Below are 144,179 nucleotides of genomic sequence, written 5' to 3'. Positions count from 1 at the left end.
TGGCAGATATGGGGAGCTAATACACATCAGGCGAATGAGTATACCCCTGAAGCGCTCAGTGCACTTTGTCAGGAGGAGAGTTGATGTAAGAGGGGATAAATGTTGCAGTTTCCCCCTGACCTGGGGCTCAACATCACCACACAGCGACACACTGCCCCCTCTGGGCAGTGTAATGGAAATGGAGATGATATGTTTTCAATTTTCAATTTAAAAAGCATATTTTGAATTGATTTATCCAGCTCTATAGCGATGAGGGAACGACAAACGGGTCACAATTCTGTTGTGAGAAGAGCCAGATGAGTTCCTTAAGCTGGGAGACCGTGGACGTTCAAGCAACATGAGAACCACATCTGCAACCATTTCACATGGACTTGAAAACTCAGACCAGACAACCTCAAGTGACAGGAAAAAGGTGAAAAAGTTCAAGACTTAAAAAAAAAAAACCCACAACAGCAGTTTTTAGTGCGGCAGTAATTAGATGATTAATCAGTGGTTAGATTAATCAACAGAAACCCCATGGATAACAAGTTTGAGAAAACTTTCCTGTTTCAGCTCCTCACAGGATTCACTACAAATTTAAATTGTTGCAAATGGACTCTTGTCTAACGAAATTAATAATTTGTCATTCTTGGAGGTATAGAAAGCATTTTTAGTGTAATAATCAAAAAGGCTAATTACTGAATTATTACTGTACAAAGAAAGGTTTTTATGTAGGCTACCTTATATATTGTACAGTACCAGCTACAATGTCCATAATAACAAATAGCTCCAATTCCACAGAGAACAGGAGCTTAACTTTGACTCACGCTGTGTTTGCACCAAACAAAAGCAAAAGTCAGCCCATTTTAGACAAGACAGCATTAAACAGTCTCCTTTCAAGTGGAAACAAAACAGCATGCTCCATTTGAATTACTAGCTAAGTATCTGAACAACCAGGTGTTCATCCTCTCAGCCCCCCTCACAGAGAAACTGGGTGCCGTATTCCTCATCGGAAATGTCAAATTTAATCCAAAGGATGACAAAGGATGAATAATCTTTGAGGAAGGCTTCATGAATTCTGTACTTTTCATATCAGCAAAACTCCTGAGCATGCGGCCCTTTCATGAGTCCATCCATCATTTTGATTTATTGCTTTTAAATGTTGTTGGTGTAAAGTCACCTTAACCCTTTGATGCACAACATATGCACACCCCCTCTAATGCGCAACATGGGTCTAAAATGACCCGCATTCATTTTCCATGTGAATTCATGCTGGGTGAGTGTTTCTTTGTGGTATCTTTTAAAATCAATATATTTTATGATTGAATCCTCCAAGTATCATTTGAATATCTTGTTTTTAATTAGTACAGGGTGTTATTTCCATTTTTACTTTCTTATTTTATGAACAAATAGACAAAAAGTCTCAGAGAGTGGACCAGTTAGCTAGCTAGCAGTTGACATTTCTACATTCTACTGTATTAGTTAACTACAGTAGAACATGTCACCAGCTAGCTAGCTAGGTAGCTGTTGACATGTTCTAGCTGGTGTCTACAATAGAATATTATTCTATTGTTGTCACCAGCTAGAACATGTCATCATGTTAACAGTTAGCTAACTTGCTAATATTAAGGTATTTCCCTTTATGACAAGTAATGTAGCTACTTATTCAAGGTAACTAAAACCTTATCAATTATGCACAGTTATCTTTAATGAGTCATCAAATGTTTCTTTAGGTAAATTGGAATAATTGTAAAACAAGTAAATATGATTATATGTGCTTAAAAAATAATATTTACTGAAGAAAATGATAAATACTGTGCAGTGATTTCAAAGATATAACATTGAAATAGCCTACTCAGATAGAATAAACTATGGCTAGCTGTTGACCACAGTAGAATATGTCAACAGAGCTATTAATGGGGAAAAAGGACAAGTAATGACTAGTCATTATTGATAATCAAGGAAACAATGGTCTGTTGTTGGTATAGATAGTGAGGGAATGCTAAAATTAAAGTATTCTTGCTATACTTGTTTTTTCAACTGGTCCACTCACTGAGACATTTTTGTTCATTTTTGTTCACAAGTAAGAAATGAAAAATGGAAATAATGACCCCACTAATAAAAAACAATATATTAAATAATACTTGGAACATTCAATCATAAAATAGATAGATTTCAAAAGTTACAGCAAAGAAACTATCACTCAGCATGAAATCACATTGGAAATGAATGTGGGTCATTTTAGACCCATGTTGCGCATTAGAGGGGTAGTGATACAAAATGTGTTTTTATTAAAAAAGTGAAAAAGTAAAAAATAAAATAAGGATGTATTATGATCAAAAACAAGTTAATTGAGGAATACCTGGAATTCTATATGATGAAATACATTTTTCGCAAAGATATAGCACAAAAAAACTCACTCGGGTCACTTTAGACCCATGTTGTGCATCAAAGGGTTAAAGTGTAACGACTGCCAAGTGCCAAACAAATAAACCTGATTTGACTTCACCACTGATGTCATTATGTGAGATTTGCCAGTTTTGACTCTCAACTTCCCGGACTCTGACCTTTTGAGGAAGCCTATGTTGTTCAATAGTAGAACTCATATCAAGTATTATTGTAAATGGTGCATGCTTTCTCACTACCAAAGATCAAATGTTACTAGGACTTTCACAAGGTTATGGATTCACTTCTTCAAAGTGGCAAAGGGAAAAGGAAAGCTGCACAAGGGAGGATCAGTGAGAAGGGTAACTGAGGCAATGCCTTCCTTGAGTCACTTCTGGACCCTTGCCACAGCCTTTCTAACAAGGCGAGTTTAGACAACAGAACAGAAAGTCAAAAGGTTATAGAGAGAGAATGTGCTTGTGTTAGACAGTCAAATTTATTCATAAAGTGCTCTTATCACAGAGTTTTTCACTAAGTGCACGAGGAAGAACATAGGTCATGAATAAAGATGCAAGGAACAAGGAACAACAAACATTTCACAAATGTAATGCTACAGGCCAAAGCTTGTGAATGTGTGTGTACTTTCTTAGCCCAAGCTTATGTTAATATGTTTCTCAACTTGGAAGCTTCTTAAAGAGATGAAAAACAATTATAGACTGTACATGTAGCTTTTCATAAAGGAGAATTGAGGGTTCAATCCATTCTGAGATCTTTAACTGCTTGAATGAAACTGAGCATGTACTAAGCTGTTTACAACTGTTCAAGGGTTTTGTAGCCAAATTATACATTTTCTTGTCCATTATTCTACACTGGGGACATAAACATGTGAACTGCAAATAAGCAAAACAGATAAGAATCATATAAATGATAATGAATAGAACTGTGAATAATGAATCTTTATGGAAACTAGGTGTATATACAGACCTGGAAAAATTGCAATATTACTCATTCCATGACTGAGCCCAAAGGGACTTGTTGGAGGAAAATGATTCATTGTTCGAAGTGGACGGATTATAATTTATCACAGGTAGTGTGCAATAGTTGGTCATGTTGGACAGGAGTTTTGTTTTATGGTTGTTAACACTCAGACTTCCAGCAAAGAGTGAAAATCTTTGTTTTTACAAATCAAGGCCAACCTCATGCACCACTTTACCTGTGACTCATGTTGCTTGACACTTCATGTTGCACCACAGAGCACAACCAAAACTGAGTGAATAAGCAAAATTTAGACTACAATACTAGGGTATCTATGATTCTTGTTCCAACAATATTTGAACCAACACTAATATGATGCCTCTTTTTCACATGAAGTTTCTTCTTTTGGAGGGTTTATGTCCTGTTTCATAGACAAAAACTAGCTACCTTGACTTGAATGTGCCATCTCCAGTCGTGAAAAGCTTAACACACAGAACTAGGACTAGTTTTTGCCCCATTACTTACCCTACAGAGGGAAAACAGGCTAAAATGTAATTTTTGGTTTATTTTGGAATCAACTCGTTTATGTCTCCTGACAACACTTCTGTAGTGCTACTTGCTCGTTATTTCTGTATTTGATTGTATTGCATTTGTAGTGTGTTGTATTGTGTCAAACTGATGATGTTTTCCTCATTAGGTTATAGTTTTTGAGCACCGACTTTCTGATGTTGTAGTGCATTCAGCCTTCCCAGCCAGTATAAATGATCAATATCATCATATTCAGTTTCTATGGTCAAAAAGGCAGGTTTTACTTAGAGATCATAATTTTCCCGTTTTATGGGGCAAGTGAAGTTTCTGGTTACTTTTACGTTTTCTACTATCTCCTACTCTCTCTTTCTTGGGAAAAGGTGATTCTAATCTAAGAATCAGTTTAGGAGTCAAAATGCCTGAAAATGTTCATGGTAATATGGTAATGTTAGTCTGACAAAGGCCTGTTGCCATTGGCAATCCTGGAAATGAAGCCAGTATGAGAAATGCTGGTGAAAAAAACGGTGAAAGTCAAAATTTTGAAGTGAGCGAAACATCACTTGTTCTGTCCACTGATGCATGAGGTGGTTAGGACAGGTCGAGAGCACTGAAGGTAATTCAATACTTGCTTGTTTGCTTGCTGTCATCGTGGTATGTGTCCGAGATGGTATTGGGTGTTAAGAGATGTGTCCTACATGAGCATGATCCGAGTTAACCTCATCTATAAATATGGGAGTTGTGAAAGCAGAGGGCTGTGAGGGTATTTACTAGTTGGAACAGGAAGAAAAACGTCCTTTGGATAAATGCTCCTGGGAATAGATCAGACCTATTGGATATCATTCTTTTGAACTAGGAAGAAAGGAAAACCTCTGGCTCCATGTTGTTTGGATAATGATGACAAGGCTGCATTGGATACCTGGGTAAATCAGGCCACAACCGCTTTGATTCAATATTAAACCCATGTAGAATTCTGATACTCCATGCATTATCAGAAATCGAAGATGAAAGAAATGTACGTTTTTGATGTTTAGGGGCATAATGGCACATCTTTTCAGCTTGTCAACAAATGTAAATCCCTTCAAAAAGAAAATTTTGTGATGTTTAAAACTGTATAATAAACGCAATGCTCCTGTGAGGTGGAATACCAATAACCAGGCACAAAAATTAATTGAATTGATGGATGAGTGAGAACTGTATGATTGCAATCTTATCACATACTGTATGCATCCATGCATGCGGGTTTTCTACCTAATGAAGGTAGAGGAATTTGCCACACCTTGGGTGATGAGCATATTTAATACCACGTTTCCATAGATGAGTTTGCCCACCTGCATTCAGTCTGTCTGTCCTCGTGTTGCTCAGCTCAGCTCACTCTGCACTCATCCCTAGCTAAACTAGCCCTGGCTTTATGTAAGCCGGGGGGGCCTGTTTGTGGAAGCGTGTATGCAAGTGCGCATGCGTGATTTGTGCATTTGCCCTACCTGGCACAGTGCATGCGATCCCCAAGGACCCTTGTGTGTGTGCAAGTATGTGTGTGTGCTTGTATCATGCCAGCTGTCTCCTCACATTCATCCATTCTCTGATGACTGAACTTCACAGTGAAGGGCTCCTCCCAAACAGACACACATTTCAAACAATGTGTCTTGGGACTGGAGCCAAATCATGCAGTGAAAACTAGAACTTACATAGTGTGTGCAGAGAAACCAGCTGAGGAAACTATCTTATTTGAAACGGACTGGTACTAGATGGACAGCCAGTTTCTCAGAGATCAAATGAGTGCTACTCCTCTGATGTAGACAGCAGGAGGCCTGATGCTAACGGACAACAATCTCTGATCTTTCTGCCATTGTTTTACTCTTACAATAAAGGCAAGGCAAACTGTTCATCAACGTTTCTCCAATTTCATATAGTGTACTATATCCTTTAGCCTTACAAGAATTGATCATTCCTGGTTATTTGTAGCACTACAAGGAATACACAGCAGAGAGAAATGTAATTTGCAGACCTTCAACATACAATACCACAAACATCGTGCTAACAGAAGAACGCTATGGCCATTACTAACCCTCCCTCCCTGAGCAACAGAACAACGTACAACACTGCCCATATGTGTACTGTATTCTGAACATAGTGAACACAGACACTTAGCTTTGTTTTGTAAGTTTTTGTTGCGATAGAAAAAAAGCTATGAGTGAAGAATTTACTTGAAGCGATTCATGAAAAATTTACAAATACAAATACAAACACTAAACTGAAATTAACACACAGCAGTGACATTTAATAAATCTTGCCAGAACAGCACCCCATTTGTTTACTATATACTGTATGTGTGTTCACCATTACCTATTATTGTATGCCTAAAAATGGAAAAGGAATAAATAGCACTGAGACAGGCATTTTGGGCCTCTGTGATTTTGGCTCCAATGTTGCAGTACGAGGATGCTCACATTTTCTGTATTGTCTGTGAATCAATATCATGAATTATTGCTCTGTAATTGATTGTGCATCTTGGGGTAATGTATTTCAAATGGTTTAACAGGTGTATCTTATTTTAGGATGGTGGAGTGCCTAGTCCAGCATTCATCTGGGACTGAAAATTCTGTTAAAACTGCTGTCCTTGAGGTACGGTTGAAACAATGTAGTTTATGTGTTGTGTAACTCATCTTAAGGCAAAAGGTGTTTAGGTGATCTGGGCAACCACACTCTAGCCTGCTGGCCTATAGAGGAGTGAGAAGCAGAAATAATACATGCTTTCAAATTATTATTCCCAAATTGTTTACACAAAAAGTGAAAGGGGTAGCTGTGTGAAGACTGTAAAGAGAAGTTGAGAGAGAATTTCAAATTACACATACTTTCTCATCTTCACACACCTGGCTAATTGCTGCTCAAAATAGTTGAGGGGGTTTCAACCCTCCACCATCCAACCACCATTTAATTTTACCGTACTTACTGTCCCTTTAAGTGTATTATTTTGGCAGGGGACTAACAAAAATCTAGTAGCTGCAGATGTATAAATCGTACTTTCTGTTATATTTATCAATAAACAGGAAAAAAAATCCCTTCAGTGCCAGATGACATTTCAGACTTAACTAAATTATAGAACTGTATTAGGGCTGCCCAATCAATCTTATTTTCATCGTCATCGCAATGTCAACATGCACAATAAACACAACTCAAAAGGTCGCCTGAAATACGACGAGTAAGTTTTTACAGGCACCATGCCTCCACTCTCTCATACCTGTAACCTGTGCTACACCGCTAGACGTAACAACAACAGATTTTCATTGGGTCCCTCGGTTACCGTGTCTGGAACGCGTCCATGCTGCATCAATCAGCATATTTGCACTGGCCATCACAAGCCTGGCAGCGTATTGAGTCATTTTCAGAAAGACACAGGAAATAAACAAATATTCAGATGTGCATAATAACCGTGAATATTTGCTTGTTTATCGCAAGTCATCACAATACTGAACAGTGTCATCACACACACCACGCCTAAACTGTATCATGCAGACATCACCTGATGTCCACTGTGAATAAATGTCCAAAGATTTTAAAAATCTGAAAAAAAGACAAAATAAAAACAAAATAAAAGAAAATGGCTGGAGCATGTCAGGATGTACGGTAGTTAAAATCTTGCATCACTATTGCATTTGCATTCTGCCTAGTTTCTATCATTTCCAGCTCTTTCTGTTTATCCGTCATACGCTGTATTTTAATACGGCTCAATTCCCCAAAGCTGTTATCAGACAACTGAACAAGTGTGTCTGTCTGAGTGTCTAGTCTGAGTGTGCCTCAGACTAAAAAACCTTTGTAGCAAATCATTCTGAAACATTAGTGGGAAAACATCACTAGTCGCTGGCTGACCAATGGTATAACTTAATCATAGACGGTCAGGTTTATGGGACTGATCTCTCTGTTGTGATACAACCAAAAAAGCAGGCCTCAGATTCATCCATTTTTCTTCTGTGCAAAATAATCCAGTCATGGTTGTCTGTAGACTCTGCAGTACACTTCAAACAGGAACTACTACTTCCACTTTCTGCATGCTAAAATGGCTCTTAGAAAGGGAACACTTGCAAGCATTAGTAACGTTTGTTCAATACTTGCAAGCATTAGTAACGTTTGTTCAAAAATGGGCCTGGTAGCTGTAACACAAAAGTCATATTTCAAACAGTGCTAAAGACAACTCTTTCAGAAGAATCTACACTGAAGTAGAGGAAGGAGTGAGAAGTTACCTCAGTGTCAGTGGATTAAAAATCACTGACAGTACATATCAAAAACAGCCCACTGCCCTTAAAGGAATAAATCCACTCACAGTGGAGTTAATACAGATTTTACACCAAATATTGTATACTGCTATAGCTCCAAGCCATAATATTCAGTGGAGAGAGAAACTCTGCTCCCTCAATATGTTAACCCAAACATACATACAGTACAGCCAAAGGCATTCTGGCATTGGCTTCTCAGTAACCAGGTAAAGACAGTTTTGCCGTTTGGCATCTACAGTACAGATCGTCTTGCACTTGAGCCTGTACATATAAAACCTAATACCAACAATAAACATCTGCACAGTGTGTAGACCAATGTGAAAGGTTCCCCACAATCAAGTCTTAGAGAACCAGATGATTTGCATCTTGGGTAAACTGCCCCACCCAGTGCCCCACTGCTTCTCAGGTGGCTAAGGATGTGTTGAAGAGAAAGTGCTATTTAGTTTCACACAAGCATACAGCTGCTCACACAAGCACAAATAAGTGTGAACGTGTGACTTCCCAGACCATTTAGATTATTCCTGTAAAGGAAGTGTTGACAGAGAGCCACAAGTGTAGGATCGGCAGCAAGTTAATTAACAGCCACGTTTTCAGCTCCCCAAAGGGAAACAACACCTGTAAGGGGAAGACTGGGTGTGTGAATTCAACTTAACACATAGGAAACCGGAGAAATCTCACCAATAATGACCGTGCATAAAAAAACCACACAGTACAAATGACACTGAGCATGAGTGCTGTTTAACTATTAACCCCCCTGTATGCATTTCATAAAGACATACTTTTAAAGTTGATTCTAATGCATCTACCTCATTAAACTTTGTTACAAGCAGGATTTTTTTTTGTTTGTTGTTGCTGACACTAATGAATTAATGAATAGAGGTGAACTGGGTAGGTTCAACTTATTACAGCGAACGAGCTCCACCATAAACAGCTGCATTGACAGCGTTTTTGCTGACAGCCACTATTAATTGGTCACCCATCATTGGAACCAATTCAAGTCCATGTGGATTTGTTTCATTGGACAAATAAACCCCAGGCCTACGCAGTTTGTGTGTCCTCATGAATTACGAACTGGAATATTTTCAAACTTGAGATGTACCGATAGATGTAGGTGAATGTTTTGATTTTGTCTAATTAGAATAAACAAGCTGTGTCCCTGATGAGGTCAGTGCATTGTCTGAGCCAAGAAAACAACACATCTCCAGACCTCTATTATGAAAAATCTATCCATTTAATCGTGTTGCTACTCTGGGCATCAAATTACTTTAATGATGTATAATTATGAATGTTCTGACACTGCTGTGTCTCCATTTGAATGTGTGAGAGTGGCTAATGTGTTGGGGTTTAAATGATAACCATCAGTCCATTAGTCATTAGCTACTGCTCACTAAAAATGAAAATGAAAATGTGTAGGATAATGCAAAGGTCAGTTTAAAGACTAGAACACTGCAAAAAACAAACAAATCTCCCTGTTGAGTAACTAGCGTCTGAAACTAATTCCTGTTCAATATACACTTGATATGCTGACAATGCAATGTCTGGCATTAGCAAAGGGTTACATGTTTACACATACACAAGTCACAAGATGTCTATTTTTGGGGCAATCTAATAAATGTACAAATTTCCTTCTCCAACACAGGTTAACTTCAGAGCATTAGATTACAAACTATGAAGACTACAATTTTACAAATTACTGGATTCATTTTGCCATTTTAGCCTTCCTGTGTTTCAGTTCTGGTTTTAAAACAAAGTTAATAAATATACAGACTTCATCAGTGTTGATGTTTTTACTCTCTTCAGTTTAGAACAGCATTGACCACAACTGGAAATACAAACTAAACCTCTGATTTCTTTGATTAGAACAATGATCGACACATCATTAAATATTTCCCTGATTATAAATCAATGTCTCAGTCGGTCTGAGCGAACCAAACTGCTTCTCTTTTTTCTTTCACTCCTCCCTACAGTAGTAACAGCCTGACATTAATTTTACATGCATCACATGTTATCAAAATTTTACTTATAAGTAACTTTTCTAATTCCTGCACTTATTACAAATCTATCCCCAGTCTAACCTTGATAATTTTCTTTTCCAGTTTTGATAACATTTCACTTTGTTTAATATTCCTTTTGGATGTGGCTCCAACCAAATCTATCAGCATTTACAACTCAGCCTCTTTCACATGAACACTCATGGCCATTACTGTAGTACAAGTTCATAGTACAGGTTACCCAGGATGGCCGATGTTTAGTTCATTTAAACCAGATCATGAAAACTTACCCTGGGTATGTTGAGCCTGGTTAAATGCAATTTTCTGTTGTATGGATCCAAGAAAATCAAGGGAGTATTGTACGTAATTGTCAGTTTGTTATTTGACTGACTGAATATAATACAATAAATGTTCAGTATTGAGATAATAGAAGTATTATGAGGGTAAGGGTTATGAGTGGCGGTATCTGGAACCTGCTTCACAGAACAAAATTTATCAGATATTATAAACTGATTTAATTATTTTTAATTATGTTTTCTGGACTTTGATTCTACAACAGTTCTTTTACTACTTTGAAGATACAGGAACAAAATTCTTGAAAAAAAAAGTTGATGCAGGTTTAAATAATCTCACTACACGAAGAACTGTCTGGAAGGCATTTAGTTCTCAATTATAGACAAAAATCTCTTTGATAAGACTGCTCTGTGAATAGAACACAGAGTAGAATAGAGTGACTCACTTGGATTCTCCTGTGAAGAATATTGTTTCTGTCCCTTTTGCAACAAAAAGAGGCTTAAGAATGGAAAGAATTACAGTGTGCTTCATTCAAAGCAATGAGGCCCTTTTATGCAGACACCATGCTAAATGATTAAATTTTATTTTAAAGATTTCTGCTCTTCTGCCCAGATAACGAGGCCAGGGCAATGCACTGTAAAATACGCCTTAACATCAAGATCTACAAAACCAGCTCAGTAATTTATTTCCAATTTGTTTCTGTGATTTTTTTCCATTCATTTAAATCAAATACAACAGAAAAACTTGGTATCCAAATTCAACACACGAGTGGTGTTTAAGTGGTGTACACTGGTAACTGCAGTTGTAAGAAATTACCCAGAGCCTAGCGAAATCTGACATACTGTGAAATCAACATCATTGACGATAACCGCTCTCAGCAAGACCCGGACACAGAGACAAATTCCATCTGATGTTACCTCTAGATTGGAGTTCACCAATCTTTAAAGAGGGGAGATGAGCCAGAGTGTGAAGAAAAGAGGGAAAATATTCATTTCTGCACCCCACGTGGGGTGTGGTATGATATGGCTTTCATTTCTCCGCAGCAATAAAATCTGAGAGTGGAAATGGCAACAAGCATCCAAAGGCCTGCTGGTAGCAGTGTGCCTTACAGACAAAGGCGCCGCTGGTGCCCGGCAAACGGCATGCTGCTTTCTGCGGCTCTATGATGCCGCCGCTGAATAACAGCCATAATAAATCAACTGCTGGAAGAGAGAAAGGGTTGGAGGGGATGGGGAGGGGGGTGTGGAAATGTAGAAAATTCAGAGAGTCTGAAAAACAAGGAGGGGGAAGAAGATTGACAGAAGCATACAAAAAGAGCTTTATTCTCAGTTTTAGATTTTGCTTGATTTTCTACACATTTGCTTTCTCATACTATCTACGCTACACAGCACTTCTTGGGCAGCTCAGCATTGCCTTGAAAATGTGCAGAGATCCTGTGGGAAGCCGTCTTTAATGTCATCCCTATGCAATATAAATCAGCCTTGCTCTATTTGAGTGAGCAGAGACAGAGAGAACAGCTATATTTAGGAGGTAGATTTCTCTCATGATTAAAGACAGAGCACAACAATTAACATTTTAAAGGTGAGCGTCTCCATGGGGAAACACGTATGTTGTCCGAAGCACAGCACATATGGCACCATCTCTATCCTGCTATGCTTTGCAATGCCAGTGTTGTTTACTGCATATCTTAAGAGTTTGACACAGTTAGCATGGAACACAAGCTTAAGGTTCAGGGATAATCCCTCAGAGAGAGAGAGAGAGGGGAAAAAGAAAGCAAGATTATGAGAAAATGATGAAAAACTGAGTAACATGCTGCAGGAAGGCAGTGTTTCGACTGTGTTTCAACATAGGTAAGAAGCAAAAAAGCAGACTTCAATCAAGAGATAACTAGAGTGGGGCCAGTAATGAAAGCAGCCACTGCTGCGTCTGATCCAACTATGATTGCATGCAATTGCCCTAAAAAAAAAACTAAGAAAAATAATACAGCTACAGTATACCAAAAAGGCAGACAAATAGAGGCCCCATGTAAATTCTCTGTCTAGATCCAACACAATTAGCCTCTGTAGCTTCCTGTCATAGTTTCACAACCCCAGAGAAACAGTAGTGGGCTGAACAGAAGCCGACGTGCCACCTCATATCTCATGTGTGAGAATGAGGCCTAAGGTAGGATCTGTCTTTTGTTCTCTTCCAGGCAGAGAGCTGAGTATTCCCACTTGACGGCACCTCTTCTCTGTTGTACATATTTCAGAACCTGCTCAGATGGTTGCAGAGGCCACGGTTCCCTCTGTGATTTCTCTATGATTTACATCCCAGTATGTATTGACACATGCATAAAGAAAAAAAACAATTAAATTATATCACCTCACAAGTGTTTGAGTAAATACTAGTTAAAAGGTAGGTTTCTAAACCATACATATATTTACAAGGCATACCACATGCATTAAAGATTGGTTGGTGTGCATGAAATATAAATAGACTTGGCTACGAAATACCACAAGTGCCTCATGGGCAACGTAAAGCGGCACCTCCTCCATGCTATATGGCTGCCAATACTGACACACAAAAACACAGGTGAACAGCCAAGAGACACACACACATATCATTATGAGAATGCCTCATCCTATCATGCTGTTCCACATCCCAGTCAACCCAGCCCATGGGATCATGTTGCTTCACTATAGGATGAGTGGTGCATGAGATGGTGGGCAGGACATTTTCTTTTACTACCCTGCCAAGAGATGTCATTGTACTATCAGTATCAATTGGACCTCTGCTGTTGTCACTCATCGCAGTTTATTGTAGCGTGACTGCCAGCGCTCAAGTGCATTACCCTCATCCCGCTGCCGTTGAAAACATCAAGACCAGACCAGCACATGAAAGAACAGCCAGGGTGTATATTCCATTATTTCCTGTAGTATGGACTGCAGCATGCACGCTTCAAGAGAGGTATATAGTATATGGCACTTAGCCCAATCATAAAGGACATACAATTTTTGTCAGGTGGGTGCATAGAAGAAAATGCCATGTGCGCAGTTAAATACCTTGGTGTGTCTGACACTATTTTATTTTACTGTGGATAGAGGCTTAATTCTATGCATATGTGCTGAATGTATTGGGCCACACAGTGAAATACTGTTGTCTACTCTGGTACAACAAGCTTTTCACATTGGAATAACAATAACAATATAAACTTCACAATAATTAATGCATTCCTTTTAGACTGTCAAGGTTACTGCACCGTTTGTTTTCAGGTCCTATTTTGTTATGCTTTATGTAAGCAGTTGTTGGATTTTTGGCCAAGTCTCTCTCTCTCTCTGGGAAGCAGATAGTGTAATAGTGTTTCTTCTTCTATGAAGAGACTCCCTTGTTAAATTAAGGTTACAGAACTCTGGTGAGATCAAGGGTTTGTCATTTTGGTAGCAGCTCTGTGAATCTGTGCTGAGGGTGCTTTATGTTAAATGCTACAGTATATGCTAGCAGCAGCTATGTTTTAAAAAAAAATAATGGTTATCATTTTCATCTTAGTTTTGAGTGTTAGCATACTAACAATTAACAATAAGCAAACAGTAAAGTAAATAAAAAAAATACAGTTCAGCCGTAGCCCAAGGACAAACTGATTAGGCCAACAACATATCAGAAAAATCTGCAATAAGGTGCAATAACACTGTTCAATATTTGTTTATTTATCGCAAAGTCATATCGTCCTCACAATATTGAAGTGTGCACATACAGTTTTGCTGAGTGGCTGAATGGAGAATGCAGTAAAAAGGTCACTATCGGTCATCTTCTCTGTTCTTCCCTCTCTGCCTCTAACCCTCTTATCACTCTTACCGGGGGCAAATGAAGCTGAAGTCTGTTTTCCTTTCAGCTTGCTCACAACAGTTCAGCATTAGCTTAATGCTAGGGTACTGCGCTCATGTAAAACAGTGGTGCAGGGTTTTCCACAGTGCCTTGAAAACCCTGTATGACTGTAAATAAAATTAGCTTCTCTAATTCACCAGTGTTCTGTCAGTTTTTTTGCAAGTGTATATTGTACATGTTCACTTGATGCACCAAAATGCACCAAAACTGATTAGATTTTGGTCGTCCAAATTCCAAGTTCTCAGTCAATGAGATCTCACAAAATACATAAATATTTATGTAAGCTGAAACTAATCTGATTGGTAACAACATAGACGTGGGGCAGTAATTCTACTTTTTGCGACATTTGAAGTGGTGGATCGAATGTACAATATCAGCAGCCCTTGAGCCATGCTGGTAGCAAAGATAAAACAAATACACGTGCTTTGCTTGTATCCTTTCAGGTGACATTTCAGCTGCCTCTCTGGTCTGGTGAAGACACACTGCTTAATCTGCATTTGCTCAAATGACAGTTAGAACAGGAAAGGGAGCTTGTGGGGAGGTGGAACAGAAAATCAAAGGATCAGATCAGTACTGCACTAATCTCATTGCCATTTAGACCAAAATTGATTTCCATATAGGAAGGACCCCCGGCCTCATGGCCTCCTCCGCCCAGTCTCATCGTTCAGAGCCCATGTCCTTATTCAATAGGATCTAAAGGCCAGACTGGTGTTTATAAGGGAGGTAATTAGCTTAGTGTCTTGCCATGCTAAGTAGCATCCCCTCTAAATCAATCCAGTCACTGTGACCCACTCCACAGGGTCACCTGCCTCTGTTGAGCACTGGAAGTATTAATAAGTAGTTTGTTTTTCTTTTTGCATGTTTTCTATGAACAAATTGTTGGACATAAGCAATATGTTTGTTAGACTTGTGTGTTTATAGATGAGCTTCTTCTTCTCACTGGGGAACTGTCAATAAAATGATCACCAAAAGGGGCATGTCTAAGCTGTTGACCCAGCTGGTGAGTTTGTGATTATAGTGAAAGTGTTAGTCTATAGAGAAATGGATGGATAATAAGCAGACACAAGAGGAGGAAAGAGATATGCATGAGCCTGTGCCACACACTTAAGTTATGGCAACAGTGTTAATGGTTGGAATGACAAATCCAATTATTTTATGTCTCTGGATTGTTCTGAATTTTCTGGTTTCAAGTGTGAGTGGAGGCATGCAGAACAGAGGCTCAAGAATCTTTGACAATCTAAGTAAATATACAAGATCATTAAACCAACAGCTACATGGTGCATCCACTGAAAACCGTCAAATGGCATTTCTAGTGTCAAGGACCAACAACAAACTGATACGCACACCATTTAACCCTAACCCACCACTCATGTTAACCTTGATACACTAAAATATGAGTGATGTGCAGGCACATAGGCAGACACTATGACAATGAGATTGATAAATAGCTCCAAACGCACAGTCCATGGAGGTGTTAAGAATCTAATGGGGTAAACAGACAGTAGGAAACCACGAGGGAAAAAGGAAAATTCCAGGCACTAAGAGCTGAAAGGTCCTCTAATCTTACCGGGCAGCTTGCTGTACAGTAAATATGTCCCACTTGGTGGGAAACGGTGTAAAAGGCAGCTAGCAGCTGGTGCTTAGCAGGGTCCTGCTGGCCCAAGCCCACAGCCGCCCCGGCTCACTGATGAAGACAGATGGATTGGGCCACAGCCCCGACGCAGGAAACACACCCCCGAGCCGGCAGATTAGAGCCAAGCCTCCAATGGAGTCCTGATAGCCCGCTGAGGGAGAGAGAGCAGACTGGACCGAGCACTAACGCTCGGTACAAAGGCGCTCTTCACATGAACTTTTGAACCAAGAGATGATATGAGATGAGGTTGACTGAATGTCAATGATTCTGCAAAATATTGCACAGAAGAGCTCTGCATTCTAGAGCTGAAGATCATCATCAAAAGATCATGAAACCTGCAGGTAAATAAGCAGCATCTCACAAACAACCATTAGTCCTGTAATGAGTCATCAACGACAGGGTTACTTTCAACAGTACATTGACACTGTTGCACTACTTTTACACTGATGTAGTGACAGAGCTTCCAGGAGCATGATGCAGTGTGGCTATGTCCGGTGTGGGGTCCTTACTGCAATCCAACCAATGAAATTTTGGCTATGAAGGATGTCAGTGGACAAATATATATTTCAACTCATGTGTTAAGGAGTGCATCCTCTGCTGCTAGAAAGTTGGTGAAAAAGTTTTTGTTTTTCTAACATACTATTGTTAAGCAGCTAACTATTCAGAGAAATGTATTTTCTTCTGCCCATTGCTGGATTTCAGTACTGACCTAAAATGTGACCTTTCTGACATACAGTAAATTAATGTTAATCTGTGTTAAGGATTACCGGTATATGTGAATCTTACATTGCTGGCAACCCACACAGCTCATTATCTTTATTCTTTACCTAGACTTTACATTACAGTACTTCTGTTTTCACACTTTACACTGCTTGCCAATAATGTGTTACACAACAGTTGTCAAACTAGAGGCCTTGGAAATGTCACAGACAGCTAATAACAAAATGCCTAGCTGATACTACAATTACATCAAGCTTCTTAAATACAACACAAAAAGGCTTGTATCAGCACAATAGACACCTCCATTTTACAAATATACATCCATTATTAAGCAACAGGAGCGCTCAATGGTGGACTGCTATAATAGCAGTGAACCTTGAGATATATCCCAAATGGGGTGAGATGAATGAAATAAACATGTATTGATGTAAGGAACTGTACAGTACATTTAGCTTTCAGGGACACCACGTACAAAGATGTCATTTACTGCCCCTCGACCACAAACATTTCCAACCACTGCTCAGTGCTCTGAGACTAAGTGACTGATAAGGCCTGAGACAGTGTGAGCTACAGTAGTCCTGGAAGGATAGTCTATTGATTGGTAAAGCCCTGCTAGCTGTGTTACAGTTGGCTCAGGCGCACCTCTGATTGACTTAGTGTGATGAGAGCATAATTAAGACTGCAGCACATTAACAGATGGCCTCAGTATCACACCGAGAGCTAGTGAGAGAGATGATGCCTGGTGAGCATGTTATAGTTTGCTGGACGGCCCTTTCAAAGTATGACGAAAGATGCAGGTTCAGCTTCCCTGACTGACACAACAAGACACACATTTCCCACGTTATGTAGCATCCCATCGGTCAAAGTTATTAGCATGCATGCCACAAAACTGGTCTGGTCTGACAATTAATTTATTAAATACGAGGTAAAGGCCAAAACACATTTCTTATTAGCTGCTATGTGACAAAGTCATCTGGAACAGGTCTACTTACTGTCCTTAAAAATTAAACATTGGTACTTGATCTTGTCAACTCTATGTACTCACTGTAACTGTAGCAAAACTTGAAAAAAATTGTAATCTGTATCTTTATCCATCTCTTGCAAAACAAGAACATTTGGTTTGTCATTACATTAAATGAAAAAGTTTTGTTGCCGTTGTTGTTTTTACTTGGTTTTAACATTGTGTCAACAAAATTGTGTTCCTTTTAAAAATGTCTTTATATTACATTTTAGTTGATTTGTTTTCTTCTTATACTGTGTTTTACTTCACTGATTTGCATAAAGCCTACAACAAGACTCAATGAGATGACAATGGGATTGCACTATGTTAAATTAATGTCTGCTCTGTTCTTTGTTGCTGAGACAGTTTGGTGGTGTTGATTATACAGTAAGTGTTAAAGATTAAAAAAAGAAAGTTATCAAAGTTATAAAAAATACTATCATGGCTAAGTCCCTGGTTGTACCAAATCCAGCAATAGTTTTGTCACTTATTAAATCAACTTTTTATGTTGATATAATGGCTGGCTGCATCTGATGCGTGCAGTGGTCTCCTAACCAGCTACATTAAACCACAAACACGTCAAAAAAAAAATTGTCTGAGGATAAACATTCATCATATTTCCTGATCCTAACCCTAACAAGTAAATTGCACAGCAGGTGTACTCGTTTCTTTCACTTCTATTTTCTAATTTCATCCTAGCTTTCATTCTGCCTGGCTATTGTTTAGTTTTGTCCCATCCAAATAGGATAAAAAGTTAATAGGAGAGGAACCTCAGGGAACAGATGAGAAAACAGTAGTCACAATTCAAGCCACATACAATTTGATGACATGACCAGAAAAATCAATAGGAATTCATTGTGAGAAACCCCCTCAGAGCTCCACTGCCAGAACAAAAGAACAATTCAGTGCTGTCTTGCTGAAGCGGTAATAGCCCAGTAAAGTCATTCTCCTGCAAGAATCAAACCATGCATGCTCAAGCAGTGCATTATCCTTCCCATGGCTTACCCCCTGCTGCCAGCCCCCGTCAACACATACCCAGGCACCGAAGTCTGACAGGGTTGTCTTTTGAAACACCATTAAAAATTTGAGGGCAGTGAAAAACAAGCAGTGAAATGATGAACTTGCACTGAGGCACTGAATCCTTTTTTTTTTTTTTTTTTTTTTGGGGGGGGGGGGGGGGTAATTTTGTTGAACCACTTAGTTAATTCCAGGGAGTTGCCTTTTGCCCCATGTCAACTGACAATGATTAACAGCATGAATGATAAAAGACACAACGATCCAATAATACTATATATTTCTAATATTTCAATTAGGTGCATTTTTGAATCAAGGACCTTGGGGTATAGTGCTAATTTCAGAAATATTAAAAACTTGTTTAACCAGTTACACTGCCTTTCCTTATCAGTATTTCCAAGTCCTTAATTTATGATGGCACATAGCAATGGGTGAAGAGGTTCGATTAAAGCTGGAGACACATGGTTTGTTATGAAGATTTGAGTACTGCAAGCAGAGTAAAGATAGCAGGATGAGTATTTTTTATAGAATACAACATTTAACTTTCTTCATGATGATGTAAAACTTAAATATTTAAAAAAAATGTGCCTTCTGAAAGGAAACTGGTTGCTTGATTAGCTTGTATGCAAAAATATCCACATGAGCACGAAACAGCAAGCAGGTAAGTAAAAATATCTTTCAAACCTCACTCTTCCAACTCTTCCAAATATCTTCCAGTTCATTTTAAGCCAGTACTATCTGATTGTATAATTTTCAGATGACAGCTGTCCTTCCTTTACTCAAGCTACTTTAGGTTGAAGTTGTCTGGTTTCTACTGCTTGTCTCTCACTGCCCTTACCCTGATGTCCTCCCTGTGCTGGTGTTTAACTCAACAGTCTCTTATGGGGACACCATTTCAAAATCTCACCTGACCTTATGTTTATTCATGTGTGTAGGAAAAACAAGAAAAGGCCTCTTCACAGCTGAACCAGCCAGGCAGAACTAAGGCGATCACCCATGAGAGTGGAGATGGAGCGAGCCTAACATTTAATTTAATATACACCCCACGGAGAATGAGGGCGGGTGACAGCATAAGGTTAGATAAGGGCAAAACAGTACCTTTTAACTTGGCTGGCCTGATGCAAATCCTGATGCAGCCCTCTGGTCCTCCCGTGCACAGAACTGATCCGCAAGGGCTGGAGTGGAAGACAGGATCGAGACCTCTTGGTGGGCATGAAAGCTCAGTAAACAGGGTCACCATTTGCTGACCTTCAGAGGATGACTCACTGGAAAGGATAGGGGTATATGATGAGCGTACTGACGTAGTGTGGTTCAAGTGCTGGATGAAAGAGTCCCAAAAGACATGAGGCATGGCTGTAGCATAGAAAGATCAGCTCAACCCTTTAATCATTTGAGTTAAAGGCCTTTCACAGCTTGTAGAAATGTATACAGTGCCTTAGCTTCAAGGTTGTAGTTTTTACATAACATCTGGTAAATCATGCATACTTTAATCAGCTTGGCCTGATTTTACATTAAAGCACAGGAGGATGTTTCTACTAAGTAAAAAAAAAAATCTAATCGTGTGACTGCAGAATAAAATCTTTGCAGAAGAATTTAAAATAAAGTTTGTTTTAGGAGAGAGATAATTACACAGCATGAGTTTATACCATCTGTGGGATTAAGCTGGATGATTTAATCAATTCTCCTTTGGTAGAAACATGGTGTTCAACATTTAAAATTGTCAGGAATGAAGAAAACAGCCTTGATTCCAGGTTGACAACAGGTGCATTAACGTGCTTTTCATTTTGAATCGAAGATATTAATAAAAAATGAATAAATAATTCACAAGTGCTCACAGATACTGTAGTGCAATCTTGGACTACATCATCACTTTCTATGAACCTATGCATACAAGTATAAGTATGATCTTGGGCGAGATATGTGTCTGCAGCTTCAATACAGAGACCTTCAGTCTCTGAATCTTGGTATGAGTCAAAGACTTCTCTTGCTTTAGCACCAAATTCCCCCCAAGGATCACAGTGCAGCTGTCATATAATGGGCAAAAGGTATTCAGAGGATTCAACAATTGCTTTTTGGAATCCCACTTTTCTTGTACCTTCTAACCTTTAAGCTTGGGAGGACTTGAGCTCATCTTCTTTGTGTTTTTTTATACTAGACTGTTTACTTTACACTAACTGTCTCAAATCACATTAAACCAAATAGGGGTAGGCTACATTTTAGGAAAGATACCAAAAAGAGGCATATTTCTGCAATGGAGAAAAAAAAAAAAGCTTAAATGTAGCCAATAAGAATCGACTGACGCTACATACAGGTATATTGAGAACAAAGTGACATGACTTTACTCATCTGAGCCAACTCTACTGCAGTATTGACAATACTAACGATTGCTGAGTGCTATGTTGAATTATTGTTTCCTCTTGCACATATCTGGTTGTTCATGATGTCATGGTCCTACGCTTGGTTTGACTCCTGGTTAATTAAAGAGAAAAATCTACATAAAAGAACCAGGAGGGGTCTGAAAGTCACGCTCTGGTGGGTTTTTCAGCCTTTTTAACAACTGTGCAAAGTAGCTGGTTATGCATACCCCCATGTTTAAGACGTGTTTTTTTTTTCCTTGTGTCACAGCTGTGAATGTTTTCAGAAGACCTCTTTACGCTGTTGCATTGTTGATTTTAAAATCTTTAACTTCATAAATGTTCCTTTATTGGTCATGTTTTGTTTTCAAGGGCATCATTATTGACTTGTGACTTGTTATCGCTCACCATGCTACCAAACTAATTTTTTTTTCTCTGGAGATAAATTATGTTATCAAATCTAATCACATTTTTCATTTACCAGGTGAACACCTTAACTTTGCAGTGAAAGTAAATTTACCGCCAACTCTGATAACAGATGTTTTGAGCAGTCATGTGATTTTTCTTCAGACTGTTTGCACTTACGTTGAAACCTATGCTACAGCCTACTGCAGTAGGTTTAGAAAACACAGCACAAACCTTCAGGGATATAAACAGAATGCCTCTTCTATGAATACACACTCACTTGTATACACACAAACCTCCCTGATCTTTTAGTCTTGTGCTCTTCTTCAGCAAGCGTTTGAAACTACCAGTCAACTCCCCATTAAGCTGAGGCAATAGTCCTCCTCCGAGGACAGCCAAGTCAAAAAATTAAACTTCACTCATCCTGCCATTAAAAACAACCTGGAGTATCTGACGCTGTCAGGTGAAAATCCACCCATAAGCTGCAGAACACAACTGAGCTCTATAGGAGCGGAGCAGAAAGATAAAACATGCCATCTTTTCTTGAGAGTTTCTCTTTGAAACTTCTCTTTAGTGTGCCTCTGAGATGGAGGTTCTTTGCTCCCTGCAGAGCTGCTCCAGCTTCTCCTCTCCCTGGAGAGATTTGCAGAGCGAGACAAACACCTTGGGTTTCTCTGCGGCTGTGTGTTCTCCAAAATTCGCCCCAGGCAACTTTAAATTAATACCTAGCACTGCCTTTCCCCTGATAATTATGTATCATCACCCATGAATGCTATAAACGGAGGATGTTTAGTGCTTGTATAATAGGGCTAAACTATTCTGCAAAAACCTTGTGCAGGATATAATGAATGCTGCATCTTTTAGAAATGTGCTGAGCGACTTCACAATTACAGAGAGCTCTGCAGGTTCTTAATATTTACATGTTATTACAGCTTTCTGCCTTCCAGCCATGGTAGCTTTTGTTGTAAGGAAGCTATCTGTGCCCTGTGTCACTGGCTGCGATCAGCAGAAATTTGTTGCCTGCTTAACTCTCTCCTGTCCTTTAACCAAGACGGGCTTTGTTCACTGCCAGTACAAGCAGAATGCAGCTCTCCTCTCGATAATGGGCAGATTGACAAGCCCGTGGAGGGTTTGTAACCGACAACAATTCTCCAAGGCTCGCTCAATGGTGGAGGCATGTCTTTCCCGTCGCTGGAGTACACGTCCTCTGTTGCAAGGAGACTCTGCGATTAGCTGGGAATTCATTGCTGACATGATAATTGCTGTCGAATTGCAGCCAGCCACCAACAATTATGATGAGTGCTGACAGGTGAAGTATGCTCTTCTCCCAATCACAGCGCAGCACAACACAGGACGTTTGTAAACGAGAGACTGGGGAGATACATACAATTTACACACACACACACACCAAGCCAATTTACAATTGTTCAAGGTCCGTTGGTCAAGCAGCACAGTTCCACCAACCAACACACAACTGTTATAATGATTACGAAGCCAGAGCAGTGCACAGTACATTTGCTGTGGTTGGGTAATTAAATGCTTTGTGATGAACAGGGAGGAAACTTGCCACTTGGCTGGAATCACTTCTCTTCTGTCATCACACTCCAGAAACGCATCTACACCTTGACACCACATGTGTGTGTCACAGGGTTTAACACTTTAAATGGCAGTGAATGGCCGAACCCGATGTATGGACAGGAACAGATTGTTGTTTTTTTATAGAACAGAGATAAATGCAAATATGAGTGACACCATTCAGAAACTTTGAAGAACCCATGCAACTAACATCTGCGTCTACAAAACATTAACCATGACCTGTCATCCTTGTCTAGTCTTGTCTTTGATGCAGCAATTCACAAGCAATTCACATGCATGTTCTGAGTAGCCTACAGTTTTTGGTACATGCTGCAAGGTACAGTATTTAGCCTACCATTTTAAAAAGCAGGCTCTAGAAACACCACATTGTATATTTATATGCAGAAAAGGTCATGATTCTTTTAAAGGAAACCTTATTAAAGCCGGCATAATATTTGAATATATTTAAATAACCTTAACCTCGGTTTGTGTACCTTTAAACTATATGGACCTTTACCTTTCCTGTAACAAGTCTACAGTCATAGCAGCTGTGAGGTTGGCGGTGCTTTTTTTTTGTCAGCTTGTTATCAGGCAGACTGTACACCATGTTTACCTTAGAGTGTGTTAAAAAAAAAAATCATCCAATTTATACATATACAGGAAGACTGGTGACAGTGTATCTTGTAAAGGATGTTGGCCATAAACTGACATTTTGTGCAATAAAACAAAGAAAGAGTCCATAAAGCATATCTAATTATTTCAGACGTTTCATAATCACATAAATTATTTCCCCCATTGAAAGTTTAATAAAAATAAATTCAAATAAGGTTGCATGGATCTTATTGTTATAAAGCCAAATACACCTCTTCATACATCCACTGTTAGCCTACGGGCAGCTAGTTTACACTACCTGCACCTGCTACACTAGCAAGACGCCAAGCAGAATAGATAGACTAGATAGAATTTATTTTACTCTCCATTTCTAAACAAAAAGCTGTTTCAACGTAGTGGGATGATATTGTGTTTTATGTTCTTTCTCAGCGTTTTTTTCACGGAAATAAAACATTTACGGTAACTTGTAGGCGACTAGGCTAACGTAGCTACTAGTCGTTTGCAACATTAGCTTGTTTCCAACCAATGGCAAAAATGTCAACACCACTTTATGTTTAATGGAGAAATGATCGATCTTACCTGAGAGGCAGTTTGTTGAAAGGAAATCCAATCTGACATTTTTAGCTCAATATTCTTCTGTTTTTCTACATTCAATGCATGAATATTTTGGTGTGAACGGTATTAATTAGGGGTGAACTCCTTTCAGGTGTGCCAGAGTCTCTGGGTGTGCTTTCTGAGTGAGTTGCATTGTGGGTAGTGGCTCCCACCCCCCACCTGCTGTAGCTAAGTCAAAATGGCTGCTGCTTCCCCCTTTCTGAAATTCCTGGTTTTGAATTGTGCCTTTTCATTTCACATTTTGTAAACAGTTATTAATCAATCTTGATTTGCTTTTAGGAAAATAAAGAATTATTTTACTTATTGAGAATTATTTTTATTATTATTTTGTTGCTCCTTATTTTAATATCCCTAAATGCTGACTTATTATTTAAAAAAAAAAGAAAAGAATTTTCAAGGAACCGAGTGCATCCTTGGAGTTTTTACAAAAAGTTTTTTATTAATCTATTGTAATATGATGGCCATATGCCCATATTTTATTTTATGGTAAGAATAGGGGAATAACATGCAGCCGTTGTTGTACTGTATGTGCATCAACCTTTCAGCTATGAGATTGGACAAAGCTTCATGTCATCATGTCAGCATTTCATCCACTATGCTTGTTTTCACTCCCACTGAGAGCTTGTCATTGCACCACCAACACCAACTTGACCACTTCGTAGAGTTTACATAATCAGCTATGTGATCCCTAGCTGGCTTCCCACCCATAAACACTAAAAGAAAAACATCTCTAATGGTCAGTAAACCAGAATCTTTGCGGACATGAACAAGTATTCTGTTTCAATAGGTATTATAAAAAAAAGAAAAAGAACTTGCATCACAAATCTCGATGGTCTCAAAGTAGAAATCTGTCTATCAATCCATTTGTATTACATAGGGCAGTTTATTGAACTTGTAAATGTGTTAGGTGTCATTATGCATGATCTTAGTTTTTCTACACTCACAAAACCATAAAAGTTTGAACATTTATAATAATTTGCTGCTTCAACATTACATTCAAAGCTGTAAATTGTTATAGCTACATTTTGTTAAAAACACAATATTTACATTAATTGTAATACACAAATCTTATATTTGGCATACTTACATTAATCTCATCATATAATTTACAGGTTCTCAAGTACTGATTAATGTGAATATTTAATCTCAAAAATTCACAACAAATCAAAAAGTAAATTAACCATACAAAAAATGAAACATACAAACAATACTAAAGCTACCCCGCCCCCCTCAAAATAAAAATCTTTTTTTTTGATTGGTGAATATCTTATGCCAAAATTTCCTCTTCAGTATTTCACAAAACTGTGCGATACCTGTCTGCCACAGAACACTTACTTCACTGCAACAATGCAATGTCATTGAACTGAGCAACGCTTTTCACTGTGCAGTCTGCTCACATGTGTTGTTTTAAATCTGACAGAAAGACAATCTCTGTACAAATATTTGACAATGATTCATTTGTTAATATTTCTCCAATAGAGTGGCAGTCGTGTTTTTTGTTTTTCAGGTCACTGCTCACAGATAAATTCTGCTCCAAATACTGCTCTCTACAAATAGAGACTTCATAGTAACAGTACTGGTCATAATACAGATGGAAAGTCTTGTTTGTGCTTGTCTAGAGTTACATGTGATCAGTAGATTACTGTTCAGTTAGGACGTGGGCGTAAAATCATTTCAAAAACTCTTTCTTCTCTCTTTCTCTTTAGCTGATCCTTTCCAAACTTCTTGACTCCAGGTCCCAGTATTCTTCTCTTTTTTTAAAAAGAAAAAAAAAAGTGTGTTCTTTTCTTTTACAGCACACTGTACATTTTCCTTTGGCACAATACTTGGTAACCCCACCCCACCCCTAAAGATCTGATGTCATTTACATCATGCAGGAGGATGAGGGTGTGTTCACATAAATGACAATGACCAATGGTGAAATCCAGCTTCAAAGCATGCAATTGCACTTACATTTGCCCATTATTCCTCCAGATCATGACTTTATTGTTAAACGGGGACAATTTTTGACTTTTGTGGACGTTGAAAAGCTGATTATAATGTTCTCGAGGAGAAATATTAAAATAATGTTTGCTAATGTGGCAATTTACTGCCGTAAATCTAAAATTTCTGATTTATGCACCAATGTGAAATTTAAAAAGTCTAAAATTGCTGTCATTAATGTGCTGAAGCTACCAAACCAAAAATATTACTCCATAAAAATGACAAAATGTTCCTGGCAGAGTTGGCAAAGAACACAGATATAACAGGAGTTTTTAGCTCAATTTTTGACTCTTCTGTACCATTGATTGTGTGGATATGACTATGGGAACACACCCCTGTCTACTACACTTCACTGAAATGCATACTCGAGGCCTCTAGCACCTTTTTAGCCATACAGTATACAAATGTACTGAGTTAAAAAAAAAAAAAAAACGTGCAAGACTCACGGATAAAAGACTCTGTTTCCAATACTTAAGGCAAAAACAATTCTCATATATACCAATATACATATATTTGAGATTATTACATCTATCAAAACTGTGTTTATCTAGAGTGTTCTGGTAAACATATGTTGCGACTGACCGTGGCGACCTACTGTACGTACTAGAGCTAAAAGTGCGGAATGACCAAGTCAATGCAATGCCCTCTAGTAAATACAAAAGGAAACTTTCTTTATCCGGCAGTTTCTTCAGTTTCTTGTGACTGCCTGTTAATCTATAGGCCTGTGTCTTTTATTGGAGTGTAGGTCAGGAATGCCAAACTGAAGATCACAAAAAACAAGTGAGTGCCCAGTAGAAAAGTGCAAATTACGCCAGTGTGTTTCATCCACCTCCATCCACAAGCCCCGGACCTGAACCCATAACCAGCACCTATAGCTGGGACACCTTCCTGGGCAGAGGCCTCGGTCTTGGGACTCGAGGGTCGGAGGTTCCGTCCAGCTTCATGCTGCCCGTGCGGAGCTGGTGAGGCTTGGGCGGCAGGGCCGGGGGGTCTGTCTGTGGGGGGATGGAGAGACTGTGGGGCAGCGGCACGGGCCTGCGGGGGTTGTTCCTCTCGTACACGCTGTAGGGAGGCGGCGTCTTGTTCTCTCTGCGGATGGGCTCATCTGAGCTGCTGGAGACAGAGTTTGGCAAAGTGGTGGGTGGGGGCAGTGGGTGGGGCGGGTGGTCACCTGCAGGCAGCTCGGTGCCTGAAGCCTCCGACACGCTGCAGCGACTGAGGGAGGAGATGCCACTGCTGTAGCTGCCAGAGAGGACAGGAGAGTTGGAGACCAGACTGGCAGACTGGCACTCAGTGGGCGAGGGGGTGAAAGGTGGCACTGTGGTCTAAAGGGACAGAGAGAAAGACAGGAGATCATACACTTTTCTCAAGGGACAGTTTAAACACTTAATATTTCATAAGAAATAAGCAGAGAAAAGAGGAAACATCTCTTCCCTTTATCCCTGCAAATGTATCTTTCTGTAATTTATATTTCTGTACATTTTAAGAAATTATCACAATATATATTTATTTTGCTTTGTGTACTGATAAGCATGCAACCACATTGTATTCATCCTCTATCCAGCCTCCAACACGTGTGCTGACGCAGCCGAACAGCAACAATGAAAACTTAAGTAAAAAAAGAGGGGGAGAGAGAGTGAGAGTCAGTGAACAGATTGAGAGGGCCAGGTTTTTCCACTCCATCAACCGGCCCTGTGCACTGAGATGAAAAAACACAATATGTCACACTTCCCCCTGCAAAAATCCGATCACTCATCAAAATGTTTTTCTAAGCAATTACACCATGCCGCCATTATAACTGCTGAAACATAATTGGATCTAGTGGGGTAGACAATTGATCAGTAAGGTTGAATTGTTCATGCTACAAGGGGCTTGCACAAAGTGGTATCCATTTGGCATGCACAACTGGACAGACCCTTTAAACTTTTCACATTTGGGTTGGCATGATAGAAATGGGTGTATTTAATACACTGCTGACAAGTGGTTTAAACTCTTTTCTACAGAGAGGCAACTACTACATATTATTTCTGCCTCTGGAGATGAGTAGGTCCAGCACAGTCAGGCTGGCACCATGTGTTTTCTGCAGGTTCACTTCTGTCCTGGGGTTTGTGGTCTAGTAATAGGCCCCGGGCTGCACTGACTGATGAGTGTGTTTGGCGTGTGTGCGTTCATGTGCCGGATAATGGGGCCTGCTGGAGGTCCTCAGAGGAACCCAGTCTGGCTGTGCTGTGACGGGCAGCTTGGAACTTCGCTCCAAGCCTCCTCACACACACAAATGTGGCACACACAAACACACACAAATGTGATTGACAGAGCACGCTGAGTGCCAAGCTGTCAGTCACACTTCGGTTTCCAGAGTTCCTCTCTCTTTTTCCACCTCACAAACACACACACACACACACACACACAAAAACAACCACATTCTTGGTAGTTGTCACATGTAAGAAGAGATCACACCTGCAACAAAGCTGGGAGCTTAGCACTGTTGCTTGTGACAGGCACACAAAGGAGATAACAGTTAGCAGGAGACAAGCTTTGGTTTACCAGAGTTTGGAAACAACTTTTTAGCCTCATTAAGAGCTCGCTCACTGCTTAGTTAACCTTTCCTGGACCTCTCCTGCTGCTGCAGACTGGTATTAACTACTTAAAGGCCCATTAACAATAAATCAGAGAGAATAATCAACTATCTGTAGATAAACATGAGAAACCACTTGAGGTCAGAGTCATTAAAAACTTGTTTTAACACATCTCATTTGAGTAAAACACTGAGTGCAGCACACTGAGCTCATTATATCAATAGTAAAGGGGGAAAAAAAGAACAAACACAGTTTAGGCTTTGAAATTTAAATTCAATGACAAGCACATGTCATGAAGTTGAATAAATCCATCCCTTTTGCATATTTTTGTGAAGCAGACCAGACGCCGTCCTCTCGGAGCGTGAATTAAACACAGAGAGCGACAGTTGGTGGTACATCAGGTGTACATTTAGCTAATACCACGAATGCCCTCCAGCCATCCCATATCCGGCCCGCTTTTGGGACAGTCGTGTCATAAAAACCACAAAATCAGCAGCACTGGGGCAGTTAGCAGCTTCAGTGAACAGTAATGCAAAGCTCCCCAGCCTTACGGTTGACAGAGAGAAGGATAAAGACCCTGGAGCTGGCCAGTAAGATGTTAGCAGAGCAGGATAAAGGCCCCGAGGCTGTCACTAAGCAAGGTCAGGCTGTCTCAGGGAAAGAAAGAGAAACTGAGAAAAAGCCACAAAAAAAAAAGAAAACTGAAAAGAAACAGACAGAGGGAGTGAGTGACAAGAACATAACCAACCTTTTGCGGCGATCTGGACGTGGGGACAGGGGACTGCGACCTCATGTTTTTAGCTGAGGAGCCTGCTGACAGTCAGAGGAGAGAGAGAGAGAGACACAGAGACAGAGAGAGGGAAGACAAGAGGGCAAATTCAAATTAGAAGAGCATTTTTCCTCTATTTGCCAGGATGACACAGCATGAGTCATGCAAACATACACACATGGAGATGAGAGGGCCGGTCGCTTAAAGCATCAATGAATCAAATACGCGCTGATGTTCTGCAGGTCCTTTAGGCTGCCTTAAGCTGTTTCTACATCCAACAGCTGTTACTGCTCTGTGCAATCGGGGGGCAGGAATAACGGGGAGAAAAAAAATTCACTCCATCTGCCTCTGATGCTGCTGGGCAGTGGAATACATCAGAAGGCAATGGGGAATAAGTGGAGTCTGTTGCATCTGTAAATAAGTAAATAACTAAAACACGGTTTGAGTTTGATGGTGGAGAAAACTGTTGTTTAGATGTAATGACATGTTTTTCTCAGGGGGACGAGGAGGGAAAAACCACAAATCCAGGAATTGACTGGAATTTCAATTGGGATTGATTTCAGTCTCCTCAAAGTCCATAGACATTTTCAGACTTGTTTTCAGCTGAACTAACACATCTCATACCGGGAAATCTCAGCACTTCAACCAGTTTGTTAAGAAAAGTGCCAGTGTCATCGTGTGTGTGTGTGAGCAGAAGCGAGGGAGCAGCAGCTGAGAGTTTCAGATGAGAAAATGCCGAGAGGAGGAGGAGGAGGAAGCACCAGGTGTGAGAAAGTCAGAGAGGAAGATTAGTATCATTCTTCACTGGGAGGATTCGCTGCGATAGGCCAGTTTACCTGAGTACGGTGGCCTAGGAGGGACAGGTGGGCATAGCAATTTGCCAACAGAGTCAGAGAAGGATGGAGCGCCCTCTTTGACACTGTCTAGGCTCCAGCTACTGGGTGTGGGTCTCACTTCACAGTACACAGAAACATCACAGGTCACATCACAGGTTATGGGATTACACAAGACAACATGGAGAACACCGTGAACACAGCGGCATCAAATGAAGCCTTTGAAATGGATGATATGAGTGAAAACATGATTAAAATCTGCTCAGAACACATCCAGACAGTCCCAATGAAGATGTTTTGTGTTAAACTTTCAAAAAACCTAGAGTTGTTTTTTTAGTTTGATTGATGCTCATATAATGTTAAGATATGAAACGATTAGTTTGTGTCTTATTTTTTACTGATAGTCCACAAAAACAGAGAGAGAAAGATTAGATTTGTCAGTGGTATTAAATTACAAAGTACATTGTTTGTCCAACTTCCTCTTGAACAACACAAAAAAGAGTTTTCTATTTGAAGACCCCTGTTGCAAATCAATATTTCAGACTTCATTTTGTGATTTGTGATTAGAAAATTAGATCAGGAAAGCTTCATTGTCAGCTGTAGTAGAAGTTACCATAAACATTAGGCCATATCTGGCTGTAATGATGGGAAAAAACACTTTTATTGTGGGCTATGAAACAGGAAATGAACAGCAGTGTCACATGTTTAAGTCTGATGTACTGTTGACCCATCAATAAAAACAAAACATGTATTGCATGAAATGACATCTGCTGTTGTTCCTCTTGGGAAGACAGTCGCATTGATGCAGTGCATAAATTTGCTGATATATATATATTTTTGCTTCCAAGAAACGACTTACTGTCAGAGACATGAGGAATCAAAGATTTTGCTCATTAGAGCAACAGGTCAACCAACTGTGGAGCACAGGAGGATCGTTTTCACCAATTAGGAGCTGCACTGTGTGACCCTGCTGCCCCCCTCACATCTGCATTCAGCCATTTGCCCACATTACTCTGGGTTTTATTTGTTAATGAAAACTGCTTTTGTTTAAGGCGTTTTGGGTAATTTTTTACGAAGCTTACTTAGTCTTGTTTTCATTTTTAGGAAATGTCTACGAATAGAAAATGAGAACAGAAAAGTAGGCTAATGGTCTTATTCTCTGCAATGCCTCACTTGCACTTCTGGTGTGAAAGCAAAGTAAAATATTTTCTGAAATGCAAAATACTTGTAAAACAAAGCAATAATACTATAATACAATTTAAATGAACACACACTACTTGAGGGAGAAATTCCACACTGTCCTTGTGCCGTCTTTGATTATAGGTCAGATTCAATCAAATTTAGTCCTTACACTTGAAGTCTGGGAGTGTACTTCAAGTGCAGACCATTTCTGTAATAATAAAATGTAATCAGACACCATAATTACAGTCACAGTCGGGGTGAGTGGCGAGGTCGCAGTTTATTAAGTTGAGGTGGCCTCATGCCTCTGGTCTCACTCAACTGACTTCAAAGGCTGTTTTCTATTTTAAACTAGAGCCTAGTGAGTGTCATATTGTAATGACGGTCTATATTTGGTATCTGGTTAAAGGCTCAACACTGAAATTGCGACAAACAACACTTTTATACAATCACAGGTTTTGTGTAAATTCTTGCACCTTTTGTCATTGTCATCCGGATAAAGGTGTGATTCCACCATATTGTAGCAGTTCATCTATCTCTCACTGCATTATTTACTGATCACACTTGATTCGTACTGAAAGGTGTGTGTTTCTGTGTGAGTCACAAGGAAGCTATCATATCCCCACACTTCCCTCCCTTTATTTTAAGGTGTCCCTTCCCTCAATCCTCCTTAATTACTTCACGAGCAGCGTTGAAAGCTGCTCTGTTTTTATGGCTGAGAGCAGCACTGATGGAAAGAAAAAAAAAAATCTGCATAGGAATATAATTTCCAGAAAATGCATAAATGTGCATCTTCCCTCGACTATCTGGAGCAAAAATGACAAGCTGGGTGGTTAACTAAGAGATATGAATGTCACATGTGTGTATTAGCACTGCTGGGACAGCACCTGCCACTTTATTACTCTCTCAGGCTGAGGCAAGATGAAATGCTGTAATATAGACAGCCTGCCTGGTTAGGCATCAGGGGGAAAAAAATACAACCCAGTATATGTGTGTATGTGCGCATGCGTGTGTCTTTGTGTTTCTGTGTGTTTATTCTGACGAGCTCCCTGAAGCAGTTTTGTGAAGACAGACGCCTGGAGCCAGGTCTGTGGTCAAACTCTCACACTCACTGTGTGTCTGGAGAGATGACCATCACACTGTGTGAGAGTGGTCTAAGCATCAGTGAGTAATGGAGAAGATGACTGCTACTGCTGCATTACCACTGTATTGTTGCATAAGAAATTCTATAGTTAATTGTTAATGGACACATGCTGTGGAGTTATAATGGAGAATGAATAAATAACAATAAAGACAACAATAAAAACTAATATTTAAAGTCTATTTTAGATTAGATTTAATTTAAAAAAAGGTGGCTATGTATGTTGGCATTGTTATTCAGCTGAGGGAGCTTCCTAAGTGTTTCTGAGACTGTTGGATGAGGGTCAGAGCACGGACGTAAAAAGAGTATAACACAGTGGTTTACCTTTATCTGGTGCCGAGAGGTTGGGGTCACTCCTGGGTAAAGTGGTATCGCCTATCTGATGAGGATGAGCTCTCTGCACAGGAGAAGAAGCCCAAAGTACTGTCAGATACTGAACATGCAGCAGGAAACAGTGTATTTGTGATATAAAACATACATAGATTACATTGCCCCTGAAAGCTCAGACACAGAAATGCTGCAAATTCAGAAAATGTCTTCATGGATGGACACATACTGTAAGGAGCAGGAGGACCTACAAATTCAGTCTAACCCTTAATGTAACATCTCTTTCCCTGATTTTCCTGTACCTCTCTCTATCTCAGAAATAACGTAAAATAATAGCAAATGAAAAAATATGTGCTTGTTATTCAATGCTTTATAAGCAAAAAGACACGGTTGGGCATTGGTTTATCATTTGTAGGTGTCCCCTGGAAACATTTCCATTGTGTTGCAGCTTCAAATTTGTGTTTATTTATTTTTATGTGTTGCAGTCGCTCTCAAATTGATGGAGCTGTTTTCTGAATGTGCAGCGTGTATGTGTATGTGTCTTGTGCGTGTGTTTTCTTAAATTGCAGCACATTGAGCTTTCAGGGCCACCGTAGTAAATGACGGCTTTAAAGCACAGAGGAATTAATGAATACTGGGTGGCAGAAAATAAATCATGTGGATTTTTTTTCACTAACAAATTCAATAGAACAGGCAGAGGGAGATACAGACAGCAATAGAGTCAGATAGGCAGAAAGAAAAAGCCTGGAGAAAAAGAGGTGGGTGAGCGTTTCTGCCTCCGTGCTCAAAAATATATAAATAAGAATATTTTTTAACTAGCTTCCCTAATTACAGTATAAATGTTACAAGTAATCGATGTTTGTAATAATCAATATTCCATTAGCAGCTAACTGCCAGTACCACGCTGCTGTGTCAGTTTGGAATAATTGTTGGGCCTCCGCGCATCAATTCATCTGCAGACGTAAAACGACTCTTCACATTCAACACAAACAGGATGTGAGAAACAGGTGAACTGTTCTGGTAGCGCTGACCGGAAGAGATGAACGGCCTTGAGAATCAAATCAATTTTTCTGTTCCTGTCCTTTTGTCCCTGAAGATGAAGTGTGTGATTACATGCTACCTTTCAGCAAGTGAAAGAACTGAACTGGATTCTCATAATGGTGGTGATATTAGCTTGCTGCACTGGAACGTGTTCTTAGAAATAAAAAAAAATCATATCACCAACATTACATGCTCTTGAAAAAAATACAAAAAAAAAAAAAAGGCTCATGCCTCCAGGAGGCATTTTACTCTCTCCATAGCAGAAGTCACCCATTGAGATATATTCTACAATAGAAAGGTGACCTTGTTCTCTGCCCCAGCGTGTACCTAACCGTATGAGTGGTTGGAGTGCTGGATAATCATGCGTGCAAGATACAAATTGTTAAAAATACACTTCTCATTTTGTCCTATTCCAAACCGTGCAGCCAACAAGAGAAGCTTACAACAAAAGGGAACAAATTAATCCATGTGTTTCTCTTTCAATAGTCTCCTAAGAAAAAAAAATCACTGTACAACCAGGGCAGAAATGTCCTGCTGCTTACAAAGAATAAAACAAATGAAAATTAAAGTGAAAAACACTCCCACTTATTTGAAGTAAGTGGGAGCATTTTCATTTTAATTTCTCATTTTCACAGACTGAGGCAAGTGTAAAACTTTTGTGTTGAATTGAAAACAGTGACTCAAAAAAAAAAAAAAGCTTGTTAATTAAGTTTCCACTTTTCTCAACAATTTAATGCTTTGACTTCTCCTGACCTGACTGTTGCTCCTAAAAAGCTTGTTGTTTGGACGTCAAAATGCACCATGGGAGTCGTAGTTATGTTCTGGTCTCTTCAACATTTTATCAAATAAATAGTTATTTTCTAACAAAATTTGCTACCTCTATTGTTTTTCTTCAGTCATGCTAATATGCTTAAGGACTACATGACGCCAGATATGAAATTAAATCAAATTTGAATTCTAGTTGACAAGTTAGATGTTTTTTTTTTATTACCATGGTTACATCTAAAAAAAAAAAACTGTTCAAATCTGGCATCACGTTTGCATAATTGTGCAATAATTATGTGTTAGTAGTTTTATTTTCTGTGTATATGAGAGCTGGAGAACATTCTCAGAGCTTCTTCATATGCCTTGTTTTGACTGCTGCACTTTAGTGGACTTAAAAAGAAATACATTTAGGTTTTGCAATAAAAAAAATATTACTGAATCTATGTGATTAAATTATATAGATTTAAGAAATATGGACCTTTTCCAGTACTGTGCATTTACTGTACATAGGTTGTACCACCCTTCTATAAATATGTTTGTATGTGAGTGTACAGTATTATGTTACCTGTGCAGGATCCAGGGGGTTGGGGAAGATGGCACTGACCGGTCTCTCTCTCGGAGACAAACAGGCGTTTTCTCTGGAATGCTTGTGTTTCTCTGCCATTTGGGGTGAACCTGGTACAAACAGTGTGAGATGTCACAGCATTAACACACGCTCAGGAAGAGAAACCCACACAAGAGTGTGTGCAAGCAAGCACATAAGGGACCAAATAACAGGCAGGTGTTAGACTATTACCCACAAATACTGGCCACAAATCAGGAAAGGCCAATCGCTCTTTCTCCCTCTAAACCTCCACACCAAATCTTTCAGTCTCACCAGCTCCACAACATGATAAATGGTCTACCCCAACCCACACACACACACACACCCTCCTCACTCTCTTACCTCCACCACTAGACTATCACACCTGGCAGGGACATGTGCAACACCTCAACACAGAAACATATACAACACACCGGCAATGATAAACACAAACATACACACACACACGCAAGCAAACATACACTCCCACCATATTCACAGCACTTCCCCTCATCTGGCTTTAGCTCCTCTATACATCTCGATCCATTAGCGAATGTGATAGCACTTGTAAGGCTATCATATGAGTATGAGATACCCATCGCTGGCTCTCATTCAGATAAGACCACAGTGGCAATAATTCTCCGCAGGCTTTATGGGTAGACAGAGGCCACTTTTATAAGGGCGCCGCCCGCTGCCAGCTGCTTGCCAAAGGGGAGTGTATACGCTTCCATAAACGTCTTCATATTTTCTTACTTTTTATGATCAGGATCAGGCAGAAAGGCGCTTGCGCGTTGGAACACAGCGAGATAAGAGGGCAGACAGAGAAGGCATTAGATATTCACACCCTGCTGGAGAGGAGGGCTTGGATGGCCGAGTCCCAGCCTGGACAGGAGATTGTATTGAGGTCCAAGAGGGACACTCCACACAGCTGCAATCATCTCTTACTCTCTCTTGCCCTGTCTTGCATTTTCACTGTCTACATGTTTCTTTCAACAGCATTTGTCTCCACGTCTCAGCCCATTTCATTTTTCATCTCAGCTCATTTCGTATTCTCTCTATTTTTCAGTCTCTAGCTTTCCATTCAAGCGTGCCTTCTCATTGTTCTCTCTTTTTGTTTTTTTTCCCTCCCCTTGCCCCCATCTCCCTCTCCTGCGTGTACTCCTGGCTGTCGTCTAACCTCTCTAACCTCACCAGACAGGATGCCATGGTGGTTTGAGAGAACATCGTGTCACTGAAAGGTCAAAGATCCTGTCTTCAAATTCACTGCGTCCAGCTGCACCTCACTCTGCCTCCTCTGTGTGAGTCACTCTGGAGAGGATTACCAGTTAAAAGCTTACAGTGTATAACATTGCAAAATGAGTCATCCTGCAAAGTGTCAGTCTCACCTCTGGCACTGGAGGGGGCTGAGCTGGTGACATTGGGCGAGGCAGAATGGTTGGAGCTGAGGCTCGAGGTAGACGGACTGGGCTGTAGGATGAAGAAAAACAACTGCATTATTATCATCACCAGAATATCACAAACTATTTATCTACATATTATACAGGATACCACATGAATAAGCTTCATTTATTCTACAGTACTGTATGTGTTATCACTGTTCCACAAGACATGGTGGAAAGCTTAGTGAGTGTACACTGTAGCTCAAATTATTTTGTTACCCATCATGTTATCAAAGGTCAACGCTAGTTTCAATGAAGTAGAATATCAGTTTCTCATATGCTTGTGCATAAAACTGCATTTTCCATTTATCAGCTGATTATTTGATAGAGATAAATGACTTATAGGTAACTGGAAGTCATATTTATAAATCCAACAATGGAAGTTCACCTGTTGCAATGATGTTATACAGTATATACACAGGCCTGTTCTCAATTTCCTGTTATTAGAAATTGTCAACAGTTTCTGTCAAATTTCATGAAATGAAAGATGAAAATATCATAAAGACAGATGTCTTATTACTTGTTTACTTGTATTACTTGTTTTAATTGATATTATACTCCATGATAGTAAATATCTAATAGGGGTATTAGATTTTAAAAGCTTTACTATACTAAATGTTCCCAAGGTCAACTATGCACTTTCAAGCTCAGTTTCCTATTGACACTGTTCATGTAACTATCATATCACTCAGTGGACCTCAGTGGGTGATGGGTAATAAAAGGCATTAACTGGTCTTATAATGCCTGAGAATAAAGGACAGATTTAACTCATCAACTTTTATGGCAATTTCCAATGGGAAAAAAACATATTTATGTGAGGTGGGAACTCTGGGCTTAGTACACGTTGTACATTGAAATATACTAATACTCAATTTCATGATCACTGTTCAGTAAATGGCACTTGATCTCTAAAATAAAAAAGCAATGACGCTCAAATATAATATTGTAATAGCTTCAGTACAATCCCTTTTCCCTGCCGTGCTCTCCTTCTCCCTGTTGTTCCAGCTCTGCCAGGTGTGGCCACACAGCCTGCCAGGAGTTGTCAGCAGCTTTCAGAATTGGCAAAATCTAGTTTAGTTTATTGCTCAACTCCAGCTGACTCCCTGGACAAGACCACACAAAGCATTGTGTCCTTATTTGATATAATTATGACAATTTGCTTGGCCGGACAAAGCTCAAAACAAGCAGTGAGGAAGATGGAGAGAAAGGGTCAGCGGAGAAGAGGAATGGGGGGAGAATGGAGAGAGGCTGAATTAAAACGTATTACAAGTGAAATCTGTAGGGAGCAGGAGGGCAAATGTTGGAGAGTGGACTCAATCAGCTGCTTTAAGAACCTCTATGTGGGTGAGTGGGAGGCTATAAGAGGAGAGAGAGATATTACCTGCATGTTGAAGACTTCATCTGAGCTCTCCGATTGTCCTGTGATGTTGCTGACTTCATTGGAGGCTTGAGAGGAAAGAGAGGACGAGGAGTAGCGGTTCACCGCAGGGTAGCTGCGAGGGCTGCGAGTGAGAGAAATGCCAGAGACAGATGGTCATGATGGCTTTTCCGTAAATGGAGACGTGTTATGTTATTATGTTTCATTAGCTCTGAGAGGTTTTACTCACCGAAAATTCAGCGTGAGCCCCAGATAGACCGACAGAAAGTCAGGCAGGGAGGGAAAAAGACAAACAGAGAGACAAATGGGGAGAAAATGTCAGATTAGCAGAAGATAATCGATTCTGCAATCACAGCATCTCATCAGGAATTTGTCAGCCTAAAGGTAAGTGTAAAAGAAAGGTTAGAGAACAAACACAAAGGAAGGTTAAAGCTGGAGCCAAAAAAAATAAATGTAACCTGGTTTGGTGTTGGCAGTGGGAAAAAAAGGAACCAAAACTCAATAAGCAAAACACGAAATGTCACTGGGAGACCAAGGTGATGTGTGTGTCTGTGTCTCTCTGTGAGGCTTTGCCCCCTGGGATCAGACTGTGGAGGCAGAATGTCGCAGGTAGACAGAGTGGCAGGGTCACTGAACACATCAACACACACACACACACACAGTGTACAGTCTGCCTGCTGGCCCGGCAGCAGCCAGCCAACAGAAATATCCCTGTGGGTGCCAGCCATCCACCCCCAGCTATTGTATGCCCAGATGGAGCCACACCAGGAAAGAACTAAGGAAGAGGAGAGCAAAGGCACAGAGCGTGGTGTTCGGGGTCAGGTGGGAACACAGAAAAAGTAAAAAAAGAAAAAAAAAGAAAAGAAAAAACAGCTTAGATGAAGACATATGCCTGTAGTGAAGGACATCAAGAGAAAGCTACCTTAAGAGATATGAAATTTGAAATATTGAGGTTGAAGTGAAAGCTTTTTAAATTTAAATATAAATTTTAAAGTCAGTGACATTTTCAAAAGCAATAATTTTTTGTCCTTCAATATTCATTCAAAAAAGATATAACACAAAAATACACCATGTAATACTTCATAAAATGGATCACAAAATTAGAGAAAACCAATTGTCACCTCCGCCTCACAATCCCTCGGCCTCCGTCTGGGCTAATGATGTTGGGCACAGAGTTCCTGCACGGCCGTGGGCTTCCGTTGGTGAAGTGCACGGGGCTGGCGCGCACATAAGACGAAAACTCCTGCGGGTTTTGAAATTGGAGAAGAGGAAATGCGCACAATTAAATGCTTTTCCATGCCAGCGTGAGGTATGTAAATAAAGCACACACACATGCAGAAGGCGGAAGCGTGTTTAATGAGGGGAGGACTGAAGGCGTCATTCACTCAGAGGTCTACACACAGCGGTGGGCTTCTGTTGTCACATACAGTGAGTGCCTCCATTAAAGACTCCAGTTAATGATTTGAGGAAAATGATGTTACACAAGTGGAGATGTTTTAATCTGTCTGATGTATCCTTTATTGTCATTAACTAAAATAACTTTAACTGGAGCTTTGAATCCCTCTTTGATTTAGCAAATTTGCTGCCTTTTGAAACACATTCTCAAAGGTGTAATGAGGCGTCGCTGTGTATTATCCTCAGGCCTACCTGTATGCCCAGACTGGACTTCATTAGATGAAACTGGTCCACTAACTTCTTATGGAGAGGTCTCATGTCCTGGGGGACAAACTTTTCATGGACAGCGAGGCCGTACTCCAGAATATGTGCCTGCGAGACAAAAGACGGTTAATGTCCATGAATGTTACAAATCATCACCTGAGAATGACCCTGGAAATAAAATAAAAGCATTCATCCTGCTGCATCTGTAAAAAGCCAACACCAGACAAAAACAGTGATAATATAACAAGAAAATATAACATGCCAACAAATAAAGTATCATGGTGGTTGCATACACTACTTCTGTACAAGACACAGATTTGGTCTGATTTATATTTATGAATTGCATATATTTTAGAAATTGAGAGAGAGAAAAAAGGAAGGAAGGAAATAAACAAATAAAGCATATTTGTTCATCTATTTGTCTTCCTCTGCTTCTGACCAGGAGGGAAAATAGTAATGGTATAAAATAATAATGTAGTACCATTTTACCCGAGAGTAACTGGAAATTGTCCAACATTAACTTCTTTCCAAGATATCAGTATTTGCTGGCTAATTTGGTGGCTGCTTACAGAAACACCAAACCTATGTTTAGGCTTCAATTTAGACTATACTGAATATTGGCCAATGTATCATTATCCATTACAGATACAAATGAGTGCTGTCATGATTATAAATAAACCTGATGAGCATTAGGAAGACAGTGAGCCTGCTTCACCTGCGCTACATTTTATATACGCCTGAAGAACAAAAGCAGGATTTGTGAATTGTAAATTGAACAGCATTATACATGTATAAAGCGCTGTAAACTGAAATAACAACCCAAGATCCACTGACCCTATTGTTCCAGAACAAGTGAGTGAGTGGAGCTTCAGTTCAGAGTGTTTTGTCACATGCTTTTTTACAAGGTCAAGAATCAACTGTCATGTTTAGATATAGCTAACATTTCTGTTTCTTGTTTGTTGGTTCATCATCATCTCTGTTTCCTTTGCATAAAGAAAACACTTTATGACTGCACCGTAGTATGCTGCTGCATTAATCTCTTATCACAAACCTGTTCAAACATGAGCTCCCTCAGTCGCCCGATCTTCTCCCCGTCCTCAGGGTGATTCATAATGTAGTCCTTCACGAAAAAGGCCTGCATGGAGACAAAATGTGGAACATCTGTTATGCACAAACCGGGAGTTGAAAACAGTGGAGCTTTCAGCGCTGCAGTGGTACCTGAATCCCCGCTGGGCTGACACAGTGAATTAGTGTCCACGTGTTTTTTTTTCTTTCTTTCTTTCCTTCTTTTTCTTTTTTTTTTTGCTAAATTCTTAAAAAACATTCACTAAACAAAAGAAACAAATAAGAAAACAGAGTAAAGCAACATCCAGCTCAAATGGGGTGTAAGACTCCTGTCTGTGTTTTTGTGTTATGATATTAATATCAAGTTCAGGGACCAGAATAAAGATACACAACTTCTAAAATTAGAAAAACACTGTGCCAAATGGATGTTAGTGGAATCAAATGACTGACTACACTTTGATTAAGAAGCCAATTTGGTCTGAGATTTGAAAAGCTGTTCTTTCACGTTTGTTCGTGTCACTGCTTCCTGTTACAGATCATGTCTCTTCACAAACACCATGCTTCTTGATTATAGCGTACAGCCGGTGCTTTTTATTTACTTTGCCAGACATTTCCTTCAAAAAGGCGACTCAAAGGAGAAACAGATAAGATAAAATAAATGCCTTGGTCTGTTTTGAATGATGATAACTGTTTGTGTTCCATCCATCCATACATTAAAAGCCAGGTCCTTGCTGTTTACAATGCCACAGACACTTGCAATGTATCTGCAGATTATGGTAAATCCGTGTCAATCTGCATCGCGGTACACAAAGAAGAGAGACGACGGAGCGATGAAAGACCCGGCTCAATCTGCTTTCAAATCTGCCACAGAGGGAAACACAAAAAAGGGACTGAAAGGTAAAGAGTTCGCAAAAAAAAAAGAAAAAGAAAAAAAGATCAACACACTCCCTCTGCCAGGAACACAGCTGTGTATCTCCAAAGAGACAGGGCTGGATGATATTTACAGAGCTCCAGACATGTGAGCAAACACAAGCATGTAGATCCCAATCAATGGATGCATGTGGGTATGACTTGTAGGAATGAATAATATAATATCCACATACTGTATTCCTCACATGTCAATCTTCATTAAAATTATATATACTAGCATGCACCATACAGTCTTGTATTAAGCCATGCAGCATTGATAAAAAAAATATTTATTACATGATTAATTTTTTATAGATGCTGTACCATAAAGTATATATGCAATACTGTCAAGGTAGTGCTACACAGAAGTGCTGCGTTTCAGCAGGAAATTTCATCCACAGACCTCCAGAAAAGGCGGTGAGAATAATCAATAATCTTCTATGAATGATGGAAATTTCTCGTCGGGCTGCGGGGAGTGAGACCTCGCAGTGGAGTGGCTCAGTTAATCATTAGAAAAGTCCAATTAGAGATGCAATGCTGAGGGGAGGGGAAATAAATCAGACAACATTCCCCCTCAAGGGTTTCAACTCAAACTCCGGCAATAAATCTAAATATTAATAACGACAATTTCGCCTTCATTTGTAGCCCAGCCAAACCGCCACAGCTGTCAATCGGCATTACGCGGAGAAATTAATAGATTTATAGGCGCATTCCATGGGGGGTGCTGCGCGTGATACTCCGCAAAGAAAAATGAGTGTCGATATGAGTGGCAATGTGTTTGCTCCAGGAATAGCTCCATCTGTGTCCACCTCATGCTAAATAATTGAAAAATATGTCACTTTCTATTGTGTGTGATGTGAAAATACAATTTAGAGAGGGTTGAAAGAGGTTGGTGGTCAATATTTATGCAGAGAAAGCCCATTTGTACACGCATAGAAATATGTACGTGATGATGCCAACAGGGTGTAAAAGTAAAGAGCTGCTCGACAATGATGCTGGAAGCTGAAAATGATTCTACGCAAGTCTTTTTTTTTTAACAAAATAATGGCAGTAGGGGTGGAAAGCACTTAAGCGACCCTTGCCTTTCTGGCTCTATCAAGCATCCTACAAACCTTAATAGGCTACTTCGACACAGAGGCACGCTCCTCTGCACAAACCCAATAAACACTCGCGAGCATGCGCACGCACACACATATACAGTACAGGCCCAGACGAACATGATCGTTCACCATCACATACACGCTCCCAGTGGAAAGGCGGTGGTTGCCACGCGACGCGCAGCTAGCTGCTGGCTCCTATCAGTTTGTTGCGGGTGAAAAACCATTTTCCGTGAGAAGGTTTTTTTAGTTGTCTCTTTCTTCAATTGTGCTCTTCCTGGTTAAAAGAATTGCCGCACACTGCTGTCCTGAGATTGCCTCCCATCAGGAAGCTTTTGGAGGAGCCATGGATGTGAGTGTTTGTCCGTGAGACTGACCATATTTCACTGTTTCCCCACCAGCCTGCCTGTTACTACTTTAGTGTATAATGCGGCAGCTGCATAAACACTCCCATCTCATTCATTCAGCCATTATTAGCCATCTATCTCTCGATATTCCTTCCTCCCAGTCCTCCATCTGTCATTTTTTGACCTGACCCCTCTTTCTCCCCACATCAGTCCTTCGCTCTGTGCATCCATTGGCCAAACCTCTCATCCATCCACCCGTTCCTCCATCACCATCCATCTCATTTTTCCGCTTCCACCCTCCTCCCGCTCTCCACTCATCTATCCTTTTAGTCAAACCTTCAGCCAGCCAGCCATTCATGCATCCATCCATCTGTTCATCCACTCCTCCCTCCGCAAAACGCTCTCTGTCCATACATCTCCGATAAAGCCCACCTTCATGCATCATTAGGCAATCCATATGTCATCACTGCCTCGGTCTCTAAAACCCTCCAACCTTATCCTCCACCTATCCATCCATACCTCTTGGTAGCGGGCCAGCCCCCCGTTGACAGCGGCGTCGATGACCCCGTTGAGGCACATGGTGAGGGGGTTGATGTTCTGCATCTGCCGGCTCTGACACTGGGTGATCAATGTGCGTAATTGTAAGTTCTTGTTCTCGATCACCTCGATGGCGTTCTCCAGCGGGCTCACCTCCACCTGTGAATGGAACGGCGGCAGAAAGAAAAAAAAGAGTTGTAAGAAACCAATTCCTCTGTTGCACTAAAAGGAGGTGAAAGAAAGAGGAAAATAACCCCTGATAAATTAATCAGGTTATCTCAGTTTGGACTTGAAGACTACACCTCACAAAAGAGACCGTGATTTAGAAAGGTGGGAGTGTGGCGTTTGAAAGAAATTAGTATTTATCAGGGCTGCGCCGAAAACAAAGGAAGCTGCTGAGGTGCATTATGTGAAGTGTAGGATTCAATCAGGATATCTTGGCCGTGATGCTTTGGCCATTCTTTTTTAAATCTCTTGCATGTTTCCCTGCTTTGTGTGACTGCAAAGCTAAATCACTGGATTGACCCTTTAACACCGTTAATATAATGCAACAATTCTGAAAGCTTTTTCTGAGGAAAAATCAAAGACTGACAGGTGAAAATGTTAATTTGAAAAAAAAAAAAGAATGAATCAAAAACAATGTGTAAGACATTAAAAGTCACTGTAAGGTTGATGGGAGATGTGTAGATGGCTGATAATCATCTGCCATTTCATCACTATCAGAGCCACCTTTCACATAAATGCAGCAATGTGAGCCTGCTTTAATAGAAAAGTCGTGATTATAGCAGATTTGCGCTGATAATTAACACATTGTTACTTTTGCATACACTCATGGACACACACAAAAAAACTTCCCTTCATTCTGTATTTATTTCTCTCACTTCTTCTTCCTGTGTCTCGCACAAAGCTTAATCCTCTTGCTAATAAAGCCTTTGCCAGTTCTGTATTTTATATGCTATTGCGCTGCACGACCATGATAGAATAACACTGGGTTCACAAACCACAATTTCACACCACAGTCAGCAGCTATGCGCTTAGACCAACAGAGACAGGCACTGTGTTATGTTTCGCATATGGTGGACAAAACAGCATTAAAAATCCTCCCACTCCTTAGAGATCTGAATAAGAAGATCCATGACCGAAAGCTTTTGAGGGGATTTACATGTAACACAGTGTGGAAATGGACTCGTATGAAATGTGATAGCGATTCCAGGGTAAAAACAGGGACGGAAGTATTGGAAAAAAATCCCAATAGAAAAATCCATACCAAAAAATATCAGAAAAAAATGGCTGGTAATCAAAACAAAGCAATTTGACTTTTAGCACGACATGTAAGCTATCCAATGGAGGAAATGAAATATGTCCAATAGCCTCAGACTCATGACCTGGGTCATTATTGTGGTTCAATGTATGGCCTGGATCGATACTGGGTTATTGGCCGTCAGCAGTCTAAATTGCCGCCTAAAAATAAAAACAAAGCTGTATAACAGTGTCCCTTGTGTGAGATGACTGTGTCACCATTACTGTATGTCTTTGTTGTTATTCCATTAAAGGTGGCCACACTCACCAGCTCTCTCTTCTCCACCTCAAACCAGCGCGAGATGCCTGGGAGACTCTGAACCAGAGTCAGCGTTGTCCTCTCCACCCACAAGCTCTGCAGAAACAAATAACAAACTCATAAGATTTATTCTACTGCTTCACACGCTTAAAAGAAAAAAAAAGAAAAAATCATAACTACTTATTCCTGACGCGCACATATCTCTGGCAGACGGCACGCAATTTAATTACCGTTACATAGTTAGAGGAAAACATGTGAAGTGCACCTACTGCCAAACACCCACTTTTAGGTGTAGGTCAGATGTCATGTCTTATATCTCGCATCATCATTCATACTCCTGCACTTACCCCGTCAGCCAACATGCTTGTCAATATGCCAACATCCCACAAGGTCATTCTGACAGCACGTAAACTATGAAAACTGTAGCATCCGCAGGCAATTAACATAAGAGATTCACACTCCAGTGGAGCACCTACAGCAGCATCCACTCTGTTGGAAACGCATCAGGAAACATGAGTTAAAGGATCACTGTGATTTTTGTTTACTTTTAATACCCTAGAGCGATCTCTTGCTGATTCTTTCCTGATGGTGCCAAGGCAATCAATACAACAACAATCCTGATAATCCGTTAAGAGAGTTTAAGTCAACTTAGCATTATCAACTAATCTTCTTATTACTTTATAATAATTGACTAATTCTGGCATCATCATAAAATAGTGAAAGTTTTGACTTCCATTAAATCACTGGTTTTGCTCAACTATCAGTCAAAGAATCAAAAGCATTTTGCTCATTATTGCAAAGGTCAAATAAAAGCAGTCTATCCTTATCATTGTGAAGCTGCAACAAGGAAATATTTGTTATTTATGCTTGAAAATCTACCTTAAAAATTAATTGATCAACAGTTTCAAGCTCTGACACATTCCTTCACCCCAGCTTCACCAACAAAACAATCTTACTTTTTCCAACCAGAATACTTTCAGTTTACTAACACTCTGAAATGCAGTAATTGCGAAGCTGCAATAAGCAAAAGCAGAAAAGGGTGAAATATCATTGTACTATTGTATTTTTGATCGCTACAAGGGTAGGTATTTGTGTTCTGCTGAGCCAAGGATCAAGATGCTGATACATTAGAGCTTCATGTAAGATTAGGAGGCAGCGTCTTGCTCAAGGACACTCCAGCAGAGCAGATGAGTGCTGACGTGTTGCATCGATCCATCGTCCTCCGGTTGAAGAAGGGTCTTTTGTCTCACTACACAACCCTGCTGCCCTTTATTGATTTGGGGCTTTTTAAGGCCAAGGAAGCCACCTGAACATCACCAGTATTACAGTTTAAGAGCAGGAAGTTGAGAGGAAAAACTGGCAGACATAAAAGTCTTGACCTTTCTGGAAACTATTTTTCTGCAGATAGAAAACGAATTACTTTGAATTTTCTGAATCAGCCTTCTTCAATTCTTTATTATGACAGATCACACCATACCTGGACGGCTGCACACCCTTGTCGCTGTGCAAAAGTTTAACATGCACATTATTCCCACCTGGGGGGGCAGAGATATGCAGCTCTGATGGAAATGTGATATCATGATTAAAGTTGGCCAAAATGCAGTGATGGAACTTGGATGAAATGACTGCGTGTGTGTATGTGTGTAATGATTCTGAATATTTATGAGCTTAATAGCAGGGTCTTCATGGTGTGAGTGTGTGTAGCCAAGTGAGTCTGAATACTGTAGTGGTTGTGAAAGCTTCACGTGCACAGGTACTATGCAGTGCAGACTAGGTTTTGAGTAAAATTAGTGATACAGGAGTCATGATGAATAAAACATTTGCCACACGCGCGCACACACACACACACACACACACACACACACACACACACACACACACACACACACACACACACACACACACACACACACACACACACACACACACACACACACACACACACACACACATACTAGAGTGCAGGTTCTATCACTTTGCAGGCTTCAAATCAATGAACAAGCCAGGGAAGGAAGTAAATGAAGCTGCTTCACATCTAGTTTGTTGTGACAAAATACTAATGATCACAAATATATCATTTTTAATTTCTGAAAAATGCACGATATCTTGCAGCTACTCCAGAAGCAGTTACTGGCCGGAGGATCATTTTTTAAGGTTTAGTTTCATTCCTCAAAAATTTGTGATTTTTTTTTTTGCAGGGTGAAAAAAGGGAGAAAAAAGGGAAAATGATACGAATGACATGAAATGCCTTTGTGACATCGTCCTCTTCTTAGTGCGTGTGCTTCAAGTGTCAGTGGCTGTCTTTATTCATCTGCCTTTCTAGTGAATTTTCTCTTTTTTCACGCTTACCTTGAACTCGTTCTCCTTGTCTTTGGTGCCCTTGTGAAAAGGCCGGTCATATCTGAACCTCCAGATGTGATTGAACTTGTAGAAGCTTTTGATGTTGTCGGGCACTCCGTCTCTCTGCAGCACGTCCTGACTCTCCGGGATTGGAGTGACAGCATAGATCTGCAGGTCTGGAAGCACCGGAAGTTAAGGAAAGAGCAAGAGGGCAGTGACAAGGGAAAGCACTACTGACAAAAGCAGACAACAATTCCTCAGTGACCTGCAAGAACATGGGAACTCGCAGATACAATTACATAGATGACTGGGACACACACAGGCTGGGGTTTACAGTGTGTGTCTCTAAGTGCATTATATATAGATATATATAACAGAGTATGTCTTATGTTTTATCTACTTTCACAAGGAAACAATGCCATGCCAAGGCTGCATTTAATACCTGAATGCCAAAGTGAATTAACAAAAAATACAAAAAGGCCAAACACATTAAATATAAAAAAACAACAGACTGTGTGTGCACAAGACTTGTCAGCGTGTCAAGGACAGAGAAGCAGTGTTTCACTTCTCCTGAATCGCTCAGCCTTACATTCATTATGAGCTACCCCAGTACTCAAACAAAACTTTACCAGGCAAATGTGACTTAGGACAGCTTACATACATATATTCATATGCATGAGTGTTTGTGACAAGGACATACAGCTGAGTGAACAATCTGAGAGAGACAAGGATATACAGATGGGTGAACGATGTGAAAAAGACAAGGATATACAGCTGGGTGAGCGATATGAGAGAGACTCTGTTGATTAGCATTATGTGAGAATAACACAGCGGTGTGCTAATTTATTCAGACAACCACTAAAGTACGCCGAGCAGGCACATCGCGCACACACCTAAGAGAACTATGAAAAGGACAGAGGACTCTTAAGTCCTTTTGTCATTATGTCACTGAGGCTATGCTGTTCCCACTCTCTTCGTCTATATAGGCCAACAGTTGCCCCATACATTACTGTGAATAATTAAACAGGCTTCCATATTGTATGGATATTTGAGTGCTACATGGAAATGAAGAGCAACTCTCCATATTGAGTGACTGACTTGATTTATGTACAAAAAAAAGGTAAAAATTTGGTTTTAGAAATAAACAGAATAGGGGCGGTGTTTAGCTCAGTTGGTAGAGCACCCGCCCCATGTGTAGAAAAACCAAAAATATACTTTAAAAAAAAAGAAATAAACAGAATAAAAGAAAAACAAAGTGTGTGAAATATAGTCCATAATAATGATGGTTTTAATCACTATTTTCAATTCGGTAACTCAATTTGAAAATTATATTTTTGCTTTCACAAGGTAGATTATTATATGATAGCACTTACTTTAAGTTGATATTCTAATATAGCATGTCTCAATGAAAATACATACAGTATACAGGGATATACTGTTGTGCTGTTCATGGACAAAATATATGCAAGGCTGCAGGGCTGCATTTTACCCTAGAGCGATTCTCCAGTCAGAGGTTAGAGAGGCCAGTATGTGGTCTGACCTGGGACAATGTATTCCTTCAAGCACTCACTTCTGCTTGTATAGCTTATTTCAATGTAAATAAGTCAGGCAATCCAGATGTCAACATTCAGCGATTACATTTAAGTTTATGTATGACAACAATCATGCTATTTTTGAATGAGACTGTGCACGGCATGTTGCCTAATATGCAATACAATATGTTTACATGCATGCCTGTAAATGGGACTTTGATAATGACAAGACCGAGACTGCGAGAGGACGAGCGAGGCATTGTGTGTGCATCATTACAGGCAACTGTGCGTATGTAAACACAAAGCACGCTGTGTGTTTAATATGTATGTTTACTGTGCTGTTGACAATCTGTATGTATTTCCACTCATTTGACTTGTAGAAGCTCATAGTGAATGCATGTGAAGGAGGGAGTTTTGCATTTGTCTCATTCTATAGGATACACTGCGCGTCTGCCTGGTATATGGTCTGGTCTGGCTGGTTGACGTGCTGCATGGCGATGGCGTGGGGGAACTCGTTGAGCATCCGCTGCTGGAAAGCTTCCAGCCTCTCGTAGTCATGGCCACGGCACACAAACTCCTTATTCTGCAGAGAGGAGGGAAGAAGGGGAGGAAGGAGAGGGAGGGGGAGGGGGGGCAGTGGGCAGTGTGGGGTTAGCTTGACATCTAGTGGCCGCACGCTGCAACTGCAACGTCATCTGCAAGGACGGAGCCTGTTACATCATTAAATGGCATTGAATAAGAGTTGCTGAATGTCACCTCACACTGGAAGAGTCTTATATAAGAAAAGTTAATTCTTCCTGCAGGTCTTTTTCTTCAATGGAGAGGGTGAACATATTATACTGTTCCACTTGCTATTCGTGTCATAGGGGGAATATGGAGATTTTTTTACCCGTAAGAAGAAAGGGAACTTTTTTCCGTAGAAACCAACTCTGAAGAATTCGGGTTCTAGTCTTTGCTGGTCCATGATCTTGTCATAGAGAGAGGCTTCCATCATCTAGCAGAGAAGACAATAGCAGGATTATAGGGAAGCATTATGTAACAAAGAGCTCAGCTATCTCATAACAGCACTTGTGGATAAAACAAAACTTCATGTCGATCCGCTCCATTTTTTTATGGCTCGATTGTTGTGGAGAACTCACCCTCATCTTGCTCAAGTTCCTGTAGTCGTAGTAAGACTCGTACTGATCAGCCAGCTCTCTGCACAGGATGATGCCATTCTCCCAGCACTGGATACATAAAAACACACAAACACACATGTTTATTCATCCTCGTGATGTCCTCATTGCAGCCACAGTCCTTTGCTCTGTAGTGATGTCCACTGTGCCTCCACTGGATGGCACTGGCGAGTCAACAATATAGGGAGTCAAATATACCCTCTACATGTGGGCACATGCAGCAGCACCTTGCCATCTTGATAATGAAATGAAAAGCTTGCCTTTCCTGCTGCCTTTTAATTGGCGTGCTGCAGCACTGACAGATGGCTTCGCTTATGAACGTGAGGAAAAATTGGACAATGAGTAATGAGGGAGTAGTTGTAATGATTCCATAGAGCTAGGTTATTTCTTTGGGGATGGTGATGCTTTTCGAGGTGGGTGGTGTAATTTTGATGGGTTTCCATGATGCCACTTTTCCCAGAGAGTGTAGATAACAATAGCAAAGGTAGTTAGGATCAAGAGACAACATCTGGGGAGAGGAGAAGTGGGAGGAAGTAAGAAAAAACAAAACGAAACAAAGCCTGGGAGCTCACGTCCTGCTGCGTCCTGAATCACCTGAGCTCTGTCTAAGCTGCCGGGTCTAACACCAGCACCACCAATGCACGCCTCGCTTCCCCTGCCGATCTTGCCGTCATCCTCTCCCACAATATTTCTGAGGGAGGAATGGTGTAGGATATTGTGGGGAGATATGGATCCTGCTTTAATTACAGCCGCCAGCGTTTCATCTGATTAAACCGAGGAGGTGTTGATGCCTCGAGCCGCCGCCTCAGTTCACGACAGGTAGAAATTAAATGTCTGACCGCAAGTGACGTATTTTTATTGCAATATGCAGCTTACAGCTCCAATTACATTTCACATGAATGACATCAGGCCACCATTAAACAAGTGGGGAACTCCAGTCCTGTTATCCCCTGCGCTTCTGCAGCTGCATTTAGCTGAACCGAGCACTAATGTTGAATTGATTTGTTCACGCTTATTATGCTGAAATCCAAGTATTTATGGATAACACGTATTTCCTCTAAATAAAACATTAATTATATGGATTAATCTATTCTATACTTTGACATTTTGGAATATGTATGAGTGGCTGATGTGCTGTTGAGTGGTAAAAAGTCTCAATGAGATTGTAGCTTCAGAGTGGTGCAGTACATTCCCTGGTATTTAGCAGTTTTAAGACACTGTTTGTCATGCTGTGATAAGAGCTCATATGAGCAGTTTTGTTTTATTGCTATAACTAAAAATAGAGTTTATTTAAGTGACTTTTTCTGCAGAAAACAGCTCTGCATGCAGCTCACCTTCCCCCTGTCGAAGTTTTGGACAATGGTTAGATGCAGATACTCCTTCCTTTGCCACTCGCTCTGCATGGGGTAGTTGAGGAACTCTCTAAGCGGCCTGTCTGACCACTCCAGCAGCTCATCGTACAGCAGCAGGGTGTACGACGCCTCTGTCACACACACAAACACACACACACAAACGAGACAGTAAGGAGCTTACGCTAAATGCAGTAGTGGCTTCATTTTTAAGAAACCATGAAGGATTCAATGTCATTATGTTTGAAAATATGACTGGTGGGAGCAGATCACAGCACTCACACTCACGCAATCTGTGTTTTGGGTTGTTTTGTTTACACGTACCTGTGTAGTTTTGTGCTTTCAAGTGCAGGTCGTACAGTTTGTGAATGTAGCGGATGTACATCTCCTCTTTGTTCAACTCCGTTTTATAGAAGTTCTGACAGGAGCAGTGGGTGGTGCGAGGGTGATTTAGGACAACACGAATCACGAGAGAAAGAGAGAGAGAGAAGATTACCAATATTACAGGGAGTTTATCCATGCAAATAAGCACAAAAAGTGACAGGTTGTTCTCTGGTGGAGGCGCAACAGTATATTTCAGCTGCTGATTAGCAGTGACTTCTGATCCATCTGCCTACACACTCTCGGCCGCTCTTGCAGATGGCTGCAGTTACATAAGGAAAACCATGTAGGCATAAGGACTGACAGCAGTGACAACAGCACATGGAACAAAAACTGACTTAACGGAGGTTTGTTATGTCCATGAGGAGGACTTGTTTTTCTACAAAATACACAACTACAAAAAAAAGTAATAGAAAAGATGTAAACTTTCATATCGTCATGATGTTACAGAGAGCGTTAGCTTAGCTAGGCGAATAGACTGGAAGTAGAGGGAAGCAGATAGCCTGTCTGAATTCAAGCCGTAAAATATATGTATACAGTACATTATTTGTAAACATTATACAAAAATTTACATTTTATGAGTTTTTCTTTTCTTATAATCTATTTAAATCTGTTTAACCTGTTTCCACACTTTAAGATAAGCTAACAGCTAGATATTTGAAAGATATGAGGGTAGCATTTATCTATTTATTTCAGTAGGCCTGGAAATTATGGTATCTATTCATACTGGTCTTTAAGATAATGTTAGGGGAAGACAGACACAGGAAGTAATTGCTACTCACCAGTAAACTGACAGTACATCCAATTTTTTTACCATCCACCTCTCCCAGTTTCATACAATCCCTACGACAGAAACATAAGGCACAAGAAATGTGACATGATTCAAAGGGAGCAGGCATACGACCGTGTGTTTCAAAGTGTACGTGTGCAGTGTGCACTCTCACCTATAGTCTAGCAACCTCTCCATTAAGCGAGTGACAGTAGCGATCAGAGAGATCCCACTTTCCCTCCAGGTCTCTCTCTCAATCTTCTTCAGCAGGCTGGAGGACAAATGAGGAGAGACACAACAAGACAGAGAGATGTGAAGACCAAAAGAGACAGGATGTGAAAGGGAGCAAATGGGGAAGGAAAGGTGATTTGGGGGAGAAAAAAGAAAGTAGAAATTACTAAGAAAGAAAAGGAAGCGAAGCAAAGAGGAAATCAATCCCAGTCACACCAGTGTCACCTATGCTTGCTGGCCTGCCTGCGAAATTTAACAAACTTAAATCCCCAAAAGTAACTTAGAAAAAATTCACAGTATAATAGCTGATTTACTGCTTTGCCACTGGAAATCGTTTTTTTTTTTTTTTTTTTTTAAACAGATTGTTCATCTCAGCAGAGCTTTTAAAGAAGGCAAACACATCACAGCCAAAGTGCTGCAGTAATTCTTTTTTTTTTTGGCTGAATTTAACGTTCCCCCTGTTTCCCATCACACAGACGACACTAAGAGAACAAAGAGGAGAGCGTCTTACCTAGGGTACGGACCAAACAGAGGAATTCTACTCCAGGCGGGAAGCATAGGCGGAATAAATTAATATTAATACGATTAATATCAGCCCACACTCACACAGGTTAGTTTAGGAGTTAGTGGAGTTAGTAGGAGGAAAATAAATTAAAAAACTAAATTAAAGCAATAATTTAATTAAGCTTGAAAAGATAAAAGTAGACTCATAAAATAAGCAGTAAATAACTAGCAATCTTTATGTAGGCTGAATTAGTTATTGGCAATTTAACAATAATGATTCCTGGTGCATAATTACTTAACACTATACAATAAAGATATAGACAGTTTTAATAATGTGCAATTATTTTACATTATTTTCTTTCATATTTCACATATAAAGATGGTGGCAAAGGAAATGAATGACTATGAAAGACAAAAGGGACATTTACAGTTAATGCATATTGATATAATACTTTAAGTCACATCTATGTGATTCTAAGGAGGGGACATACAGTACATATATGAATCAGAAACATGACGTCACTTAATGAAGTAATGTTATAAGACGCCAAGTTGAAATGTAGGAGTTTGGTTTTCCAAGTCCAAATAGGAAGAGTAGTTCATAGTAGCGTGGGGACATAAAACTATGAACAGGCACTGAACCACAAAAGAAGCAGGGGATATACACACACACACACACACACACCAACACACACACACAAAAACCAGCGTTAGCACGTACACTAAACATGCAGGAGCACAAACCTGGGAAAACAAGGACAGAGTGGACAAGGACTAGCCACGGAGGAGGTGTGAGTGAAGATGAAGGTGACCCACTTACCTCTGTTTATTATTACATCATTCTACTCCATAGCAACACTTTAAAATAACAAGCTACTCTGGGCCAATCCTATCATCCTAACAAAAAGCTCATTTTGTTCAATTTCAAAAAACACACATTCATTTCTCCTCTAATTCAGGTAAAGGAGTAGAGGGCCTCTCAGAGCACTGATGCTCTTTGGTTTTCAGAGTTAAAAGCCTGTTTTCAAAAGCAGAATACCTGGATGCATCCATTTGCAGGTAAAGAGGCAAACGACCTGTGAGATTCTGCCCACACAGGCGTTTACCTGATGAGGTCTTGCGTGGGTCGTATCATTTGGATCATTAGACTCCATAAACAGCTATTTAGTCTGTCAGGAAAAGTGTCCTGAGATACTGAGCTGGCTTCTGCCCAACAAGTTACTTAACTCTGTTGTGATTTTACTGTAAAGCAGGTTAAGCTCTTGAGTAACATAACAGTCTACCACCTGACTCCATTCCCATTTCTTGAAAAATAAAAGTAAATATCCACCCATAAACCCTGCATATCTTCTACTGCTGTTCCTCTCTCTCACTCACATGCTGTTAAAGAGCTCCCTGTACGTCTCATCTCCTTTGCCCTCAGACATCAGGCTGTCCAGCTTGTCAATCAGCTTGGCCTCCACCTGTGAGAACAAAAAAAAGCATTTACATCTCAAAGAAGCTGCCGGTTCAAACAACACTGATAAAAAGACTGGGAGGGAAAGCAGCACGGACGGTGTTGGACTTCAAACTGAACAGCATGCAAGATCAAATCATATCACATCATGTCAAAGTAAGTCATTTGCTATAAGATCTGGTCAGAGGAATGGCTTCAGACATGTTTCCTAGTTTTATAATTTAATCCTGCCTCATTGAAAAGATGGTTTATCTTGTTTGCCCAAGACTGAAGATGTGATTTATTTTTCATGATTAAATTTCAATTTCCGGCTTCTAACAGCTGTGCACCTGTTTGAAATTGCCACTGCGTCTCTGCTCCCAGTCCATCATGTCGTGGAAGATGGGGATCATGACATTCCTCAGATCAGGCTGAGGGACCAGCGTCACCTCCAAGAACGGACCAATCATCGCTGGGATGAAGTTCAGCTTGTGTTCCCCTGAAAAGGAGACAGAGGTCAGCGCGGAGGTTAGGCTCTCACTTTATCCCTGGACACAGCGTATTGTTTCTGTCGCAGGCAATCTGGCCGGCTGTGGAAAGCAGCCTTCCTTTCCTTTCCGAAAATTACTACCACAATAAAAGCTGCTCTGGTAAATGTGTTGCACTTTCACCAAATTACAAAACACAGTATTTTCACAAACTAAATAATCACAGTGCATATATTCAAACTCATTACTCTAAGTGCAGGGACTTCAAATAAAGTGACATCAAATAAAGCAAAAAGAAAAATGAAATGACTTCAAAATGCATTTTAAATTAAACTAAAACGCTCTTGATGCACATAAATGGTGCAGGAATCATTATAAAAATTGTATAAATCCATCACAAAATGCAGCGACAAACAAGAGCATCCACACAAAGCAGAGTGAGGCAACCAGCTGGTTGCCATGGTGATGGATAGTTTTTGGCATTTTTTTCTTTTAGCTCCCATCAGCTGAAGTCCAAAGAAACACAGAGTTTATCTGCCTTTTCATTCTCTGATGTTGGTGCGTCACACAGCAACACTTTTACATCACTAAAGGAATAAATATGGAAATATTTTCCAGCTTGTTGTTTACAGGCCTGTGAGAGAAGCTGCTGCTGGACAGGAAGGAATGTGGTTGCTTTTGCAGTATTTTAATAGCATCACCAATTTGAATACATTATATATCACTAAAGAATTAAATATAGGAGTTAAACAGTCCATGTGTGTTAAGACAGCCAGCGTTTTATCATCTTACCTAAGTTCTGCCACATGCTGAAGATCTCACAGCCCATCATCACCCTCATGTCTCCATATCTGCATAATCAAATTTCATGGTTAGAAAATGTGTGCCTGCTGCAGGGAAGCTACACATAACTGCATTTGAAGGAGTCATTACACCGTGTCACCTACAGTACACTGTGTGTGCACATGAGTGTGGCTGTTTTGAGGTTTCACCGAGCAGGAGCAGGGTAGGACGGCTTGTTGCATAAGCACATGACTCATTACAGATCTCCTTCACACATGTTTCTCTTTAAATACATTTAAAACTAAACTCAAACAATCCCTGCAGATCTAGTCACTTTTGCATCATTGGGTTTTGTATGTATTTTATCTTCATTTCACTATATACTATTGTTAAATGTTGTATTATATATATCCGTGTATGAGATGAAGATTTGCACTTGTGTGTCTTTGCATGTGTGATTGAGGAGGGTTCTTAGTCTTAAGAAAAGTTATTCATAGGTTTAAAAGGGGAGGGTCGCTTATAAGCCCGTCAGGCTTTATGATCTTTCCATACACATGTCTGTCAGTGCAAACAATAAAATAAAAAATAAATAGTAGCATGTGTGTGTGCATGTGTGTGCTTACTTTTCCAGTATCTTCTTTCTCTTGGAGGGAGAGAAGGACTCCAGCTGAAGACAGGGTTGGTTGATAAATATAACTGACAGATAGAAATACGAGTCCCACACCTGAAAATGGCAGCAAAAACAAAAAAAAGCATCTTGTCAAACTTTAACTAAAGCTTTTAGGAATTCAGACAAAAACATGATAATATGCCACTGGCATCCAAGGAGTTTTGATATTTGAATGGTGCGTACTAAACAACAGTTAGAGTTTATTATTTGTTTGGCAACCTTGGCATCAGGGGAAGGAGGAAGATGAAATTTAATTAATTAATCTTGGTTTTTTAATTGATGTTTCTTCTTCTTTCTGTCACTTTTGCCTCTGTCTGTTTTTCTTCTCTGACGTTCAGCTTATTTTATTGTCTGCCTGAAGCCTTTGACTAATAATATTATCTCTGTTTTATGTCTGAGTCTCTGTGAAGTATGACGTACAAAAATAAATTCAAATACGTATTTGCCTGTGTGTCAGTATGTGTGTGTGTCTTTGCTGCAGCCTTTTTTTTCCCGAAGTGAGGTCGTTTGATACTCCAGGAGTTTTGAAGCATTGTGCCATTGTTCAGATCTCCACACAGACAGACACACGTCTACAGACTGCCGTTTCCCCTACCTTGTAGTCGAACTTGTCATTGAGGAAGTTTTTCCTCAGAGCGTCAGAAAGGTAGAGGACAGTTGTGATGATGACACTAAAAGAGCGAGAGAAAGAAAGTGAGCAGGAGGTGGAGAGGGTTATTGTGTCACCTTGGAGGAAAATACATCACCGTGAACAATTCCTCGTATTATTTAAACAGCTCTTTTGAAAAGCAATGGTGCAGGGGTGAATTTGCAACCAAGTGCTGTATTAATGAAGCCAACATATACAAACAAAAACTCAACAACAAAAAAAGAAGTACTGTAGAGTGGCACTCTTAGAGCTGAAGCTGTTCAACTCCAGTTTTCTGAATATAAAGAAACGTTTGTTCGACTACAAAGTCCATAAATCTGTGTTATCATCCACAGGCTCTGGTGCTTTCCACTCAAAATACAAAGGTCTTCACAACTCAGTGGATACAAGCGTTTTCATTGACCTTTATGAATCACATTATCAATGCAGCACATTTGATAGTGTCCTCCAGAGTGGCACGGTGCATTAGCCTTGGATTCACTCTCATTTTTACTGACAGCACTACATCGAAATTCCCCATTACTTATCTGTGCTCTCATGACTTAGTGGTCTAAAGAGCATGTATAATAACCCTTGTATATCCTCACTGATGACCTTTGTAATATGTCACTGTCCTGACCTTTTTCCCCACTTTTGTTTACTGCTTGCTGTTTACTATATTCTCTCATGTGTTCGTGTGTACACCTTGTGTGGTCTTACTTGTTGGTGACCAACCGCATGACAGTCCAGTCTTTAGAAAACATTTCTGGTCGGATCAGGATCCTGAAGACAGTGAAGATCTGAAGCAGGAAGTCCTGGAACAAATACAGCAAATGTGGTGTTACTGAAGACTCTGTGCAGTAGGTTAAACCACAGTATCTTCAAGTGCATCACACCCCCTTGTTCACTATTCCTTTTATGCAAAACATTCAAGAATGTGGACACTTTTTGATAGAAAGAAGTGCATATGTGTAACTCATGTAAATACTCATGAATACTATTATTAAATATAAAAAAACATGCATTCTCATTATTCAGAAACTCTGAGTCATCACTCTGGTATGGATACGTTGCATAATATGAAATGTCTATATGTCTAGTCTATTTTATTTTAACCACATACAAATGAGATCAGATGTAACATTTTACTTTTCTTTGTTGCCGTGAAATTCATAATTACACTGAGTCATGGGATTAAACCACAATGCTGTCATATTCACATCATTTAAGATTCAGTCCTTGATAAAATGAGGCTGTAAGGAGCTTAACAGCACATTGCAATGAGTAACTCTGATTCTAGGAACACTTTGGATACTTGTGATAAAAGTACTAAAATTAGACCAGGGAAACTGTCCTTCTTAAATAAGAGCTCTCAAGCTAACAAGAGCACATTACCTTTCTGACATTAAGCCAATTGATATTTCTCACTGGAAGGAACTTGTGACCTCATTAATTTTTCTCTGTCTCTTATTCTGTGCTCCAGTCTCTTCCTGTATCCTGTCACTGCTGGCCTCGCAGCCATGCAGACACAAAAATCTACACATACAAATATGCTTGTATATGAGGTGTGTGTGTGTGTGTACAGGTACATACACTTTCATCTGTCTAGCACTGTTGGTGAAGTGGGTTTTTAATAACAATTCAGAAAGTGAATGAGAATAAAAGACAGAGAGAAAGAGCAAATCCCAAGTGTTAACTTCGGAAAGAAACAAATAGAAATTGCAATATTGGAAAATTATGGTTCCTCTCTCATGACACTTTCATATTTATGTGGCAACACATACTTATCTCTGTGTTAGCACATACAGTACTATAAACACTATAGACCTGGCTCAAATCAAGTAATGACAAGCTGTATATTAATGAGGACAATTAGGTAAGATAAGTATCTGAGGGGTAGGTGGGGTCAGTGTGAGCTTGCCCATTATCTTGCATTATAATTGCTGAGCAGATGTTTTAATGAACTCTGATTAATTAGTACAATAGTGCCTTATCTACCTGGCAAAGGACACAAGCTACAACCTAACTACTGTTATCAGATCCACTGGAATAAAATTAAAGAGCATAATTAACACAGCGCTGCATGTATGATCAGCTCTAGACCGTGTTCAGATTACAGATATTTTACATATTTATTCTTTCACCTCAGATTCACACACAGACGCACGGCACAGAGTGAGAGAAGCGTAACCAGAGGCAGATGTGGAGAGAGAGAGAGACAGAGAGATGGATGCGGTGGTCTTACCCTCAGGTCGTCTTTGCTGCTGAACGCCTGCAGCAGCTGCTGGTAGTGTCTGTCGCTCATCTGTCGCAGGAGAGCCAGCAAACACGCCACAAACTCTCCCTGTTAGTACAACCCAAGAACACACAGAGAAAAAAAAAGAAGTTTATCGTCAGTAATGCTGTGGTACTAAATGAGTCGTCCTGAACCTAGAGATACTGCTACTAAGACTTGTAATCATGTTCCCTATAGGTCCATGTACTGTTTTGGTTCAAACTATAGAAAGTAATAATAGTATCTGCTGTAGGGGAGTATAATAACTTTCTCATTTCCATCCGTGTGGATGAAAAAACTAAGGAAAGTTTGGAAAAGACAAATGTGGTAATATGAAAGTTCTGTGGATCTGCAGGAAATAAATAAAACTATTCCACCTACAGCGTCCTCAGAAAGCCCTTTATTAGCCTCTACAGGCAAACAGGATGAACTAGAGAACTCTATTACAAGTGGAGCAACACTCCACCTCTCCTCGAGTCTGCATCATCCCACAGTGATGATGATGATGATATCAGCATTATCCACTCCACTGTTCCCCTTTCACACTGTGTTGTTTGCTAAATCTTAATTATTGCCATTAATGTTAATAATGTTTGTGGAATTATAGACGCCACAGCAGCGAACCAATTTAAAAATCTATAATTACTCTTGCACGTATTGTTAAGTCCCAAAACAATTTACAATAATAAGCTAAAACAAACACACACACAGACTGACACATGCAGTGCTGTACACGATGAAACACACATACAGTGACATCCTGGAACTGCAGTCTCATGGCGGTGCCGGCAGACTGGGGACGGTTGCTAATTTCCAGGATGGTCCTCAGCAGAACTCCCAGCAGGCTTTCCACAATTAGCTCCACCTCCTCCGACACTACGGGCTCCTACACAACGGAGAAGAAAACACAAACTTGTAAATGAAACAAGCCTCACCTACAGAGCCCATTTATATATACAGAAGAAAAGAAAGAAAAGTGTGAGACTAAAATGTCAGGGTGATCTTTAAAAAATTCAAATGACACACTCCTTCATTTCCTCTCTGAAGCTACATGGGTGCTTCCTGAGTTATCTTCACTAATTAGCTTTCCACTTGAGTTTTTCTAGCAGCACAACCTTGAACTATGACTGACAGCTGACGTCAGTTTTGCCTCAGAGCCAAACTGTGCTCCTCTCAGCCTATAATCTTACTTTCATCATAGCTTTAATGAGTGTTGAAGTAGTGAGTGTGCAGACTAATAAGACGTTTCAAGGCTAAGTGCAACATTTTGGAACTTTAATATTCACATTGAAGGAGGAGAATCGAAAAGAATACAAAGGCAAAAGAGCCAGTTAAAGATTAAAAGCAACTCAAATAGGGGGGAGCCTAAACTGGCCTGTGTGTGTGTAGGTGTGTTTGTGTGTGTGTGTGTGTGTGTGTGTGTGTGTGTGTGTGTGTGTGTGTGTGTGTGTGTGTGTGTGTGTGTGTGTGTGTGTGTGTGTGTGTGTGTCTCCCTCCAGTCTCTACCCCCTGACAAGACAGGCAGGTCTTGGACAGAGCGATAATGAGAAGGAGCTTCAGACTGGCACATTGGCTGCCACTGCTGTCACTTCCCTTTAGATGTGGTGCCACTCTGTGTGTGTATGTGTGTGTGTGTGTGTGTGTGTGTGTGTGTGTGTGTGTGTGTGTGTGTGTGTGTGTGTGTGTGTGTGTGTGTGTGTGTGTGTGTGTGTGTGTGTGTCCTGCTGGATGCCTTTACCACTAGCTGCCCCTCTGGCAAAGAATAGTGCAAGGCATGAATCCCAAGATCCCCCCCCCCCCCCACACACACACACTCACACACACACAATTCATACAAACATACACGAACAGTTCGAAGTGACTGCAACAATGCCCATTACTAAATTGATGGGTCTCATTACTGGACTGCACGGCTGCCAAAGTCCCCGTTACCAAGACTAATTGACCATATACATACAACAAAACAATCTGCTGTTGCAAAGTATTGGCAAGGAAATTGCTCTAAGACTAATTCCTCGAGCTTTGACTCGCTTTGCACTTATTTTCGAGCTGTTATGACGGAAAATCTCTAGTGGGAACTTGTAAAGGAGGATACTGTCACACAGCCATGTCATTCAGAATAAAGTGGGAGCTCTTAGTCAAATTATTCATTAGGTGTAAATTAGTCTTTAGCAGCAGTTCACCTTTAAACTTTGTGTTGAAGCATTGGAAAATTACACAAATAAACATTGTTTTCTTTGTGAGAGACACAGATTGACTCATTACTGGATGTTTAAGACATACAAATAAATTAGTGAGATGTAGGAAGCGCACGCTGATTCTCGTTTCGGGCAGACTGGCTTTCTTCGTTATCTTCTCATATAACTCTTGGCAAGAAGGTGAATATGTGTGTTTCCCATAAATGTCAGACTACTCTCCGAGGCTGTTGCGGGCTGGTATAGTGACAGAGAGTTATGGCTGTAATACTCACCGCGGTGCCAGTCTCCTCCTTCTTGATGAGGGACAGCATGCTGGTGAGGATGCGGGCGCACATGACCAGGTCCCTCTGCTCCTGCATGTGAGCCTGGAGGACACGGAGAACCACTGGCAGCAGGATGCACCGTGATTCTGCAACACACACACACACACAGTGGACTGTTAGATATCAAAGACGTACTGTAGAGATGAATAAAGAAACACCAAATGGTGAAATGAATTGCATTCATTTCCTTGCTCTGATTTCATGAGCACTCTGTGTTTCGTCGATATAATTAAATGTAACTAAATGTAATGCTCAGTCGTGTAAAATTAATGTGATTTGCATGAGGGATGTTTATCTTGTTACATGAAGCCTTTAGGAGAAGGCTGGAAATAAAACAGACACAGTAATTTGTTTCAGTGCACAGGCTTTACTAAGCACATTTTAATGACATGGAGTTAGGTGCACTGTAGGGTAACAATTAGCCAAGGTGTGCTCTCCAGTGAGTGTACTGCAGGAGAGCACGACCGCACAGTGGAATATGGATAAACAGCCTGTGTGTACAAGCTACAAGACAAACATACACAGTATCACTGATTATTGTGTGCATTTTGTCCATGAATCTAGTTGTTCAAATCTGGTTGTTTCCCTCTGTGCTGTTTATTTTTCCTCCGTGTTCATAATCTCTATGCAAGCCTTTTTCTCTTGCTGTTATTTGCTCAAATGTTTTTTTTTTCTTTGTTGGGTTTTCAGTGTGTTTACAAGCCTCAATTATGTGTGCGCATCAAAGTGTACATCTGTGTGTGTCCATGCCTCTTTACCTGGGTTAATGTAAAGCTGGCTTTCCACGGTTTTGGCAATGCACTGCAGTTTGACGGCCTCCAGGGGGCACTCAGCATGGACAGCGGTGGGCAGGCTGCCCAGCGTCTCCCTGACGAACCCGGCCACCTCTCGCACGGTGAAGATCTTTAACAGCTCGCCGTAAACCGCTGGAAATGTCCGCAGGAACATCGCCTAGGCAGAGAGGAGTGAGGTTTGAACATAGGGATGCTCAATGAAAATCTTTTTGTTTTCTTTATGGTGCTTGTTCTGTAATTTCCATACATTACATAAACATCATACTTGTGTACTCTATATTATAAGAATGATGTGGATGTTCTGGAAAAAGATCAGCAAGAGCTTTGGATGAAAGTGTTTGTCACAGAAAATAGCAGTAATAAAAGATATGTATCATATATCTATATCAATGTAATACTTATGTTGTTGGGAATACAAAAGTTCATTTTGCAATATTGTGCCATGAATCACTGGTCTGTTCTGGATGTGGTTGGAGCCCATGGCAAGGATTATGTGGATTAAAGTCAAGGACTGCTCCAGTGGGACTGCTGTCTGTCATTGTTTGCAGCTCTCTGTCTGATGCTCTTTCTTCCTGTCAAGGACTATCAGGCTCTCACTGCACAACTGAGAAATGAATTGAATTGTCATCTAAAATCTTATTCTTATTTACCTACTTCCATTTGGCAGGATGGAAGCTGTTTGGAGTTTTACAGTTTTACGGAGCTGCTATTCTTCAAATTCTCCTCAGTGGAAATTGCTTGAATCTGAGAGTTTCTCAACTGTCCTGGGGTCTACACTCTAGACATGGTTGACTGATGAACAGTTTTGTATTGTTTACAGGGGGTGCTTGTGAGTTTTCTCTGCTGCTCAACATGGTTTCATGCAGGGAGAGGGTGGTGGTGATTGTTGCTTGATATTCAGCGGTTGTAGAGTTAACAAGACAAGATTTCTACATCTTCAGGGCAGATTACAGTGACTGCCAAACTAGTTAGCTGGTTAGCATGCTGACTTCAGGAGAGGACGACCTTTGATAGAGACAGTAGTTAGCATTGGTTTTGCTTTGGACTCATTTAGACAACTCTTTGCAAGTAAAATATTGAAGTTTCTGTACCTATTTTCTTGACTTAGTAAAAAGCTACTAATGTTAATGTTAGCTGTGCACCACTAGAAGAACTTACAACTTGCTCCTTTAAATGTGTTTTAGTAATGTAACTTTTAAAATTTTGAAATGTTTGAGCTCCCCCAATCAAAAATAAAGACACTTTAAAAATTAAAATGGAGAAGAAAAGGTAACTATCTGATCTGATACATGGTATATTTGGAGCATAAGAACAGAAAAAGAGAAATCCTGTTTATTGTTCATGAGGACCAGTTGTTCTCCTAGTGAAATGCCATCTGTGCAAAAATGATATGAATTAAACAATAGTCAAAGAGTGATCTGGCAACACATCACTCTGTTCAACGCTCTTCTACACGTCACATAGGTGAGTCTGTGATGTGATGCACCTTATATTCATTATATTATAAAAGGTGCCAAATTATGCACCCATGGCTTCGTTGGTTAGGTGTATTAATTGATGATGTGTGTTAGCCAGAGTGTGTGCCCACATGCCACAGATTAACTGAGATTAACACTGGCCTGACCCGTATCCTCCCACAGCTATTGTTTTGTCGAGAATACAGATTAGTCTAGATCAGAAGTCAGTGCAGGGATGACGGGGAGCTTTACAGACCACATGGAGAGGGCACCACTGAAATAGCTAATGTTACACTAATAATCTCATTCTCCTTGCTCTAAAGTGAGGTGAAATTATTACAGAGTCACTGAAAACTGACTGGAGGGCTTTAAACAAGACTCCTAGTTTAATAGCTCAACTCCTCCTGTCAGTCTCTTGAGGACTTTGTTATAATTGTTCAAATGAGCTGTGAAAGTAAAACCTGGCGGAGGAATAAACCTGGTGAGAACTTTCTTTCCTTAACGCTGGAACAAAACATATGTTAAGGGTTCACATGGGGGAGGTGAACACCGAGGAAATAAAGAAGAGAAATTACTACAAGCTTAAGTAATTTAACACACACACACACACACACACACACACACACACACACACACACACACACACACACACACACACACACACACACACACACACACAGCAACCCAGCTATGAGTCTTATAACAGTAGATGATTGTGGCCAATGAGAATACAGAAAAGCCAAATAAGAAAGGTGCTGAGGAAGGGGAGCAGGCCTTGTATAAATAGGCAAAATAAAGAGATGGAAAAGGAGAAGATAATGAGATACAGGGGTACACAAACAAACTCACAAACACGGGTACTCTGGAGGCAAAAATTACAGGAATTTCTCTGACAAGTGGTTTAAAAAAAAAAAAGATACCACACAAGCAGCTGTTCCTGGTGTGTAATTAGGATTATCTTTGGCATCTTCAGCTTGTTTGTTTAGGTCTCGTTTGAAATCAGCGAAGGCGGCTGCCCTGCTGTGCTCACCTCCCACCGGAAAAAAGCAAAAGCTGCCACAGAAATTCCTATTCTGACTCCAGACCCTCTGGCAGCATGAAATTCAATTACAGCCAATTTCTCACCTATCTCAACTGCATTAACAGCAGTCCTCCAGAATGAAAACATGGTGTGGTGCACATTTGCCAAAAGACACACACAAATGCACATGTGATGATCATGAAAGCACAGAGGAGCTGAGATGCGTTCATGCTTTTGCACAGACACACACACACACACATACACAAACATGTACCTGTGTTTGTGCAACGGGGCTGGTGGCTTTGTTTTCCTGCGAGAGGAAGAAGCGGATGGACATAAAGAGCTCGTGGATGCAGACTCTGAACTCCTCCTCGTTCTGGCCTCCTGTGGCCAATGAGAAGAGCCGGCGAGATTGGATAATGTACTTGAAGATGTACTCGCTGGCCTGGAGGAAAGAGGGAACAATCATTTATCAGTTGTTGGGAAATGAAAAAGCCAAGTCAGAGTTCCCTTCGAGGGAAAATAGTCAAAGAACAATGTAATATTAAACTTAGCCCTGATATATTCAATCCAAGGTTTTATGACTCAATTTAAATGAGAGCAAAGTGCAGTGCAAACATTTATTCCAAAAACTTTGATCTTCAAATTGCTGTTTAAAGTACTGTTATATTTTATTAATGTATTTGATTAATTCCAGATATTAGCTTGCTCCAATGTCTTTACTGTGAGGAGGTAAAAACAACATGTATCTTTACAAATAGAATATATTCTAGTTGGACAAGTGGTCAGACAAGATGTCATCTTGAGCTTTTGGACCTTGATATGTACATTTCATATGATATTCTCACAATTTCAACCAAATATCAGATTGATCTATAATGAAAACAACAAAAGACACAAATTCATAAAAACTAATTTGTATGAGGATTCATGTTTTTCTTTTTATAAAACTGAACTTGGTGCTCAAAAAAAGCCTGGTAAAATACATATAATGAATCACATCCACCACATGTGCTGTGTATTGCTCATTTATTATTTACTGCATGACATAGAAACATTTACATCAGCTGCAGAGTGTGTTCCGTGAATGATAAATGAGGAAACTGCAATACAGAAGCCGCACTGTGTTTCTCTGATGGCGTATCTGTATGAGTCATTAGAATAATGTGATATGGATCCCCAGCACCAGAGGCACTGCATTTCTGCTGATTAAAATTGCATGCAGCGTAATAGACAGAGGAGGGGAATAATGAATGGTGGCATGACACACTCACTGCTGATTAGCAGGGATGGCAGAGAGAGGCAGCAAGTTTGTTTATTTGTATATCTGGATGCATCTGGTGGTGTATGTGTACATTGTGTGATTGTGTGTCTATAAAGACAACCGCATGTGGTAGTGTGCATGAACATGAAAATATCGCTCCGCCTGACTTTGTGTGTGTGTGTGTGTGTGTGTGTGAGATACCACATGCCTCACCTTGAGCACCTGCTGTATGTGATCCTGATGCTCTGCGTCAACAATGCGGTCCACGTACCACTTCAGCACTTTGATCAGGTCCCTGGAGGAGAGACACACACACACACACACACACACACACACACACACAGCATCACTACTCGGCTCGAGGAGCATCACACATACCCTCTCCCACTGGATTTGGCAAATATAGATGAGGCAATGCAGCATTTTAAAATGAAACACTTGACATCACACACAGTCTGCCACTTATTTGCCAGTATTTCATAAATATGGCTGATTTTAATGTTATAATTGGAAATAATGATCAAAAAAGCCAATAAAAAATCCTCTTAAATGGGTGAATTTTAGAAGGAAACTCCTCAAGTCTAATCAGATATTAGAAGAGAGTCATCCTTTATCGTTCAGAGAGCTGGTTACAGAGGAAGGGTTCTTCTCATTCTAATCAGCAGACTAGCTGACATCTTGATTCTCTAATAATAACTTGAGATAGTTACAATTAAGGTGTGACACTTCTAATGAAACAATATCACAGGTAAGAGAGTTGAAAGCAGATGGATGTGGCAGCGGCACCGTCAACACGCACAAGTACTGAAGAAGAAGAAGAAAAAAAGGAGACAGCGCCAGCACGGTATCTTAGCAGGTACAGAGAGTGTGAAGGAGACAGCCGGTGAGAACAGCAGGTTGTGAATATGTGTGTGTGTTTGTGCGTGTGGTAGACAGGAGGAGGAAGGAGGAGGTAGGAAAAACCAGCACAATTTCATGATTCACTTTTCATCAGCCAGGGGGCACCATAACCATTTTGTTCACACTTCAACATTGTGACTAAAATCAAAGCCCAGAGCTGCCTCTTAGCACTGACGCAGGTTGGCCTCTGTGACTGCCTCTGATGTGATACTTCATTACAATACAATAAAACCTGCAACGTTGTGTGCTCAAGGTGCTGCCTTAAATAGCCACGTTTACAGAGGGGAAGGCTGAAATGGCATGTCACACACCTATAGGACAAAGCTCCGGCGAAGTGGCTCTCGATGTACGTGTCCATGACTGGTTTGAAGTGCTGGAATTTGCTGTCCTGGAGAAGGTTGATGATATGGACCTAGAAATAAACAGAAGACAAGTCAAGCACTATGCTTTTGTGAAGAAAATTACTGTCTTCGCAACCCCTTAACCTTTAAATACAGTTTTCTTCTTATGAAGATGATGACTACACTATTCCATCAGATGGAAAAGAATCTCCACAGCCTGTTCAAATAAAGTTTTGTGTGTTTGAACAGTGTTAAGCTACACAGAATCAACTGACATGAGACTTTGTTTTTGATGATGTGGATTAAATTATGAGATGAGACAGTTATGCTTTTATGTAATATTCTTTTTTATTGCTATTTCACAGTTTTCTACTCTCTCCAACTGTTTTTATTATTATTGAATGATGTATATTGTGTCTTTACTGTCTATCTTCACATTTGACTCAGTGATCTGTTGTGATACTGTTGTTATTGCCTTCTTTTGTTATGAAAAGGCGCTAAATAAATCAATTTATGATTAAATGTTACTATATTAAATGCTTAAGATTGCTAACAAAACAAATAATAGTGATATTTATAGTCATTATTAGATGAATCTTCAACTTGAAATGACTGAATGAAATGAAACAGGAAACCTATGTGAGAAGGTAAAATTGCACTCAAATAAACAGTATTATGCAACTCCAGCAATGGCCAATCAGTTTATTTTATAAGCAACAGAGCAGCAACACTTAAAATATATCAAATATAAAAGATAAGAGGAAAAATACTTGGAAAAATGTTTGGAAATATACTGTAGATGTCTTGAATATGACGATGATAACAGCCGAGGGAAAAAGTGGTTACACATATTACTCTGTGTTTCCCCCGCATGCAGCTTGTTGCACTGAATTTGTCCAACCCACAAAAGACGAGTCCACTTGTCAGACTCGTTGGATTGATCTCAAAACCACAAAAAGGAAACTTGATGAGTGCACCGGCTCACTGGACCTTTTCATCATTGATAACGCCACACCGAGCGGAGCAAGTGCGTTTGTGTGTCAGTGTGAGACTGATGGGGAGAGCGGGAGGGACACTCACAGGCAGAGAGACAGAGAGACAGAGAGAAAGAGAGAAAAAGAGAGAGAGAGAGAGAGAGAGAGAGAGAGAGAGAGAGAGAGAGAGAGATCGATTCCTGGCCTCGCTCTATCAGCGCAGTGCAGCATGACCGGGGTGAGATTGGTTCAGCGAGCTTTGAAGCGTTACATCACCAGATCTTTCACCAACAGTTAGTTTGTGTTTCTGTTTTCTGTGTTTGACTCAGACACTTTGAGATGCTCCTGACACATGAGAAAAACAGGAAACAAAAAATACAGAAAAAGACGCATGGATATGATAAGAACATCACAGATGACTTACTCACCAGAGAATCAAACACCTTCAGCCCGTATCTCTGAGAGCTTTCATCCAGAATACCAAAGAGGGTGTCCAGGGTGTCCTGCAGAAACTGGCGCGGGGACAGGGACAAAATGGGAGTTGAGTACAAACCGCCACTCAGCTGAAGCTTCAAATCAACTTTTCAAGACTTTAGTCGTTGAACATGCTCAGCATCGCCAAATGAAACCAGAAACACGTGGGCTGAAATCAAATCAGAAACAATCAATACTACAAATGGCTAGGATAGCAGCAGCAATCCAGGGCTGACTGTGGTCCTACTTTGACAATCTCTGAGCCATCGATCTCCTTCAGCTTCGAGAGGCTGTCGTTGATCCTTTCGGGGTGGGCTCTCCACTTCAACAGGTCCAGCATATCACCTGGAGAGAGACAGAGGGAGGGAGACACGGAGGGATAAGCGGCCGAGATACGAAAAGCCGTCAAACAGAAGAGGTAAAGACACATCTCATGTTTGTTTGTCAAGACAAGCAAGATTTTGAGAGCAATATGCACCTCGGATCACAAAGCATCGCCACGCCCTTCAATTATAGCCCCAAAACTCCACTGAATCCAAACAAATGATGACATTTTCAAGTGCAGCGGGATAAAGGAGATAAAAAGTCATTTTCCTGAGCCAGAGTCCCCAGACATACGCATGAATAAAACATAAGCCCCGAGAAGAAAGTCTTTTAGCTGTCTCCTCAGATTCTGTTCAACCTGAAGCTTGTCTTTTTGCAACTTTATGTGTGCATGTGTTTGTGTGTGTGTGCGTGACTGAGTTTGTTTGTACCGATCTGTCAAAAATATATATTTTTTTACCTCCCAATAAAAACTCAGGAATACTTCTACAAACAGTTCACCCCCCAAAAGAACTCTCATGTATTGAGGAAATTAACAGCCTGTTGCAAATACTGTAAATAGTGCCTGTAGCTTTTATAGTTATATATTCTACCAGCTACTTAATGAGGTACAAAAAACAATTCATCACTCACAGACTCACTCTAGTCTGGTACAAGTGTCAGAGTCTGGTGAAGTTTGGGATGCAAAAAAAAAAACAAATGTCTCCTCTAATGTTCCCTTTATTACACTTTACATTCATCACAGGCTAATGATTTTTTCCACCTTAAATGGGGCCAGCTAGAAAAAATAGGGCTAAAAGCACATTTCTGGAAACACAAGAATTTGTTAGTTCATTAGTGAGCGCTTCAAACTGGAGGCTATTTCTACCACCCTGCATATTCACAGGTTTATTCGCACAATCTGTGGCTTGGATAGAAAACCACTTTCTCACTTTCAGAGAACCCGTCTCTTCCACTGTGTTTTTTTTTTTTTTTTTTGGTAAACATATGGTGCTTTACCACTTTCGTTTGCCTTTTGTGAAATGATGATAACTGTCTTTGGCTGTAGTACTTCTATTCCCTACCTCCCAAACTGTACAGTACAGATGCAGAGGACTAGTACTACAAAGCACTGCACGAGCTCACTCGAGCACCTCAGCCACGCCAAGCGCACCTCACCAGGCAAGTGGGCAAAATGTCAATCCCTGAGTGTGGTTTTACCATTCTGTGTGAGCTTGGTGGAGCACAGGAAGCTGGTGATCCAGAAAGATTCCTTGGTGCCTTTCAGCGTCTGGTTGTTGGACGGGAGGCTGGGCTTGGAGAACGGCAGCTTCAGGTAGCGTGAACAGTCTGCCAAGTTGGTGTTCTCCTCACACTGGAGAGGAAAAGGAGAAAGAGAAGAACTCACTTTAAAACTGGCACAGTAGGTTAACAGGAAAGGAGTGGAAGAAGAGCTAATGTGATGCTGCGCTCACTGTTTTGCTTTAACTGTCAACATTGCACTGGATCAAATGTAGGTTTCTACAGTATTCTCTACCACAGGCTTAGGGTTGTAGGCTGTATGTAATTGATGTAAAGCCATAAATCACAGACAACAGGATTAAACCCTGGTTGAAGGGTCAGATTTAAAGTTCAGCTTGTAGCGATGACAACACTGCAGAGGTTGATGATGAGATTTTGTTATTTTTGGGTTTAATGCCAGCCTTAATGCACAGCTGAGGCCATTCGAGCTCCAAAGCTACCACACAGTTTGGACTGATTCTTCTGTGTCTATTTTGGGTCTGAGGAGAAAACTAGGCCATGCCAGTTTCATTGAGCTTTTCAGCAACTTCCATCTGGCATTAGAAAGGGCCTTTTCCCCCCCTTAAACGGTGGGAACACACCAGGATACCGGAGCTGTCCTCTAAAACTGGCAATGCTCAGGTTAGAAGGGTTTCTGTAAGGCTAAATCTGGTGGCAGCACAAGAGAAAAGAGGACAATGAAAATGTTTTTAAAGACAGCTCAAAGAAACCGTAGTTAACAGCAGGATAAATAATCAGACTTCTGGTCACTGTTCTGCCTCACTGCCAATAAAACACATGAAGGAGCTCCATGCTTTTCTGTCCTCCGCAAAGCCTCAGGTTTATGCACACACCCTTTGCCTGCAGCTGAGGAAAAGCATGTAGTCTGCAATTATTCTCAATTACACCCAAGACAGTCTTGCAGAGGCTTTTAACTTGGGATGCAGGCCATTTTATTTGCTTTAGTCTTTTGATGTGTCAAACCTAAAATGTGTGAAAAGATGACAGCGAGTCTCTTAGTGTCTATAAAATGCAGAAAATGGACATAAAGGTTGGACTAAATACAGAGACAGGCTCGCAGAGGAGGTCCGCAACAACATCCGTCAGCTTTGCCTCAAAGGAAATGTGCATACATCCAGTTGAGCAACAACTGTTTCTTACACCAGCACAGATACATAGACATACATTAAAACTGACTCACAGTTAAATTCAGCCTTGCAGCTTCGCAATGTTATGTAAGTGGACATTAGTCACTGGCCCGCCAGGCTGTATTGGTGTGATGCGAGCTGGCACCAAGCAGGGTGACAACAGAATGATAGCATTTAGCCCTTTAGAGCTAATTATTCACATAATAATGTATACAGCGTGACACAACACGCAAAAGTGAGTGGGTTCACTGAGGAGAATCTACCAGCTGCAATCAACCAGTTGACGACAATGATCGTAGAAATGTTTTGTCTCTGATTGGAGAAATCTTTGGTTTGGCAAATGCTAAATATGTCATAGCGGCTCATCCTAATGTTTTTTGAGATCATGTCACTTTTTGTTACATCAGTGAAAATGCATCAAAACAGTGACATCATCTCATCCTGAGTCAACCTTGGATGGATTACACATTCGCTTGCCCTGTAAAAGACCCAGCCAATTCTATTCTCAGTCTAAGTCTTGATAGTGAGGGTATGTGGGTCTTACCTTATGAATAATGAGCTCATGGGTGCCATCTGGCAGAGTCCTGCCATCCTCCTGCATCAGAGGAACAAAGGAGTAGCCAAACAGTTTCTTCTCTCCCTTGTCTTTAGCTGTCGAATGACAACACACGGATCAGGGACAGAACCAAAACACACAAGCACAGGCTGCAGGAAAACAAACAAAATACAAAAGCTAATATTACGGCGCCTGCTCTGCTTTTCTCATCACACAGTATACAACCAATACGTTGAAGAAATGGAACTTTGCAAATCAGCTGTAAATGTAGGTTCATGTCTTTAACACACACACACACACATGAGGGCACGGGTGATGAGATGAATGTTACTGCTATCTGTTTCAGCACAATCAACCAGCAAAATGCATGGAAGGCAACTGTTAGCCTGAATTCTTAGAATTGTTAGACTTGAATTCATAACTCAAAATATTCATAACAACTCTGTGAATGCTTGCAGTGTTGCATTTTAATGAGAAATACTGAATATAAAATGTGTTAGCAGGGAACCTCTAAAGGATACCTTTAACTCCTAAGTCTCTCACACCTACACCCACAGCTTTCAATTGTGAGAGTGCAGTGAATCTCGCCCCTCCCCACAGCCCTTTTGTGGGGGAATATGACTATGTAACTTCGACTGCAGCAAATACAAGCAAAAACCGGCTAAAACATTACTTTTAATGTTGTTAAATGTAGTCCTGGAGTCTGATTAACACTGCTGCTGTGTTTTTTAAGAAGCTCTCTGAAGGCTTTGGGCATAATTTGCATTATGAACACATGTAATCTGATTTCTCTGCTGTTTTAGTGCTAATGTGAACACAGCGGGAAGTAAGAAGAGTGGTGCTGGGAAGGTTTCCATTTCCTTTCATTGCAGCACTGCTGATTAACTTAGCCAGCATCTACTAGTCTTCTGTTTGAGTGTGTCTACAGTACAGTATGTGAGCTTGCATGTGTGTGTGTTGATTCTCCCAGGAGAAACACAAGTTTGTACTGTATTAAACTTAGAAACTGGTACTTCACCACTGCCATTTTATTTCCGTCTTGCTTTGCTGCGATTAAGTTTTTATACCAAGGAACCTATTGCTCACAGAACTGTGGACTTTTCCTTTATGTTGTGTCTGGTTCCCTTTGGGCGACTTTTCCTGATCTATAAGCTTTCACACACTGTGGCACTGGGAGATTAGGAAAGATTAAGTGGTGTTGTGTGAAACATGAGTTTAGTTCAGCTTGGCAGACCAGGTAGAGATTGATCTATGTTACTTCTTGAAACCACTATGCTATTATACTGTACAGTACGTACATACATGGAAACAATTATAGTTGGCAGACTTCTACTGTCTACTAAGAAAAACAACTACAGGTCTAGCTCCTCTGACAGCAGTAACAGTAAAGTTGGACAACTTCAGGAAATGATTTCATCCGTTTAAAATATCTCAGAACACATCAACCAACAAACAGCTGCAATAAAACTAAGCACTGCACCGCTGACACCGACAGATCCCTTTAGCATCATTTAGGAAAACACTGGACTCCCTGCAAACAAATGAACAATTACTGCAGCTACATAATCGCTGCAACAACATGAGCACATTTAAAAGCATATTAATAAAAAATGAGCTTTCTGCCTTGGCTTAATTGAAAATGGGAGTGTCCGCAGAGTCTCTGAGTTTGAGAGCCCTAATAGTATATGTAATATGGTCTCCTCAGTTTGGTGTCACCACAGGTCTAATTTGGACTCTTACATAGGCAGCCCTTGAGTGTCAATGTGACCACTGCCAGAGGTAATAAGGCTACTAAATCTACAGCACCACACCACACAGCCTCCCAGCCTCCCAGCCTCCCAGCTTGGCATAATAATATCAGCTTGTTATGAGAGAAGAGATTTGGCCCTCTCCCCGTAGCGCAGAATGAGGGTAGGAGAGACTGAGAGCAATATTTCGGTCATAATTAAAGATTTGTCTCATTAGGAGGTGAGAAGTTGGACAAACAGTCTCATTAGGAAAAAACTAAAAGCGCAGACTTATGCACATTGTCTATTTGGGGATAGTAGCAGCAGCCTTGGGGCTTGAGGCTGGATGGTTGGCAGGTTGAAGCGGGTGGAAAAGTGAAGGTTTAATGTGCTCTTCTTCCTCCATAACAACACATCTTTGCCCTTGACTCCCTTGGATAATCATCTGAAAAGAAAAAAACACCTCGGGCCTTCACACCCCTGGCAGCTAATGCGTGAAACAGTGTGAAAGCCTGGAGAAAGCAATGTGTTCACTTAACCTTTCCTAGATAAATGATGGTTGTCCACAATCCCAGTCCCACTTACTGGAGCAGTGTCTGAACTCAAACCGGACGTGTGACCCCCGGAACATGTCGACTGGGATGGGAAGCTTGATCTGCTCCGCCCAGCGAGGGCTGTTGTTGTGATACAGCACCAAGGAGTGGTACTCATCGCCGCCTGGTTCACCTGACCCAGCAGCCACATGACTCTGACAGGCAGAAAGTAGAGAGATCACAGGGTCAGAGGAGGTCGTTGATGTGGGTGAAGAACAGGAAGTGAAGAGAGGAAATAAGACGAGAAACCGGGCCCGAAGATGACGCAAAGAAGGATGCAGATGAATGAACGCAAGACATATAGATATAAATATACTGGAAATCTTACACTCGCCACCATGTGCCAATAAAGTGAGAATGACATGGTTCATATGTGTGTTCATGTGTGTTGGAGGGTTGCGTGCTATGTGCCGGCAGCGGCAGCAGAGTTATATTTGACTCTATTTTCTGTCCAAGGCCGAGGCAGCGCAGGAAACCACAGAGGCAGACTGTCACAGTGCTGCACTAGAAATGGGCAACACAGTGGAAAGACACTTAGCTCTCATCTGGGTCAGCGATATTTAAATTAAGAGCTTTGCTCCAAAATAAGACACCCGATATTAAAAAAAACAGAGTCAACTAAGGCCTTAAATGAAGTGTTTACTATCCTTAAACATAGTGTTTATCCTTTAAAAATATATATTTCCCAAATGACAGTTATGGATCTTGCAGAAATGGAGACATAACAACTATGACACACATCTGTTAAATAAAAAAAAAAGGTTGTTGTTACCTTGAGGACCTGTCCATCGATGTCCAGCACATAGACAGTGATCTCTACGTTCCTGGCGACACTCTTCCCTCCCTTCTCAAACTCTCCTTTCTCCAGTGTGACGTAAAGGTCATTTCTCATCTCTCCTGCAAGAACAGGAAGGTAAAAGGAGGCAACAAGCCATTGATTATGCACACAAGCAAGAATTAATAATGACCTCTCAGCAACTTGGCGACAATGTTGGGTGTAATGCCTCATGACAGGGGTGGACAGCATTTACATTAGTGGTGGCTAAAGATACATCCTCTGCTAACATTCAAAATAAGCTATACAGAAAATACAAGATTTATAATCTGCTGCAAGCCCAAAAATATACTTACAGCTCTACTAACAACAAAGCAAAGAGTTCACTATTAAAAAAAAAATGACCAGAACAAGTTTTCTGATGACGGCTATTTCACCCACAACATGATGTCTGAGTATACACTGTGTCTTCTGCTGGAACATTTGAACATCATGAGATCTGATATGTGACAAAGAACAATGTATTGTAATGTATATTTCCTGGTATCGCAGACTCATCATCTGTAACCCTCAGATGTGATCATTCTGTAGTAATGAGCTATCATCTATTCATATATGTAGTACTGCTCCCCAACACCTGTGATTAGAGTTTACCATATAACACACAGTGAGCACATGGAAAACATATGTACAGTAGTTATGAGCAACAGGTACATGGCTATTATTACTTGTTGCCCTTATTGCTACTGTACATGCGGATGTATAAGAAAAACACAAAAAAAAGACATGTGCTTGAGATTAAGTTCGTCCTATAACCAGAAAGTTTTGAATACTCAAAATAACTATCAATCACAGTCATTGATAAAACACAGAAACTTTATAAAAAAAACTTCACTCAAATTATTTCAGTGTCTGAGATTTAAAAAAACAAACAAACCTATAATCTTCCCTGCAACACAGTCTTTAGTCATGGCTGCAATCTGCAAGTAACAGCAATAATAAGAAGTCTACATCTCTTTGTTCTAATTGCAGCTGGATGTACAACATCTGGGCCAGATGCATATTGATGTCATTCTGTAGGGGAAGTCAAAATGGTGCAAAGCGGTGCGAGTAAGAAAAAGGATGGGTCTGTTTCCTCTGCAGCCAAGCTAGGGTCAGACGCATTGTGAAACTGGTTCCCCATCTAACCTCTGTGGTGTGTGTTTGTGTGTGTGTGTGTGTGTGTGTGTGTGTGTGTGTGTGTGTGTGTGTGTGTGTGTGTGTGTGTGTGTGTGTGTGTGTGTGTGTGTGTGTGTGTGTGTGTGCGTGTGTGTGTGTGTGTGTGAGAGAGAGAGAGAGAGAGAGAGACAGAGAGAGAGAGAGAGCTCATCATATCTCCATCTCTAGGGTCAGCATTGATTTTCTGCTCTTAACAACAGTAACCATGGCAACACAAGGCATTTTATATACCTCCATACTGTACAACTGCAGCGCACACACACTAAAGAGAGCAGGAAGGTGGACGGACTCACAAGGGGGCAGTTTGTCTAATGGACAATGGAAAAACAGGAAGTGGAAACCTGTAGACGCAGAGCAGCCAGCAGACGGAGAAACGAGTGTGTTTGTATATGAAAAAGAAAACGAGGGGGAAAGATACTGTGAGATACAAATCTAGAAAATGGAAAGAGAAAGAGAGAGAGAGAGAGAGAGAAAAGAAGGGGAGACGGTTTCCTTAGCCCAAGGGCAGACTTACACAGGCAGAAAGGGTGAGAGCACTCAGCATTAAGGGTTTGTAGTCAGACAAAGACAAAGAAAGAGGCAGTGAACATAAATCTGTGTTAGTGAGGCGCTGAGGGACCCACAGTCTGTGGTTCCTCTTTATCTGTGTGACCAGACAGCACACCTCACTTATTTAAAAGAACGGCTCGTCTCTGGGTGAAAAGAAAAAAAAAAAAAACTCCCCTGACGTCCAGCTCTCATAAAAGAACGAACAGACAAAGAGTCTGATGCTAATCCAGACACCTTCCCTTCTACATGCTCTTCCCCTGGATATGTAAATACAAACATGTACATGTTAAGTCCCGTGTTTCATCTTACATTCAAATTGTTGTACATGTGTTACCGTGGCAACAAGACCCCATCCAGCTAAGCCTGAGGGTCTCTACAGGAGCCTGTGTCATTTAGGAGGAGCAGCTCCCTGAGTGATGCCTATCTACCTGAAACAACCTGAATATTTCATATTTCCAAAGGAAACCCTTAGGTGGGATTCAAACATCACTGTGCTAATGCAGTAGGTGTTACCACGGAAACTACTGGGAGTAGACGTCAAGAAGACATTATTCATCATCATAATTATAAGGTTCAAAAGGTGTCAGCTAAAATATTACTTTTATAAACAGGTACTGCATTTTATTTAGAAAAAAAACCCAACTAGTAGTAAAAATATTGAAATGAACCAAAATAAACAATTTTCTATTAGGTTGAATGAATTTAAGAAGTAAAATGACTGTAGGTCTCCTCTTAATGGTGTCCTGTCCTCTACACAATTTACCCAGTAAGGAGTCATTGTTGAGAATTTATTTTGTCAGAAAGACATTAACACTCTGCTCTGCTGTAACCCGAGGAGAAAATTTTCCTTGTGGGATACAAGTGTTATCCAATGAGGAGAGAGAACGGCATGAAGGGCTGTGTGTGCAGCCAAGGGATGCGCGTGAATGTGGTGACGTAGCACGAGGACCAATTGATGCCTGACAAGGGCGGGGGCTGCTAACTCATGGTGCGTTCAAAGAAACTCGTACTTTGTGTTTTTCCTTCCTGTGAAGTCATACCAGTTCGATCTGGTACGAGTTCACGGGTCGGAAGTTACGAGTGGCCGTTATAGGGAACTTTCACAGACAACAGGATGGTAAAAACACGAGCTACGGGTTACCTGGAACGCTACCAAGTCGTAGTTGTGACTTGAAGCTGTAACTTACGGTTTCAAAAGCCTGCCTTGAACGCAGCATTAGCCGAAACGGCCGTGAAGCTGATATCTGCTTTAATTGAAAGAATAAATAAGTTGATATGAGTCAAAATATAAGTTAACATTAATATTGATAAAAAACAGTTCATGTGTTGAATATGTGGTTGAAAGAGACAGCCTTTCATTTCATTTGATTTGGAGTTACATTAAAATGGACTTCACAACCCAAGATGCTCTAGGTACAGAAAGGTGAACGTGACGTGATTACGTCAGGGTTTATGTTGTAAGCAGCCATGTATCTTCCTTGAACACGCACACGCTGTATGTTTTTTTCCTTTTTCAATTATTCACTAAAAGCAAACGTCTCGCTTCGTCATTTTTATTTATGTTATAAATCTATAACAGTCATAAAGGAAATTTTAGGTTTCATGATGTATTCAAAGTGTCAAAAAAAATCAATGCTGTCATCCTGTAGATGAGTGGAGATGTTACAGTACAGTAGGAAGTGCCTACCTGGCATGATGACATCAGAGAAGCCCAGTTTCCTGGTGATGGACACACCCCGAGTGAAGAGGACCATGTACTCGCGCCTCAGCTGCTCTATGTCCCCGTGGAGGAGCTGGAGAGCCACTGCCAGGCCTGACAAGAAATAACAGCAAAACTCAAAGTGTGAAATATCATACACAGCAACAACATGATCTTAGATGTTTCATCTCTTATCTCACGCCAAAGCCACCCAATAAAAAGCTCAAAATAGAGTATATCATAACCCTATTCCCAACACTATAAACAATCAGGTATCGGTGAGCTCAGAGAGAAACTATTGACAAGGGCATAATTCAAGCTTTTATTACCGCTGCATGGGCATATCTATTATATCAGTTGCTAACAGCAACACTTGTATTAGGAAGGCAAGCAGACACCCCCGTGCACATAAACAAAAAATGCAAACAGCCTGTGAGTCACTCGCAGCTCCTTTTTATTAAGAGGAAATCCTACATGAAGGCTGTCGTCTTGAATCAATATCCTTATGCAATAACGCAATAACTCCAAATGTCAGTGCAACTAAATTAAAGGGCTGGCTTGAGCTCAAAATGCATCTCTGTGATGTGCATGTGTGTGTGTGTGTGTGTGTGTGTGTGTGTGTGTGTGTGTGTGTGTGTGTGTGTGTGTGTGTGTGTGTGTGTGTGTGTGTGTGTGTGTGTGTGTGTATGTATGTGTGTTGACCATGCACAGGATGAGGAAAAGCAGATACGTAAAGAGCAGCGAGGGAACGTACAAGAGACAAGATGATGATTATTGCTGTGGATGTTCTTGGGAAAGTTGGGAGGAAGTGGTGAGATGGTTCAATAGCTGCAAGAGGTTTCAGTCACTGAGAATCAACAAAGAGATGAGGCTTGTTTGCAAACCTGCTAGCAATATGCCAAAGAACGACGCCTGGGCTACAAAGGCAGAGAGCAGCAGGAAGCAGGGAAGTTGAGGAAAACAAGGGGCTTTAAGTTTTCAGGCTCGCTGCCAAATTGGGGAGCGGATAGAAATATTGTAACGTCTTTGTTTTAGAAGTGGCTGCTTCAGTCAGCTTTGTGGAATCACTAATTAAACTACCAAGATCTCAGGTTGCAGACATGGACAAAATGACATGAGGCGCGAGTCAGACACTATAGACCCTTCCTCTCATCTAAGTAACAAAAAAAAATCACATACATGTACTTGTACACACCATCAACAGTTGTGGCACAGAGGTCTGGGTGGGATTGAAAAGAGGGTCCCATTAAGTTCAAGGGAGTTGTTTTTTTTTCTCTACCCAGGCATTATCTTCCTGCCCCTTAATGTGGATCAAGCCTGTGGCATTTATACACACACAAACACGAACACATACACACACACAAACACACACTGACAGGCTCTAAAAGCTACTGCGGGGCTACAATTAGGCAAACCAGCTTCATTACTATTCTGCCTGGAAGATGGAGCTGACGCTGACAAAAAAAAACACTCCCAACCTTTGCTGCCCTCAGCCCACCCGGCCTGCCTCTTCACAAACTCACAAATGAAAAATAAAATAAATAAAAAAGAGACATGGGAAAATAAAATCTCAAAAAACAAAAAAACAAAAAAACAAAACACTGGACTTGTCGCAGCCTCTTCTGTCACTGCCTACGCCTGCATGTGGAGGCGGGAGCTGAATTACCTAGCTGACCTGACTCATACAGAGACACATTCTTATGAAATCCCCTTTATGGATTACTGGGCTTCGTGTAAACAAAATCACCATCTCCTCTAATCAACTCTCTCTCTCGTCTTTCGAATTTGATTATCCAAAAAGCCCCCCCTCCGCCCCACCCCCACCCCCACTCCCACGACCCTGAAAGATACAGGTAAAGAAAAATGAGATCGTCATTAGGCTGCATGTGAACAAAACAACTGTCTCTCTCTGCACAGACTCCCTCTCTTCCCCCTTTATTACCCCAACAGCCCAGCGTTCTTTATATTTTAAGGGCAGTGCATTCATCTCTCCCCTGTTAATTGGCTGCTAATAAGAGACTTCTGGCACGCTGCCCGGGCTGTTTAAAAGGAGAACCACACAGAGAGACTACTGGAGACACACACATACACACAGTCACGCAAAGACGAGGCACACAAAATGGCACAGTATATAAACATGTACATGTATACGCACATTACGTTATCCTGCTCCACTGCACACTTGTTTTAATTGCCCTCCTGACACTAAACGTAATGAATTGTGGTCTTTAAATTATGCATGGTCCTCTATAACTCCTGCACGGACACTTTCAGAGACACGGTGAGGAGAAGACGCTGACCTGTTCGCTAATGATGAAATATTCCTCCCAGTTTGCACATTTTGGTGTGTGGAGGCAAGAGAAGTGACTTAAGTCTGTTATCGGTTTTTAAATGTTGCTCTGCAGCAGAATAATTGCCCTTTAGGAGGAATTGCCTTTTTCGGATGAATATGCTGCCGGTAAAAATGTTCTGAGAGTGACGTTGTGGCTCTTTCGAATGCAGAGGAGGAGGCAATGAACTGTAAAGACACAGGGGATTCAAGAATAGTAAAAAAAAGAAAAAAGAAGAAGCAATCTGTGAATTTGCATTGCGAATGTTTCCTCAAGTATTTTTGGTTGTGACTTGTTGCTCAATGTGCATCTTTAGGAATGTGGTCACAAAGATCAGGAAGTTACAACCTGTCACAGTCCTATTTGTGGAACACCAGGTGTGTTTGTGTGTGTGTGAGAGAGAGCATGACATGTAATTAAAAAGACAAATTTAAAAGAGCACAACCCTTGAAAGGTGTCAAAGCTAATAAAATCATAATTAATACATTCAGTCCAGGCAGATGAATGGTCCTCATAATACATAAATGAAAGCTACTATCCAGCACTACTTATCTTAAAAATTGAAATAATTACCCCTGCTTTGAGATTAAAGCATTTTTCTTTCATTTTCGCAAGATCAATGTCAAATTCAGTTAAGTGGTGGAAATGTAATTTTGGAACAAAGTGGCTTGAATTATGCATGCCAGCATATTGTGACAAAGGACCCGCAGCTCTAGCTTAATGCACTTTGAAAGAGAAAAGCACTGAGGCAGATCAGGCGTTCAGCTGGATCAATGTCTTCAGCTGACAACCACTCAATAGCTAACATCCAAGTGTTTGTGATAAACTGCGCACTGCAGCCAAAGACAGGAGGGGAAACTCTTTAAAATAATTCACTTACATGTGTTTATGATGTGTGTGTGTGTGTGTGTGTGTGTGCCAGGGTGTGTTTGCATTGGGTGAGTGTGCGCGATGCTGTCAAATAAGAGCCCGGAGCAAACAAGTACATGACGGATACATTTAGAGAAGAAACTGTGAACTGAGGCAACATGCTGTCTTCTGTCAGTCATGTTGTTTTTCCCCAAACAGTGTGATTATTTGCTGATTTTCTTTCTCTTTTTTGTTTTGAACTTTAATACCATCAAACAGGCAGGATTGTGCTGTTTTACAGCAGAACCACACATCTGCAGTCTCGTCAGCTAAAAGTCATGGGAGTTTAACACGAGCAACAATGCGCCACATTATCTGTATGTGTGATCTGGTAATAAATTTGTGTACTCATGTGTGAACAGCAGTGGTAACAGTGGCAGCCAATATACAGGAAGAACTTGATCAAGATTTTGTTTGGGTTAAACATGAGATAAGAAAACTGTTAAGTAATTGGTTGCTTAATAGTTCTCTTTTCCACTCAGTCCTTTGCTTTATGTTCAGATCAGAAATCAATTTAACTTTCTGCTGCTTATCGGCCCCACAATGCAAAGCACTTTTCATCTGCAGCCATTCAACAGCAGCTCTGCCATTTAAGATATCAGGTGGATGCTGCGGTTTTGTTATGAACCAACACTGCTCTGGTATCACAGACCATGCTAAACGGCTTTGAGGCTTTCAGTTTAATTACTGCATCCCTTCACGCTTACGCAAGATTATTCATGATAATTTAACATAGTGGAGTTGTGTGCTTTCTCCTCAAGCAATTATTGGTCTTCTGAGGGAAGGTGGAGGGAGAAGCTGACTCAGTAGATGAGTCTCACAGATTCTTGACATTCCTGTAATCTCTCCGGTTTGCATGCGGATAGTCCTCAAAATCAATTATCAACTTTTTTCTATGTGTTCTCAGTGAGAAGACACAAGGGAGATTTAAGAAGACAATGAACTGTTCGCGGGCAAAATGAATATTGTCATTATGAAGATAAGAAGCCTGCAGCAGGTTTGCAGCAATGCTTCACAAACACACATTTATGTAAATCAGCTGTGAGGCAAACTTGTAATGAACTCTTACTGATTGCTTACTGTTGGTTGTGCATTTGCCCCCTTGATGCAAACAGCTGCAAACTAACCCGCACTGTTTAATTCATGATTACAGTGTGTCTTCTCACTTCACACTCTGTCCCATTCAACCTGCCTGCGCTGCAGATTGGAGTCTGAAGTCATAATCAGAAGTTCATCATTTTGTGCAGAGGAGATAATATGGTTCCTCTCACAGCTGTTGTCCTTTCAAACACTGTATAATCAACAGGAGCGATGTATGCGCCATATGACATTTCTCTGACGTTTGAAGAACTGAATGCTCTGATTCTCCACCAACCTGTTGCTATGGGAAACTGCTGATGCTATTGTTCTGTATGGTGCGAATGCAGCTATTTATAAAAAATAATAACCGCAATGCATGTACAACAACAGGCTTCCTGCAGAAACAACCAGTGCAAAGACTGAGCTGCTCTGAAACCAAAAGAGGAACATCACGCCAACACAAGTGCCACTCACGCTGACCGGAAACTGACTGATCGCATGGTAAAGAGACAGATGATGCAAGTCAGCTGCTGAGTTTGTCATCACCGGATCACTTGGTTGCAGGTTTTGTGAAAGAAACGACCCGGATTTCCACAAGACTGTGACATAACAGTTTTGAGAGTTGTTCCCTGATTTTAACAACATGAAAGCGTGACAAAAAGTTACCCAATAACCAAGTCTCACACACACCCTGTTGTCCGAAGTCCTAAACCAAAGACAACATTTAGATGTGAGGAAGCAAAATGGATAAAAGAGATGTGGTTCTTACCAGTGTTGGAGCCAGACAGGTTGTATCTGGAATTGGCCTTTTTGATGATATTCTCATGGATCTGGTACCACTCACTCTCAGTGTTACACCTGAGACAAAGTCACAGAAAATAAATAAAATTAATAGATTTTCTACTTAAAAGACACTGACAGTTAAGTGCTACATTTCAGTGATTTTGGGCAACTCCCAGGAAACTGTTAAAACTGATATCACCAAGGCAAAGATATGTTGATGTTTAGGCCTGTCATAAATAGGTCAACATGAAAACCCTGGTCCCAAATGTCCCATAATTGAGAAGAATCCCTTTGTCCAGTTTGTTTGTTTTTTAATTATTGAAGTTGAACTTTTCTTAAAGGTACGTAAGGTAATGTGTGTCACTTGCATGATTCATTGGTGCTGCTTCAACTCTGATCAATGACAAAACTACTACTAGTTTTGAAAATGGAGCATCATCTCATCAAGACTTTTTGCTGTGAATTCAGTGAATACCAGCTAAGACTTTTTAATGCTAATCCACCTTAAAAGCTCCCACTGAAACCTCTCACGGCTGTTACTACAGATATAGAAAAAGTGTTTGTTTTTTCTTGTGAACTAAGTGTATTTGGCCAGTCGCTCTGATCCAGATATAATTTAGGTCAAACTAATGTGTCAACGGTAGCCTTTTCTGTCCCTCGGGGCAGTGTGTAGACTGGGTTAGACCACAGAATAGTTGCGCTACAAAAATAAAAGCAACAAGCCTCTGAGGTGTGAGATGTGAAATGCCTGCCTTTTTGTGTGTGAAATAGTGATACCAGACTACCAGCTGATAGGATGAGTTGCTTCAAGGCTTCAGGGGAATTTTAGCACAAGGTTTTTGAGATCTGATATATTATCTATTTTGAAAGGTGGAGTATGTGTTGGTATTTCCAATAAAAAATGACTGAACTGCGGATAGTGACTCTTTTTTTCACATGTTTACTTTCTTGATGCGAGTGAGATGAGACATTTAATAGGATGCTAACACAGGAGATGGTTAGCTTAGCTTAGCATAAGTAACACCCTTTAAAAGCAATGCTTGTAGTATTTCCACAGAGTAAACAAATAACACATCACATGTTAATAACTAGCTTTGGAGATGCTGGTGTTATATTATGCAGATTGCTGAACTCTTTCTGCAAGAAAGCAAAATGGTAAAACCCTTCTATTATGTTTCAATATATGGAAAAAGGGCTTTCAAAGTGAAGTGTTGGTTGTTTGCGATGACTTACGCATAAACCTTGAGCAGGTGGTCATCCTTAGAGTCAGCAGTGAGGAGATCAGCAATGCTGACGACAGCACAGCCAAACGGCCGTCTGTACTGTACGCTGCACAGGTTTTTCTTCTCCCCTGCTCCCATCCTCCCTGCACACACAGACACACACACAGACACACACACACACAGAGAGGGATCCACACTCAGAACAGTGGTGTTACGAAAGCCCGAGAGATTTAAAAAGCATGTTGTGCTCAGTAGAATAAAGAGACAGTGGTGTAACACCTACCTATTCTTATGATGTGTACAACGATGTAGACGTCTTTTCGCAAATCACTGCTTCCCAAATCCTGAGAAACAAGACAGGAAAACGTACTTGAGAGTCACATTCAATCACTAGAAACAAGTGACTTTGCTTTTTAGTTTTCAGCACAATGTAACATGAGTTAGGTCAGCTTTAAATAGGTTTAAATTGCTCTTAATCAGCCTTTGTAAACATAAAGTCATGTTCACTACTCACGACAAACAGTGTGCATTGTCTCTCTGTCTTCTCTGGCGACTTGGGCAACCCGCTCTTATTCAGCCTGACAAAGAACCTTTCACTGTAGGAGAGGAGAGACAGAGAGAGGGAACACTCAATGAGACGAACAGGGTCAGAAGCGATGGCTGGGTGTCATCGTAAATAACCGCATTCAAGCCACTGCTAACAGGAACAAAATAAAGATTAGAAACAATGTCAGAAATGTCAAGCGCTGAACGGTGGGCACTGGAGAAATGGCTTCAAAGTTCAAACTTCAAGCTAAAGCTGTTTGAAATCTTGAAACAGAACATGAGGCAAGGGTAAGACAGGCAGACAGGGAGCAGGGACTGAAGGATAGAGCGAGAAAGAGAAAGATATACACAGCTTGAATTACTGAACCAAATCCCTAACAAGTAAGACAGCAAGTACATCCACATGTGGCTCCTCCACGGCCGGATAAAATATTCATTGTGTTTTTGCATATTGTGGATTCTCTCTGACACTTTTTAGCCCAGATACTGGACTGTCAGCAAAAAAAGTGATGAGTTACAACAAAAAAATGCACGATTTCAGTCATGTAACTGCCAGCTAGTTGTCATAAATCTTCTGGTTGTGACAGGGCTGAACAGAGACCATTGTTAGCAAGGTGAATACAGGGAGTAACTGAGAGAATTAACCTGCTAAATGCTGGCAAATGTCAAAAGATGCTGTCCTATGTGTGTAATGTAGATAATAAAATATACAACGAGTAGTAACTGTATGTGTAACTGCTTGGTTGTCAATTTGTTTTTGTTTTTTTGCATTACAAGAACAGTTTAGTGATCAGTGTGCTTTGTCTGATATTATTTTGTTATTTGGACAGTGGACAGACAGAGCTGATTAAAATATCGACATCTACGTGTTCACTTCATGCAGGCTGAACAGGTGTATTGAAGAAACACACACAGAGCGGAATAAAGAGAGAGAAACTGATCCTATGATTATATTCTCCTCTCAAAAACAAACAGACCTAATCAAAACACAGTTTAATGTTAAAAATCAGTGTTTCTCTGAAAGGCAGTGCGGAGGAAACGAGTTTAGGGAAAACCCTGAGAGAGGAAGATGCCTTTATTATTGATAATGGTTACTGGGGGGAGGGGGGTGGGCAGCCCTTGTTCTTTCATAACGGAGAACTGATAACTCACATCACTGGGGAAATGCTATTTCACAGTGACTAATATGCATGTGAGAGTCCACATCCACAAGCCCACAGTGGATACATGGACATGGATACCCAGTAGTCACTGGGGGCCTGGTTCTCCCACTGTTGCTCAGGAGGCAACTAGCTAGCTAATACTAACCACAGTGAGAGTCTTTATTTTTTTTTTTTAATCTGTAACTATTATTTGCTTTAGTCATAAAGAATATACTGTTACAGGTACTTAACAGAGCTGGCCTGGTGATAGAGCTAGATTAAAAACTTCTCTGTAAAATCTGTCCTCTGGGGAACATGAATATGTACACAAATCTCTTCATGACAATCCATCCTATTGTTGTTAGGATATTTCAGTCTGGACTTACTTGGTGGAAGGGCAGTAACTGAAACTGTCAACCCCAGAGCTATGATTTTAGCAGGCATAAGATAAATAGCTACACTGAGACAAAGGGAAAAGGGAAATGCAGCTGGCTTTCTGTCTGAGCAAGCTGTATCATACTTTGAATACTGTAAACATGCTTTATGGTGCATCTATAAATATGAAATTCAAGTGCCTGACAATGCAGAATGATCTGCTTCGACATAATAACTCTGGCCTCAAATGCCCCACAATGCCCTCCCCTTCACATAGGCAGGAAATAAAGTGCATTTCAGGCAAAAACAGAAAGGATGGACTCGGATCGCCTTTTCATTCTCTTTGTGCTCCATCCTTTCCCTCTGTCTCGCACACACACACTCAAAGAGAGGCAGCGGAGGCATCCTGCTGGGCCCGTCTCATCCTGGCTGGCGAGCTGTGGGCTAATCCAGTTAGGTGACTTTCACAGTCCACCGATAAGCAGAGAGAAAACCTTGTAATGCACCAGCGACTGACAATGAGCCAAGTCGCTGGCACGGCTAACAGCGCGAGCTACAGTAGGCCCGCTCGCACAAGAGCAGAATTTACCAGATCCTATATAACTTGCCTTCATGCAGCCGGCAGCTACAATGGATTAGGATGTTTTATAATAGCCTGAGCTATTAGGAGCTGTTATTACAAGCTTAAAAGTTGTCATGTCTACTCTGTGGTGTAAATAGGAGGGTGCTTCTTACACTGTAATTCAATGTTTTGTGTATGTAGGGCAGTGGGTGCTTATGTTTGAATTAATTAGGCGCCTGGCTATTAATTATCCAAATGCTTATGATTTTTCATACATGTATTCCTTCAGTAAAGTTTTCCTTTTATCAAACCATATTGGATTGAACTAGTTGAGAGCCAGTTTGATTTAAATGTGGTTGTTCCTCATTAGCTGCACTCTGTAACTTTCCGGGCCATTTATCCGGCCATATGGAGTCAGATTCCTATGCATTAGACATGAGACTTGCGCACACACATTCCCAAACCCTAATTAGCGCTCTATTGTTGAAACCTCAACTACCAATTAACAGCCACTCCTGCAAACACAGACACACATGCACAATCCCCCTCTCTTTTTCTCACACACCCTCCCCTGCCACCGACTCTTCTCCGCCTCACAGCTGCAGCGTGTTGATCACCCAAGCTAAGAGGACCACAGTCCCCCAGTGGGACCTTATCTCCCTCTATCACCACTTTGCATTAACATAACATGAATGGCCGGCTTCCCTCCCCTTTGGGCCCCCATGGCGCTCACTATTCCCTTCGATATCGATGATTGCATTAGGAGCCGGGCGCTCATCCGACGTGACGGTGGTGGTGGTTGGGGGGGAGGGGGATAGTGAGCAACTGGCACGTAAAACACTGGATAAATTAACTGCCACCGCCCCCCCCCCCCCCCATCCTTAATCTACCCCTAGAGGCCACGTGGAGAGGCGGGAAAATGACTTATGAACAAAGTATCCAAGAAGAGGCTTAAAAGAAAGATACAGACAAAGACTAGACACAGCAGAGCAACAGAAAGAGAGACATGCAAGTGCAATGTGTCCAACTCCTGCCATCCATGGGTGACCTTGGAAGATGTGAGTGAAGGTCAGACTTGGCGTGTAAAAAGTTGTTGTGAATCTGTGTTTGGTCTGCATTAACCACCAAACCTACACAGCAGAGATCAACAGGATCATGTGCGAGCATGGTACAGTGTGTCCCTGAGTGTGTGTGCATGCGTGTGTCCTGCTGAAGAGCCATTCAAGGAGTCTGAATCCAACACAAAGAAGCTGCCATGGACACAAGGGCTGCCGGTGTTGGCATGGTACTGAGACAACGGGTCGAACCCCCATCTGGTCTCTGACACACACACACAATCCACCGGCACGGAGGGAAGCATCGAAATGGCTCCCTGCCAGGCAGCTTGTGTAAGTGTATGTGTATGTGTATGTGTGTATGTGTGTGTGTGTGTGTGTGTGTGTGTGTGTGTGTGTGTGTGTGTGTGTGTGTGCGTGCGTGTGTGTGCCTCTGTTTATGTGTGACCAGACAGTGAGAGACAACTTGGCGAGCTGCCACTGCGAGATTTTCCTCGAAGACAACTGATGCAGTTGCAATACACACACACAGAGAAAATCAGAACCACAATGGCACAATGGTTATGGCCTTTATCTCCCCAAAACTGATATAAAATTGTAATTAGCTGATTCAAGAAACAAGATGGACTGTTAGGAGAAAGATTGAGCCTTGTATCTGTTCATTATTATACTACATGCTGGATTCAGTTTGGATAAATGAGCATTGTGTTTGTGCGAGGCTCACACAATGTCTGAACCTGCTGTTTTGTGACAGATGTTTTAGCATTACAACTAAAGCCAAGCTCATTATGTTAGGCAGAATGTACTGCAAATCCACTTAAGATGCGCGGCAGAATCCAATTACTCTTACCTGGCTAAGGTGCTCAATCTTTCAAAGTAGCAATAAGACGGAGAGAAGAAGACGGACAGCGAGAGAGAAATAGAGAGACAGATAATGACAGTGATGGAGAGAGAAAGTGCTTCAAGTGGATCTTAATATGATACCACTGGACATTCACTAGCCACTCCAAGACAAAGTGCAGGCTCCAAATAAAAGAAGATTTTACTTCATTAAAGCCAAAACCTTTTTATCTTACATCACAAAAGACAAGCGTATTTAAATATACTTAAGTAATTAAGTGCATCTCATCCACTGATTTATTCTGTGTGTGTGCTTGTGTGTACATATTTTTTTCACAAACTTGTCTTTCTCTGAAAAAAATTATCTCATATGATGGAAACCAAACGGCAAAGAAACCTCTTTCCTTGTGTGTTATTACACACTACACAGCACTGGAAGAAACCACAGACATTCTCCATAGGAAACTTAGGTCGGCCACGTTTGCACAATAGTTAGATTTTCTGCCACTGTTGATGAATAATGAAGTGGATTTCAATAGGAGTAGAAGCAGAGTCACGGCATGCTGTGCAAAATAATAAAACAACCAGTCCCATCAATGTCACCCTTGTTCCTCTGATGTGACCCTGTGGGGCGGAGAGAAGCATCAAACACAAGCATGACTTATCAAAAGAAGTTTCCGTGTTGCTCTGCTCATTTCTCAGCCCACTCATTTTCCTTAGTCTGACGAATCCACTTGTTTGTGACACGAAGCGGAATTTGCTTTGAACTATGAAACTGAGGAGTTTAAATGCAGCCTTTATTTGGTCGGTGCACGATCGCTACGCTGTGGATCATGCATGTGTGTTGGTGTGCGCATGTGCATGCATGCAAGTGACGTGAACAGGCTGATAGGCTCTTTCATGTGGATCACATGGACACTCTTGTTATGAGAAAATAGCACAGTCTCGCCCGCTTTTGCATGTCCAAGTGCACTTTAACAACCTGCTTCGTTTTATAAATCTTCACGTATATAATTAGAGCTGACTTTGGTGCCCCCTCCCTCGTTTATTATTTCATTAACAGCATACAGCAGTGATGTGTTATCCATCATCATCCATCATCATGTTATCCATCTATTGAAGTTATAGGTCAGTATTTTCTCCAAAGTCTCTACCTGAGTGGCCGGTTCTCTCGTCCGTCATAAATGTGGAAAAAGACTTCCAGCTCCTCTCCCAGATTGGCGCTCATCAGGCTCTTCACATGGACAAACAAGTGATGGGTGCTAGCAGCTGCAGGTGTCTCCTTTTTACGATGTCGATGTTCCATCTATGGAGAGGAGAAGAGAGGAGAAGAGAGGAGGATATCAGCACTAACCTAGTGCAATTCAGGCCCAAGGTTTTTCTGTAATTACAGTATACAGACATTCAAATAATTAAATGAATACATGTAATTTAAATACACATACTGTGCTGTTGTTGGGTGGATTTGGAAAGGTTAAAAAAACGTAAAATCCATAAGCTCTAAATCCTGAAAGATCCTTAAACGCAGGATCAAAGCTTATCAAATACAGTTAATGCCAGGGAAAAACAAAATCTCTGTGGTTACATCTCTTCTAATATATTCAAGAGACGCTGTATTTAGTGTTGAGTTTACCAGCCAAAGATAAATAATATCCCTCCAAGACATCTCACTGTTGGGGGGAGATCTGCTGCACATTTGCATATATATTTGAAGGCAGTACAAAAAAAAAAGAGGCTGCAATATAGATTGTGTTGATATAGATCGAGTTAATATAGCGTGTAATATCGCAGACAGTCGGCAGCACCACAGGTTAAGATGTGTGGGCTTGAGCTGCATTGTCTTGACTGTTTCTTTGTTGCAATCTCAATGGTAAAGAAACAAATGGGCCACATGATGCTACAGTAATACTGCCATGCATACAGATGTGGGTATAAACAAACACTTTATGCATAAGGACGTGCTGTTTTTTTTCCCCCTGCACTTTATAACATGAGAGATATCGCAGAAATCGATTACAACCCATTTGCCTGGAAAAACACATTTATTATCGTACATCAACTCAAACAGCTGGAAAAATCAACACATTTGTCAAGTTCATTTTTTATCTATCAGTTTGAGCTGGCTGATTATTTACTTGACTCAAAAGACAATGGCTTTGTGATTTACATCACGTTCAACTGGTTTCTTAATCTCTAAGAAATGAGAACAGAAGCATTAAAATTCACACTGAATACAAATGCAAGCAGAGTAGCAGTCAAACAATGCAGTCACATCTCAGTGTGTGATTTGACATGCTATATTAAGACAATCCATATCAAAAAGATCAATACAGCCTCACACGGCACTGCGCAGAGTTGTAAATACCACCCAGATCAACTGGCACATTACAGCTCTGTTTATAAGAGGTTCATCCTAATCTGCTGTCAACATCCAAAAATACAAGGACACACACATACACACACATACACAGAGCACCAGATGGCCAGTAAAGCCCCTGCCAAAATTTGCTCCACATTCACTTCTGTAGTAGGATGTAAAGAGATGGGAAGAGGAGGATGAGGAGCGAGGAAAAGGAAGAGACCGCACTGTGCGGTAGCAACACTACAGGAAAAAGATCAGTGGGTATACAAAAGAGTAACTGCCACAGTGCCAGTCAGTACCAATCAGATGTGTCTGTATATTAATAGAACAGATTATATGTCTTGAAACAAAACAGGATTCTTCTCTCTAGAGTAAGTTTTGTGTTGTTGTGTTTGGGTGGTGTTGCAGACGCTGAAACCCACTGGTTAGAGGATTTAAAGTAGTTTAACACTTCAGGAAACAAAGTTGTTCTGATTTTGGAATTAGATGAGAAGCTTAATATCATCCTCATGTCTGTAGCAGGAGCTAGCATCCGCATTAGCTTGTCTTAGCATAAAGTTTGGAAATGGGAGGGAAAAGCTGGTCTGGCTCAGTCTGACCACAGTTCACAAAACCACCAATCAGCACCACTCAAGCTCACTGATTAACTAAATCTTGTTTGTTTTAGCTGGACAAACACTAAACGATTTCACTGTTCTAAATGTTCTGGACAATGTTGACTACAACCAATAACTATTTGGATTCTACTTACTGAGCCTGTTTCTCCTCTTTCCAACCTTAAGCTAAGCTAACTGTGGTATCAACCATCTGCTGTTACTATTCATACTTAAACTACTCCTTTCATAAAGATCAGATTTTGTTAGCTTTAGTTAGCTGCCAAAGCTCTACAGCTGTGTGTTACCCTAACAGTACCAGTATATCATTCTCAAAAAAGGAAAAATATAGATTTTCTTAATTTTGGGGATGATGTTGATGGACTGTGGGGAGACCGTGAGTAACTGGAATCTGTTGTTGACCTTGTTGGGTTCAATAAACAACCTGAGCGCCCTGCCTCGGAAAACAACTTGGAGTGAAAATGAAGTCCCTGAGGCGCTAATCTTTCAGCGAGGAAGTTGCACTGCTGAGGCCGAGCATTGATTTTGGCTTGGCCTCATACTATTGGCTCTGAATGGAACTATTGGCTGTAGAAAACGACAGTGATTGAAAAAGATAATGAAAATAGTTGATTGTCCCCTCCATTAGAAATATGCTGTAACAATGAACTGTTAAGACACTGACAATATTGTTTTAGTAAAAAAAAAAAAAGGCAATAAAAGCTGATGTTAAAGTATCTGAGAGAAGGATAAGTCTCTGAAAGTTGATTTCCATGTTGTTGTTGTGAATTGTGAGATAAACAGCGACTGCCTGCAGGGTAAGATATCAATCTAAAATACATGATGTGCTTTAGAAAACAGTCTGTACTGTAAATACAAACATATAAATACACTAACACAGTCCTCCAAGACTTAAACATTACACCACAAATCATTTTACAATTGCAATATCTGTCAAAATGATGAATATGTTTTGTTTAGTCATGGCTGCTCTGCCCCATCTGAGATCCCAGAAGAAAACACAGGAGACCGATCTAACAACAAGGCACTGACACTGTTTCTTTACCAGATCAGTTTTCCTCTGCACAACAGGGCTGAGCTGGTTTTGACGCAGAATGACTGGGTTCTGGAAGGCCTAATTTATGCTGTGGGATTTTATTACGAGGTTATTTTCAGTGTGTCATTTCAGCTGCCCGGCGGGAGCCGTGTGTGGTTACATGACAGCTTCAGCATGACTAGACACAACGGACAGACATGACAGCCTTGGAATAAAGCTGGCAGCCCTGCTGGCATCACATAATGCTGCGGGTAACAAGGGGGAGGCCAAGAGAGGGAGATAACTGAACAGAGGGGGCATAACCATGTGTGTGCTTGCCCAACCGTCTTATTATTGTTCACTCAGTAATCTTTTCCTAAACAGCACGAAGCAGCACCAAGTGGAGGGACTGTCGAACTACAGGGAGCTTCAAAAAGGAGAGAGAGGACAAATTGAGGAAAGAGAGGAACTTCTACATCCCTCCGTCAGAGTTGTATGTCAGCGCTCACTTCTTCATCACAGTTTAAGCTTCTTTTCTTGCCTCTTTTAAGCTGAAGGGAGGAAGACCTGTGCATGTGCAGGCTTTCAAGCGTGCATGTATCTCTTTAGTGATACTGAAGCCACAGAGGAAATTTAATTTTACTTCCACGTGTCCAGGCCCAGGCCTCAGCCATCTATCACTGCTGTCTGATCTGCCACTGTTAATGAATCCATCGCTCTGGGATCTAAACTCTGGTCTGCTCTGCACACGCTCGGTGCTGAACTTACTCTCCAAGGAAAAAACTGGAAGTCTGAATCTGACTTGTCTTTACCTTACAGACAGCTTTACCAACTGATCAGACAGTAGCATGGGACTGTGAAGCCAATTAGAGATTTTTTTTGATATCTTTCAAATGGTGTGTGTTTTCAGGGGTCACATCAGAGGACTGTAATGAAAAAATAAGTCCTAAATCCCATTAATTTCTATTCCCATACCTGGATTTTTAACTGATAACATCACAACTACCTCACTATGTGACGCCCTGCTAGTGGCTAACTTTATCTATAACTGGGTACAGAATGGGTGTTGGCCAGTTATTGTTCAGTGGGTTATAGTAACTGCGATTTTCTGCTCAAATGAGATTGATGAGAGCAGTAAGATTGAACCAAAGTTATTAAACTGAGGAACATAAAACCAAAACAAATAGCTAAAATATGCTCAAGTGCTGCAAAGCACTAAAGGGAACCACAAACTAGACTCACTACAAGTCATCCCTTCCCTTTTATATAAGGATTTGAGCCACAGTTCATATAAAATATTCATAATTGCAGATTTCACATACCACAATTTACCACAAAATAATAATATAATATATAATATGTATCACAAATTCCAGCACATGTTGTTTGGAGAGGCCAAACAAAGGCAAATCATACATATTTAATTTAGAGAGATCCTATATAAAACACTTCCTATTCAGTGCACTGACTGTCTCCTTTATCCTTCTCAGTATCCTCTTAATTTCTCACTGGGCAGATATCACATAATTCCTCGATATCATGCATCAGTCAGGCAGGCTACAATTTCCCACAGTAACACTCCACTGCCATTTGAGCACACACACCCACAGGCACACACAGACACACACGCATACCAGGTAATCCCCGTCTCAAGTTAATTAAGCCACACCACAGCCGCCCAGTACAAGGTGGAAACAAAGAGGCAGCTCTCATAAACAAAGATCTCACAGACCTACTTCTGTAATTTGGGCTTAGTGTGACGTCGCGGCTTGTCGTGGTGTGTGCATGTTTTTGGACGTGGATGGCAGCAATGAATGCCTGTCCCTTTATCTTGTCCCTTGTAAAGGGGAATTGCCATCATTTTGCCCATTCAATTTTTTCTCAATTTAATAGAGGTGCATTAAGCTTTCATCCTGCCATGCCTGCTTTTGTTTTGACTAACAAAAAAAAGAGAAACAGATGGATTAAGAGCTTCAATTACCCCTGCGAATGGAAAGCCGTCACAGCGTGTGTGCTTGGGAATGTGTGCATGTGTGTGTTTGATACCAATTTCCCCTCACTGTATCAGGGGCAGAGAAGTGGTTGCCACGGTAACAGAGATTGGGGCTCGGAGAAAGCGGGACGGACAAGCAGAGAGGGGAAAGGAGGGAATGAATGAGTGAGAAATGGAAAAAGGGAGAGATTCAGACATTTAACAAACCGTTTTTCTACATGGGAGGAAAAGACACTGATGCTAGTACCTCACTTAGTAGCTACTACTGAGACTGAAGTTGTTTTTTATTTTTAGGGGAAGTTGCTACAATGCTCAATAAACACACAGTTACCAAATATTGAAGTTTGCCATTGGTCAATTTAAATGGCATTACAAATTGTATATACATTTTTTGCTTTCTACGTTAAAGTAAACGTGGATGAGAAAGAAGTAAAGTGACTTAAAGTTGCTTCTTGTGCTGCAAGTGATACAGGGGTTTTGACTTCTTTGAGCCCTTAAAATGCTCAGAAAAAAGGAAGATTGTGTGCCATGTGTGATAATCCAAACCTCCAGAATGGCTACTAAGTGGACTCTTGAGTGAGACTATAGGTGCTATTTTCCAAGGTCGAGAACTCACTCACAGCTCTGAAGCAACATGGATGAAAAATCCTCAAGGTGCTCAGCGAAGAAACATTAAAAAGGAACATCTGTGATTCCCTGACGCCAGTGTCTGAAAGATTTCCATATGTCTCTGAAACTGGAGTTGTGAAGTTACAGTAATCCCCACTTTCCACAGTTTAAGGGCCTGGTGTGCTTAGGTGGGGGAATGGAAAGGGTTTGATGTGGTCTGCCGGTTCACAGCACTATCTCTGCCACCTGCCAGGTTTCAGGAAGAGGTTTCAAAGACTGCTGCACTCTGATGGATAGCTTCTCACATCACCCTAGAGGTTAGCAGGTAGAGGCAAAGGTACTAAAGTGAACACACTGGTAAAACATCCTTCAACTGTCTGATGCGATCAGCTGAAGACGGCGTGGTATAAAGCATTTGGCTGAAAGCGAGCAGCAGCTGTAAGTCAGAATTTCAACGCATTTGTTTCAACAAGACGATAACGCAGTGGATTTACGGTTATAGACACTATACGTCGATCCGTTCATTACACCCACTCTATCCTACTGTACATTTATAGAGCTGCGAAGTGAAGGGAGCAAATTCCCATTCATTTTTCGAACAACTACATTATGCGGCTCACATTTAAAGTGCTGCCAGTTGAATTATCATTACAAAACATTTACAGCTGCTTTGAAGAAGTTATCACGACCTCCATGGTGCATTTTGGCAATACTCAGTCATCACAATAAAATTCAGGTTTAAATGAAAATAAACAATATCATTACATCTGATCGATTCAGGTTTAGATCCTGGCTCAACTTTGAATTCAACAATTAAGTCCACTGTGATTGCTTCTCGGGCTGGCATCTTTTCCACAGCAATCGCTGCTGAGGCTCATTAGCGTTGTTGTATTTAGCGCCATGTGCCATTCTACAATGATGGATGAATTATAACTGCATGAAGTATTTAAAGCTGGGGACAAAGCCATAGATATGATTGTTGCATTATCCAGGTTTATAAAGTGAAAGAACAATTTCAATAGAAAAACAGAACCAGGAAAAAAAAAATATGGGCCTGGCATCTCCTTTGTGCTTTAGATACATTTGAATTGAAATCAAAAGGAATCAGTTTGTAGAAACAAATGGCAGAAGCACAAACGTGGTACTTGTCATTTTTGCCAGACAACCACTGAATCATAAATAAACTGAATGAAAGCATGCAAATCACACACAAATGTATGCCATCAGCCCAAACTAAAGTCCATCTTGCACTGAAACATATTACCACACATACACAGTGATGATTTTTCCAGTTATTGTATGATGATTGTTATATGATTATATGAGCTCTATAGGACCACTTACCAGTCTGTAAAGCTCTGTCACGCTGATTTCATCTGGGTCCACCATGCTGAACTCACGCCTGGGAACCAGGTCCAGGCCAAGTTGTCTGCAACACAAACACACATGTTGAGCACAGTGAAGAAGTAACCGTCAGACACACACATGTCATTTAGTATCATGTGGAATTCATTTCCTGCTCTGACAAGGTCGACTGAACTGAGCATCAGCAACAAACTCTCACTATACTGTATATAAACCCACAAGTGCAGACGCATACACACACAAACCAGTGCTGTCAGATCAGCAGTGTCAATCCACTAAATAAACTTGACAGATCATTCTCCTCTCTCAGGACCACATGAAAGAAAAAGATCCCCGTCCCTTTAGCCCCCCGCTGTGCCCGCTGTCCTCTTTATCCATCCTCCTCCAGATGCTTCCTCTCTCCATCCTTTAACCCTCTCTGCTCCTTCAACAGCTCCACCTCTCACTTTCCTCTTTCTCTGCCTCCTCCCTCTTCTTCTTCATCTTATCCCCGTCTAGCCTGGTTCTCTCAGTGGACCAAAAATACTGTGATGGAGTGAGTCTCCTTGTCAGCAATAAGAGAGACAGGCCTGGTCAACCATACAACAGCTCACGAAGAGGGACTGTCCCAACTTTATCCTCAATAAGACGAGCTTGTGTGTCTGTGTGTGACAGAGTGAGCATAGTGAGTCTTTGTGGAGGGCCCACAGCAGGGAAATGAAGGAGAGTGAAGGGCAAGAGAAAGAGAAGTGAGTTACTGTTTTTTTTAATTTCAACCCTATGGCATGGAGAGGAACGAGAGAGGAGAGATGGAGAGAGTGCTGTCTGTGTGAGAGGGAAGGAGAGTTCATTGAGTGAGCAGTGTGCCTGCGGGGAGGGTAGGTGACAACAAAAGAGAGAGGAGCAAGGAGAGAAGACAGATACAGAAAGGGAGAATAGGGAGAGAGGAGGAAAGACGAGTTCGAGCAGCAAAGAAACTCTAGGAGTGGAGCTAAGAAGGCAGAATAAACAAGTCACTGTATCAAATATTCGCTTTTATTACAATATTCTATTTTTATGTGAAGAAACAGGAGATGAGACTAGTTCTTTCTTCAAATGCAGTTTCATCTGTTCGGCATCCATTCCATTAAATCACATCATCCATTAGGAAAGGTGACTTTGCTGTTTTTTTTTTTTACTACAGCTCATTAACTATAGATCACATATATCTCTTATTATTGATCATTTTCATTTTATCAAGTAAAGTTCAAGTTTTTTCTATTGATTTCTCATATTCCCGGCAGGTGCAGTTAAAAAGAAAAACTCTCTGTAGGTGATCCCCCGACTGTGAGCATGAAGTTTGAGTTATTTTATTGATTTATTTTGTAGAGCATACTAATGTGGTTGGGCAAAGGTGAGGAGAGACTGGAAACGATTCATCAGTGCCTTTAGAGTCAGTTTTGGAGAGTTATTGCATTAAAAGGGTTGAAAATCTATGAGCTCTTTTTGGTTCCAACTGTGAAACTGAGAGAATTAGATTGATAACTAAAAAATAGAACTTGCAACACATAAAAAATGACAAAGTAAGACCATAAAGTCACACAGGTTGCTTTTTATGTCATTGGCTTTTGTACAACGCTGCACTCAATAGATGCAAGAGAAAGCTGCAACACCGCTGAATGTTTTATGATTGTGTATTCTCCCCTTTAGCTCATAATCAATTGGGCTAGAAAGGAAAATTGAGATTTGTTCACTCAATAGAAGTCGCCTCCCTCTCTCTTTCCCTCTCATTTGCACACACACATGCTCGCTCTCTGTCTCTTTTTATACCAGTTGGAAAACCAACGTCTTATGCAATCTTTGTTGTAAACGTCAAATAAATGTAACAAGAGATGTCTACCCCTCATCCTAATGATGTCAGTGGAAGCCAGAGCTTGCTATGTGTGTAAATGAAGATGCACATTAGTTTTATTTGACCAGCTGCCAGCATGTACTGCTGCTAACTCTGCCTCAGTGGCTCTTGTGCTACCGGAAAGCACAACCCCCTCAGAGCAGAGACCTCGCTGTGTGTGCCAAGGATCTGTGGTGGAGGAGGTAAATCTTTGTTCCTCCAGTCAAAACACCTCTGAGTTCCTCAAAAGGTTCCTGGTTCCCTGGGAAAGTTTGTGCGGTGGAAACTGTCATCAATAAGCAAACACGGGAACATGAATTTTGTACCACTTTGCATCAAAAAGCCTGTCTATTCAGCAGCCAGCTTGCAGATCTCTTATGTCAGACTTTCAATGCATGCACCAAAGACTAGGACTTATTGCAACTGCATTACCATGCCTTCAAAATACACCCAGAATATTCTCCCAGCCAACATTTGTATTTGATTTTTACACAGTGCTGTAAAATGAATGGCTTCCAATGGTAAAAAAGAAAAAAAAAATCAAAAATTAAATAACGTAAAAGTAAGTAAGAAATTATTGATGAGATAACAGACAAACAAAGGTGCTTTGAACTTGTGAAAAGAGAGGTCCTATTCCTGTACTCACTCGTTGCCCCAGTCCAATCTCGCTGTGATGTGCTGCTTCACGTCCTTCATGCGGTCATGGGTGAGGTGGCCCACCAGCACCTGCCTCCTCAGGTCCAAGATTTCATTCATCACGTGCCAAAGCCGGTGGAACAAATCGCCCTCATTCTTCTGTGTGAGGGAGGAAAAAAACGGAAAAGGCGGGACCAAGGAGGAAAAAGAGAGTCAGTCAGACGCGGTGAATGAAAGGGAAATTGACAAGGAGGAGGGCACAGATAAGAACGTGAGAATACACAATTGCATTGAACCACCCAAAACATAAAGCGATAACAAAGCAGGCAGAAACACACATTAGAGAGGCAAATCGACTTCGGAGAGAAAGAGGGCGACCCAGAGAGAGGAGCAGACAGAGACTGAGAAATAGATTTGTGCAAATTAGCTTCAGTGTCCTGCTGCTTTTTTGCCACAGATTTATGCACTTTGATCTGCTAGTACTCATCAGCTCAATTCAATGAGCACCCAGATAGCTTAATAGGCCACAAACACAATCAATCCAACAAATGAATGTGTACGAAAGAGCTCTGACTGTTTGCAGCTTCTGAATTATCCAGGGCCAAATAAATTCCCCCCCATGAGAAACTTGAAAAGGCAGCTTGTATGTGTATGTGTATGTGTATGTGTATGTGTGTGTGTGTGATGCTCACCACATAGAGTTGCTTCCACATGGCGCCCCAGTCTCGCAACGTTGACGTCATCTCTGTGATGACGGAGTCTTCAACAGGGATGACTGTCTCAAATTGCCTGCAAACAAACACACGTGCGTGAGAGTCAGAGTTCAAACCTCGACCACAACCTGCACATTAAAACAGACATGAATGAAAATGGCGATCAAAAAACAATTTACCCCTTATTCTTGACGTGGGCATTTTTCAAGTGGATGTAGCTTGATGGGAAGATCCCCTTTGGGCAGAAGATAAACAGGTAAATGAGAATCACAGTTTCTCCTTGAATGGTTTGCTTCCAGTGGTATTAGCGTGAGGATGAGGCACATAATCAAAACAGCATTAAATGTGTTTGTGGGTTAAAAGAACAGGAGGGGAGCAGACAAAGAGATAAAAGCAAGTAGCAATGGGATTTAGAAGACAAAAAAAAAGATGAAAGTGTGGTAGTGTGTGCATGGATGTGTGTGTGTTTGATGCTAATAAACTGCAAGTTGTTCCCTTCTGACTTGGGGAGATCAAAGCAGAACTTATGTTTAAGTATCTGTGGATAAATGCAACAGACACACACACACATAGACACACACACACACAGAGCAAAATCTACATTTGCATTATCACGTGTTCTGTACATGAGTCACCCCTACAACTGTCAATCACACTTCCAGTTCATGTCACTCGACTTCTATGTTTTATGCATGTGTGTTTTGTGCATGCAGCAGGATTTCCAGAGATGTTTTGGTTTGGTTGTAATTGGTCGGTATTGAGAAAAGACAAGCTTCTTATTGAGTTTTGAGTCTGATTTGAGTTGTAACTTTATGTTTGGCTTTTAAAATACACAAAATTTACTGAATATATCCACCTGTCAACAATCAGAATTAGAAACTGACACAGAGAACAACGTGTGTAAACAGCGCCCAAATAGATCCATAATGTAGGTCTTAATTAGAAACAGTGCATAATCCATGTGACAGGATCTTAAAAGCAGAAGTTGTTTTGCGGTCCAGGGTTTGGCAGAAGTAATTTGGTGTCTAATCTGATCAATTTTCTTGTAATACATATATAAAAAAGAAGAGGACTCCTCTGTTGTTCCATCTAGGTTTCTTCCTGTTTTTCTGTTTCAGCATTTTTCATTTGGTTTTAATTTCATTTTCTATCAGAATCAAGTGTCTAACGAAAGAGGAAATTATATTCTGTAATAGCCCCTGAAGGTCAATGTGTGTCTCTTTCTTCCAAATTGTTCCCATTGATGAGAGTTTATGCAGAAGAAGCGCTGCAACTAGCATCTTTTTCAGTGCTTCTGGTTGAAAAAAGGTGCTCATCTCATGACTGTAGCTCCTTTTTAGGTAGCCAATCAGATGGAGCAGGCCTCGTCACCCTGGTGAACGGAGATTGTTTTAGCCGTTACTGTCCTTTAAGAGACAGAAAATCCCAATCGTGGGAGCAGATCGGCTGAACGCTGAATGTCGGCAGTGATATGTTGTCAAATTATTGTTGTCATAGAAACAAAAAACCCACGTGAAGTGCTTTTTTGACAAGGCTCTGGTACGAGGTGCTACTAGACACCCTGCCAGCGCTTTTCTGCTAGAAGAAAAAAAATAACACTGTTTGGACACAAGTCCTTAGTAGACTTGACTATTTGTTGATTATGCAGCTAAATGGAGTTCAACCAACTTTCATTTTATTATTTACACCTGTGATTTTCACACTGTGACATATCTGTGAAAAGTTGTTTCCATTAAAGGCCCCCGTACACCCACACTAGTGTTTCATCTTTATGTGGCTGATTAGCCCGCAGCTCAGGTTCAAGTTGGTTGGCACCACACTGGGAATTTATACGATCTCAACAGCCTCCCGCTAATAAGACTAAACCTACAATTAGACCTTTTGAATCGTCTGAGTTACTAAAAACATTAACAACAATCGAAGGGAGCAGCACGGCTGACAGGAGAGCGAGAGAACTGTCAGTACAGGCCCACGCAGTCCTAAAAGAGCTCTAATCAGGCAGAATAATGCAAAATGGAGAGAGTATAAGTGATGATCACCAATATGCTGAGTACTTTTGCTTTGGAAACGTTCAAGTTTAACAAACTAAAAGAATAAAATATTTAGGGGTTATGACAGTTGCACAGACAGAGTTTAACAGACAGAGACTCAGTTTGAAAAAGTGTTTAATGACAATAACAAAATTAAGAGAGTGTTCTGAGTTATAAGGAACCTAAAAACAAACAAAGCGTGCACACACTTCATAAAGGTTGGCTCACCTTGACGTTAGGATTCTTCAAGATGAATCCTCGGTACCAGCCTGTGGAGACAAAGCACCATTTTAATTTAGTGTCACTCTAAATTGAATATTACACCTTTATATCTTTACATTTCCACCAACCTACAGGAGAGAAGAGGTACAGAATCTAAGTATCTCACCATCAACTGAGTAACCTTCCACCACTGATACACAATGTTAACTCTTGCCTTTCTTTTCGCAGAACTCAAGCGCATTTTACATAACACCTTTTTTTTTTTTTAACTTGTCTAAGCAGTGACCACAGGTTAATGCACACCACACAGTCACAAAGCCGCTGGAAGCTCCGCCAACCTCACCGTGACTTGTCCTAGCAGGTGTGAAAAACAAGAACACAAAAACACCAAACAGCACATGCAAAGAAAAGAAGGTGAAAAAGCTGTGGCTCGCATACGTTCGCACTATTCTCACACCATTACACTCTCCAATCTGAGCTCAAGCCAAATTAGTACGTGCTTGATGCTTTTGCAAATCCCAGCGCTGTTAGAAACAATCTAATACATTTACATGGGCGGCTTTGAGCCGATGCTCTTTTCCAAACTGGCGATTATAAGCTCTTTCCACTGTTGCACTCATTGTTAAGTCCCTCCAGATAAGAGCATTTGCAAAATAGCTCAAAATGTAAATGTATTAGATTATTCTAATCACTGTCAGGTTGCACCAGAGCATCTGTGACTTAGGTGGCATTTTTCTCCCCTGACTTATTTCAGACATGCATGGTCGGAGGAGCATTTCGTAATTTGTCTGGGTCCGCGCTGTGGAACGTATGCTCAGTATTTCCGAGATGAGTCACTTTTTCAGTAGCAGGGGTCAAATGCTGTGGCGAGGCTTTTATGTCGGTCGAGGAGGGGAAAACATCTGCAACAGATCAGCAGGGTTGTGATAACTGATCGGTGTTTTCAATCTGTTTTCCCCAACAGGTGGTATGTGAGTACTTCTGATAGGGAACCACTGTTTCTATACAGCACTGAATGTATTCACTCCTCTGAGGAACTTAGGAAAAGTTCAAGCCGGAGCCAGTGAGCGGCCCACGGGTCTAAAATGGATTTCTGAGAGGGGTGTTTTCAGACAGGAGCCACATGTCAGTAAAAGACACATTCACTCTGAAAGCTCCTGTGTTTTGAAGTGTCAACAGCATCAACATGAGGCAGAGCCATTAGTCTGTCTCCTCTGCTGTCAGCAGCCCATCTCTCAGCCTCCTCGCTGCTGGCAGGATTTTGATTTTTGTTCCTCCCTTCAGGGCCAAGCATTCCGCTGGCTGTGCTATTGTCTACTTCCTCTGGGTCTTCTGCTGCAACATCATATCCCTCTGGCTGGCTGGTTGGCTGGCTGGCTGGCTGCACGACTGGCTGCTCGACTGACTGCCTGCCTGGCTGATGCTGGCGGAGTCTGGCGGTGTGAGTGAGTGCCTCCGTCTCAGGAAGTCAGACAGAGTGTGTCAAGAAACCCAGAGGAGGGAGGGGTGTGTGTGTGTGTTTGTGTACGGGCGCTTGTTTGCGTTAGGGTGTGCAAAGAGTGTGGCTTTGTTGTGGTCGGATGAGTTCGCGTTATACAGGAAATACAGTGATAAAAGCTCAAATCCGCTTCCCTTTCATGTGTTACGATCAACGCTAATTTATTATCTCCGTCTTATTTTCCCATCATCCTTAAAGAGGGAAGGAAAAAACATATTAACATACATAGGGAGAGACAGACAGTGAGAGAGAGAGTGTCAGAGAAAGCAAGTAAAGGAGAAAAACAGACTCAGCGTGGGCAGGAAGGCAGGAAGAGCAGCCAGCCCGTGGTCCAGGAAACAGTAGCAAACACGAATTTCCACAGGCATTCATCACAGGCATGATGCTGCTCATTTTGTGTATGTTGTGTATGCTCCGCCACGACGTCCCTCAACAAAGATATGAGAAGTGCAATCTTATCTCAGGAAGTGCACCAGACATGTGAGATAATCCTGTCCTTGTCCTTGTGTGTGTTTGTTTCTGTGAGCTGCTTTTGCTCTACTCACGGTTGCATGCATAACTATATACTGCAGAGCATGTGTGATGTGTGATGTGTGATGTGTGTGTGCGGCGTGTGTGAAAGTGTGCATGCTTGTGGTTACCAGTTGTATAACGGTTTTCACATGAAATGTATGTGTGCACTGTACCTTCACATTTCTCCAGGATCTGCACCGTGTCTCCAATTTCCAGTGGGAGGCCATGCTGGACGGTCCCGCGGAAACTGGCCAGCACTGCAAAGAAAAACAGGCACAAAACACCCACATGAGTTTTTTTTTTCCCTTTCAGTGTTTGATCGTGGTTATGCAGAGTTAGAAAAAGGTCCTGAGACATGAGCAGAGTGATAGAAAACAAAACACTGCTGCTGGAAAACAACTCAAGAGAGAGGAGGTGAGATCGATAAGCTGAAATATCCCTGCTTAACTCAAAATAGTAATACACAAATGAAAATTGCATAAGTACATTCTGAGTAATACAGGATACCTTTCAAGCAATGTAACTATAAACAGAAAGGAATGGAGAAAGAGGTTGCTGAGGAGAGTTACAGCAGCACCAGCCGTTCAGTCTTGAACATACGGGGGTCATAAATCACTGTGGGTGATGTTCAGATAGAAGGAGCAGCCTGAGCCGTTTCCTCCAGACACTCACTCACTAGTGAGAGACTCCGCAGTAGAAGAACTCAGAGATACAGGTTGAAAAATAACATCCCTGTCACTTATAATGACCTCTCACTGAGGCCATGCTTATACTGTATGATGGAGGCTTTGACGGGGGCACCAAAGGAGCAGCGTAATACGGAAACAAAATGAGACACATGGACATCAGATCACTGTGTAAATAGATGGAGAGCAGAAGTAGGGATGGAGTCCTCACATGTTCAGCTGCGTAGTTATCAGAAGCACAGCTCAGCCTGTGGAAACAGTGGGAGGCAGCTTTCTAACATCAGAAAAAAAAAAACCTCTGGTGATGCCTTCACTAGGCTTGAGGACTACAGTCTTTTAACACAGAGCCAGGGCTTTAAAGCTAAAGACACGCACTGGAGACTAAAACATATGATCTCTCTGACTCTGCAACACCAAACGAGAGTCCTAAATATACTAAACAGCTGGAATTCCCCTTTAAGGGGGTGTATGAAAAGGGCAGAAAAGGGGATCTTCAGTTTTTCAGATGGTGGCGTGTAGAATGTGGCAGTTATGAAACATAATAATGAAACAGAAAAAAATGTATCTAATGAGACACTATATTTACTATAATGCGATTACATAGGTTCTGAGTCAATGCTGAAGTAAAGCCTGGGAACATAAAAGTAAATGTGATGCTGATGGTCCATTAGCACTGAGCAGTGCTTTGCTGTGACAGTCTAATAGTCATCAGTAGAGTGTCAGTTGACAGCTACGTCCCGCTGACTCGCTCACTGCTCACACACTCACACACACACACACACACCTACAGTATACTGTATATCTGAGAATTAACCCACATACTTAAACCTGCATCTGCACACAGATATGTCATCCGCTGCACACATACATACAAACACAGCATGCAAACACTGACAGGTGACGCACACACTCAGACTGCAGAAACGCCTACACAGACAGAAAATTCACACAAGTAGGCTATTCAAACGGCAATGTATGCAAGCATGGACACACACAGACATCGCATTCACACATGGACACACACACACGTGCAAGGGGGGGGGGGGGGGGGGGGGGGGGGCAGCTTCCCTTGGATTTGCAGTGGAAACGTCTAACAAGAGTCCCTGTCATGCAGAACCGACTGAGATCCCGGCTCAGCTGAAGTGTGTAGAGAGAATTTTCTCTTGCTCTGCCTACAGGGATCGTCCAGTCCACCTAAAAGCTCTGTCCAAACACCGCTGAGAGAAGTTACCCCTGCTGCAGAGGGATTATATTTAATCCAGGACAATTTAAAGGACGGTGACATACACCCAGAGACCATTAGTGCAAATACTGTGGACTTCTGACACACATGAAGACATTTGTAATAAAAAAAAAAGAACTTATATGTTGATAAAATGTGTCAAAAGCGACACAAATAGACTAAGTTTCACTCACAGCTGTGAATAAGAGTTGTTAGTAGTACTTTTCTGGCACAGGAGCCCACTATCTGCAGGAGGACTCAGCTGAATTACCCATCCACCCACTCTCTCATGTTGACATTGAGATCAAGTCTGCTGATGAAATCAAACAGCAGCTCGACCCCCGTGCGCCGCCTCTAACTCCGTGCGTGCGTGCGTGTGTGTGTTAGTCTTTGTCCTTCTGCATTTCACACTGAAGCCTCGCCAACCTCCTTGTTATCCCTCGAGCTGTTGAAAAAACTGTCTTTACAAGGGATTTGTCACAAGTGCACATCTGACTTTGTAATTCATTCAAACACCAACACCGCTTCCACACGAGACCCAAAACTTCTTCTTTTTGTAATTCATTCAAAGCCCGAATCCCTCACACACATGCACACATGCACATGCAGAGGCAATCACAGCAAACACACTTCCACTCACAAAGTGTGCCCAATGCATGAATTATCCAAGTGACTTTCCCAGCTGCAGAGAACTAAATTATTCAGTTTCAAGTCGCATTTCTTTTTTTCTTTTTTTTAAACTGTGAAATGAAAGCTTCCCGCCTGTCGATCCACAAGCCAGCTGCTGTCTGTCCTTCTGTCTCAAACTGCCCGTCATCCGTCTGGGTCCGACTGTCTGTCAACTGTCTGGACCGGCTAAACCGCCTAATGATGCGCTAAGGTGTTCACTCTCCGGGGGAACTGATTTGTTGTTGTTTTGTCCCATTTGCTACGACTGCGCGTGTGTGTCCTCTTGATCCAGAAAAAGAGAACAGCGAGTACAAACAGAGAGGGGTGTGGGGTTGAGTGTGTGTGTGTGTGGGGGGGGGGGGGGGGGGGATGCCATTCATGGCTATTCGACCACACAGCTGCCACAGAGCACAAACACAGACATAGCAGGGGTAAAAAAAAATCCTATAAACGGACCAATGCACACACACGCCACACACACACACACACACAAGCATGACACGTCTAAGTGGATGCCACTGGTGCATGAATATTCTATTGCATAAACTGAGCAAAAGCAGACCTGCACACACACACACACACATCACCTGCCTATTGAACCTGTAAGACCCAGTTTCCAAATGACCTGCACTGACCAGCACTTCAGCCACCAAAAGGCAAACTCAGACCCTTTCTGTCACACACACACGTGACACACACACACACACACACACACACACACACAGACTGGGTCATGGTGAGGACACTGCTATTCTGGACCAGACTGTCATCCCTGAGCTAGACATTACGCAAAGCTGGCACCCCGGAAGAGCGCGCACGCACACACATAAACAGACAGGCGCTGATGAGGAGGGAAGCGAGAAGCGATTCATACTGTCCATTTTTTCTCCGGAGGAAGAGGAAGGAGACGAGGAGGGAGCGGGGACTGCATGGCAGAAAGCGGGCGGGCGTCAAGAGTTGGTGGTTTGACGCTGATGCGGTGTGTCGTCGGGTGTTCACAGGGGCTAATGTGGCAGCAAACATCTCCATCACAACACTTGAGAACGCCACGTTGGAGACATCAGCTCATGTGGAGGTCGTACGCAGAGAGAGGGAGGCGAAGAGAACACTCTGCACTTCTCTTATTACTTTATATTGATAATCTTGCATCTAATACTTGTACAGTGAGTAAACACAGACACACATATACTGTATAATTCTTCTGGACAACATAGTTTCCTGTTGCATTCCTGTGGGTCTTGGTTCTGTGGGTCAATAAATGTAATACTTGAGCTGCTCCCAGGAAACTCTCCATCAGCTGTAATGACATGGTTCTTGTTGCTCTTCTTCACAGGAGAGAAATGAGAAGTGCCCGGAGGAATTACATGTGTTATCAACACTTTTTCAACCCCAGCTGCTTGTCAACAGTATTGAGAAGCCGGTCTAGTTATTTTGGGTCGTTGCATTGTCCGGGTCTGACTGCCATCAGAGCCCTTTTAGATTAGGTCTCTGAAGCCAATGCACTTGACGCCCTCTTCCCAAATCAGTGTGGTTTTCTACTGGTTTGTCCAAAATGCTGCACACGAAGACCTCGAACAGAGAGTAGCTCCTACTATAGGATCTTGTACTTCTCTTTCCTCATGTTGTTTTCCATAAAAATGTACAAATTTGAGATTTTAAGCTCACCGTAGTAGGCTTTGGGGAAGTTGCACCGGGAATACACAAATGATTATTTGAGAATGAATTATTTAAGAAATACATCATCCTAGCAGCATCAATAATTAAAAGAATCATTAGGTTCAGCTCGAACTATCTATTCATTAACTGACAGAAACTGTGTCCACATGGGATCTTGAAGCCAGAGGTTGCATTTCGATCTCCTCGGTGCACTTTCACCTCACTCTAATCCATCAGGACTGGATCGGCGTTGGCTGGTTTTTGCGAGCGCTTTCTGCTGAGTAAGTCGAGATCCCTAGAAAGCCTGCTGGCTTGGATTAAGCTTACATGTGTTTTAGGCTGCCACTTGGAGTCGAGGCCTGTCAAACCGCGTTACGTTTGGTTTGCTCGTTGCTGCTACGTCTAAGCTCCTTAGAAGAACAAACACTGCCACAGGCCCTGAGTAAGAAGAACACCAGTGCTCCTCCTTCAAAAACAGACTGCGCTCTCTCCGCTGAATGAGGCAGGTATACCGCCAGTGATCAAAGCTCCATGTTGTGCTGCTGCTAGACTCAAATTTGCAGAGACTTTTGCAATTTTGGTGAAAAACACAACAGAGAAGCACACATCAGCAACTGATTCTTTCTTTTTGCACTAAATCACATGGCAAATTTCATTCAAAGCACTTAATGTGCTTTTTAACCTCATTAGCCTGACCCTTTCTTCTCTCCAAATGATCTGACAATGATTCACATGCATAATCCACTCCCACATGTTAATTATACAGCATTTATATCATTAATATGCTAATTTGACAACACAGCAACTGATGGTGCTCCACTGGCCTCCATTGCTGCCAAATGTAAGGATCATGAATATTTCATTTGTGTGTGGGAATATATGTGTGAGCATTATGAAACAGCGACACAAACACACATTTGTGAGGGCCGGTAAAAACGGGTTGATTCTGAGGAAGGCAAGGAGAGTATGTTAAGGGGAAGCAACACCGCTTTTCATCCGGTTTCTAACGCTTTTATAAAAAGGCTAAACACTTTCAAAGGCAAATAACCCACAGAACCACTTCACTTCCTCATGCTGAACATTCTGCGTTCTGCACTCCACCAGCCAAGAGCATAATACCGTCCGAGCTGCATCTGCCAAACCAAAAGTGGCTTGTATTCCAGCAATGTGACTAAAACATTCCTACTTAGACCAAAACTAGCTCAGCTATGTTTTTCTCTTAGCCGGCTTCATGCACCCTGTGCTCCTAATCAAAGGCTTCAGGCCTTCATATTTCTATGTGGTGAATTAAAAAGGGTCTGAAATGCCTCCACGTCATGCTTTAATACTGTATGTGTCCGAAGTCGAGGCAGTGAGAGGGTGAATGTGGTTAACAACACACAAGGACTTATTCAGGGATCGTGTACAGTCAGAAAAGCCAAACCACAAAGATGTTTTTATGCAGCACATATACGAAGCACACTCGCAGGCACATAAACTCGTGAGTGTGACAGAGCAGGAGAGGTATCTGACAGCTTTAGTGTAGCATAAGACAGATTAAGTCTGTGTGTGTTTGTGCGTGTGTGCGTGTGTGTGTGTGTGTGTGTGTGTGCTCATGTGAATCTGCAAAAGAGGTGATTTCTCTGGTTGGAGCTCCGAATCCTGAGAAGAAGCATCATGCATTTAAAAGCAGGGGAATCAACGGGTGTCGTCAGCGGGAGAGGAGAGAGCAGGCAGATGTCTGAAAGTAGCAGCGACGAAAAAAGGCCTTGAACGGGACTCGACTTGGCTCACAGAAAACAAGACGAAAAAACACACACATGTGCAGACACAGAGGTCTGATAGGCAGTGCAGACAAAAGCCAGGCCGGGAGAATCACCCAGGAGGAACGGCTTTCATTTCGCCCCTCTCCATTGCCGGCTGCCAGGGTTCCTTTCGCTGCCTTTGTGTGTGTGGAGATAGCAAAAAAAAAAAAAGAAAAAGAACCACCATCGCAAAACCGCTCAGTAACAACAATAACCCTTTGCTCAGAATCACGCTGCTGGAGCTGAAGCTTTCAAAACAGAGTTGTATAAGGAATGTTATTACTTACTTTTTTGGGGGGGAAATGCATCATGACAAAAAGTGCAGCTCAGGGCCTCATAACATTTCAGCAATGCCACAGAGCTGGAGACTGAATGTGAAATCTTGCACCCAAAGCAACTGAGCAGTGAGAAAACTCAAAAAATAAATACAAACCGTGCAGGTGAGTCGCACAAGCGCTTATTAAAAAGAAACTGATTCTGTAAACTGAAATGAACTCCTGCTGTTTTCCCCTCAAACGTGATTATCACTGAAGACGCTTCTGTAAACACATTCACACGCTGAAACACAGCACGTTTGCCGATTTAAAACAGGGGAAAAAAGGAAAAGGCAGGGTATTATTCTTCCATTAGCTTTTCATTAGCACGATCTCCAGCTAAGGTACCATTAGCTTTTGCCCCAGTCATAGAGTATGAGGTGAAACACAAGCAACAGTCAGTTTGTCCTACTGGCCTGAGCAGGAGGAATCATAAATGACTCAGATTAAATAGAAATATAGGTCAGTGCACTAAAACCTCACCTCATTCCCAGGCATTAATCTGACTATGTGTGTGTGTGTGTGTGTGTGTGTGTGTATGTAGTTTCAAAGCTAGCTAAGTGCATGCATTAGATAGCCCCCTGATGCCAACGTAGAGATTAGATGATTATTATAATCCTCTTGGGAGGTTTTATCTCACCTGCATAAATTTGTCATTTTTCCCCTCCTCTCTGGTAATTACCACTGGATTATGACATCACTCCTCCTGTTTTTGTCCTAATGTCGGAATATCAAAGTAGGGAATATCATTTGAAGTGGGTCTGTACAGTTTCTCAAGAAACTGAATAAGACTTGGGTCACTTTCACTTTCTTTAATCCCATCTCACTTCCCACTAGTTCATGCGTTTTGTACCTTGGGGTAGGAAGCCACAGTCGGCGTGGTGTATGACAGCATAAGGGACACTTCCTGTGACTGGGTTGAATGGTATTGCCAAAAAAACAAACCAGCTTGGATTTCATTGGGAACTGATCGGATGCCAGCTCTCCCTGGAGAACAAGAGGGTCACTGTTGAGTTGCCACCAGAACTCGGCTCCAGTGTTTTTATGTCTGTAAACAGACACTCCAGAGGTCTGCGGAAAAGTCAAGTGTGAGTCATCGTCTTCACGGTGTTACGCTGTGTTCATTGATTGACTGGAGTATACGTCATTAAGGTGGTATAGCTAATGTGTTAGCAAACACATCCAGCAAGTATGGGACAACATTAGTATTAATTTTGAGTCATATTTCTGGCTACAGGATGAAGTTATACACAATATGTATTCCTCCCTTTAGTTCTCCATAAGATCACCAGCTAGTCACTAACTTTGCCTGTCAGCTGTTGACATAGCTATAGCACACCTCCCAAAGTGGGTTAGCAGAACTTTTCTCATTAAAGCAGCTGCCTGGAAATGTGATTGACGAGAGCAGTGAGAGTGGATCAAACATTAAAAAGGTGCAGGGCTGTAAAACCCAAACGAAGAGTTGAAAGATACTGAGATAGATGCTAAGTTAGAGGAGAGACGACAGACTCGGGTGATAATCCTCCATGGGTTTGTCACTACCAGCGACACCTTTCAAATTACAGTACATGTGATAATTTCAACCTTTTTTAATATTAAAAAAATCATCGGTGCAACTTTAAAGAATAATACCAGTTTTATTACAACATGGAAAGTGAGCGTGCCCTAGATATACGTAACACAGGAAAATCAGGTGAGGTTTCGTGAAGCACATTAGGTCAGAGCTGAAACAGGAAGTTTGCAAACTCTGAAGGCTGTTTACAACTGACAGTTACAGTTGGGAGTGTACATTTTGCCTTTGTTTTCCATTTTGAATAAGTTTGACTATCCTGGTGACGTCTGCTCATTTTTCCAGCCCCCTTGTCTTGCTTTGAAGGCGCTCAAAGATCTCTGTGAATAACTTGGTGGGGGCAATGTTAACACGGAGAATAGGACCTAACTTGTAATTGTGGTGACTTCAGTTCTCTGAAATAAACCACCACAGCAGACCGACAAAAGCATCCACTCCCTGGCTCTCATACTCTTTAACACTCCAGATGTAAATGCCGGGAGCTGCAGCAGCTGAACTCACACCGACACTGGTGCCTTTACCCATCCTCCCACCCTGCAGAGAGAAGCACAGAGAGAGGAGAGTGGAGGAAGAAAGGCTCAAATATATACACAGTGAGAGGAGGGAGAAGAGAAGGGTGTGGGTGAGGCCGGTGATAAAGCAATACAAGAGAAGGATTTAGGGTGGGGAAGTGATATGGAGGGAGAGAAGAGGAGAGTAGGCTGCTGCTGGTCCTACTAACAGATGAAAGACAGAGATGAGAAGAGAAGTGAAACATCTGTTTTTTTCTTCCTTCAGGTATAATGGTTGAAAGTGGGAGTGTCAAATGAAACTTACTGCATCAATCTGTCTTTCATTCTGACCCAACTTCAACCTCTCCACTTCCTTTCTGTTCAACATCTACCATCCCTCAGCTGCACCCTCTCAGGGAAGGGGAGGTGCCACTGACCTCTATCTACACTTCAGGCTCTCTTGGATCAAATTATGCACGTTTGCTGCAGCAGCACGTGTAGGCGTAAACACACACACACACACACACGAGCTGTCAGGAAATCAAAAGGGTGAACATGCAAGAGAAGAAGACCTGAGCGGAACCCGCACAAACCAGAGGATGTGTGACCTTTGTGATTGCATGCAAATGCAAACACACACACACACACACACACACACAATTATCAATCCACAGAGATTGATGTTGGATTTGGCAGGGTGTGTGTTTAGCTGTCAGCAGCAGCACTATTAAACAGTGTCTGACATCACACCTCGCTGACATGACATCAGCAAAAGAAGCTCACACGCTACTGTTAGAGGAGAAAACACGCACACACACATGCGCACACGCTGGATTTAGTTGCTGCAGGCTGTAGGAGCCCAAACAGCAGTCGGGTCCACATAGAGGGTGATGAAAAAGTGATGAAACTAAATCCACCAACAGCACAGCAGTGTCTGTAGTTTTATCTCGCGGCGCCACTTGGACAAATATCAAAAACTGAAGGTGTGGTGATCAAAAAAAAAAGAAAAGAAAGAGAAAAGGCTGACCTAAGGCGAAAAGTAAATCAATCAGACTTCATAAGCTGAGCAAGTACAAACACTATCATACCTGAGTTTTGATTTGTGTTTGTCATCAGAGTTCAAATAAGAGAAACGGTAGTTTAGCCTGAAGACACAGCTTCAAGGCTGTTTAGGTACAAATATAAGTGTGATTTGTGTTTAGTAAGTGGAGGCAGACTGAATAAAGACAGATGGACGGACGGAGACGGAGAGTCAAGGCGAAGGACAGATAGACACACCAAACATTGAGACTGATAAATAAAGCAGCAGAGAGAGAGAGAGAGAGACACAATAGAAAAGAGGGGGAACGGAAAGAGTGAGGGAGCGCGAATCGAAGAGATAAGCAGCTGTCAGCTCTTGTTGATCTCACTCCACTTTGTTGGCCCCTGTACTGTATGTCACCTCGAGGGGAAGAGAGATCCTTCCTGTCAGCTCCTCTCAAAACAGGTACAAGCTGACGGCAGGGCCGGTGGAGAGAGGTGTGGACGCGAGCAGGGAGCTAAACATACACACACACACATACAAACACTTCAATCAATCACGGCGAGGAGGAAGAAGAAGAGACTGCACGATAAAATCTCTCACAATCCTATGAGGAACGAAGGATCTGATAGCTGGATATTAAGTGAAAAATTTATGTTAAAATGAACGTTGCCTTACTGAGACAGGCTCCCATGCATCTGTCATAGTTGGCATTGCACATGCTTTACCCGCCTTTTTCTCCAGTTCATCCCTGCTGCAGTTTTTAAGTCTAAAAACCTACTGTTTGCAGCTTTAAATGTTACAATTTCAAAGTGCCACAGTCTCACCTTGCTGCAGGTATAGACACTATCTACACAAAGAAATCTGGATAATTGCCCACTTACTTTCATCTGTCAAACCAGACACTTTTTCAACTGCTCCGAGACTTTTACTGTGATGACAGCCTTGGGGACATGATGTGCACCAAACTCAAGTCATAAAGAGGGAACTTGTTGCTTGATAAAAGACTTCAACGTAGCTCTGGCAAAGAATGACATAAAAGCCGGGGGAACAGATCAGAAAATAGCGAAGCACCCACTTGTGAAATAACAGTAAGCAGTTATATATGAGAGACCTAGATGAAGAATTTATGGGCCAGTGGTTCTGGTTGTTTTTTTAATCACACCTGTATTTATATTTTAACATTCATTGAATGTGTAATGTATTTTTCATGTTTTCCGTGCTTCCACTTGATGCAGGTTGGTTGTTAAGAGCAGGTGAGCTGTAATTTTCATGCTCTCCTCAATGAATAAATTGGACCTTGAGTCTTGAAGTGGGCTTTTTCAAGCCTGAGGACAATGCCAGTGTGTGTGTGTGTGTGTATGTGTGTGTGTGTTTGAAGGATGGCTCTCATTTGTACACTCAGCGTGTGTTAGTGTGTTAATGCGCTGGTATCATACCATTCGACTCTGTCATATCATACTGGACAGCTGGCGCTTATCACCTCATTAAAAATATTTCCCCCCACCCTGCTCTGATGAAAAGCATATTGTTCTCAACACATACAGCATCTCAGCATGCACAAACATATCTGGTGAGGCACACACACACACACACACACACACACATACACACAACACATCCATGAGTATATTGTTAGCTTGGTCTGAATCTGCACTGAGCCACAAACGGCCATACGGAGGATTGCTACTAAACTAAACCCGCTGAAATGTTGCACGACAGTAGCCTGAGCATGAGTTACTTTTTTCTTAAATTACATGCAGATGCTGTCTGTTTTGAACACTGATTTGTTGTTAAGGCAACAAGGCCGCCGCAACATCACCGCCACCACTCTCAATTGTAGGCTGCGAGCCGTGACACATGAGCCCACAGACGATGAGCGAACTTACAACGACTCGATAGCGCACACGAACACCTCCTCTGAGCTAAAATTAAAACTATTGTTCAGCATTCCTCGCTGCGGAGTGAAATCCAGCCATGTTTCCAGGCGCTAAACGGGAGCAGATAAACACATATCTGTACTTAAGGGGTAGTTCTATCATGCATGCGTGGCAATAAAAGGGCAGTAATGCCCTCTATCTCTCTAGGGCTTAAAGCTATGACACTACGGGCAGTGAGGAAATGAAAAGAATGTGCGTTTTACTGCCTCGCTTCTGTGAAAAACCACAGCCTGGCCTCTAAGTATAACCATACGCACTCCCATACCTTAGTATCTATGTGGCTTTTTAATGCACTTACAGCATGTATTTGTATATGTGTGCTTGTGTGTTAAATTGCATGTGTGTGTGTGTATGTGCATTCATGCCAACAGTGTCTAAACAAGACTGTGTTAACATGATCCCTGTGGGCGGGAAAGCTTCTGCCTCATCTGATTAGCAACCCTCTGCTGAGGGGATACACACACACACACACACACACACACACACACACACACATGTATTTATATAGATGGAGACCACGAAGGATGGGGTAAAGGGTTACACTCCAAGTGGGTCGATCAGCAGGGGTCGATGGACAGATGAGGGTAAAGGAGTAAGGGAGTGATGGAAGAGAAAGAAGGGAAATGAAGGTTAAAGGAGGTCAAATTTAACTTGGGAAGATGGGAGAAGATGACAATGTAATTATAAAACGAAGAGAGTAGGATAAGTTGAGTAAAGATGCCAAAAGAGGCGAACAAGGGCAAGAAGAGTAACCCTGAAGATAAATATAAATGTCAGCAGCGGGGTACGGGGTTAATATTGACTTAAACTGCTGTAGCCATTTTCATCTCATTACCACGCTGATCGTAAGTCTTCCATTAGAGATGAGCCTGACCGTACATGCCTTTGGAGCACGGTATCAGTGAGTCACGGACAAATGACCCCATGCTGCTTCTGCTAAATGTTAAGCTTCCCAAGATGAAGCAGTAACTGGAGAGAAAGAGACAGACAAAGAAGAAGGAGAAGACGGCAGTGATCATACTTGTTTCCGTGTCTGCACAAAGTTGGCTGCGGTGCCACCAAGCACACAAGCTCATTTAGCCTAGTTTGTTGCAAACAAGATGAAACACAAAATGGGGAAATTAAAGCGAGCAGCGCAAACAAATGAGACAGAGGAGAATCCCACTGGGCTGCTATCCCGAATGCTGTGTAGTCATTATTCCATACTGTACGTTCACTTCACATCCTGGCCTAGTAGCCTTCATTCGGTTCTCCTCCTGAGGAGATACCACAAAGAGCTCAGTGACAAGGAGAGACAAAGAGACTGTATAAGAGAGGAGAGAGCATCAAGCATCAGTGAGTGATTTGAGTCAGTGGGGAGTGTATGAAAAGCACGAGTGTGAATGAAAGGACCGCAGTGTGGGTTGTCTGAGCCGAGCCGAAGCCGTTGCCGCCGCTCCGTGCAGGTTGCGGCGTTCGACGCGAGCTCAGATTAACTGCGTGGGGTCGAGTCACAGGAAGAAGAGATGAGTGTGAAATGCACGGTCACGAGCCGGACATGTACGAATGCAGTGTGCTCACACACACACACACATGCACAGGCGGCGATAGCCTCAGAGCACAGCGAGGGTAATTGAAGACACTTCACAGGAAGTGACAGCATGGAGTAAATCTGAAACACACACACACACATACACATTCATACGCATTGTGGGTCCACTCAAGGACACACAGATGGCAGGTGCAACACAAATACAAGCCAGTGGAGCATACCTTATTAACAACTAAAGCAGCCAGCCAGTGTGTCGCTGCTTCACAATAGAAACCAATCTACAGTTTTGAACATGTCTGCTTCTCTTCACATGAGGAAAAGAGCAGCTAAGCTATAACAACCTGAAAGAGAAACCGCTGATATCACAATGGGAATTATGTGTACAAGCTCCTTCAATTCCCATGCTATCAACACCAGCATTATTAGGAATCTGTGTCACATTTATTAGCATGAAATATATGAAAATGCAAATTAATGTCATGAGAAATGGTCCTTTTTCCACAAAGTCACATAGAGAGTCATGACATAAAAGAAGAGAGGAGATGAGTGATGCACATGCATCAAGTGAGGACATCAACATCTGGGACAGTAACTAGCAGCATCTACTCATGTGCTTCAGAAAAAAATGTTTTTGCTAAAAAATGCTTTTCAATGTGGGAAATCAATTCCATTGTTTAGTTTCCAGCCTCACTGATCAGTCGCCGATCATTATCAGCTGATTTTCATGAGAAATACTGGATCAGCAGATTGAAATGAATGCTTCTTGTCAGTTTAAAACCTGTGGTTAATAATCTGGCGTGTGAGTCTCACAGAGGCACAGTGTAGTGAAGTCCTGCCTCCCATGTATGTGGTTCACTGCACTGGTGTGTAACAGGCCACCAATAGAAAACAACATGTCAGCTACGTATGTGCAACTTCTACAAAGTGCATGAGACTGATCTAACATACGCTATGCGCTATGCTATACGCTATGATCAGTGGCTGCTATGGATTGATCAGTCACACTCAAAGATGATCCATATGTGTAAAAAAAAAAACATGAATGGGCCATCCCTAGTTTCCAGTGTGATCTGCAGAGCTGTTACCAATACAGTTAAGCATCCTCAGGGCCTTCAAAAACAAAGAGGCATTCAACAGTGGCATTTCCAAGCACGCTATGTGTGTGTGTACCACTGGGTATCAGGCACGTTCTAAGCAGCAACAGCAAAACTCTGTAAGCTCTGCCTCCGAGCTCAGCAGAGTAGAAAGAGCAAGAGGAGGCCATTTAATGTAGGAGACCACAAGGGAGCCGAACAAACTATGACAAGATAGCGACAGCAGTGAGGGACGACTGAACCAAGAAGCACGACAAGCATGGGATCTGTCATCCAGCCCGAGCCTGAGAATAAAAATAAAATGTTTTCATGTGATATGCATTCCGCTTTCCATGAGCCGCAAGATGTGGAGAATGAGTGTGTGTATGTGGATGTGTGTGAGTGTGTGTCCATATCTATACTGGCACTGATTCTCATTCTTTCCTATGAAAAAGAGCCTCACACACTGAAAACCGAGGATTGGACTGCATGGCTTGTTGGCATGCCAGTCCCACTGACATCTGCAATAACTTAGGAAGATCAATAATGGATGTCACACAAATACAAAAAAACGCGCACACATACACAAAATATGGCCATGTGATGTGATGTGATGGGCCGGATCAGCAGAGAAAGTTTCGGTACACACAAAACACTGATTTACCAGAAACTACAAGACGTTTTCTCATGTAGAGAACGTGTGTATAAAACCACATCAGGGAAGTCGTTTGCGTTACATTGTCTAATGGGTTTGTGCAGGAAATGGATTTCCTTCCCTCAGCTTCCTCCAGTCATCTTGCACTGCGCTCGCTGTCAGGAAATGTAGGGCCTCACAAATAAAATGTAAGAGGTGACACATTCTCCAAATTTGCTTTTAAAGTTCATCCGGAGTCGAAACAAACGAGAGAAAAATGTAAACAAGTCTGTTTGCGACTGATTCTAGCCATCTTTAGAATGAGCTGCTCTGGTCAGCGTCCAGCCGCACTGTGCTCCACTGTGTGTTTTTTAAATGTATGGCCCGTGTGTGTGTGTGTGTTTGTGTGTGTTTGTGTGCACGTGGTCAAGCATTCCAGCAGGGCTAAGGGGTTCAGCTGTCCTCGGGGCTATTTTCCTGTGCGCCGCATGCCATTGGTGGATCAAGGAGGATTATTCCTGGGGTCGGAGAACTTTGGGCTCGAAGAGATGGAGGAGAAGAAAAAAAAAGAGAGAAAGAGAGAGAGAGCGAAAGAGAACCACCATGGTTTGGAACATTTCTTTCAGGAATCAATCTCGGGCAAAGGCAACTGTGGAGCGAAGCTGTGTTTGTCAAAGCAAACCACGTAGGAAATCACACAGCCAAGAGCTACACTGAGCGAGAGACACAGATGGAGAGGAGGGAAGAGAGAGAGAAGCCACTCAAGCCATCTCACCCTATAAAAATAATTAACCAATACTCAAGTGTCGCAGCAGAAAAATCCCTGGTGCCTGTTTTGAATCTTGCCTTCACTTGAGGAGTTTGCTTCACACTTTGCCTTAATCTGGTCTATTACTGCATCGACATAAGTGTGAACAAAGAGGCTGTTCTCCACTTTGTTTAATAACGGCTGTCGTTCTGTAACAGACCCCGAAAGGATGGGATTCCCAATTCTCTGACACGTCCTCCAGATTGAAATTGGGAAAGGAAGAAGCGCTGCTTTCGGGCTAAGCCGATGCAGATGCTGCAGCAGAGCCAGAGTCAGGCTGACACCCACACACAGAGAGCGAGGGTGTCAAACTCATGGCTGTGCTCAGCTAATTTGCTTGTGCCCGGGTCCACACAGACAAAATCAATGGAGTGGAGTAAGAAAGTTGGAGGGGGCGAGGAAAAAAAAAAAAAAAGCACGTCCCAGTTTCCCGATTTAGGTCAACGGCAGTCGTGTGCACCCTCTAAAGCTGTCTGTAATTAAATAAAACTAGTTAAAAAGTCTGCAGGAGCTCTGAACTTGAAGGGGGGAGAGGGATGAGAGAAAGGGGAGGGGACGAGGCGAGAGTGATTAATTTCATCTTTGTTTTTCTCCTCCCACAGTTGCGAGCGAACACCATTATACAAAGTAGAAAGGTAGCCTCATTTGCGTGCCCGTTCAACGCCTGGTCCTCCCTTGGGGGGGAAGAAGGTATAAAGATTCTAATGAGCTACAGAGAGAGTTCCTGAAACACAAACGGGCAGATACAGACACAGTGGGACGGTGCTCCTCCAGCCTTGGCAGCTCGGCTCGGAGGAGGAACTCCATGTGGACCGCAATTGACAGCCCATCAAATATCACACTCTGTGTGTGTCTGATTCTCACCGCCTCACTATATCTCACCCATATCCACCTCTGGTTTCCCTTCATATCTCTCTCTCTTGTGTGACTCTCCCCTCTTCCTTCTGTGTGGTGCTCAGAAAAAGCTTGGCACATGATGCTTGGGAGAGTAAGAGTATAAACATTATTAGTGATGCACCAGTGTATCAGCAAGCTATTGCTATCAGCCATTATCAGCTTTAATGGTCCACTTATCCAGAGCTGTGGCTCTTAGAGATCTAACTACAGACTTTAAGAAGTGCCATTAACACAAGCTGACAACTACACTGACACTGATAATAAGAAGATATTCTAAGAAGTGCAAGTTACACAAATCCCTTCAATTATATCATGTTGTGCACTAAATGTGACTCGCCATCCAATATTTACAAGTGCTTTTCAATGACAGACATATTGCAATATTCCAAATGCATGTTAGGCTGAAACAGTATATCAACAAGGCAACTTCAAGCTCCTCTTATCTAGCAAAGATTGAAACCTGGCCCAGTTCAAACTTCCCAGTTTGCTCTGTTTATCTCTTCTGTATATTACTAATACAGTATGTGGCTTTTGGACAAAGAAAGATGTGTGAAGATGTCACATTGTTGTTATTTTTGACACCAAACTATAAATACATTTACAGAGAAATTACATAATCCTTGGTCACAGTTCTAAATGTATGATAAATCACACAATCATTCAGTGACTAACACAGTAAGCTGCGTAAACTAGGTGTATTACATCACATAAAACTTTTGACACAAATTGCATTCTTTTTTAAATAGAACTTGGCTGGAATCGACACTGTGAATGGATTACTCAAAATGGCAAAACACACACTGCCCTAACCCTTATTAACTCATTGAGTGCCGCGCTCCTTTCCAAAGTTTTAGTCAAGTGTACCGGCAATTTAGACCATTTTTGACGATTTTTCTAGAGCCACAGTGTATTCTATATTATTGCCACCAACACATACTGTGGCTCATTTGAAAGGTGAAACTTTATGCTTCAAATGGCCACAAACCGTTTGTTTCTACGTGCCTCCGTTCCTGAGAGAACTCAAGCTAAACATGGCTGGGTTTCACCAAAATCCCTGCTTTTTTTCTAGAAAAGGAGATAGAGCGTCTTTTATGAATGGTGCTCTGTTTGTGCCTGTCGCTCTTCTGACACTTGCATTTCTGGATCAAAGGGCTCGTGTAAGATAAATATATACAACAATTGTTGTTCTGTTCACAAAACCACCATCAGGGGCGGGCGGGGGGGGCGCCACTAAAACAATAACACAGACGCACCGTGCCGTGTCACAGCCTCTCGCCGCGGAACGTGATGGTCTCTCTGCCACAGCGGCTCAGGAACACCGGTCCCACCGGAGGTCGCGGTTCTTCTGTGGTACGGGTCGGTGATGCCGGCCTGCTTTGGCTGCGCTGCATCCACATGCAGAACTCCATTTGCAAAAGCCGATAAAAACTTCCAGATCATGAGCTGTCATGAGACTTTGATCGTCATCTATTTCAGTTCTGCTCGTGGTAGAGTCCCCAAATTTACATATAGGTGTGTTAAAGTGTCTAATTTCATAATCTAAAAAAAAAGCAAAAAACGTAAAATCTCGTTTTTGGCACTCAACGCATGGGAACGAAAAACGAGAAATTATGTGGTTGGCACTCAATGAGTTAAGAGGCAAAAAGTTACAAAACCTTTATTGTGGCTACAAGATTAAAAACAGGACTAGTACATATGGAACTCACACAGGTTCCCCACAGGGTCAAAAACAATTCCCTCTGTTGTGTAATGTTTGTCTGCTCTGGCATTATAGCAGCACCTGCTTTGTGTAACACCACTGTCTGCTCCACTTTTCTTTCTATTCATTCCAATCAATTAGGACGAATGAATCTGTAAAACAATGCCATGGTGCAGTCATATCATTGTGATGCTATTTAACCAAAAGTGGACATGAATTCATACTGAACTGTCAGCACATACCTCCAAACAGCCACCAGCCTGAGAGTAATACCTGACAGATATCACCTATTCCCAACATGTGCCACCCCCAAAAAAATCTTGAAGGAAGGATTTATAAGCAGCTTGACAGGGAGCACTCACACTGAGGCTTAAACATTTCTTCCAGCTACACTCAGCTTAGGTTACGTTACGAATGACAACTGGCATCCTAGATTTACACCAAGAAATATAAACCGTACAACAATTTTAAAACTAGGCATCTGCTTTTGTTTGCAATCACAGAAAATGAAAAGTTTCATTAAAATATGTGTATATTTGCATCTATTCCCACAGTTATACTCTGCCAGACAGTTGCAGCCGCAGCCAGCCACAGCCACCCAGTCTGTGTTCCTAGGTGGTGTTCACAGTGAGGTTAGTGGCGCACTAGGATAGCCTGTGTAAAGAGGATTATGGCTGCGGTCCAGATGAGGGTCTGGTGGGGGTGGAGAGGGGGTGGGAGGTGGGGTGGGGCTTACGGGTGACGCATCACCACTGATGATGCCTGGAAACATTCCCCAAACAAATCAATGGCCTGGTTCCAAGCCCATTCACTCACTACCATTACCACAGTAACCTTTGAACTCAACACACGGCGGAGGAGAGGAGGAGGTTAGGAAATGTTGAACCGGGTGCATCTTTGTACCTGTGGATATTGTAACGTAACAGATCAAAGCTGAATTTTGAAAGAACTGCGAGAGTCATAACTATGTGTAGACCAGCTATACCTGTCTGCTGATCAAAAGCCTCCTTTTGCTCCGATCCTTCACATAATCACTAACAAGAGCAGCATCAGCAGCCAAGCTATAACATATGTCATATATGTGTGTGTGTGCAGTGCAGCATGCATTGCTCCATTTGTGCATCAGTATTTTTAGCATCCACATACTCATTATGTCAGCACGGCACACAGCAGAAGGCCCGGGTTGTTCGGAGCGAAGTGAAAGACAGACAGGAAGGAAGACAATGCGACGCGGACAGCTGCTGAGGCACGCGAGCCGCTCACATGTATCCTGGCTGTGAAAAATGTGTTTTGCTCTTCACTACTCCAATTAAGTTTATTTTGGAAGCTGATAGAAAAATGAATATGCCTTGTTTCTCGTCCGCGCACCGAGGTGCTGCGTAAACAAAGTCAAGAGGATGGGATTCATGTTTCAAAGACAAGAGACATAAATCACCAAAGTTAAGCCATCCTTCTCGCTACTCTTTCAAGTTACGACTAATGAAAGAACATGAAAGCATCTTTCTTCAAAAAAAAAAAGCGCTCAAAGACTGAAAGATGATACTGGGCTTTGCGGCGACCATCAAGGTCAGAAAGAAACCAGTGACAGGTCATTAGGCTGTAGATAAATAGGTAGGGCGATATGTGATCCAAAAAGAGATTTCCATTATTGATCCATTAAGAACAGAGATTACTCTATGGGAAAATACTTCCTGTTGGACTGTGATGCTATTTCTACAAATCTGATGCCCTTGGGAATGAAACAGAAACTACCACAATGTCAATGTGTTCATTTGACCAACAAAGCCGTTTGTAGTCAAATGGATCTTTCACAGTAAATGTGACCGTTTTCCAATTGGGGTCCAAGCTTCTGTGCTATTTCCATACCAGCGCCTGTACGTTTTATCCGAGGCCAGCTCTCAACGCAAAGTGCTTGTTAGCAAGAATAGCCGGGGGGGCCTCACAAGGTATGAGCACGACCCACTGAGGAAGAAGCCACCATAGGGTCACAGTTTGTGCTCACGTCGTGTGCATAGCTAGCATGCATACAAACAATAAATAATCTCCGCTGTCATCTCTTTTGCTGCACTGTACCGACTGCCCCAGGTGTCCGTTCGCCCCGGACCAAGTGCTTTTTACTCTCCGCACAAAGGCTCCCACAGTGGGGGTTTCCTTTGCATTTCCTCTCTCGCCCCCACACAAAGGGGATCCATTTCAACCGCTTTTAGCAGCGCCACTTTCCGCTTTTAGCTCTTCAGCCTCCCTCCCCTGAGGGGTCGACTGGTGGAGGACGGAAAATAAAGACACCAGGTGGATGCTTGGAGAAAGGTTAGATTTTGCGGCAAATGGGGCATTCTCAAGTCGGTCCCACTGTGGCTGGATTTGAGTCTTTTTTGGTAGCGCCGCTAGGCAGAAAAGAAACTGATCTGAGGTGCTGGGAATCACCCCCCGACACCTGGTTTAGAGCTTTGATGCTTCATGCTATCTGAGGGTTGATGCAGCATCAGTACAATTTAGAACATAACCCTGTTCACTTTCACGCCAAGAGTTAGATGAGACCACAAGTTAAAGCCACAGAATGATTAGCATAGCCATCATACAGTACAGACTCACTTTAAATGATGAGGTGGGGTGAGGTAACTATAAACAAGCTAGGCAGGCTGTTTCTCCTCGTTTACTGCCTTTATGCTAAGCTAAGCTTAGCTAGCATCTGCTTGCTCCTGTTTTATATTCAGCATATGGATATGCAAGTTGATCTTCCCATTCAACAAAAAGAGAATGCGCATGTTTCAAAAAATGTCGAATTTCTCCTTTAACACCTCTTTGCAGTCACTTTTTTTTTTTTTGAATGACAGGAGGGGGGAAAACAGCCCACAGAATCAGCAGAAGTATTCCTCTCTGTAACTTCTGGTAAAGGGAGCACAAACAAAGTAAATCAATCCTGCGAAGTACTGCGATGCCAACCTTTGGTGTTGCTGGAAGAACGCTGAAAAGTCCCCATTCAATCAAGGATGAGAGGCAGGAAGCGGGAAGACACTTGGTCTTCTCCCCTCAGACAAACAACAACTTCAAATGCTCCAGCAGCTCAGATGTTTTGGGTGTGTGTATCTGGCGGGGGGGGGGGGGGGTCTCATTCGTTCAAGACCAGCATTTAACTAAGAAATCTGTTTCTGTCTCTGCGTGGTTTGAACGCTTTCCTCTTAAGTGGATAAACATTCAAATGGGAACAGTCCCCACAGAGCGGTTGGGTTGAAAACAGAAGACGTAGGAAGTGAACTGGGTCGCAGTTGGAGGTTTAGTCAACCTGATGAATTAAACAGATTCTGTGAGGCAATAACACTCTACAACATCCACACAATTAATTAGAGAATTCAGAATTGTTCAGCTGGGGAGAACCGGTCGTTTAGTAATCATATTTCAGAGCTTTGTCACCAAGATTGGAGTTAATCTCATTTCAAAGTTGTAACTCGTCTGTTCTTTCGCCCCATAAATCGAAATGAAGAAAAACCGTTGCGAGTAAATGAAGAATACGCATCCATACCTTCTTCTAGTATAGAATAAAGCCATTTCAATCATCTGAGCGGTCTTGCATGCCAAATAAAATCAATTGCAATTGCCCTGAACACTTCAGTCTTTTCAAATTGACCGAAAAAAAGGGAGCCGTGACGAAAGAGAGCAAGTGAGCAGCAGTGGGGTGCAATGAAAAGCCCTTTTGAAAGTCAACCTGACATTAAACTGGGTTTTCTGTGCGCGTGCAGAGGGAGAGAGAGGAAGTGAGGGGAACTGACAGCGGAGAGGTGAGGAGCACGGGCGGCAGGCCAGCACCGTGCATGCAGCAGGTTGACATGCAGAGGAGAGCCAGGCCATCATCTCGACGGCGCAGCGAGAGCAGGAAACAGATCGCTCGCGCACGCATGCACAGGCCTCTCTCAAAGGGGGGACAAAGTGCAAATGTAGAATCACACACAGACACACACAATGAGCAGGTAATAAGACAGCTAACAGCAGCCAAGGTTGGAGAAGGCTGCTGCCCAGAAATCAGTCAGGCAGCAGCTGATCCTCCCAGTGTGATCTTTACAGAGACACAGAGAGCGATGGAGACGGGAAAACAGTTCAATCTCACACAAGACTGAGAAGGATCTAAACCGATCAATGCCAGCGCCACAGCACTTGAGCCCACAGTCAATATACACCACTAATATGACATACCTGTGGTGTGTGTGTGTGTGTGTTTGCAATCTCTGTTTGCCAGAGAGAGATTTTCATGATCATTTCTGAACGGATCATCGCTAAAACCTGCTCGCAATTCATGCCATCACTTTTTTTTAGAAAGACAGAAGTAAAAGCAGAGCATAATGACAAGGATGCTTTTATTTTTGTCCACAAGAACGTCTCCTTAATCTAACAGAACATGTTTAGCAGGATGCGATGAGGAGAAGAGTAAGTAGCACAAACATAAGACATATAAAATGAGCTGTAGCTACAGATACTCTACTCCAAAACCCCTATAGTGCTTTATCATCTTCACACTCGCAATCCACTGAGGCTGCTGCAAACACACACACCCAGAAACACAACATACAAACATGCGCAAGCACAAACAGTACACATACACAAAATATGCTATATATGTATTCCTGAATACACAAACTAGAAGGAAACACACACACACACAGAGGATATCTGGGCCAGGTGAGTATGGAATCAGAAGTGGGGAGGTGTGTGGGAGGGGCACATGTGGAAGAGAGATAAAGGTCGAACAGACTGCAGCACAGATAGAGGGAAGTGGGCTAGAGAACGAGACAGAGGGAATAAGAGGAGGGAAAAAAGCCAGACAGAAAAGGAATGAGTGAGTGATGGATGAGAAAAAAGAGGCAGAAAGTGAGATAAGGGTCATCAGTGTGACCTGCCGTCTGTGGAAACAGTTCACTCTGCGGGGATGAGCGGGGGGGAAAAAAAGGCGCAAATAGAGGAAGCGAAAAACCAATTCGGTCTTACAGAAATACAAAAGAATTCCATTCAACTGAAGCACTGCAAAACAAAAAGTAGAAGGAGGGAGGGAAGAGCAGTGGAGAGCAGCGAGCGAACGCCCCCGGTCAAGGTCGAGCCGCCACGGCGTTGACCAGCTTTCTGGCTGAAGACCTTTCACCCTCCTCCTCTGTCTATGTCTCTCTCGCTGACATTAATCCTGTCCGTCTCCCTGCTGATGAACTCCTGACAGTGTCCTCGGTGACCTGAACTGGACAGTAAACGCTTTTAAGGGGAAGTGAGCTGAGTTAAGCTGAGCTGAGCTGTGTTCCTCGGAATAATTTCGTTAAAAGTATCTTGGTACTTTGATGAATTTAGGTCACGTCCACAAATGCATCAGTCTTCTGTCGTGGGCGCCGTCCATCCACTCAGTGATTTATCCTACTGACATCTGATCTTTCTGAGAACAGTTTTAAAAGACTTTTTTTTTTTAGTGTTGTGATGTGGATGGAGCATCGGATCTTCAATGCTCATTTATAAAACTCCAAGAGATGTTGTCGTGACACAAGCAGCCCCTTTGCTAAACCAAAACTAAAATAGTAGGAGACTGATGTTATCATTGCAAATGTGGAAATATGACCTGACAAAGCATTTCAGAATTTTTTGACACTCTTAATTATAGACATATTTCAGCTGGCACACTCAAGAAGAGACCAAACAATAAATCTGCCAGGCGGGAACGTTGGCCAGTTGCAAATATGAGCGCATGTGTTTACCAATTATAAGAATATGGAGTACAGAAAAGAGAAAAAGGTAAAATTGTAAATCTAAAAGGTAAATTGGTAAAATCTCATCATGTAGTAGTTTGTCCAGCAGAAAGAATTGGCAAGTTTGTAAAAGGTCCTGCTCAGTGCAAAGACAGATACACTCAGAATGAATTGAGGTTTGATATGAAGCTCTGATCACAAACATGGACAAACTAGTATAAACTATGCATACAGCACCAATATGTGTGATCAGCTCCACTGTACACCGACCTAAATAACTGGGACAAGACTTTTTTGCTGCCAATACAGATACTCTAAGAGTGAGATTAGCTGGTCCAGGGCCAATACCAGGCATTTTTGGCATCCATTGCAGATGACAGGCTTGTTGTGTTTTGGTGGCCTGTCACCTGCCAACCCATTGACCAAGGTGGGAGGCAGGAATACGCTCCACGGCAGACAGTGCCTCTGGCAACAGACGCAAGAACAATGACCACAGGCGATCAGTTTGAAGGTGATGGATGACTAGAAGCTTTACCAGTCAGGTATTTTTAATGAAAATCAGCCAATAATAATCAGTAGCCAGTGAATCAAGACATCCCTAAGTGGAAACCATTAAATTGACAGTGATGGTAACAAACCAATTTGCTTTTTTTCCAATGATCAAAACATTAAAGACAGATTTAATTTACTTTTCCTGCTATTGTGGACATCGTTTCCAAATGTGTCCACACTGGCATTGACTTGTAATACCTAGAGTCATTATAACACCACATAGAAAGATGTAGAGAAAAGATGACGAGGGGAAAAAAAACAAAAAACGTCCCAGTACAGATTTGGACTGGACTGACAGGGGTCAACAGTCCCACAGAGAAATAGATTTCACTGCAGAGAAAAACAAAGAACTGGACCAAAGCAATCTGTACGAGTCTCCAGTGGTTACACATCCCCCACTGTGACAGTGTGAATGTAGGTGTTAGAAGCCAATTTCATATTCATGAATTAACATAGTAATTTAAGACGGACACAACCACGACCATTAGCTCTTCACTTTCTTAATGCATATGTCCTTTAAGCTAGACTTGACACTTTATTAGCCATCAATAATCCATTAATGATATAAGACTTAACCCGAACACACCGTAACTACCCCTTTTTATTAGCATGTTAATAATGAATCAAGCCCATTGGTTTCAGTAACTTGAGGCTGAGCGGAGGTTGCTATTATTAAAGTGAGCTTTATAGGAAAATGGAAGCCTAGGGTCATAATGATGCACTGGGTCAGCCACACACACACACACACACACACAAACGCTTGCTCCAATCAATGTACACTTCCTTTATGGTCAATACATGTGAGCGCGGATTACAGCCACGGGACACAGATAACTGATGCCGGATCAGTACAGGCGATCATTTTTCTGCTGTAAATGAGCACACAAAAAAACAAGTGTCTCTTGACGCATAAACAGCTCTTCTGAGCCGCCAATCAATGTGATTGTCACCGGCAGAGGCTCTTCATTTATGAAAATGGCATGTCAGTCATTTTTCCCCACGGCCAACGCAGATGACAAACACACACACACACACACACATGCACACTCTTCACTCGCCTCCGCTACAGGAGCGCCACTGATCAGTTAAGCTGCTGAATTCCTAATAGGACATATCCTATTAACCTCCCTCATGCAGGGATCACAGGTTGATATCGAGGAAGGGGACCCACAACTATAAAGTACCACACTGAGTCATTTTTTTCAATAGGCAACTGGGAAAATGGTTTCAATATCCAGTTTTTCCAGAAGAGAAGAAAATCTCATTGGCCAAAAACCAACAGATCATTTTGTTTGCCAGGTTATTTCTGGTAAACATCATGACATTTGAAGACAATGCCGTGGCAATTAATCAAGCAATTAACTGCAAGATTAATCAATAAGAAAATAATTGTTGGTTCCAAACGCTAAAATGATGTGTAGATGAGCCTATCATGGACCAGATAGCCAGCCACCGATAATTCCTGTCAACCGTATGTGAAATAATGGCCATATGCAAACTAGAAATCACTCAGCCATCTCAGAGTAGAAGCATCATCTCCCTACAGCGAGTGTGAAGAGCGGAGATGGAGGAGAGCTCCAGCTGTCTGTCTCAGCGTTATACATGGATGTAGACACACAATTATAGTGCATTGGTTTATTTGAGTCAAAAACTCCAGTGGGATTCGCTGGGGTATCCCCACTGTGTGTGTTCGAGAAGAGCTCAAAGGAGGCGAAGAAGAGAAAAGGAAGATATTCTCATTTCAACAAAACCTAAGTGAGGTCACACAGCCGTCTCCCTCTCCTGCGTCTAGTGTTGCTGAGTCTAAACAAACAGACAATGTTTGTGCGGTTTCAGTGTTTTCTTTCATAATTGAGGGCTGCATAATAAATAGAGCATGATTTAATTGAATAACACAGACGAACCGGCAGTGGCGTTTCTCCAGCTCTGTCCTCATGTCTCGGGCCATGTTTGTGCTACAATGACTATTATTGTCGGGGTGAATCAGCGGTGAATAAAACGCTCACTGAACTCGTCATATGTCACATGTCCACGTAGATTTATTTAACCCTTGCATGATGCACACACCAGGGAACAGCTTGTGTATAGTGGCGGGCTAGGTGATTAACTCTGCTGCTTTCTGTTTTTTTTTTTTTCCTGCATCTGCTCAATCCACCAGGGATCCTCCTACAGTCTCCCCTCCACGCTGAATGACTGCGCTGGAGTAGAGTGTGTGCAAATTTGTGTGCACACACGGAGGAGAAGGGGTGCTATCTCCGCAGATGAAGACGAGGCGGCGGACGAGGAAGCAATTACAAGCTGGTAGGCCTCACCCCGCCACACACCCACCCCCCACCCTTTCCCATACATCGCCCAGGGGCTTGCCGCATTAGAGAATCATGGATATAATGGTGGAATGGGCCTCAGGGCCCCCTCCAAAACAACCTGCTAATCCCCTATGGAGTGGAGGGAAGAGGGGGGGGTTATTTGGGGGTAACAGGGCAGGGTGGACGCCCCGACAATGAGTCCACCCTTGACACGTGCCAACAACCACCACCACCACCCCTCCTTCTCCTCAATCCCCTCCCCCTTCCATCCCTCCGTCAACCACGGCGACATCCCCTCAGGAGAGGAACCAGCGATGTCGGCCATGGGAGAGCAGTTACGGCCCCCAGGCCGGCCCGGCATCGGCCCTCCATCACTCCCCGAGCGGGAACGTTCACCCAGGCCGCAGCTCCGCTCTGTTTTCTAACAGGACGAGTGAAACGGGGTTACACACTGAATCAAGCTTTGGTGGAGAATTCAACTTGTGCACAGACGGCACGCAGATCCAAACCAGCTCGTTAAAACAGTTTAATTATCTGACTAAATTATGATGAGCAATGACATGCTTGATTGGCTGTATCAAAGGGCCTTAATGAGGAGAAAGGCCTCACTCTGTCTGTCTACAGCATTAACTTCATGTCTACTCTCTTCAAACATGACACAATGCAGCCTCCAGTATTTTCTGTAGTCGGTGACCGAGTCCAAGTGTGTTTGTCTTCAATGACATTTATGACAGATTACCCATCATCTACTTACGGAGAGACATTCCTGTTTCCATTTGTCATCTGTGATTCGGTTATCTCACTTCATCATCCAACTTCATCCCTTCCTCTTATCCTTTCTAACATCATCTTATCATTTTAACTGGCAACCTGACCCATGTTTATGTTGAGAAAGATGACTTTCATACATATACAGGCTATCCCCCCTTTTGGCTCAGTCTAATGTCTCCATATCCCAAAACCCCAGCAAGTCCATTTAGGAATCAGATATTAACATCATCTCATCAATCTTCCATCCGTCTTGCTTCAGGTTAAAAACCAGTAATCACTACACTGGTGGGCTAATGGGCGCCTTAACATCAGCTCACCGAGAGTCCATTCATATTTCATCAATGGCCGTGGCCCCCGTCCCCCCTGGCCTCGCTTTGCCTGCTAAGGCAGACCAACATCAAACGCTGCAACCTTCCAATTACACGGCCAGACGTTCTGATCTCATCTCGATCTGGCCCCAGATCAAATATTCCTGCAAGGATTTGAGGAATTCCAAGCCCTTTTTTCGATAGCCTGCCTCCACGTCAAAAGGGGATAAAATGCACCTGGAGGAGATCACCTTTAAAATGGCTGAGGTGGGGACTTAGTTGTACTAATATTTAGATATCATAGCAGTTCTACGGCGAGAATATTCATGGAGGAGCCAACTGGTCTCAGTGGAAAAGTCAAAACACATGTGGATCAATGATGCTAATTCTGCTGAGGTGTGATTTAACTGGATACCATTTCAGGTAGTGTTTAGCTGTAGGTTGTGCAGACCTGTGGGAAGGCAACAGCTGTTCCTCCTGGCATGAATATTTTAGGACGAGATTTCATCTGGGGATTGCTGTCTGTCACTGATGTGAGGTTATTTTGTCACAATGATAAACATTTGGTTATCCTGCAAACTCGGTTAACCAGGTAAATCAGAGGAACGTTTTGATTTTTTGTGTAAAATAAACTATGCTAAACCAAAAAAAAAAAAAGGAAGTCTTGAAACTATTTGTGAAGAACCAATGCAAATATTTAATGCTGAGAGTCGAGGCATCAAGTATACATCATCATAAGTGTTTGACAGTTTGTCAAAAAGCTTTGTACATCTTTCCATCTTTGGAACTAGGGCGAGGTTTCATCCGTCAGTTTCGGCAACTTTCCAAAACTGAAAATCCAACAATCTGCACTTAATGACATGTTTGGCCAGTTGTGAAGAGGTCAGTTTGAACTTCTCTCTAAATCTCACTTTTCGATTTGTTCTGACACGGCTTTTCCCCGGTCTTTGAATGAGGCAGTTCTGAACACTTTTGACTTCCAATGCGTGTGTGTCTCTGTGTGTTTGTGGATCATGTAACCTGAATTTCACAACAGGAAAACACACTAAGTTCCTTCCTCAAAAAAAAGGACCAAGCCACAAAGAAGTGCACTGCTGCCAAAACATGTCTTAAAAAATAAATCAGGGCCAATTAAATGAGTCTTATTGCTGTTATTGAGGAGAAAACGGATAAAGAGCCTTAATCCAATTAACAGGGCCCCCTCTAGCAGTTTGGGGACAATGGCGAGTATTTAGCTTTCAAAATAAATGTCCTCCTTTTATCCAGCCAAGTGAACTTTGACAAGGAAGAATGGGTTTAAGCAGCTACAGGGAATAAATCTATCCTCCACTATCAAAACATGGAAGCTATGGGCTCCAGGGGACTCTGCCCTGGCCAGGATTAAGTATAATATAATAAACCTGCACACAAACTGACATCAGGTCTTTTGCACTTACATAGACCGGGAAGGGGAACAACTCTATACTAGGGGAAGGCAGTCAAGTGACCAGACCGCAGAGGCCAAAGGCTAGTTTCTGGTTCACTCTGCTTCACTGATTTCAGGTCATACAGGCAAGGTGGCACCTCGTGCAATTTTTGGACAAGAGGCAGCATTTCCAGTAGCCTCAGAGCCTTATTATGCAACCACATAGGATACATGCAAGACAGCAAGCCCAGACATTAAAACATGTATAACTGAGATGGTTCAGCACTTATCAAATCACAGTGTTTCTTTTTTTTTCATGTTTTACCAGATTCTTACAGGCCACTTTTTCCTGGCACCCTTGCAAGAATTACAGAATCATTACTGGCTCGTTTTCACCAAGGCTGTGGGATCATGTAGGGACCCGAGCATCACACACAGAGCAGACCAATATCTCTAGGGAATATTATTATGAGACATTTAAGCCGCCTCTCAGCGGTCGCATCTCAATGAGCCTCTTTTTTTTTTAGCGAGTAAAGACAGGCAAAGAAGAAATTCCTACCACACCAACGGGACAAAAGTCTGTGTGGGATTTATTTCTCCCCCTATCATTTGGCTTTGGTTGCGTTTGTTGTCGCTTGTTTGTCTCACTTCACTGTTTGATCCAGAGCCACCGACAGCTTGGAACAATGCACTGTAGGATACACACACACACACACACACACACATTTCCGGGGAACCTCTGAAGAACCACAGCAATCTCAATCTTATTTACATAACAGAATTAATAAAGATTTCCTCACTGATTTTTTTTTTCTTTTTCAGATTTGCTTTTCTTTCGAAGAATTGGCAGAGGTTGGAGGAAAAAAATATACAGACATTCAGCGACTGACTGTGGAGAGCAGCTGATTTTTTTTAAAACCCCCATTCAAACAGACAGTGTATCACAGAGCAAATACACAACACTTTGGATCAAAATAGCCCACCAGTTTTCACCCTGTCAATGCAAAGGGGAAATAGGGCAAAGCACCAGTAGCTATAGTGAGGGGGGGAAATCAAAAATGTGGCTGTTCATTTGGTAAACCATGGGGGGTCAGAGCGACAACCTTATGCTTTGCAATGTGGCATTCAGATGAAATCCAAGCTCCCATCACGGGCTGTTTGGAGAGAAAGCTGATGCTGCCTTACATAAAAACAATCACTCACTCTCACACTTCGCTGTGGTGGAAATCACCATCATCTTTCGTGGAGCCAGTTCACCTCCTCAAGCCCATCCACACATTCACACATGCCCTACAACTGAATGCCGAGTGAACGGAGAGGACAGCAGTTTTAGGAAAAAAGAAGAAAAAAAAACATAAAGGTAATAAACTTACCGACGCCGTATTTTTCATGTTCAGTAGGTATCCACATGTTTACGGTCGGTACATTTAAGTGAGTGGTCGGAATAGCAGCGAAATGCAGGGTTGTGGTGCTGGGTAACGCATTCTATTGGTGTGCTTTGCTCCGGTCTGTAGTAGGAGTCATTGTTTAGGTTACAGAGGGAGAAAGCGCTGCTGCCGCTGCTGCTGCTGCTACTCGTAGTGGTACGGAGGCATGCTGCGTTCAAGTGCGGTCGGAAATGGGACAACGTACGTCGAGGGCACTGTAAAATTAGATTTTATGTGATTCCCGAGCTGCATGACATTAAAGTCGGAAAGTGTGGGAAACTGAGCGGTTGTCTGGTGTGTTTTTGTTTTCCTGCTGTCCCTTTACCCTGTATTATTCAGTTGTTTCACAGAGGCACACATAAAAGGCAAACTGTAAAGCTGCATCATATACTATTGGAAGTAAGCTATTTTAGAGGCTAGGCTATAGTATGTGATTTTTCATGTTGCCATTTTTGCATCAATAGCTGTTTATAGAGTAGGCCTATAAGCATTATGATAACCTGCATCTGCTCTGATGGGCAAGTTTTCCATCCCTGCCACAAACACACACATAATTTTGCACACATAGTTTACATAATACTATTTGTACACGTGAAGAATAATGTTATTTATAACAATGTGAGACAATGTTTACAAAATACATAGGCTAGGAGTTGTTGTCACAAGAGCTGTTGTGCTAATTGCCTAGCATAATGAGCTAGTAGCCTTTTCTAGGAAAAGATCACGTGTAAATCAATTCTAATTTTTCTTTCTGAAAATGTTACTGCTATATAAAACACGTGTTTTACTCTTATATTTTTTAACATGCCAGCTTGTCTGAGCATTTTTGCAGTCACATGTCTTCTTTGGATGAGCCCTAACCTTCCCTGGTAGACTAGACCATTCATGTTACTTAGCCAATGCATTATTTTGGCAGACACGTCCCCTGGCTTCTTCAGGAAACAAAACAAGTGACCGTTACATTTTTGCTAATCTTGGTTGAGAACTTCAACCTGCTTGAATGTTTTCTGCCTGTCCAACAGCCAGTTGAGATTTACATATGTAAAAGAGAGATTTCCGAGCAGCACTTGAACGCGACGGCATCGCCAGCGCAGCGAGAAGCGACAGCGATGCATTCTGGTACTTGTAGTAGCGCCCAGTGACGTCAATGAAGGCCCGTTATATGAGGAATCTTCACATTTCAAGGCACATGAGGTGTTTTTCTGTTTTTTTCCTCGCTAGTGTGAAAACATTTTTGCATAACTATAAGTGATTTTCACGCACCACTTCCACCTCACTGGTGAGCAGCAGGCTATGAGCTGGTTCATTTCTATGGGAAGGAATGAAAAAGAACCTGATGAATGCAATGGGTTGCACTCTCCCCTAGCACGCACCACACCATAACAAAGACTTGCAAAGCAAAGATTTACATTTAGCCATTGATATGCACATTGCAGTCCCCAAATATCACAGTATTGGTGTAGAACATGACCTTGCAACAGTGGAGAGTCGTCTCTTGGACACACAGGCGATCCACTGGGACAACTAGTGCATGAAAAATACATGAGACTGTGTGGGGAAGAGGCAGAAAACTGGAGGGAGTTCTACGGCCAAAATGAAAGAGTTCAACACACAGCACTCAATGTGTATGTGTGTGTGTGTGCATGAGAGAGCGAGTTTGCACATGCATGTGTTTTGAGTGCATGTACATTCAGAGTCACACATTTTTTATGAGCAGGCTGTCCTCACCATCGTATACGCTGCATCCGTATTATTTATATTACTCATACATTTTCTATTTTGGTTCATTCTAACTCCCCGCATCTGTCTAGGTGTAGCTGGTGTTGTGTTTGTGGTACAGTGGCTTTAATAAAAATTAAAAATAAAAAACACCATCCTAATGCAAGCTCATTTCCCATGCTGCAAATGGTGCATAAAAATGCTTTGAAGTGTCAAATGTGCCTCTCTTTTCTCTCTGTCTCATCATCACCGGTTCACATGTCCACTTACCCATCCACCTTTGTAGTTTATATGGTGCATTATAAATGGGTGTGCCATGAAAAAGCAAGCAACCCGAGGGAGCTACGCTGCCGGCTTTGTAGGTTAAAGTGCATATCATGTGCTGAGGGCATCGTAGGCCCTTTCCCCTCTTCTTATCTGCCCTGTCTCTGTCATCACACACACACACACACACACACACACACACACACACACACACACACACACACACACACACACATGTACAGTATGTAGAGTAAAATCCATGTAACTATACATTTGATTAAAATGGGGACTGGAACGTAAAGCTGGATTAATTTTACAGTGTGTTTTCATATTGCACATGCTTCGATTTTTCTGATCAGAGAGGTGGGGGGTTGCCGGTGCAGGGTGTGGTGGGATGGGGGTGTTTTGGTGGGGGGATTGTTGGAATGTTCTACTCCACATATGAATAAATCATAAGCCGGGGAGCAAAGTAAGACAGAAACCCCATGGATTCATCCCTGAGAGGACGGCAGACTGGAGCCAGTGTGCTCTTTTAGAGAGTGGAAACTAGACTGTGTTCTACATCAGCGAATCAATGTGCAAACTTCTGCTGCCATCATGTTTTGGTTGCAACTGCAGTGGCAACACTGTGGCGAGGCAAAGATGAGAAAAAGGAGAAGAGACAGATAAGCTGCACCCAGCTGGAACACTGTGTTGGTTTATTATTATCTGTCCCAATAAATAATCTGCCACAATATTATAACCAGTTGCTGGTTTTAATGTTGTGAACTCGGTAGATTGAGTACAAACACCCCACAGCATGTGTGTGTATGACATTCATTTCCCATTGGGAAACTGGTCTAAGACTTTTGGAGATGACTGTGCATATTGTGTATGTACACGCAGCCAACTGATCAGTGCATATGATTTATTTGCGTCAAACTCATCTGATAGATGACTGTACAGCTGTGAACTGGTACTCAGTGTCATACATACTGGTGTGATACCAGCTCAACTATTGATAAACACAAATGTAAGAAACTTTTTCCCTCTTTACATTTATCTGGCGCCTGGCGGGCATTAAGTTACTGGTGATTATACAGATTAAAATTTCATATACAAAACATACAGCCAGTGCTTAAATTATGATGCAGTGTTAAAACAATGCTTATACAATAAAAAGGAACAATACAGAGCTAATTTTATTGTTTGTTATTGTGGGAACTGCATAGTTCCCCCTCCACTGCATTTACAGAATGCAATAAATATGAATGATCAATCAGGGCCTCAACAATACACAAAACTGTTCTTACTGTGTCAACCAGACCAGTATCATCTAGTAAATACAGATCCTGAATGGACACTGTTTTTTCTCCTTTTGCTGTCTGAACCTATGTGTCTCTATAAGCTCATAGACTGACAAAGAGTGATGAAGTGGCACCTGAGGGGCCGGAGGATAAAGGGGCTCCATATCTGTTCACTGACCACACTGTGAAAGGATTATCATGGTGGATTGAGGACAGGTCAAGTCACCCAGCATTCTGCTCAGGTGCTTTCTCCTTCCCATCATCTCCTCTTTCCTCTTTCCCTCCCCTTTCTCTGTGTCCGTTCCCAGTGGCCTCACATTTCTTCATGTTGGCCCAGAGTTTCATCAGGGGGGAGACCCATATGTTTCCTGCAGGGGTGCGACTGTAGTTGATGGAGGGAAGATGGCCACAGACTGTCCCACTACCCCAGATGGCCTCTGAAGATTCAAGATTCAGCATTTCTGCCACTCAACCAATAGTCTCTTTTCATCTCTGGCCCATGGGCACAAATAAAGTTAACATCTGTGACCCATAAATCAAAAGGGACAGACAGGGCGAAGAGAAGAGAGAAGAAAAGAGATCTGTATACTTTGCTTTTGCCTCAGCCAGGACGCCATTGCTTTTTAAACATAAACAAGTTGCATCTAACAAATGAGATTAGAGATCACATGGTTACTGATGCGTTTTAAAGCCGCAGCAGAGCTTTCAAGTCTCGTTTTAGGACAACCCTGGTTTCTGTTTTGTGTCCTCTTGAGCCCCTTCAGCAATCCTACATGACTCTAACTGGTTTATTTGTCAAAACGTTAGACTGTACAAAGCTGATATAGTTTGCTGGCCAGTTGGAGCAAAAACGACAACGGCTTATCTCAAGAGAACACTGCCTATCACCTCTTCTCCACACTTCTCGGCTTTGATTTAATTCACACCAGGAAGTGTAGGTCCAATGGGGGAAAAACATATGCCTCCCCCAGCTAACACACAGCATGGAATATCCTCACCTCCAGTAGAAACAGGCTGCTAAATATAGCCAAGGAAATAGGCTGTGCTTTACAAGAAAAACACCCATCTTTGTACATTGTTCTATAAGGAGAGTGAATTTTACAACCCAATACCCCTGATAAAGGATCAAAACTGGAATGCTGGTCTTAATTGCTTCGCTTTTCCTAGACAGTGCTGGCACATTCACTATAGCTTCTAAAGGGATTAGTCATTTGCTCTTTCTATATATTGTGTATAACACCTTCTTGAGACATAATCCATCCATAATAGCCCATTCATATTTAGACAACCATGTGAATCCATGGGCACGTGAGTTCACAGATATTCAAGAAAGACCAGTGACACGTGTGGATCTTAGCAGCCAATACAGTTGAATTTATAGATAGGCTATTACAACCACTGTGCAACTGTGCTATGAACGTACCGGTACATAAAAACATAAAGAGTCTTAACAAAATGGAGTGGGAAAACAGAAAATGAGACTTCATTGGCCCATTAGCATTCAAAACAAAGTAAACCCTATTAGCTATCACAGTCCAGCTCCAGAAAAGTCAGGGGATCAGTAGGAGTCAGTAGGGTTCATCCTCTGGGACCATGAATTTCTGTGCAAATTTTTATGGCACTTCATCCCATAGTTATTGACATACTTCAGTTTGGACCAAAGTGGTGGGCTGACCAAGTGACAAAGCTATCCTTCTAGCTTCAAATAAAAAGCTGTAAACTGCCAGATATCTGAGTTTATACTCTCCATCTGAACAACATGAACGATGAAGGAGCAGATACAGATCACAGCAAACTCTGGATGAGAGGAACATATCAGCCCAACTTTTTCTCCTCCTCTCCGCTGGGCCTACACTTCAAACCTTGTTTTGACTGGATGTAAAAATAGACCTCCTCCATCTATCTCCCTCCTCAGCATCAGCATGGAACACACCGTGGATGATTTTTCATAGGTTTGATATGCAAAACCGCGCTCAGAAGAGAGGAAGCATGATTCGCTGTACAGGAGTGGATCCTGTCACCTGCAAGTGTTCTCTGTGGGAATCAAAAGACTGAAATGTACAGTGTTTCCCCTCATGTTAGCGCTCATCCAGTTTAACCGCTTCTCTGATACACCCAAAACGTTTACTATCAAAAAGCTCATGAGTCGCTGCAAGATCCGTTGATTTTCTTTCTTTTTGGGCTAATGCTTGTTTTCGGCTGATTTTCCCTTTTGAGAAGAAATATTTGCTTCCTCAGTTGCAATGTGTAGTAAAGTAATTCTAAAACATATCCCCAAAGCACAAAGATTTTTGATGCCCGAGATCTGAGCCCTGATCTTGGTTCAAGATATCAACAAAAGCAGTTGAAAAGAACAGCTGAGTCCTCTTAATTTAAGATCATCTGTTATCTACTTTAGCCTATCGAGTGGTCTTTTTCAACCACTTTACCTCCAGTAAGCTTCTTAATAGACGAGCACTTGTGGTCATTTGCTTCCATGACACCAACCAAGCCATTTTATTTCCCAGCTTGTATCGCTATATGATTGTGAGTGTTCCTCTGGTCCATGAGGACCTGTAAGTGAACTGCCAGCCAAATGTTACACAATCCCACTGCGGATTGTTAGTTACTTTAATTTTGACCACAGGATCACATAAGATTATCTTTTGAAGGTTCTTGTATATAAGTAAGTGAGTTTGCAAATTAGAATGGTCATATTACAAAATGATGTGACAGTTGATTGAATGGTTGTGGAAGACTGAAAAAAATCAACACCCAATTTTGTTCAGAGAATAATCTCTTTGCAAGGACCATTGGGTATTCTGGAGCTTTTGATATCTTAACATGATCTTTATACTCAGATCATGCTTTTTGACCACTTAAATATCATGGTGGATTGAGGACAGGTCAAGTCACCCAGCATTCTGCTCAGGTGCTTTCTCCTTCCCATCATCTCCTCTTTCCTCTTTCCCTCCCCTTTCTCTATGTCCGTTCCCAGTGGCCTCACATTTCTTCATGTTGGCCCAGAGTTTCATCAGGGGGGAGACCCATATGTTTCCTGCAGGGGTGCGACTGTAGTTGATGGAGGGAAGATGGCCACAGACTGTCCCACTACCCCAGATGGCCTCTGAAGATTCAAGATTCAGCATTTCTGCCACTCAACCAATAGTCTCTTTTCATCTCTGGCCCATGGGCACAAATAAAGTTAATAAACTAATGGAACCTACGTGGCACTTTAAAAGTGAGGAAATCTGCATTTCTACACAGGGGAAAATGGGCTATGACATGGAAAGACATGACATGGTTCATCTTTATTATGTTTTATAGCGCACAGGAACACTGGAGCAAGAAAAGTAATGACATTAGAGGTGTTTAGCTTGTATTATTATTGTTAAAGAATATGTTTAGATGTATAACAAGTGTGACAATGATTTTGAGATGTTGCGTTGGATCCATGTGGAATACTTCTGATTACTGAGATGAGTCTAACCGTAAAAGCCACAGTACTTCACTTGTTCAGGGTTTTGGTTCATGGTAACAGCAGGCCACAGATTGGGCATTTATGAGCGTGTTTTTATGACTAAGATGCTCTGCTGGGTCTCCACATCCCCCATGCTGTTGCACATTGTGGGTGCAATATTACAGTATCCAGCCACCTGGACCCTGACACCCACCAGCGAAAACATAATTGTGCCTGCAAGTGTATGTACTCACACACATACATGCACACTCTCTCTCTCTCTCTCTCTCTCACACACACACACACACACACACACACACACACACACACACACACACACACACATATATGCTGGACAGATGGCTGTCATAAATGGCTGTATCTGTTAGCAAGTTGAAAGCAATCCTTGGCAATGTGTCCCCTCCCCACACCTACCTATTGACCCATATACATGTTTCATCTCATCAGCTGACAGCACACTCACACACACGTGCATGTGCCCACACACACACACACACACACAAAGTGATCAAAGGCAAATGGAAATAAAACAAATATAGAAATGAGCATACAGTTACATCAGTCCACTCGAACCATCCTTATAACAGACTAGTGATTGTCCAGTCATTCCACCAAATATAACTAAGCACAGCTTCTACAGTTTGTACATTTTATCATTTCTTTAAAGCTGTGTGCACACGTAACAAGTGTCAGGATTGGATCAAACTTTGTCTTCATGTGCTCTAAGCAGTGATTGTTAGCATTCCTAGATACCAGCTGACTACCTGTGGCGGGCAGTTGGGGTTGCTTCAAACCCTTTGGATAAAAAAACAATACATTTATTTTTGTAATACTTCATGTCAAGTTTGATGAACCGTCAATCTTAACCCTCAATCCCAACCCTTAATATTAGTAGCCCTCAAAACCAAGTGTTAAGGGCTATTTTGTGACTTAGAAATGGGACACCCCTTACAGTAAATGCAGATATGTCGTCAGACTGTGGGGGGTTGGCATTAGTTTATTATTTTATATTTGCACTGTTAACCCTGCCAGTTTAATAAGCCACAAACGCAGCTCATCGACGGGTCCATCAGGTCCATGTTTTTGAAATTGTTGTGGACTATCTGTTAGTTATTACTTCGGTTAGGCTAGTTGTTGTTTTTTTTGTAGCCTATA

At 41.7% G+C, this 144,179-nt stretch overlaps 1 protein-coding gene across 1 annotated transcript; it reads right to left on the bottom strand.

Moving 5' to 3' along the window:
• Positions 1 to 25,105: 25,105 nt before the first annotated feature.
• Positions 25,106 to 136,400, bottom strand: dock4b (dedicator of cytokinesis 4b). The gene is made up of 52 exons (XM_083999998.1): positions 136,242 to 136,400; positions 105,991 to 106,074; positions 103,813 to 103,853; positions 101,734 to 101,789; positions 101,534 to 101,630; positions 100,852 to 101,000; positions 98,336 to 98,420; positions 91,553 to 91,704; positions 86,393 to 86,474; positions 86,162 to 86,222; positions 85,889 to 86,021; positions 84,642 to 84,730; positions 79,542 to 79,667; positions 76,085 to 76,209; positions 75,305 to 75,467; positions 72,981 to 73,087; positions 71,229 to 71,382; positions 69,952 to 70,049; positions 69,659 to 69,742; positions 68,227 to 68,327; positions 67,229 to 67,310; positions 66,026 to 66,196; positions 63,238 to 63,430; positions 62,429 to 62,565; positions 60,710 to 60,844; positions 59,929 to 60,027; positions 58,404 to 58,498; positions 57,651 to 57,726; positions 57,009 to 57,109; positions 56,395 to 56,453; positions 55,465 to 55,613; positions 55,057 to 55,142; positions 53,120 to 53,215; positions 52,958 to 53,018; positions 52,119 to 52,212; positions 51,780 to 51,928; positions 50,410 to 50,496; positions 50,160 to 50,264; positions 49,712 to 49,853; positions 47,748 to 47,914; positions 45,408 to 45,494; positions 43,823 to 43,999; positions 40,937 to 41,020; positions 39,874 to 39,993; positions 39,348 to 39,469; positions 38,230 to 38,341; positions 36,795 to 36,876; positions 35,392 to 35,501; positions 33,018 to 33,090; positions 30,377 to 30,493; positions 29,520 to 29,581; positions 25,106 to 27,520 (listed from the first exon to the last, which is right to left on the bottom strand). Exons 1-52 carry the CDS (start codon positions 136,276 to 136,278, stop codon positions 27,065 to 27,067), a joined length of 5,910 nt encoding a protein of 1,969 aa, XP_083856124.1. The 5' UTR covers positions 136,279 to 136,400; the 3' UTR covers positions 25,106 to 27,064.
• Between the last annotated feature and the right edge of the window lie 7,779 nt (positions 136,401 to 144,179).

This window comes from Trachurus trachurus (genome assembly GCF_905171665.1).
Source record: "Trachurus trachurus genome assembly, chromosome: 23".
NCBI classification, from domain to species: Eukaryota; Metazoa; Chordata; class Actinopteri; order Carangiformes; family Carangidae; genus Trachurus; species Trachurus trachurus.
The sequence above is the reverse complement of the archived record's forward strand: the minus strand, read 5'-3'. Positions and strand labels throughout refer to the sequence as shown.

What these genes read in the sequence shown, in the direction of transcription:
- dock4b (XM_083999998.1), bottom strand. Translation starts at nt 136,278, where the DNA reads ATGTGGATACCTACTGAACATGAAAAATACGGCGTCG. An exon ending in GGCTGGCCCGCTACCAAGAG is followed by an intron (nt 41,021 to 43,822) that starts GTATGGATGGAT and finishes GTCTCCATGCAG; the next exon opens with GCCTTTTTCGTGAAGGACTA. An exon ending in TCCTAGGCCACCGTACTCAG is followed by an intron (nt 29,582 to 30,376) that starts GTAAACTGGCCT and finishes GACTGTCAGCAG; the next exon opens with GCTCCTCAGCTAAAAACATG.